General features: G+C 53.1%; 1 protein-coding gene and 1 pseudogene across 1 annotated transcript; one reads left to right on the top strand and one right to left on the bottom strand.

Annotated features, from left to right (window-relative positions):
- Positions 1-9,623: 9,623 nt before the first annotated feature.
- LOC124083384 (dnaJ homolog subfamily C member 12-like) lies at positions 9,624-21,413 on the bottom strand (annotated as a pseudogene).
- Positions 21,316-77,237, top strand: Uck2 (uridine-cytidine kinase 2). The gene is made up of 7 exons (XM_046430117.2): positions 21,316-21,510; positions 63,017-63,176; positions 63,838-63,934; positions 66,170-66,312; positions 70,594-70,691; positions 72,377-72,425; positions 74,238-77,237. The coding sequence occupies exons 1-7, from the start codon at positions 21,412-21,414 to the stop codon at positions 74,375-74,377; spliced, it is 786 nt and encodes a 261-aa protein (XP_046286073.1). The 5' UTR covers positions 21,316-21,411; the 3' UTR covers positions 74,378-77,237.
- Positions 77,238-128,730: the final 51,493 nt, after the last annotated feature.

Here is a 128,730-nt window from a genome sequence, read left to right as displayed (position 1 = left end):
CAGGGGCCACTGAGGGACCCACACTGGTCTTTCTGATTTCCAAGTAATTTTGATTGTCTCAGTGGCCCTTTCTGAAAATCCAACCCATGTCTGTCTGTTCCTTGATCTATTTGTATTGGTGCTGCTATACCTTGTTCTTGTTCTCCTAATCTTTTTCTTCCCTAAAACCTTGTCAAGCCCTAGTAGTGGGCGCATTAGGATTGATGTTATTTGTTAACGTCAAACCTAATTGATCTAGGACATCTCGTCCCCATAAATTTATAGGAAGATGATCCAATACATATGGCTGTATAGTTCCTTCACATCCTTCAGGATCCTTCCAATCTAATATCATTGCACTTCTATGGGGATTAGTCACCACTCCTAGGCCTTGAAGCGTTTGAGTGGCTTGTTGTAATTGCCAATGTTTTGGCCATTCTTGACGAGATATAATGCTAAGGTCAGCACCTGTGTCCAGTAGTCCATGAAACTCATGTCCTTGAATATTTAGTTTTAGCATTGGGCGAGAATCTAAATTTAAAGACAGCATAGCCCAATCTACACCTGTGGAGCCTAATCCCCTGGAACCTCTTTCTACACTATGACTAGAAAATTTATCATGCAGGCTGGGTATTATTAATAACTGTGCTATTCTATCTCCTGGTGAAATTACTGATATACCTCTTGGAGAACTAGCTATAATTTTTTTTTCACCTACATAATCGGGATCAATTACCCCAGGACTTATCATAAGTCCTTGTAGTGTAGATGAACTATGTCCCAATAATAAGCCTACTGTTTCTTGGTGAAGAGGTCCTTTTACTCCTGTGGGAATGATTTGAACTCCCATCTCTGGAGTTAGTACTGCTCTGGCAGAGGCGCAGATGTCCAACCCTGTACTCCCTCGGGTTTGTCTGATGAGGGATTTAATGGACAATGTGTCCTGGGCACTACCCTGATGGTGTTGCTGGGTTCCTCCACTGCCCCGTATATTTGTGGTTGTGGGCCCCGGAGCATTGGGCCCACGAGCATTGGGCCCCCCAGTCCGTTTTTTGGCAATGGAGCCTGATGCCTTCCTCCACGATATCGTGGGTAAATACCTGGTCCTTGTCCGTTTTTTGACAAGGGAGTACCCTCTATGGCGGTTTGAGAACGGCAATCATTAGCCCAATGTCTCCCTCTACAGAGACATTGCTTATTATTGGGACGTAGTTCATCTACACTAAAAGGACTTATTTCGTGGGCAAAAACCCAGTATTCTATTCCTTTGATACCTAGTTTTGTTAAACCCTCCTCCTATGGGGCAACTCCTTTTAAAATGTCCTATTTGTTCACAATTGTAGCATGTTTTTGGCCTGGCATCTAAAGCCTGTTGTACTGCAGCTGCCAAGACTTGCCCTTGTTCATTAATGTCTCTACATAATTTAATATATGTGTTTAAATCTTCATGTCTCCATGGTCTAATGATCTCTCTGCAGCAACGATTTGCTTGGTTGTAAGCCAGTTGTTTTATTAATGGCATTGCTTGTTCTGTATCCCCAAAAATTCTGGAAGCTGTTTGAAGAAGCCTATCTACAAATTCAGCATAAGGTTCCTTAGTTCTCTGTATTACCTTAGATAGCTGACCTTGTAAATCTCCATGTCCTTTTAAAGTCTTCCATGCCCTAACTGCGTCTGCAGCAATTTGTGCATATATGGCAGGATCATATTCAATTTGTTGCCGTTGACCCTCATAAGGTCCTTTTCCTAACAACATATCTAGATTTCTTTGAGGGTAACCGGCTGCTGCATTTCGCCTAGCTGTCTCCGTACATAATTCCTCATTGGCAACCTTCCATAACAAATATTGTCCTCCATTTAGCACAGATTTACACATGCTAGCCCAATCTGCTGGCGTCATGTCCAAGTTAGTAATGGACTCGACCATGCTTACCGTGAAGGGTGCTTGGGGACCATAGGTTGTTACAGCCTCCTTTAACTGCTTCACTGTTTTAAAATCTAAAGCATGGTGAATTCGCTGCCCTCCTACCTGTTCAAGTACAGGGCATGCTAATCTTTGAGGTCCTGTCTCAGGATCCCATTTATCCACTACGAGGTTTGAGGGCCACTCAGCTGTCTCCATAGGTGGGGCTGTTGGTTGAATTACGCCCTCTGGTGATAAAACGGAGTTAGTAACAGCCTCCTGTTGTGGCCTTTTTCCTAATAACCCCTTTTCCTTTAAATTTTCTTCCCCTGTCTGATTAGCTTGAGAGACCTTTTCTTTTGCTTGATCTAAAATGTCTTTCTCGGGGCTGGGGATGTGGCTCAAGTGGTAGCGCGCTCGCCTGGCATGCATGCGGCCCGGGTTCGATCCTCAGCACCACATACAAACAAAGATGTTGTGTCCGACGAAAACAAACTAAAAAAATAAATAAATATTAAAAATTATAAATAAAAATAAAAATAAAATGTCTTTCTCCATGGTCTGAACCTCTAACAATTTACTTAACACCTTTTCCATTTGTTTTTTACTAATTTCTAATCTAGTATAAAGATAACGGAACCCAATAAGATAACACAAAACAAAACCGAAACTGAATGAAACAAAAACGGAATAAAAAATCATTGTGTCAATTTTCTCTTCCTCAGGGCCGACAAACTTCAAACCTTTAGCCAACCATTTTTCCCAGTTTGCCTGAGAAATTTCTAGGGATAGGCACCTTGAAACAAAAACAAAATAAATCAAAACAAGAACACATTGTTTTTTGAAATGGTCACCCATTCTCTCGCCTTCCCTCAGAAGCGAGCAATTTCACTTACCTTCAAGTTTCAGACGTTCCGCGTACAGGCCACCAAATGCCGCAGTCTGGCTGGGCACAAAATCACGAGCCACCACACACCTTGTAGATTCAAATAGCAACTCTTTGTTCTTGAACTGTCACTGGCACTTACACACACGTTCTGGGCAAATCCACGTTCTGGGCCCAATCCACGTTCTGGATCCCAAATACTCTCTGAATCCCGTGAGAACTCAATGGGAACTCAAGGAGCGGGCGAACCTGAGGCAGCAGATACACCCTATTCCCAGCAGGGTACACCTTAAACCTGGAACCGCCCTAAACCCAAGGAGAGCCCTAAACCCTGATCCGCCCTGGTCCTTGAGCAAGGTCACCTTACATGCAATGTCACTGCAAATGACCTGGGTCAATATGGAGAGTCCTTCCTGTAAGCAACATTGGGTAGGCTGACAAAGAAATTGCCATGTGTCATTCCTACTTGGCAATGGCTCTCAGCAACCAGGGATTGAATTCAGGGGCCCTGGGCTACTGAGCCATATCCCCAGCCCTATTTTATATTTTATGTAGAGTGGAAAAGCCAATAGTCACGAAACAGCTTAGCTATTCCCAGAATGTTTCTGAATACAGTTCAACAGATACCATTAGATTATTGTTCACTTTAAAAATTCATCTGTTTATCCATTTTTTATTCATTTATTTTGTGGTGCTGGGGGTGGAACCCAGGGCCTCTGACATGCTAGGCAATGCTCTACCACTGAGATACACCCCAGCGCCTTGTTCAGGCTCTCACTGAGCCATTCAGGGCCTCAGCTCCCGAGGTGCTGGGATCACAGGCATGCACCAGCAGACCTGGCTCACACACAGACACCCCGAGGGTGCCAGGGTCTCAGGGGCATGACTGCCTTTGGGAGGTCATTGGAACACATGGTAGAAATTTGGCGGGGGAGGTAAATATTTTTTTAGTTGTAGTGGTCACAATACCTTTGTTATATTTATTTAGTGGGGCTGAGGATTGAACCCAGTGCCTCACACGTGCTAGGAGGGCGCTCTACCACTGAGTTACAACCCCACCTCAGAAATTTGGGTTTTTAATACATACTCTTTTGTGCTGTTTAATTTTTTACCTTATATACATATTACCTATTCTATATATAGGTGTATATATATTTATAAATATATATGTATATTCTATATATGTATATTTTATATATGTATAATTTATATATGTGTGTGTGTATATATATATATATATATATAATATACATGTAGAAAGAAGGAAGTAGTATATATATACATACAGGTGTATATTTTACTTTATACACTTTTACCATTTCTTTTTTTTTCCTCTTTTCTTTTGTGGTGCTGGAAATCAAACCCAGGGCCTTGAGCATGCGAGGCAAGCATCCTACCAGTGAGCTAAATCTTCAGTCCCATGTTTTACTATTTCTGAAACCTAAAATAACAGTAAGCTAGAGGACTGAAATGACATTGGAAGATTATAAATTTGGGTTCCCAAAGTACTTACAGATAGATTTGTTACATGCATATATAGAAAATGTAAAAATAAAAGTTAAAAATAATTTTTCTGAGGGAATAGCTCAGTGATAGATAGCTTGCCTAGCACGCACAAGGGTCTAGGTTCTATCTCTAGAACTGTGAGAGTCAGTAGTCTTCTTTGACCTAAAAACTTATGTACTGTAGATTTCACATTGGCCTGAGGGTTACAGAGAAATAAAAATCAGGTTAGATTTAACAGTTGCACTTTTGGTTTTTCTATACTCTGTATGATAAGATTTTTTTTCTATTTGAATCTCTTGCCTCTGGCCACACCAAGTTTTGTTTCTATGACTTTCATTCCAACAGGGTTTTGCTATTATTCTTACAAATATACTATAAAAATATGCTGACATATCACAAATTTTTTTAAAAAATTTTTATTCTTTTTAGTTACACATGACAGCAGAGTGTGTTTTGACATTTCATACATACATTCTTGTGGTTGTACCTGATGTGGAGTTTCACAGGTCGTGTATTCATGTATGAACACAGGGAAGTGATGTCCCATTCCTTCCACTGTCTTTCCTATTCCCATTCCCCTTCCCTTCCTTCCCCTTTGTCTAATCCAGTGACTTCTATTCTTCTCTCCCCACTCCATTTATTGATCCTTGATTTTACTTCTTGCCCTTTAGGAGTCTTCTTGAGGAATTCAGTTCCTAAGCTGACAATATGGAGATTTGGGCCTACTTTTTCTTCCAGTAGGCACAGGGTCTCTACTTTAATGCCTAGGTCCTTGATCCACTTTGAGTTTTGTGCAGGTTGAGAGATAGGGGTCTAATTTCATTTTGGGGGGAGGGGGTACCAGAGATTGAACTCAGGAACTCTTGACCACTGAGCCACATCCCTATCCCTATTTTGTATTTTATTTAGGGTTAGGACCTCTATTCTTTCCTAGCTCTCCCCTTATTGTGAATTAGCATCCATATATCAGAGAAAACATTTGGCCTTTGGTCTTTTGGGATTGGCTTATTTTGCTAGGCATGGTATTCTCCAGCTGCATCCTTTTACTGACAAATGTCATGATTCCATTCTTCTATAAGGCTGAGTAATATTCCATTGTGTGTCTGACCAAATTTTCTTTATCAATTCATCTGGAAGGACACCTAGTTCCATAGTTTAGCTTTTGTGAGTTGGAAATGTTATAAACAGTTGGCTGCGTCACTATAGTATGCTAATTTTAAGTCCTTTGGGTATAAACCGAGGAGTGGGATAGCTGGGTCAAATGGTGGTTTCATTCCAAGTTTTATCAGGAATTTCCATACTGCTTTCCATAGTGGTTGCACAGATTTGCAATCCCACCAGCAATGTATGAGTATACCTTTCCCCCCACATCCTCGCCAACATTTATTGTTGCTTGTATTCTTGATCATTGCCATTTTGACTAGAGTGAGATGAAATCTTAGAGTAGTTTTGATTTGCATTTCTCTAATAACTAAATATGTTGAACATTTTTTCCTATATTTGTTGATCAACTATTTCTTCTTCTGTGAAGTGTCTGTTTAGCTCCTTAGCCCATTTATTGATTGGATTGTTTGTTTGTTTGTTTTTGTGTGTGTGTGTGTGTGTGTGTGTGTGTGTGTTTTCAGGCCTTTATATATCCAGGAGATTAATGCTGTATGTGAGGTGCACGTGTTAAAGATTTTCTCCCATTCTGTAGGATCTCTCTTCACATTATTGTTTCCTTTGCTAAGAAGAATCATTTTAGTTTGAATCCATCCCATTTATTGATCCTTGATTTTACTTCTTTTGCTTTAGGAGTCTTGTTCAGGAAGTCAGATCCTTGGCCAAAATGGTGAGGATTTGGGCCTACTTTTTCTTCTGTAAGGCACAGGGTATCTGTTTTAGTGCCTAAATTTTTTATTCACTTTGAGTTGAGTTTCATGCAAGGTGAGAGATAGGAGTTTAATTTCATTTTGTTACATGTGGATTTCAAATTTTCCCAGGACCATTTGTTGAATAAGCTATCTTTTCTCCAATGTATTTTTTGGCGCCTTTGTCTATTATGAGCTAACTGTATTTATGTCAGTGTGTCTCTGTGTACCATTGGTCTATCAGTGTACTTTGGTATCATTACCATGACATTTTTGTGACTATTGCTCTGTAGTGTAGTTTAAGGTCTGGTATTGTGATGCCTCCTGCTTCACTCTTCTTGCTAAGGATTGCTTTGGCTATTGTGGGTCTCTTATTTTTCCAAATGAATTTCATGATTGTTTTTTCTAGTTCTATGAAGAATGTAGTATGGTCACTTTTACTATATTAATTCTGCCTTTCCAAGAGCATGAGAGATCTATCTTCCAAGATCTTCTTCAATTTCCTTCTTTAGTGTTGTGTAGTTTTCATTGTAGAGGTCTTTCACCTCTTTTGTTAAATTGATTCCCATGTATTTTTTTTTCTGAGACCATTGTGAATGGGGTAGTATTCCTAATTTCTCTTTCAGTAGATTCATCACTGATGTACAGGAAAACATTTGATTTATCCTCCAATTGAATTTTAGTTTTATTTTGTTGGAAATTTTTCAGTTTGGGATTTTGCTTTGGTAAGTGGAGGCAGACTATTCAACATGGGGAACAAAACCCCAAAGCCTCTCCAGCAACAAGTGGTGCATTTAGTTGGGCATAAGTGGAAAATATACAGCCTGCCAACTTGAGATGGAGCTTTTGCTTAAGATCACGTGGCCACACGGATGTTCAATGTGGAGAGCCTAGAAATGGAGACATGAGACCTGACCTACACACAGTCCTTGGCTGACTAGGCACTGTGCTTGGGTGGAGGAGGCCCCAGAGTCCTAGGAAGTACAGGGCACCGTGGCACACTTGTAATCCCAGGTACATAGCAGACTAAGGCAGGAGGATCCCAAGTTTGAGACCACTCCAAGCAACTTAGTGAGACCCTGTCTCAAAGTAAAAATAAATAAATAAATAAAAAGAGCTGAGGATGTAGTTCAGTGGTAAAGTGCCCCTGGGTTCAGTCCCCAGTACCAAAACCAACCAACCAACAACAGCAACACCGTAGAAATACCAGTAGCTGCACATTAGGGACACAGATTCTACAGTTTAAATCTAGAGATGTTATTAGAAACAAAGCCAGCAGTGATTGAAAAGCTAAAACAATATTCGGAGTTGCTACAATAGATTATCTAAAATATTTAAGTTTCCTTCCTTCCTTCCTTCCTTCCTTCCTTCCTTCCTTCCTTCCTTTCCAAAATTACTACACATACAAGAAACAGAGACGTATGATCCATAAAGTGGGGGAAAAGCAGATACTAAAAACAGATCATTGGCCCAGATTTTAGATTCACAGGCAAACACTTCAAAGTTGCTATTATGAATATGTTCAAGTAATTATTACTTTTGTTTTGGAGAGGGTTCTTGGTGCTAAGGATTGAACCCAGGGCCTCATGCATGCTACCACTGAACTACATCCCCAATCCTCAAATGCTAATTTACAATCCAGAAATCTCAATAAAACTTGAGTGGGATAAACAGAAAGGAACCACACCCAGACACATTGCAGTCAAATTCCAGAGAGCCCTAGATGAGAATAATCTGGAAGGCAGCAAGGGAGAGATGGTTCATCATACTGAGGGCATACAATACTATTTATAGGTGGAGTCACACCAGAAACTGCAGAGACCCAGGCAGGGTGGCCACACCTGTCATCCCAGCTACTCGGGAGGCTGAAGCAGGAGGACACAAGTCAAAGGCCAGACTAGGTGACTTAGCGAGACCCTATCTCAAAATAAAAATAAAAAAGGGCTGGGGAGGGGCTCAGTGGTAGAGCACCCTGGTACAATCTCCAGCACCAAAGAAGGAGGAGGAGGAGGGACAACAAGGGAGGCCAGAGAGACAGTGGTATGACGTATGAAATGCTGAGAACAAAAGGAAGTAGCCTCTGCACCAAGGGTTCTAGGTCTTGTTTGTCTGTTTATTTCTGGTTTTAGTGCTGTGGATCCAACTAAGGGCCTCATGCATACAGGGCAAGTGCTCTTCTGCTGAGCTGTATCCCAGCCTAAACCATTTATTTTTATTTTTTTAAATTAATTTTAGTTGTAGATGGACACAATACCTTTATTTATTTATTTTTTTGTGGTGCTGAGGATCGAACCCAGTCCCTCATACATACTAGGCAAGTACTGTACCACTGAGCTATAACCCTAGCTCCCAAAAAACATTTTTAAAGAAATTGAAGTAAAAGCATTACTAAATCAACAAAAACATTTTGCCACTATGCTGCTATCAGATCTACCATAGATTGTCAAGACATTATAAATAACAAAATCCTGGGCTTGGGTTGTGGCTCAGTGGTAGAGTGCTCGCGTACCACATGTGAGGCCCTGAGTTCAATCTTTAGCACCATATAAAAATAAATAAAATAAAGGTGTTGTGTCCAACTACAACTAATAAATAAATATAAAAAAACCCAAGTCCTATTATACACTGTTCACAGAGACACATTTCAGATTCATAGGCACAGACAGGTTAGAATTCAAGATGGGAAATGATATGCCATGCAGATATCAATCATAGCAGCTGCAGGGAACCCGCTCCAGGCATACCTGACAAAATGGGCTTCCAGGCTGGTGCAGCAAGGCACACTCGAGAGTCCAGTGACTCAGGAGGCTGAAGCAGGGGAATGGAAAGTGCCAGGTCACCCTGGCAACTCAGTGAGACCCTGTTTCAGAAAATGTGAAAGGACTGGGATGGAGTTGGTGCTTCACCTCTCAGCATGTGCTGGCCAGAAAGTGCCTCCAGCGCTTTCACCTCCAGGAGCACAACTGACAAAGAACCCAGCTAATTGTGCTCTGAGATCAGCTGGGGCCTTTGCTTCCTGCCAGGGAAGCAGGTGCCTGGGTGCAAGAATACCAAGGCAGGCTCATTACTGGAAGATATATGCTCTAATGATTGTCATGTCAACAGTTTTTTTTTTTTTCCTGGTTCTGGGGATTAAACCCAGTGGCTCTCTCTCTCTCTCTCTCTTTCTCTTGAACTGTCCCTTTGCTAATTGCTTTTATTTGTTTTCCATATTTTTACTGGTATAATTATGCATAATAGTGGGATTTGTTGTTACATATTTACACAATATAACAGTGTAATTTGGCTAATATCATTCCCTAGAATGTCCCCTTTCCCTCCCTTCCTCTCTTCTCCTGGTCCCTTCCTCTACTCTGCTAGTGTCCTTTCTATCAGATTATTTTTTAAATAGAGTTGAATGGTGAATGCATCTAGGAACTTTGTGGAAATTATTTATTTCACTCCATGGAGTTTAGACAAGTAATTTCACATTTCATGTTTTATAAGTCAAGAGTCAGAAAACAGCCGGGCACAGTGACACATGCCAGTGATCCCATTGACTCAGGAGGCTGAGACAGGAGAATCGCGAGTTCAAAGGCAGCCTCAGCAAAAAGCGAGGCACTAAGCAACTCAGTGAGATCCTGTCTCTAAATAAAATACAAAAGAGGTCTGGGGATGTGGCTCAGTGGTTGAGTGCTCCTGAGTTAAATCCCTGGTACCACCCCCAAAAAAGAGAAAACATTTTTTCTCATCCAGATTAATAGAGATCATGGTATATCAATGAAATATTTAAATACTAACATTGATTTACAAATAGAATTCTATAAATAGTATCAATAGGAGAACACATAATAATACAACCTACTTGGATCTAAGAGCCTTAATTTATTCAAATTTTGAAATAAATTAGTCTTCTAAAAATTTCTCACTTAATACATTTTGTATCTGGGGATATAACACAGTGCTAAAGAGTGGGTTCAGTCCCCTAGACCATGGGTTCAGTCACCTGCACCAAAAAACACACAAACAACAACAATAACAAAACACATTGTGAAACTGGGTTCAAAGATGGAGGAATCAGTCAGTCCTAAGTGATTCATAAACATGACATTGTTAAAATGTGAATGAAGACTGCATGTTGGCAGTGCAGGCAACATCCTGCTCTCCCTCTTCTGTGGAGCAAGGGCATTTCACATTTCATAGTTTCTGAACTTCCTCAGGAGTTCCAAGGGAGCATCCCCCGACCAGCAGAAACGAAGGTGCCAAGAGTTTACATCTGAAAGACTTGGAGACTCTGGATTTTGTGGGGAGATTGACTTCTCCAGGGACTCGGTGCTTTTTGCTTTATTTTCTCTTTGGTTGAACCCAGTTCTTCTTTCTTTATTTCTCTTTGCTCATTCCATTCTTCATTTTTAGTCTTGCTGATATGAGTCTGCTCAGATTCTTCCAGCATCAGGTCTTTTTTACCTTTGACAGCCCAATGCATTGACATTTTCACTGAGTCAAAGTTTCCCACTGACGGAATGGCATCGATATCTGCTCCTTCGCCAATGGTCATAGCGGGCTAGACTCTCTTCATTGGTCAGAATCTCTTTTGCCTTCTGCAGTTTCTGGAAAGTCTCCACAGCTTTGGAGTTTTCAGGATGCTTGTCAGGGTGACATTCCAGAGCCCTGACCTTAAAATTCTGCCAGGATTTGTTCAACCGAAGAGAGTTCATCACATCCCAGTAATGTGTAGTGTCTTCACTGTCTTCCAGCTTAGACCACGGTAACCAAGTCTGGAACCAAGGCAGGCTTTTCCTGGCATGGAGTGGACGACCGGTTGAGGAGAGGGTCCTAGGGAGAAGTTGCAGCTCTCACCAAGGTCCAGACGAGGCGGTAGAGTTTGAGAGAGGTGAGGATCATGCAGAGGCTCAGGAAATGATGACAAGTGATGGGATGTCGGGTCCTCCTCAGGCTCTCCAGCTCGAGTGCATCCTTGTTTCAGCGGCTGTCTCTTTTTATTTAATTATTTTTAAATTAGGGACAGGGCCTCACTAAGGTGCCCAGGCTGACCTGGACCTTGCTATGTTCCTCCCTCAGCCTCCCCGTCTCTGGGATTACAGTGTGTGCCACTGGCATAGCATGGTGGCCAACGCTTTGACTTGTTCAGACCTTCTCAGTCTGCACAGTCATCTAGGGTGCATCTACCCCACCTGTTTTTCTCTGACCCTCCCTCAGGTCAGGCTTGTGCTGCAGTCTGCTGGTTTCCCTAGCTCCCTTACTGTTTCCTCTTGCAGATTTTTCCCCTGATAAAATCGTGTGTGTTTAATTCCATCTTGGCATCAGCTTCTTAGAGGACCCAGACTAATACAAGGCAGCAGGAGTGTCCAAAAAACACAATAGTTGGCCTTGCCTCTTGCCTGGCAGATGAAGAGGATGCTGTCTCCAGTTGGAAGTGGGGCATGGCACAGGGTGGTAGGCTAATTGCTAAAGATTCCATTAATGCTGACCTGGGGAAAGGTCACCGCTGGAGGAGATGCTGAGGAAGAGGCAGGTGTGAAATTTCAGGCCTTTCAGGAATATGAAGGAGAAATGTTTATAGAGAGTGAAGTTGGCTGGTTGCAGCTGAGCTGTAGTGATACTTTACAGAAGGTTACTGCAAGACTGAGGGCTGTTAACGATCGATTAGTGAGTGGCCAAGTATGAGATTTGGGGAATCTCAATGGGAGCTACAAAAAGTGTTTTTGAACAGTAGGCTGAAGACCTGGTTGCTGGTCTAGATCCACAGTCCCTTGTCCACAGTTGTCTGCATTGTCCAACCACAGGGACTTCGGTGAACAAGGGTGTGTTGGTGATGGACACCTGGAGTCCTGAAATATGGTGGGGTGTCAGGATGGATGCCTTTGGCAACATTGTCCCTGGCTCTCCCTGGGGTTTCAGAGGTGGCCCATCTCTCCTAATAAGGGCTATAACTTCTGCTGTGCTGGCAGAGGTGCCCTTCTCCAAACTTGCCATCTGTCCCACCTCCTCTCCTGGCTACCAGCCTGATAAGACAGAAATAAATACTGAATACTTTGAGTTGCAAGATAGACTTAGCAAGAGTCAGAGAAGTGTGCTTGGGATCAGCATCTAAGGGTACTCAATAAAGTTGCCAGATTGGAAGACTGGCTAAGGAAGAAGTCACCAATCGAGAGCATCTTCTCAGGACAAAAGCTTTAATACCCTACCCAAAACTCCAGAGAATGGGGACAACTTGCTGCCAGGCTTTTGGAAGTCTGAAAAAAATAATGGCTAAGCAGGGCTTGGATGCACAAGCCAGCAATGCCCAGCCTGAGGCAGGAGGGTCCCAAGGTCAAGGCCAGCCTTGACATCTTAAATGAGGCTATCTCAAAATAAAAAGTAAAACAGACTGGGGATATAGCTTAGAGGTTGAGCACCCCTGGGTTTTTGTCCCTGTACCAATAGAAGAAGGAGGACAAGGAGGAAACAGTATGGCTAGCTCTTGGAGGGGGTAACACCAACTTGCCCCTGATAAATGCCCCAGGAAGATATCTAATGTAAGGTCAGAAGGAGACACTCTGGAGAACCTTGTTCCTCCCAAAGCCTCCAGGAGGCAGCTTGCCAAGGTCACTGTGAATGAGTAGGTGACAGAGGTATCAGCAACCCTAAGAAATCTGGTGGGGATTCTCTTCCCCCAGAGCCAAGGGCAGGGAAGGAAGGGTGTGGGGTCATTGAAGTCTCTGGGAAGGTGGGGCCCCCAATAGCAGAGCAAAAGATTGGAAGGATCTGGGTGTGTCTGCACACACCTTAATCCCAGCAACTTGGGAGGCTGAGGCAGAAGGATCATAAATTCAAGGCCAGCCTCAGCAATTTAGTGAGGCCCTAAGAAACTTAGTGAGGTCCTAAGCAACTTACTGAAATCTTGTCTTAAAATAAAAAATAAAAGCCAGGTGCAGTGGAGCATACCTGTAATCCCAGCGGCTCAGGAGGCTGAAGCAGGAGGATTGCAAGTTCAAAGCCAGCCTCAGCAACTTAGCAAGGCCCTAAGCAACTTAATGAGACCTTGTCTTGAAATGAAAAAAGGGCTGGGATGTGACTCAGTGGTTGAGTGACCCTGGGTTCAATCTCAGTACCAAAGGGAAAAAAAAAGAAAGACAAAGATATAAATATTTCTCTAGACCTGGATATATACACACACTTAATTTTTTCCTGGTATCTTCTCATTTCTCCAGCTCTGAAGACTTGACCAATTGAAGATCCTACAACCTGGTTAGGGCGAGGACTCCAGCGGCTGGATCAGCCCCTTCTGCTGTCCTGCAAGGACAGCTGCTGCGCCAGCCCCCGTGCCTGCAGTCCTAGGTCTCCAGTCCCATCTGTTAGGTGTGCAGCTCACGAACTTTCCTGGAGGCCTGTTGCTCTTGCTAGTTTCTCAAAGTGTGTCCTACTGAAAATATTTCCCAAACGTGAATTTCTACACTAGAAAACCCAGGCCTCCTTGTCATAAGAACAGCTGAGATTTCATTACAGAGCAGAACTGACTGGGGCGACCTGGCTGGTAAGGAGTGGTGGTGCTTCTCTGTGGTCCCAACTACTTGGAGGCTGAAGTGAGAAGACTGCTAGAGTCCAGGAGTTCAAGAGCAGCCTGGGCAAATAATGAGATGCCTGTCTCAAGAAAGGAAAGAGGCAAGCGAGGAAGGAGGGAACTGCAGCCTCCCAATGACTTCAGCAGCACACCATAAATGTGAGCAAAAGCCAGTCTCCTGATTCTGCTAGCCCCATTTGGCCTCCAACACCTGCAGTCACCTCAACCCATCATCCCAGTCTAACCTGCCACGCTTGGCCACTGGTCTCTGGACAAACCAGTGGACTAAAGGTAACCACACCCCGAGGGGGCGGGGTACCTTCAGCTGTGCCATCTCGCTTTCCTCTGTTGGCAGCCACCAGGCCGGGTCCAGGGCAAGGCGGAGGTGCCCAGGGCAGGGCATTGGAAGAGGCACTCCTTTGCTAGGGTTGCTCTCACTCCTCCGTCTGAGAGCCGCCGCCCCCCTGCTCTTTGCATCTGAGGCATCTATCTCCCTTGTCTCATGCCAGTCCCAGGCTCGGGTCCCAGCTAGGGTGCGTTCTTCTGGTGTGATAGAAAGAATACCAGCCCCAGGAAGGGAGGAAGGAGAAGTAGATAATTTGTAGGGTGACCCCGGACTACTTGGGGAAGGGAAAGAAGTCATACAGAAAAGTGAGACAGCAGTGATTTGGTCTGTGGACAGGGGAAGAGCCGAGGCCTGCAGGGGTCTGGGATAGGACCCACTAACAGGATGATGCCAGGGTATGGTGAGCTGGCCAGGGCCCTGGCAGCTGGCAGGGCAACTAACTCTTGGCTTTATCTCAGCCTGTTTTCACAGAGTCACATTAGAAAGTGCATCCTGGTTTGAGAAGGAGAAAGAAAAATCAGAAAATCTTTAAATTAAACTACAAATTCTGGGATTGGGGATGTAGCTCAGTGGTAGGGCACTTGCCTAACATAAGCGAACAAACCAAACCTATCCTCCCACACCTGTACTCCCAGCAGAAGAATCATAAGGTCAAGGTGACCCTGTCTCAAAATAAAAAAGGACTGGGAGGCATAGCTCAGTGGTGGAACACCCCTGGGTTCATCTCCAGTACACACCTCCAAACCCAAAGTCACCTATAAATCCTCTGTACTAAGTTTTGCTTGTTGCTATTTGTTTGTTTTTGTTTTTCAGTACTGGGATCAAACCCAGGGCCTCACCCGTGCTGGGTGGGGTAGTATCGCTACCTCTGAGCTATCTCCCAGCCCTTGTGTATTTATTTGGTACTGGGATTGAACCCAGGGGCATTCTACCACTAAGCTGCAATTCTGTCCTTTTTTATGAGACAGGATCTTGCTTAGTTGCTGAGGCTAGCTTCAAATTTGTGATCCTTCTGCCTCAATCTCTCAAGTCACTGGAATTATAGGTAACTTAGGGCTCTTGATATCCACCATCTTTTTTGAGGGAGAATGTGTATTGAATTTAGCAACTTGACTTTGCATAGTGTTTTTTAGGTTACAAAGTTCTCTGATATTGCTTTTTAAAAAACATTTATTTTTTAGTTGTAGGTGGACACAATACCTTTTTATTTTACTTTATTTTTTTAAAGACAGAGAGAATTTTTTAAAATTTATATTTTAGTTTTCGATGAACACAACATCTTTATTTTATTTTTATGTGGTGCTGAGGATCGAACCCAGCGCATGCCAGGCGAGCACGTTACCGCTTGAGCCACATCCCCAGCCCCACCTTTTTATTTTATTTTTATGTGGTGTTGAGGATCAAACCCACTGCCTTACGCATGCTAGGTGAGAGTGCTACCCCCGAGCCACAACCCAGCCCCATCTGATATTGCTTTTTTAAGGCTCAAAAATTTCTCTGTGCTTTTGCCCATTTCTCTTCCCAATTCCTAAATATCTCTTTCCCTTCCTAGTCTGCTGGTTGACAACCATTTTTAAAGCAGTTTTATTGAGATATAAATGATAGGCCATACAATTCATGAATTTAAGTTGTGCAATTCAGTGGTTTTTACTATATTCAAAGTTGCATGACCTTCGCAATAATCACTTTTTGAATATTTCCTTCACCCCTAAAAGAAATTCTGAGCTGGGTGTGGTGGCATATGCCTGTAATCCCAGTCACTTAGGAGGCTGAGGCAGGAGGATTGCAGGTTTGAAGCCAGCCTTAGCAATTTAGCAAGGCTGTAAGCGACCTAGTGAGTCCCTTTCTCAAAATAAAAAATCAGAAAGGTCTTGGGATGTGACTCAGAGTGGTACTAAAAAATAAAATACAAAAATTCTGGATCCATTAATAGTCACTTCCTATCTGCCCCTAGCCTCTACCCCTGACTGTGGGCAGCCACTGATGGCTTCTGCATCTGTAGATCTGCCTGTTCTGGGCTTTCTGTTTTTTGCCCTGGCTGGAACCTGGTACATCTAGGCAAAGGCTCCACAGTATAGCCTTTTTATTGACTTTTTTTCTTTCCTTTGGTGGTGCTGAGGATTGAACCCAGGGCCTTGTGCATGAAAGGCAAGCGCTCTATCAACTGAGCTATATCCCCAGCCCCTTTATTAACGGTTTTGAGACAGATTCTTGCTAATAAGTTGAACTTGGATCCTCCTGCTGAAACAGACTGAATCTGCCCCTCCTCCCCACTTCGAACAGACTCCTCCTGCTGAGAAACACTGAAGGGCTAAGGCCCCATGGCCAGGTGCCCAGGAAGTGAGCAGAGATAGCCCCTGCCCTGTCTTAACAGGGCAACTGAATCTACCTATGTGTGACACTTGCTTCTGTGGGGCCAGTGGGGAGAAGCAAACTGAATTCTCCCAGTTTGGTCAAACTGCATAAAGTTCATTTTTCCTTTTTCCAACTTGTTCTTATTTCTGACACAGGCAAGCCATCCAGGATCCAGGCAGGACCCCTGGGCCAGACTGCAGGTGACACTGCCTCAGCCTCTTGGGTAGCTGGGATTATAGGCATGTGCCATCATGCCCAGTTTCTGTTTTCTGTTTTTTTCAGCACTGGGGACTGAATCCCGGGGTGCTTCACCACTGAACTACATCCCCACCCCACCCCTTTTTAAAATTTTATTATTATTTTTTTAGTTGGAGTTGGACACAATACTTTCTTTATTTATTTATTTTTATGTGGTGCTGAGGATTGAACTCAGTCTCTCCCAGGTGCCAGATAAGTGCTCCACCACTGCTTTTCGTTAACAAGCACTTCATTTCCAAGAGCTTTTCGTTTTTTAATTTTGAGACACTGTCTAAATTGCCGAGGCTGGCTCTGAATTTGCGATCCTTCCTCAGTCTCCCTAGTTGTTGGGATTATAGGTGAGTGCCGCTGTGACCTGCTCTTTTTTTTTTTTTTTTTTTTTTGCTTTTTAAGCTGATATATCAAAGCTTTGAAGTTGTATACTAGTGAGGTTTGCATGTGTGTATTGCATAATATTTAAATCAGGTGGGGCAGGGGCTGGGGCTAGCCTAGCATGTGGGAGGCCCTGGGTTTGATCCTCAACACCACATAAAAATAAACAAAATAAAGGTATTGTGTCCAACTACAACCAAAAAATAAATATTTAAAAAATATTTAAGTCAGGTTAAACATTCTCTCAAACATTTACTGTGGTTGAACATTATCTTTTTAAAAACATGCAGATGTGGTGTGTGTGTGTGTGTGTGTGTGTGACAGGAGATGGGGCTGGTCTTTACCTCCTGGACTAAAGGAATCCTCATGTTAGTACCTGGGACTACAGCAAGCACCACCTTGCCCTACAGGACATTTCCTTTCAATTTTTATTAGAAAATGCCTTTTAGGTCGTCTTACTTTGACCCCTCAGTGGGACTTGTGTGATAATGGAGAGGCACCTGCTGCTGACAGGCTGCATGGAGGGACAGTCACATTTCCCCAAACTTCCTACCAGCCAGGCATCATTTAACAGTTGAAGAGAAGCTTTATGGAAATTAACTTATCAAGGGCTACAAAGTAGTAACAAAGCAAGGACCTGAATCTTGGCATTGAGAATGCAGCTGTCCTTCTTTGCACCCCTTCAGTGGTTCTCAAACTTCGATGGGCCCGACTGGAGCGCTCTGCCCCACCCCCAGGTGTCCTGACTCACTACTTCCGGGGTGGAGCCCAAGCATGTGCGGTTTCCAGCGCAGCCGCGGTTTCTGCCTCTCTGACCCTGCGCTATGATTGTGCTGCCTAACAGCATCTGAGAACCTGATTGATGTAGGTCGCAGAGCTGGGTGTTCAAGTAGCTCTGGTATCATATGGTCATCTTTTTAAGGAGAGTACTGATGGCCTGTCAAAGCAACTGCTGATTGATGGAAGGCAGAAAGAAGCTAGAGGGGCAGTACCGGGAAGTGAGCGATGAAGTCTGCGAAGAGAAGCCAATAGGGAACTGGTCAGCTCGCTGGAGGCAGGGCTGTGAGGGAGGAGGGGTACACCGAGTCAGCCCGCAGTGCCTGGTTTACTGTCCTTGGCTGCAGCTGAGTTGCACTCTCATGCCGACCCAGCTCCAGTGTTACTAGGCCTGACTGGATCAGGACAGAATCAGCATATAAAGAAAAGTCACAGGTACCAAAAGGATGTAGTTCTCTGAATGTGTTGCAGCTCTGGATTTTATTAAAACTATCCTTTTCTTGGTGGGAGGGGAAGGAGCACAGCATGAAGCCACTTGAGAACCTGCAGTGTGATTGCTACAGGAGGCTCCATGTGACTGGAGCATCTCCAGCAATAGGGTTTGGTGACCAGGCTCCCGAGAGAAGATGACACAGCACGGGAACAGTGTGGGCAGCTTGCCTTGCTTTGTAGAGAGCAGAGATGCAGAAGTCCTTGTTGAGGTCACTGTGATGAGAGTGCTCTTAACAATTTAAACTGACAGTAACTTCTCTATGTGCGCAAGCCACCCTAGGGATGGGGCAGAGAAGGGAAAGAAGGGAAAGGGAGCACACTGCACTGACTGTCCTCTGCTGAGTAGATCTTACCTTCATGCAGAAAGCTTCTGATCGCTTTTAGATCACTTTTGTGGTATTAACTCATGTTATTATAGGTTCGGAGAAGCACGGTGAGTTAGCTCAGTTATCAGTAAGCTCCACTAGGTAAGAGGCACACTAGAACTCGTTGTAGACAGTTACTGTGGAATGCCAAAGCACCGCAGTGACAGCGTCCCAGAGCATGCCCTTGCACCTGCTGGGCTTCTGGCAGGGCTTCACCCCAGGCTGCCACAGATGTGGTGGAGGCATGGCACCACGTGGTGGGAGTGTGCTGAGATTGAGAGCAGGTGTAGGTGGAAGAGCAACACCTGTGTCAGAGAGCATAGGAAGGCTGAATCCTCTCCCCACAGCCCCATAACTGGCCCACCCTGTAGGAGCTGCGTCTATCCCTTTTGAAGGTAGAGCCCCATGACCTAAGCACTTCCTTCCTAAGATCCCAAGATCTTGGGACACTCACACTGGCAATTAAATTTCAAGGTGAGCTTTGGTGGGGATGAACCACATCCAAACCTTAGCAGTCAGAAAAACAAAATATTCGGAAATGAGAGTTTGTAACCACACGATTGCAGTCAAGGGACCGCCACCTTTGCTTTCAAAATGATGGGAGGATGTTTGCTTCTTGGTGCATTCTTCCCTCCTATGTATTTGTTGATTCATTCATTCATTCACCAGTCTCACCCTGACTGCTTCTCACTTGGCCTTAGCATGTGGAAATGAGATATGGTGTCTCTTGACTCATTCAGCAAATATTTATTGAGACCCTATTAGATGGCAGAAACTGTTCTAGGTATTGGGGACATGGTGGCAACAACAAAAGACAGGGAATGTTTAAGCCAGTTGGAGTAAGCCAAACGAAACAAAGGGAAGGAAATACTACAGTACCATCTCAATGCATGGAAGGTGGGCAGATCAGCAGTTACGTGACACAGCAGGTCTAGTACCATGCTATTTAGAGACTCCGTGGCAGGGAATTTCAGTGTTTATGACAAAATCTCTCAAGTATGTTTGAAAATTGTATGATGAAATATTATGGGAAAAAAGCTACAGAAATGACAGGGAAGGCAGTCCATGGAGGACATGGCACCCTCCTGTCCTCTTCTTCCTCCACTCTGCACCCCAGTGTCCCCATGCTGACCTTTAGCCCTGAGTTCTAAAATTAAGAATTCTAATGGCCTCATGTTGGGTTATAAAGTGTTCTGCAAAAGTCCTTGAAGACTGTTAAGTCTCTTTTCTGCAGAAGAGGCAGACTTCATGGCCAGTCAGATCTAATCCACTCCATAGCTATTTGGTAAGATGACCTCCAGTAAATCTCTCTCAAGTGTCTGTCTCTGGGTACCCAACAGCCGATCTCCCCATCCTGTCTGAACTGCTTCTGTGTTTGGTACTGATGGTTACATAAAGTATCTCAAAAGTGAAAAGAATTCCATGTTCTTGGCTACTATTAATCTTGTTTAATAATTATTTTTCAAAATAATTTTCAATTTAAGCCTATTTACTATATTTTGAAAGAGAACAAATTGCCAGGCATGGCGATGCACACCTGTAATCCCAAAGACTCTTAAGGCTGAGGCGGCAGGATTACAAGTTTGAGGCCAGCCTGAGCAATTTAGCAAGCGCTTGTCTCAAAATTAAAAATAAAAAGGACTGGGGAGGTAGCACGGTTGTAAAGCCCTGGGTTCAATATCCAGTATCAAAACAAAACAAAACACCCACTAGTGACTTAGTCCTACATTCAGAGAGGCAGAGACTGGAGGTTCCTCATGAAGCCCTATGGTTCCCAGGTGTGTGCAGGTGTGTTTGTACTAGTACTTCTAGTAACTCAAAACTTCCCTCCCCAGCCCCTCAGGAGCCTTTTTTCTTCAAGCGTAGTTCTTTCTAAGAACTTCACATATGATTATTCATTTAAAACCTCACAAACATCCCAGAATGGGATCCACATTATGTCCACTGGACGCATGAGAACGCTGAGGCACAGCAGGAGAATGACTGGCCCTGGACCTGGGTGTGAACCCAGAAAGCTGGTTCCTGAGGCCGGGGCTGCTCTTAGTCACTAGCTGGGCCGGCCGTCATCTTCAAGTTCAGTGGGCTTAAGTACCCAAGGCGGCACTGCCCTTTTAGTGTCCTCAGGAACCTAACTAGGGAACCTCACTACTGGGGGCTGAGGTCCCAGGAAGGGTACTCTCCAGACAAGCCTCTCAAATCAGGCCGCTCTGGGAGTGCGGGAGGACAGGAGATGTCTAGAGCTGCGGCTGGCACACTATTTCGGGCAAATGGGAGAGGGGAATCCAGTTTTCTTTAAACAAAATATCTTAGCGGATGATGGGCAAATGGCATTAACTGTTTCAACGTCATCTTCCCGACTGGTTCTGATGTTGCGTCTCAGTCCCGGGCATTCCCTCCCTTACTTGATCTGCCTTTAGGTCCCTCCTCGCTTTTTACCCTTTTAAAGAGGTGGCCGGCACCTACACGGCACCCGGCACAGCCCTCCTTTCCCGCGGGTCCACGGGAGGGCGCCGGGGACCCGGCTCTGTGCCCCGGAGCGCTGGGCTCACACCTCGGCCTCGGGCGGCGGGCGGGGCGCGCGCTGGGCCTCCGCCTCGCAGCCTTGGCCCGGGCGAATCGCAGCGCGCCGCCCGCCCGATTGGAGCAGCGGCATCACGCTGACCCGGGCCCGGGATGTAGACGCCGCCGCCGCCGCCGCTGCGGGCAGAGGGAGGCGCGCGGCAGCTCCTGGAAGCAGCCCACCGCGCTCCAGGCGAGTGGCGGCTCCTCGGCTCGAGCCATGGCCGGGGACAGTGAGCAGACCCTGCAGAGCCACCAGCAGCCCAGCGGCGGCGAGCCCTTCCTGATCGGAGTCAGCGGCGGCACGGCCAGCGGCAAGGTACCGCGCGCGGGCCGCACACACGTCCGCCTCCGTGGCCACCTCGTGGCCCGCCCTGCGCTCCCGGCCGCGCTGGGCTCCGCGGCCCCGCACAGGCTCGGCCCTCCGGGAGCAAGGGCACCCGGCCAGCACCGCGGGCTGGCGCCAGGCGCACGCCCTCCTCCCGCGGCAGTGCCTCGTGGCCGGGGTCTACCGGGGGAGGGGAAAGGGAGCGGAGGCTTATTGTCTGGCTGGTCCGTGTTGCGGGCAGGGCTCCCAGAAGCGACCCCGCCAGCCCAACGCGTCCGGGCGGAGTGAGTGGGGCTCGGGCCCCAGGGCTGCGAGGCGGCGCGGCGGCGCGCGGTGTCCGCGTGGGGCGCCCACCGGTACGGCAGGGCTCCCGGTGCAGCCGAGCCCCGGAGGAGTGCGGGAGCGGCCCTGCAGCCGCGACTGGGGGCGAAAGAGGGCGGAAGCGGTCGGCTTCCGAGGGAAAGTTCTCCTGGCTCCCAGCTCGCGCGGGCGTGCGCGTCCTGGAATCGGGGAAAGGGGTCACTGGTCTGCCTCCCTGGAGCCTGCTGTCTTTGTTTTGTAGCTAGGCGAGGAGAGGCGTCCCAGCCTTACTCCGGACGTTCCTGCGGGTGGAGAGGGTGGAGCTCTCCAGTGGGTCTTTCTTTGCTCTCTTACTGTCTTTGCGGGGTGGCTTCTGGCTTCCCGCCGGGCAGCAGCCTGCCACGTATCGAGCCCGGGCTGGGCGAGGGCAGCCTGCGCGGGCGAGGCGGGCAGCAGGAAGGCGGCTGGCGCCGTGAGCGCGCGCCACGAGGCCCGCTCCGGGCGGCTCCTCCTCCATTTTGGCTGGCGTTTGGCTCCGGGTCTGGACTGGGGCGCAGGGGCAGCGGCGCGGGCGCTGGGAACTTCCTACCGGGGGAGTTCGTCGGGTCCCTAGCGCCCAGGGCTAGGAATTGGCCGGGTGCGGGTCTCCGAAGTTTGTGCTGCCTGCCTTCTGCTCCAATGCTCCTTTGATTTGTAAGTGTTCACGTGTGTTTGTACTAGTACTTCTAGTAACTCAAAGCAAAGCCCGATGCCAGTCTCTACTGGAAGCTTTACCTGTTGTTCACCGGGACGCCTGTTTCTGCCCTGCGCCGCCCTTTTTGTTTGTGACTGTTCCCAGTGCTTCTTGTGATGCCTGGGATATCTTTGGGGTCTTCATATTAACCTGAAGTCCTGGGGAGAAGAGGTTGAACTTGTAGATGAGTGGAGCCCTGACAGTGACCTTGGTGAGTCTCTAGAAACGCAGAACCACAGGTGAAATCTGAGGCCCTAAAAGGTGAAACAGCTCCATCCTCACCCTTGAGTCACTGCCGCCTGCTCCAGTTGGCAGTCTGTGAGGAGCGGGAGCCTGCGAGCTATCACAGGAGTGGCTGACTGCCCCTGAGCGCACCAGGAGGAGAGTGAAGGACTCCACAAGGACCCCATTTCCCTGCTGTTCTCAAAGCATCTGGTGTATTTGGGCCATGATAGTTGGTCATCTTTTTAAGATTTTATGCTTTTCTTGTTATTAAAAAAAATCCAAGTGTGAATTGGATTTGTCCCATATTGTAGTTTGCTGTAATTGTATTTTGGTTTTATTATTCCTTTTGGACAGACAGTGTTGGCAAGCTGCATCTCCTTTGGAAGTCTCAAAGGTGAGCCTGGTGGTGCAGTAGGAGTGGGAAACAGGCAGCTTATATACTCTGTGAACTGATTAAAGGAATTTGGAAGAAAAGCACATCATCAGAAAAGCACAATTTTAGAGCTAGAAAGAACTGAGTCCAACAGTTGGTCTCATCACCTTTTTTTTTTTTGTGCCTGTGATCAGATCCAGGGCCTTGTGGGAGCACCATCATCACTGATAGGCGAGGAAAACCAGGCCTGAGTTAGTAACCTTGAAATCAGGCAGTGACAGAGCTGGGACTAAACTTGTGTGCCCTGTCCCTGAAGTGCTGGGTTTAAGATTTGACTGATGGGAGGAGGCATCTGGATGTCAACTTGAAGAGTGGCTACTTGGAATTAGCTACTAATGAATGCTGGGTTTCACAGGTATTTAATTTGGGTTGGAAATGGAAATGCAGATTGCTTTGTACCCTGTAGCCTGCCATTGTAGATCTTGAGTGTTTCTCCCACTTCAACCCCTCCTTAATACGAAAAAAACAGTTCTCTTGAGGGAGAGGAAGTGTTTTCCTGTGTGGCTCTCATTTGTCTCAATGTTGTGGCTGCCCAGAGTACAAGTATTTTATCTCAGTAAATTATTTTGGTCATAGAAGGCAAGAATGGTGGTTGTAGGTTCATGTATCACATTTTTTCCCGTTTGTTTTGTAGATGAAGATGAATTAGAACTTCAGAGTAAACTTTGGTAGGCTGATATGGCCAGTCATTGTTTAAACAGTCATGTATAATTGTGGTGGGTTGAGAAAGTAATTGTGACCTTTTGTTAAAAACATGCCTGGCATGGTGGCACATGCCTGTGATTCCAGCAACTTGAGGGGCTAAGGCAGAAGGATTTTCAAGTTCAAGGCTGGCTTGCACAACTTAGTGAGACCTTCAGCAACTTAGTGAGACCCTGTCTCAAAATAATAAGATAAAAAAGGGCTGGGAATGTAGCTCAGTGGTAGAGCACCCCTAGATTCAATCCTTAGTGCCTTAATAAATAAATTAATAAATAAATAAAAGGGGCTGGGATGTAGCTCAGTGGTGCTTGTCTAGTGTGTGCAGAGTGCTTGCCTAGTTGTGCAAGGCTGTGGGTACAGTCCCTAGTACTGTATTCTCTCTCCATCAAAAAAAATTATTAATCTTTCCTCCTAAAGGACGGGCCTGGAGGTGGCAAGAACACTGGAAGGGGAAAAGCAAACCATGTAAATGTCTGCCTGTTTGTCCAGCTGTGATCAGGTCGAATCCTCCTGGTCCTCTGTCACTCTCCCTTACCAGCTAATAGCAGCCTTCTGGTTGGCCTCCAGGTCTTCCTTGGCTGGTCTCCTTTCTGGAAACAGTGGGTACCTCCCTGCTACCCAGAGTACTGGTCAGGGACTGCAGTGCCCTGCGGATTCCGGTGGTCCCCACGTGTGGCCCAGGCTGTTTCCCTGCAGCCAGATCTGTTGGACTGCCCTTGCTGACCCTTGCTGACCCTTGCTGGCTCCCCCCCCCTTCCCCACCCCTTTCCTCCACTGCCATTCCCTTTCTCTCTCCTGCTGCCCCAGGGGCCACACTTGGTCTTGCTCTGGCCTTGTTAGTTGCTGCCGCCTCCACCAGAGTTTAGGAGATGTAAAAACTCTGGAATGCTGTCCAGGTGTTTGGGGACCATTGAGGGGAAATCACGAGTGAATGTGACTGGAGGAAGTGTCAGTCCCAAGAGTTTCCTGGTTGTGAACTGCTTAAACTGTTTGTCCTGTCAGGCCACTTTTTCCCTTAAGAACTTCTTTTTGCTGCACGCCTGTGACCCCAGCAACTCTGGAGGCTGAGGCAGGAGAATTGTAAGTTCAAAGCCAGCCTCAATAATTGAGTGAGGCCCTAAGCAATTTAGCAAGACCATGTCTCAAAATAAAAAGGGCTGGGGATGTGGCTGAGTGGCTAAGTACCTCTGGGTTCAATCTCTCGTCCCAAAACAAAACGTAAGTTTCTCTCTTCCTTTGCAGTGGCCAGGAGGCTTCCTTGACTTGGTGATAGAGCTACACTGCCATGGAGGTTTTTCCTATGTGCCTGTTGTGAGCTCTTGCCTGAGCATGGCCACTCACTCCCCTTCAGGTGTCTGTAGGGAAGATGGTCTGTCATTCTGAGCTGGAGGGCACACAGGGAGTTGCAGTCCCTCTGAGCTGTCGACTCTGGCCAGCTTGCCAGTGAGTCAGCATCTGCTCTGAGTGCTTCAGAATGTGCCATGGGCCCTGTCACCTTGGCTCTGCACCTGCTGTGGAGCCTCAGCAGCCCCCAGCCAGGTGACTTATTCCATGTCCTCCCTCTGCCAGGTGCTCCCAGAACCCTGGAACTGGTGTGGTCCTTGCTCTGTTTTTCTGGGCAGGGATCGTGTATTTTCCAGTGCTCTGAATTGCATCGTGGGCCATGAAGGCCTGGTATGGCCTGGCCTTGCTGCCACCCACTACTCCTCTATTCCAGCCACTCCAGGGCTTGGCATGCCACTCCTTCCCTGCCCAAGGATGTCCCTATATGCTGTTTGCTCTGTGACATTCTGTCTGGTGCAGTAGGCTGCACGGTGCACACCCAACAGAACCCTGAGAGCTCCTCCCCTGCTGCCCTGCCTCTGGCTGTGTCCCTTTCTGCCTTGTCTTTGAAGTCCTCCACCCCTAGCCCTGAGCTTGGGCCCAGGAGCTCTCCCACTGAGCTGAACCTTAGCCCAGGTGTGCTTTCTGGTGCTGACCCTCCCTGCCTGGCCACCTGACGCCAGCGCACTATATAGGATTTGTTTGGGTCTTTTGCTTAATGCCATTTCTCTGTCAAATCATGTTTTTTTTTTTTTTTTTTAGGTTCTGTGCAGACAGATTGCATTTGGGAATTCTATTGCTGAAGTCCTGACCTTTTCGCTAGTAGCTCCATGGTGCTATTGAGACTGTTTAAGGTCTTGACATCTTTTCAACATGGCTCAAGTAAAAAAGGCTTGAGTGTACTTAGATTCGCATGTACATAAGGGGTCTTTTAAACTGACATCATTGAAACATTTGATCTTTCATCATAAGTTTCATGCATATGTGAATTATATAAGCATAGCCCAAATATATTATGAAATGCAAAAATAGGAAATATAAAAGGGTTAACAATGAGACATCTGGAAACATTTCTTTTTAGAAAAATTTTGTTTATTTTTTATTCTGATTTGTTATATGTGACAGCAGAATGCATTACAATTCATATTACACATAGAGCACAATTTTTCATATCTCTGGTTGTATACAAAGTATAGTCACACCATTCATGTCTTCATACGTGTACTTAGGGTAATGACGTCCATCTCATTCCACAGTCTTTTCTACCCCCCTGCTCCCTCCCTTTCCCTCCTTCCCCTTTGCTCTATCTAGACTTCATCTAATCCTCCCAGGCTCCCCCTCCCAACCCCACTATAATCAGCCTTCTTATATTAGAAAACATTCAGCATTTGGTTTTTTGGGGAGTGGCTAATTTCACTTAGCATTATATTCTCCAACTCCTTCCATTCACCTGCAAATGCCATGATTTTATTCTCTTATTGCTGAGTAATATTTCGTTTATATATATATATATACCACATTTTCTTTATTCATTCATCCACTGAAGGGCATCTAGGTTGGCTCCACAGTTTAGCTATTGTGAATTGTGCTGCTATAAACATTGATGTGGCTGTGTCCCTGTAGTATGCTGTTTTTAAGTCCTTTGGGTATAGACCAAGGAGTGGGATAACTGGGTCAAATGGTGGTTCCATTCTCAGTTTTCCAAGGAATCTCTACTGCTTTCCATATTGGCTGCACCACCAGCAGTGTATGAATGTGTAAAAACATCCCTTTAATGGCATAACACTTTTGGGTTCTTATTAAAATATTTGTAATCAAAACATGTTTTATTTTTGAAAATCTTGTTTAATACTTGATGAGTCCTGGATGATTTTTGGTGACACTGACTTTGGTAATAAAGTGAGGCTGGCTGTGGGTCTTCTTAGACTTGAATCTTTGAGACTGTCACATTTGAAAATGGTACTCCAGAAAGAGAGACTATTAGAGAAAGTGGTCAGTAGCATGGCCACTAAGTCACCACGTTCCCATCTCCCAGTTATGCAGTGGCTTTGTTAATAGGCTAGAAATCTTTAATTTTCTTTTGTTCTCCATCAGTTATTTTTGTAAACTTAGTTAAAAATTTTAAACTGCAGTAGTAGATTCTAAACAGTAAAAATCTTCACTTGGAATATTTTAAAATTGGTTAGAAATGTGTTTACAAGTTTGTGCAGTTTCTATTGGGTTAGAGGTAAGTATAAAGTTTTTGGCAACAAAGTTGCTTAACACTGGAAATATTTTCTAATACCTTTTTATCGGATGATTTGGTAGCTTTAATGTTTTAATTTTCTTTCAACTTTATGTAAAACAATAGCAAGTTATAACTTGTCATTAAGTGAAGTATCATGCTGGATGTGTTAGTGTAGGCCTGTGATCCCAGCTATATGGGAGGTAGCGAGGCTGGGTTCAATCCCCAGCAGCCCCTACCTCCCAAAGTAAAATACCATAAGAACAAGTAACTGTAAGATTTACATGAAAAGGAAAAGGAGAAGACAAGATTTCTTTTTTTTTTTTTTTTGTACCAGGATTGAACCCAGGGTGCTTAACCACTGAGCCACATTCCCTGGAGGAGTGGTGGGCTACCTGTGTAGGACAGAGAAGAAGCCTGGTCGATTGAGGGACATGGGAGAGGAGACGCTCCTGCATGTGGTCTTGGGAAAGACTCCTTTCAGGAGCGCTGCAGGTCTGGGGGGGGGGGGACTTGTTGATTCCTGTACCACCTCACGTGCCACAGCTGCCTTGGAATCCTCACATGCCTCAAGTGAAGGCATTTGGCTCAGGAACATGGGTTCAGCCTTCCTTTCCCACTTAACTGGGTGTCTGTACATTCTGCTAGAAGAGGGCTCTTTCAGCCCTTAGGATGTCACAGCTCCGTGCGTAGCCTTGAGGGCTCTGTGTGGGTCCCTCACCACTGCCCACCCATGCTGACTGCTTCTTTGGTCGGAAGCTGCAGAGATGCTGGGCACTTGGAAGCAACTTTGGCAGGTCCTGGAAGGTTGGCATCCCTGCCACGTGGCACACCCACCTAGCAGCCAGCTTCCTCTGGGCCCTAGGACCTGAGTGCTCCCTCTCAGGTTCAGGCCTTTGCAGGCGCTGGTCTGTGCTGGAGTCCCAGCCTCACTGATCCTCTTCTGCCCAGCACTGCCTGGCCAGGCTTCCTTCTGTGTCCTGGTTTGGCTGCCTGGGAAGTCTTCCTGGCCTTGACCAGGTGCCTCCTTTGGTCTGCTGGAGTCTCCCAAAGGGACCTAGCTGTAGGCACCCTCCCCACCCACACCTCCATGTTGGTCTTCTGAAGACTGAGCTCTCGGGACCAGCCACTGTGATCCTCACTGTAGCCTGAGGCTAACACGTGGCCTAGAAGCAGGGCCGAATGTTCTCCAGTTTGTTCAGTAACCGGCTGGTAATGACCTTGTTCTCAAACCCACGCACAGTCAGAATCTCCCTGTGTCCAGTGTTGAACCCCTGATCTCACCTCGGACATGGCGACCTGCAGCCTCCTCTGACCAGCTGATGACAGTGCCTCCTGGTTGCTCAGGCCTCAAACCTTGGAGTGGCCCTTGACCACTCTCCACTCTTGCCGGCCCTACCGTCAGCCTACTCGTAGTTACCCACTGCCCGCCTCTGTTGTCCTACCCTGATCCTGGCCTCCGTCTCTCTATGGGCTCTTGCAGTTCCTCAGGCCATTCTCCACTGCTGCCCTTGTCCCTGTACATTCTGCTCTCATAGCAGTCAGAGGGACCTGTTAAGATGGAAGTTGGTAAATCCCTGCTCTGTTTTATTTTTCTTTAGTTTTCTAGTTTGCTACTGGGGATTGAATCCAGGGGCACTACAACTGGGCCACATCCCCAGCCCTCTTTATTTTGAGATAGTGCCTTGCTAAGTTGCTGAGAGGCTGGCCTCAAACTTGAGATCCTCCTGGCTCAGCCTCCCGAGTCCTTGGGATCACAGGCACCACCATGCCTGGCACCTGCCCTGTTTTAAAACCCTGCAGTGCCTTCCCATTTTACTCCCAGTGAAAGCCAAAGTCTTTACCAAAGTCCACAAAGGCCTATAAATAGGTCCTTCGTGCTGGCCGTTCATCTTGCCAGGGCATCCTTCCTTCGTGGGAGGAGATGCCTTTTGTCATTTATCTCAGTTGTAAGAGTCTCAACAGCTAACTCAGTATGCTTTCCTGTTGCCACCTCTGTTTGCTTAAGTCTGTTTCTCATGACCAGCAATTTCTGGTGCTGGGACTAAACTCAGGGGCACCTGATCCCTGAGCCCCATCTCCAGTCCTATTTTGTATTTTATTTAGAGATAGGATCTCACTGAGTTGCTTAGAGCCTCACTGTTGCTGAGGCTGGCTTTGAACTTACGATCCTCCTGTCTTAGCCTCCCCAGCTGCTGGGATTATAGGTGTGCCTCCCAGCTCCCGGCTTAGTTACATCTTCTGATACTAGTTGTTTTTTTTTTTTTTTTTAAAGAGAGAAAGAAAGAAAGAGAGGGAATATATATATATATATATATATATATATATATATATATATATTTGTAGATGGACACAACACAATGCCTTTATTTTTATGTGGTGCTGAGAATTGAACCCGGGTCCCACCCGTGCTAGGTGAGTGCTCTACCGCTGAGCCACAATCCCAGCCCCTGATACTAGTTTTTGATGCTTAAACCTGGTTGCTTCATCTGTCGGGGGCTGTGGATGGTTGTCCCTCTCCTTTTCATGGGAGTGCTTGCTCTCGGTCCTTTGACCTGGACGGGGTTGCTGGCGTATTGTTAACCACAGAGCCTGGTGTAAGCATGCATGCTCGAAGGCTGACGGTCTGTTTTGAACATTATAGAATCTGCTGAAGGGTGCTTCAGCAGTTCTTGTCAAGTTCTTACCTGGTTGTCACCTGTTCCATTCTGTTAAGTGCTGTTGATGTGAACTGGATCTTTAACTCAAATACAGCAGTAGGTCTTTCAAATGGAAACCGTTACCTTCACTACCTTGGGGAAAGATAGACCCCTGATGTTTGGCAGGAAACCCTCTCTGCTCAGGGCAGCTTGCCGTGGCCCCAGCCTGGGCCGGGACTGGAACTGGGAGGGTGCCAAGCAGCTTCACAAGGGTGGGAAGATCTGGTAGTTGAGTGCTCCTGGGAACAGGGCATGTCCTTATTGAGTGAAGGAGACCTTGAGAAGAAGCGCCAGAGCCGATGTGTGGTTTGTGTTGTGCCGTCTGGGTGAGCATGATTTTCCCTTCATCAACAAGATCATACGTGATCACGTGTTTTCCAGGCTTTGGTGAAGATCTGAGATGCTGTTTAAAACGTTCTTCTTTTGTTTTTTGATGAAAGCACAGACCCTCCAAGTTAAGAAGCAGTTCTGGCCTTTATTTCTCCACTCTGATACGTCTGTGCTAGGGTTGATAGAAAGTAGTTCTCAACAGAACTTGGGGGACCTGGGGTGCAGCTAGGCCACCATCTGATGGGTTGCCGGGTTAGCGTCTCTGCCAGCAGGTCATTGGGGTCTGTGGGATGCTTATCAAAGCCTTGTGGGGCGACTGCACTGTCTGAGGAGGCCGGCTGTGCTTCTGTTGTGTGGCATGTCCGTTGGCCGAGGGGTCCTCGGAATATCTTCAGAAATTGGAGTTTGAGGTTGGGGGAGAGCCTTGCAGTTTCTGGTGAAGCAGATCTGGTGACCTGTTCAGTGCCCCCTCCCCACCATGCTTATGTGCTTTTTTGCCGCAGTCTGGCTGGGCACAAAATAACCCAGCCACCACGCAGCCTTGTAGGTTCAGACAGCAACCTTTATTCCCGAACTCTCACCAGCACTCTACACACACTTCCCGGGAACACACGCCTCCACCGGCCTCTGCCCGCCAATTCTCTCAGAACCCTGCTAGAACTCAACTGGAACTCCAAAGTAGTGGGCGCCCAAGGCATCAGGATCCGCCCTAATCCCAGCAGTATCCGCCCTAATCCCAGAGCAGGGTCACCTTTCAACCATTCCCTCTAGCAAAATGCCAGGCGTCATTCTGACTAAACTGTGGCTCTCAACATCTCCCCCCTTAAACAACAAGCATGTGGCTTAGGGACCGAGCCTGTCTTAGGTTGTCCAATACTACATATGGTCCTTACCCGTCATCGGATGATCTGACCTCAAGGCGTCAGCCTCCTGTCTTAGGTTGGTACCATTGTACTTGGATCTTACCTGTCATTGGCTACTGGTCCAGCATACAGCCATACTTGTGGATAGGCCTTTGCACCAGTGGGGGGGTGAGGTTCTTTGCCTCACCTCTGTTGGCCCCCAAATTTGGCCTTGGTGCCAGTGGGGGGGTGAGGTTCTTTGCCTCACCTCTGTTGGCCCCCAAATTTTAGACCATCACTAGCAGAAGGGAGGAGGATACAGAAATGCCACGACACCAAGCCAATTGACAGCTCCTTTGGAAAAATTGTACCACCGATGACACCATCAGCAAAGATACGCCAGCAGTACCACAATTCGCTGCACCAACAGATAGTTCACAATGCATACAAGTGATACATAGTCCAGGCAAGTTCTGCAAGCAGTTCAAAGCGGAGGAATCTATCAATATGTCCATTTCCTCCCAAAGTAAATCGACTCCTTGATTGAGCATTACTTGTTGAGTTATTATTCATTGATGCATCAGTTTATACAGTTTACTTAGTTTTTATCTTTTTAAACTTAGTTTTATCTTTGTCTTCACCGGCACTGGGATGAAGATAGGAATTCTGGCAATGATGGCTAAAAAAAAAATTATGTAACATTCCAGCAGGCACTAAAAAAAAAGCAATTTTCTGAACAATTTACATTATCCTGAACAGAATTATTAAATATAATGAAAAGGAAAGGTGAAAGTAAACAAACAGATCTGTTAACCTCCTTTTTTGTTCACATTAAAACGATCCTCAACAGCTGTTTACCCAATTTAAACTAAATCATTTAAATCACGTGAATAAAAAAAATATTTGGATCCATTTTTTCATGAGCACTCCTCATATATATGGACATACACACATACAGACATACAACACAAAACAGAAGTATGCACACATAACATAATACATACAACATATAACATAATAGTAAAGGCCTTGTAGCTTTTCACAGGTGAAATCTCCATTGCAATGTTTAAAAACTCCACAGTCAAAAAATAGAACTGATCAGCAAAACATTAACCTAGGTCTGTATGAGCTCAAAAAATAAAATAGAACTTCATAATGTGGGAAAAGGCAATAATAAAATAGATATTTAAAAAAGCATCCTGGTTACCATCTAGGTTTGACTCTTCTTTTGATATTCCATCCTTCTTCCTGTAACTTGCATAATGGGTCTGAAGGTATTCCCACAAGGAAGCCCCAAGGTTTCTTACATTTGAAGTAGGCCTTAATGGTGTTCATTATTCATTAGCCTCCAGGTGTGGGAGAATCACTGTTGCAGATGTAAGAATAGCCAAACTGGAGTTCTGAATATCAGCTGTTATGGATTTGAGCCAAATCATCTTCTTTTTGGTCTGTAGAAATCACTTTGGTTAGTCTCTGGAATCCAAATTGGCTGCTGTTCTCCCTGTGGAAACACACAAACAGAACCCCGACTCCAGACAATCACTGGGTCAGGACCTTTCCATTGTCCTGTTAGAATATCCTTCCAAAGTACCTTGGGCTTATGTACATTTTTTGGACACATATGCCTTTCCGCAGTACTAAGCCTTGATGAATCCAAATTTAAAAAGTTTAGAGTAAAAAGGGTTATTTTAAATTTATCTTTGGGGGATATATACCCCTTCCCAATTCCCTTTTTGCTTTAATAAGTACATTTTAATAGTTTGATGAGCTCTTTCAACTATGCCTTGTCCCTGTGGATTGTATGGGATTCCTGTTATATGAGTAATGCCAAATGATGAGCAAAATTGTTTAAAAGAGGTAAAGTATAGCCAGGGGCATTATCTGTTTTTAACTGTTTTGGAATGCCCACAGTGGCAAAATTTTGTAAGCAATGAGCTATTATATCTTTAGTTTTGTCTTCGGCATGAAGGGAGCCCATCAAAAATCCGGAAGAAGTTATCAAATGTAACATGCAAATATTTTAATTTTCCAAATTCTGGCAAGTGTGTGACGTCCATCTGCCAAATATGGTTAGGTATCAGTCCTCTAGGATTAACTCCAAGATTAACTTGTGGTAAAAAGGTCACACAATTTTGACATTGTTTTATTATTATTTGTCTAGCTTGTTCCTTACTTATTTTAAAACGCTTTTGTAAAGTATTAGCATTGATATGGAACCTTTTTATGAAAATTTGAAGCTTCTTCTAGCGTACAGAAAATATGTATGTCATATTTTCAGTGCTAAATCATTGCCCAAACTAAGGGCTCCAGGCAATCCTGTATGTGCTCTGATATGTCCTATAAAGAATGGATCTTTTCTGTCCCAGATTAGACTTTGTGTATTGGAAAACAAAGAGAAAACAGTAGAGGAAGGGGAAATCCTACCAGCATCTTCAAGGGATACTATAGCATTAACTATATACTGACTATCAGAAAATAAATTAAATACAGAATCTTTTTTTTTAAAGAGAGAGAGAGAATTTTTAACATTTATTTTTTAGTTTTCGGCGGACACAACATCTTTGTATGTGGTGCTGAGGATCGAACCCGGGCCGAACGCATGCCAGGCGCGCGCGCGCGCTACCGCTTGAGCCACATCCCTAGCCCCAATACAGAATCTTTAAACATCACAAAAGCTTGTAATACTGCATTAAGCTCTACCTTTTGAGCTGATTGTTTGGGTACTAAAAATGTAAAAGTTTGATCAGGGGTAACTACTGCTGCTGTACCATTATTTGACCCATCAGTGAATATATTTGGAGCATTTATGATAGGTGTTTTTCTTGTCATTTTTGGGAAAACCACAGGATGCGAAGACCAAAAAGACAATAAAGGATTAGATGGTAAGAGGTTATCAACTGAAACATTAGATTTATACATGATTATTGCCCAAGTATTTAACTCATTAGCTAACTCATGAATTTGATCCGTAGTATATGGAGTAATAATTTTATTGGGAGAAATTCCAAACACTCCCTTTGCTGCTTTTATTCCTTTGAGTATTAATTGTCCTACAGCCTCTGGATACCTAGTAAGAATAGTGTTAGGAGAATAAGATAAATGTATCCACAATAATGGACCTTCTTGCCAAAATACTCCTGTAGGAATATTTTTTGTTGGTAGTACAATAAATAATAAAGGTAAACTCATATCAATTCTATCCAAATGCATATTTTCCATATGTGTTTCAATGATTTTTAATGCCTTTCTTGCTTCAGGCGTTAACATTTGGGGTGAATTTGGATCTGATGGACCTTTTAGGATATCAAATAAAGGTCCCAACTCTCCTGTTGGTATGCCTAGATAAGGCCTTATCCAATTTAAGTCTCCTGATAAGTTTTGAAAGTCGTTAAGTGATTTGAGTTGATCTACTCGTATTTGAATTTTTGGTGGACGGACCATGGTTGAGGATAATAGAACTCCTAAATAATTAATTGGAAAATTTAATTGTACTTTATCTATTGCTATCTCTAGATTGTAATTTTTTAATAAGTTTGTAAGTGTGGCATAACATTCTAGCAATGTGTTTTTATCTTTGTGTGCTAATAATACATCATCCATATAGTGAAATATTTGTAGTTCAGGATTTTGATTTCTAAGTGGCTGGATTACTTTGTTAACATAGATTTGACACATAGTTGGACTGTTAGCCATCCCTTGAGGGAGTACTTTCCATTCATATCTCTGATCAGGACCTTCATGATTCAGTTCAGGGATAGTAAAGGCAAAACGTGGACTATCCTCAGGATGAATTGGGATTAAAAAAAAAAAAACATCTTTAATATCTATACCTAAAACATATCAGGTTTTTGGCAAAGCAGACAATTGGGGAATCCCCGATTGAGCAGGTCCCATAATAACCATCTCATTATTAATGGCTCTTAAATCTTGCAGTAATCTCCATTTACCAGATTTCTTTTTAATGACAAAAATGGGAGTATTATGGGGAGATACGGAAGGTTGTATATGTCCCTCTGCTAATTGTTGTTTGATCAGATCATGGGCTGCTGGTATCTTTTCTTTAGTCAGGGGCCACTGAGGAACCCATACTGGTCTATCTGATTTCCAAGTAATTTTTATTGTCTCAGTGACCCCTTCTGAAAACCCAATCCATTTCTATTTATTCCTTGATCTATTTGAATTGGTGCTGCTATACCTTGTTCTTGTTCTTCTAATCTTTTTTCTTTCCTAAAACCTTGTCTAACCCTAATAGTGGGCGCATTTGGATTGATGTTATTTGTTAATGTCAAACCTAATTGATCTAGGACATCTCGTCCCCATAAATTTATAGGAAGATGATCCAATACATATGGCTGTATAGTTCCTTCACATCCTTCAGGATCCTTCCAATCTAATACCATTGCACTTCTATGGGGATTAGTTGCCACTCCTAGACCTCGAAGCGTTTGAGTGGCTTGTTGTAATGGCCAATGTTTTGGCCATTCTTGATGAGAGATGATGCTAAGGTCTGCACCTGTATCAAGTAGTCCATTAAATTTATGTCCTTGAATATTTAGTTTTAGCATGGGGCAAGAATCTAAATTTAAAGAAAGCATAGCCCAATCTACACCTGTGGAGCCTAATCCCCTGGAACCTCTTTCTATAGTTCGGCTGGAAAATTTATCATGCAGCTGGGTGTTATTAATAACTGTGCTATTCTATCTCCTGGTGAAATTACTGACATACCTCTTGGAGAACTGGCTATAATTTTTATTTCATCTTCATATTCGGGATCAATTACCCTAGGACTTTTCATAAGTCCTTTAGAGTGGAAGAACTCCATCCCAATAATAAGCCTACTGTTTCTTGGTGAAGAGGTCCTTTTACTCCTGTGGGAATGATTTGAACTCCCATCTCTGGAGTTAGTACTGCTCTGGTGGAGGTGCAGATGTCCAACCCTGCACTCCCTCTGGGTTGTCTGATGAGGGATCTAATGGATAATGTGTCCTGGGCACTACCCTGATGGTGTTGCTAGGTTTCTCCATTGCCCCATATATTTGTGGTCGTGGGCCTCGGCGCATTGGGCCCTGCTGTCCTTTTTTTGGCAATGGAGCCCGATGCTTTTCTCCACGATATTGTGGGTAAACACTTGGTCCTTGTCCGTTTTTTGATAATGGAGTACCCTCTATGGTGGTTTGAGAACGGCATTCATTAGCCCAATGTCTCCCTCTACGGCATCGTGGGCAAAAACCCGGTATTCTATCCCTTTGATACCTAGTTTTGTTAAACCCTCCTTCTATGGGGCAATTCCTTTTAAAATGTCCTGTTTGTTCACAATTGTAGCATGTTTTTGTCTGGCATCTAAAGCCTGTGGTACTGCAGCTGCCAAGACTTGCCCTTGTTCATTAATGTCTCTACATAATTTAATATATGTGTTTAAATCTTCATGTCTCCATGGTCTAATGACCTCTCTGCAGCAACGATTTGCTTGGTCATAAGCCAGTTGTTTTATTGATGGCATTGCCTGTTCTGTATCCCCAAAAATTCTGGAAGCTGTTTGAAGAAGCCTATCTACGAATTCAGCGTAAGGTTCATTAGTTCTCTGTATTACCTTAGATAGCTGACCTTGTAAATCTCCATGTCCTTTTAAAGTCTTCCATGCCCTAACTGCATCTTCCGCAATTTGTGAATATATAGCAGGACCATATCTAATTTGTTGCTGCTGATCCTCATAAGGTCCTTTTCCTAACAACATATCTAGATTTCTCTGAGGATATCCGGCTGCTGCAATTCGCCTAGCCGTCTCCGTGCAAAATTCCTCATTGGCAACCTTCCATAACAAATATTGCCCTCCATTTAGCTCAGCTTTATACATGCTAGCCCAGTCTGCTGGCGTCATGTCCAAGTTGGTAATGGATTCGACCATGCTTACAGTGAAGGGTGCTTGGGGACGACCATAGGTTGTTACAGCCTCTTTTAGCTGCTTCACTTTTTGAAGTTTCTAAAGTACTGTGAATTCGCTGCCCTCCTGTCTGTTCAAATACAGGGCATGCTAATCTTTGAGGTCCTGTCTCAGGATCCCATCTATCAACTACGGGGGTTGGGGGCCCCACAGCATATGTTGTCTCTATAGGTGGAGCTGTTGGTTGGACACTTACGCCCTCTGGTGATAGAAAGGTGTTAGTAGCAGCCTCCTGTTGCAACTTTTTTCCTGATAGCCTCTTTTCCTTTAAATTTTCTTCTTCTGTCTGACTAACTTGAGAGACTTTCTCTTTTACTTGATCTACCATAGTCTGAACCTCTAACAGTTTACTTAACATTCTTTCGGTTTGTTTTTTACTAAATTTCTGATCTACTATAAAGATAACGCCCAACAAACTACCACAAAACAAAACCGATACAGAATGAAACAAAAATGGAACAAAAAAATCGTTGTATCAGTTTTTCTATTTTCTTGACATGTGCATTTGTGGTCTATCTCTATCTGTTCCTCAGAGGTGAATAACTTCAAACCTGGAGCCAACCATTTTCCCCAGTTTGCCTGAGAAAATTCTAGGGACAGGCAGCTTGAAATAAAAACAAAATAAATCAAAACAAGAACACATTGTTTTTTGAAATGGTCACCCATTCTCTGGCTCTTCCTCAGGGGCGAGCAATTTCACTTACCTCCAAGCTTCAGGCATTCCCCACAGGGGCCATCAAATGCCACAGTCTGGCTGGGCACAAAATAACCGAGCCGCCACACACCTTGTAGGCTCAAACAGCAACCTTTATTCCTGATCTCTCACCAGCACTCTGCACACACTTCCCAGGAACACACTATCTCCATCTGGCTCCGTGCTCCAATTCTCTCAGAACCCCGGAAAAACTCCTGGAACTCCAAAGTAGAGGGCATAGTGGGCGCCTGAGGCAGCAGATCCACCCTAATCCCAGCAGGATCTGCCCTAATCCTGGAGCCGCCCTAATCCTGGGGCCTCCCTATTCCCCCCCAGGTTCCGCCCTAATTCCGGAGCCACCCTAATCCCAGAGCAGGGTCACCTTTCAACCATTCCCTCTAGCAAAATGCCAGGCGTCATTCTGACTAAACTGTGGCTCTCAACACTTTTTGATTAGTCATTGGCTACATTTTCCCTCACCTGCATTGCCTGCTGGGCAACTGTCACACCTCTGTTAGCCTGAGACAGACGGAGAGGCTGGGGACACAGGATGGACAGGCTGCACCCCGGCACCTGCAGTCTAGAAGTTGCCATGGCACAGAGGGTGGAAGCCCCATGAGAGGAGCACAGGCAGAACTGTGTGTTTCAGGTCCTCAGAGGCCACCCACACCCACCTGGGCGGGGACATGCCATCTGGGTGTCTCTTGGGAGTGGGAGGAGCAGAATGTTGAGTGGTATCGTGGTGGCCCCAGGGGACCGGTGAATGCTTTTCTAGAGGAAGTGCAAGCCCAGCCAGCCTTTGTGTTTCAGCTACTGAGGACACCAGCAGAGCAAGCTGCAGGCCGACCATTTGGTTCTGGAGGAGGCCATCAGGAGATCCCAGGCTTGCCATGGAAATGGTGTTGGGATTGGCTTCCGAGAACCCCACCCAGGCCTGTCCCAAGACTGGTGGCACCTGCTGAGCCACAGGCCTGTTTGGAGTGGTGGAATTGAAGCCTGAGATGTCTGCACTTCCAGAGAGTTTGTTGGGAAAGTGCTTCCTGGGTGAAGCTGGCTCAACGTGGTTGGGGAAAGAAGTCTTTGGAGAGCCATGCCTGTCTACGTCCCCGCCTGACTGCTTTTTCTTCCAAACTTGGTTGAAATTTGTGACAAGGAGCCAAACTATTCTCAGAACTTCCATGAAGGCAGCACAGTGCTGAAGGCAGCACAGTGCTGGAGCCATTGTGTGCCGCTGAACCATCCTGCTGTCTAGCTTGGTCAGTCTTGGGTTGCTGGGTGTGGCCCCAGTAGCATGCAGGGCTGGGCCTGATGGTGGTTCTCACTGACTGAGGTGACGCTGATGGCTCAGGGCGGGCCATTGTTACTTGCTGGAAGGTCCACACCTGAGCAGGCTTTGAGTACCCTTTTGGAGTCGGATTAAGTGGTTTCTTATTCTCTTGTTACCAGTTTTAGCTATTTTCCATAGTTATGTTGAACTTTTCTTAAGAGACTTAAGGTAACTTGTTTTATCATGTCTAATTAGGGGATGAAAAACCAGTTTATTAACATTACCTTTGGAAAAACCCTTTTTTTCATTTTTTGTGGCACAGGGGATTGAACCCAGGGGTGCTCGGGTACTGAGCCACATCCCCAGCCCTTTTTATTTTGTTATTTTTTCGAGACAAGGTCTTGCCAAGGTTGGCCTTGAACTCACAGTCCTCCTGCCTTGGCCTTCTAAGTTATTGGGATCACAGGCCTGTACCCGGCAGCCCAGGTCTCTTGACTGCCTCCTGGAGGGAGGCAGGCAGTGTGGCCGGCTGTGTTCCCAGGAGCTAGTCTTGAACGGAGGGAGGTGAGAGATGGGGACATGCAGTGGCTGGCCAAGTCTGCCGTCCTCTGTCCCAATTGCACTCTCACTCTGTCCTGCTTCCTTCACTCAGGTGCGGCCTGGGGGACGTGTGATGGTCTCAGCAGTGGGCTGGGCTCTCTGGGGGGCTGGGTTGCCACAGGCAACAGCAAAGCCTCTGCCTCGGGAGCTCCACGTCCAGCATGTCCCCGCCCAGGAGGGTGTGGGTGGCCTCTGAGGACCTGAACCACACAGTTCTGCCTGTGCTCGTCTCATGGGGCTTCCACCCTCTGTGCCATGGCGACTTCTAGACTGCAGGTGCCAGTATGCAGCCTGTCCGTCCCGTGTCCCCAGCCTCTTGGTCTGTCTCAGGCTCTCAGGGTTGTGACAGGTGCCCAGCAGGCAGTGCAGTCTGCACACTGCGTGGTAGGAGGGCCAGGGGCTGGCACTGCCCTGAAGCTTCTCCTGTGGAGTTGGGGTCCCCGCTCTCCTGCCGCAGGGCTCCCTGCTCTGGCCATGGCGCCTGCCGCTTGCGTTCCTTCCCGCTGCCTAGGTGTGCTATGCTTTAGCACCGACCAGCCGCTCTGGTTTCTGCTCCTGTGCTTTCCATTTCTCAGGGGTTCTCTGGTTGGCTCTTTCCTGCCCCAGGGCCTTCTTTGTCCACCTAGCTGCCACCAAGCATTTCCACTTGGTGCACTGCGTTTGTCCTGATAACCCCCAAACCCTGCTGCTCCCAGCACGGCTCCTGCGTGCCCATGACTCCTGTCCACACACGGCCGGACCAGGCAGAGCCCCTGTTACCGCTGCCCTCCTGGGCTCCACATTCTCACGTCTACCTGGGCGGCGGATGCTGTCCATCCTCTGTCAGTTTCTCTCCAAATTACTTCCCTTCCCAGCCCACATCCATCTTTTCTTGCCTGGGTAGCTCTCCAGTGGCAGATCCCCATCTGGGATCTGGACTCCTCCAGAGCATTTCCCACTTCGCTGCTGGAGGGATCTTTGGCATCAAAGGTCACTGATCACGTGATCACCACTGATCACGCTGGGCTCCTGTGGGATCCTTCAGCGGGCTCTCTTTTCCCTTGAGTACCGCCGTCAGCATTTCCTCCCAAGGCCAAGTGAGGCTCCTCTCCCGGCCTGCCATCGTCACTCACCTGAGCTGCTGTGGCTGCTGCGCCCAACCTCACGGCCCTCCCCCGGGCCCTTTGCACTGTGGCTGCACCTGCCCAAAGCACCCCTTACCTGCCGCCTGCCACTTCTGTTCCTCTTCAAAGCCCCTCCAGCTGTGCCCTGGCCTTGCAGGTGTTCTGCTGGCCACTGCAGTCCCCGAGGAGGCTCCCACCAAGTGGTCCTCTCCTGTCCCCCTGTGCTGTTTGCTGCATCACCCTGCCAGCAGGCCGAGTTCTGCCTCAGGTCTGTGATCATGGTGCTCAGAATGCAGCACCTGCTCAAAGGGACCAGAGCAAATGTGTCGGGTTTCTTTGACATGAATGTGGGGTTGTAATAGTGGGGCTCATCAAAGTCTTTTTTTTTTTTTGCACCAGGAATTGAACTCAGGGGCACTTGACTACTCAGCCACATCCCCAGCCCTATTTTGTATTTTATTTAGAGACAGGGTCTCACTGAGTTGCTTAGCGCCTTGCTGTTGCTGAGGCTGGCTTTGAACTCGCAGTCTCCTGCCTCAGCCTCCAGAGCTGCCAGGATTACAGGTGTGTGCCACTGTGCTGGGGCCAAAGTCTTTTTTTCCTTCTCATTCTTACATTCAAGGTCTGAGAAGTTGATCTTATGTGTGGGCCTTGGAAGAGCCAGCTGTAAACAAACCCTGTGTCTGTAGCAGAAGCTGTTTCTTTTCTGTTGTGCTCTTGGGCAGATGTTCGAGTTTCAAGAAGTTGGTGGCCCACAGAGTTTTTGAGGGCTTTTAACGTATCAGAAGGAACGACTTTTATCACATTTTGCCACATTTTTTCCTAATCAAAAGTGACCTGCTCTTGTAAAGTGTTTGCAGATTGTGGAGTGCCCAAGGCCACTCTGCTTTGTCTGATTTTACTCCATCCCTCGGCACCTGGGATCACTGGTGTTGATTAGCAGCCTCCTCAGTGTGCTTCTGTGATGGCGAGTGTGCCCAGCATTGGCCACGTGCCAGGTGCTGTTCTAGGTGTGGCACGGGGCCTCTCTCCAAGCTCCCGTGGTCCCGGTTTCCGGTGACAGCACAGACCCGTTGGAGCAGCATCCTGAGTGCTGGACCCGGCGAGTGGGGCCTGAATTCAGACCCTAGCAGCCAGGCTGCTCCTGGCCGCCTGGATGTGGACCCAGCACTGAGGGCTCCAGGTGAAGAGAGTCCCCCAGCCCCTGCAGCACTGCCGCGCGAGAGATGTGCCCTGGCCTGACCCTGGTGCTGGCCCAGGTCCTGGAGCTCCACTGCAGAGCTGGAAGGAGGGTCTTTGGTTCTAACGTATTCCTCTGAAACCTTTCCCTAGTTCCTGCCTCGGAGCTCCTAAGACCTTCGTGACTCTTAGTGAGGGACAGCTCCTGAATCCCGGGGAGTTTCCTGAGGGACAGAGCAACTTCCATTCCAACCAGACAACTCTGGTGGGCTCCTCGTGCCCTCAGGTTGAGGGTTGATCAGCGGGGGTGAGAGGAGGAGCCTACAGCCTCCACTCCTCAGCTCCAGGCATGGCAGAGAGGCTGACTTGGCACTGTGACCCATGATGTGATTGCTGTGCCCGTGTCATTAAACCTCCTACAAACCCCACAGCAGGCCTCAGGAGCCTGGAGGGTGGCGCCACCAGAGGGCACTGGGGCTCCTGCTCCTCCCAGGGGCCTTGAGCCCTGTCCCTTCCAGCAGGCCATCACTGGTGCCCTTTGTGATAAGTAGAGGGGGCTAAGGACATCATTGCTCTGGGCTTTGTGAGCTATACTAAGGGATTTAGCTTGCCTCTCAGTTTATGGCCCCTGGTCAGAAGCCCAGCCCAGCCTGCTTGCCCTGACCTCTGAAGAGGGGCATCCCTGTGGACTGTGCCCTCTTCCTGGGTCTGTCTGTCTCCAGGCAGATGCTGTCAGACTGCTCTCATGGGCCCCACCGGAATGCTGGTGGGAGAGGCTGCTGCTTGTCGCCCAGAGGGCAAGATCCCAGGGCTTGGGAGGAGGAAGGCAGGCTGCAGAGGCCAGCCCAGGAGCTTGCCTGTCTTCCTCGTCTTCAATTAGAATATTCCTTTAGGCACAGTTGTGGGCTCCGTTCATGAACTTTCCTCTAGGAGGATTTTTCTCTCCAGACTCCCTGGGGGATTGTGTCCCTTGAGGTGGGATGTTATCTATACCAGGGGACAATGAACTGGAGCTGAGCTTGTTTTGCATTAGTGACGGTCTCCAGCCCCATCAGCAGTGTCTTGGGGACCTAGTGTCCCTACTGATTGTTGCTGCCACCACTCTTCGGTTGATTCTTGTTAGAAAATGGAATCTATCAGAAAGAAAGTTAATATCTCTTGGTAACTAAGGACATGGCTTTTTTGGAAATTAGGTTGCTGACTGAATCGGTCTATTTTTTATTGTTATAACAAGATACCTGAAGCTGCATAATATAGAGAAAAAGGTTTTATTTAGCTCACAGTTTTGGATCCTGAAAATCCAAGATCTAGTGGCCTCATCACTACGGCCTCTGGAGAGGGCCTCAACCTTTGGCATCATGGTGGGAACGTGTGTGAGAGGGAGAGGTCATCTGGAAAGACCGGAAGCACTAGAGGGGTGGGGTCAGGCCTGCTCCTGTGAAACCATCACGCTCAGGAGACCAACCTGGTCCCATGAGAACACCTTCATCTCTTCTGAGGGCAGTGCCCCAAATCCTTACTGCTGCTCATGGGGCCCCACCTCTTCCAGGTTTCCCCAACGTGGCTCCCCGGAGGACCCAGCCTCAACATGGAGGCCTGTGGGCACAGCGCGTCAAGCCATGTCATCAGTGGTCCTAGTTCCCACAGTTCCCTGCTGATGAGGATGGGGGCTGTTGCTTTTTAATCATCTTGAAGGTGGCTGCGTCCTGTGTGCCCTCCCGGCAGCGCAGGAGTTCTGTGGTTCGTCTGGGGCTGTGGATGGGCTGCAGAACTTCACAGTGGGGGGCACTGCACCCCAGGTCCCAGGACGAGGACAGCGAGCCTCTTCTGATCTGCGTGTCAGAATACTCCCGCCTTCTTGGCTCAGGTCCTGGAAGTGACTGGACACAGGAGAAACCCGTGTCTCTGTGTGCCCACACTCGTGCATGCGCTTCTGATCTAGAAAGCGAGGTGGGTTGGAAAAACCAGAGGCGGCGATTGGACTGCTGCTCATGAGAGCACAGGGTCCTCCGTCAGGGCTTGTCTCCTCCTGAGCCTGTATCATGATGTGGAAATAGCTCACACCCTCTTGTTGGTTCCTTTATTTTTGGCACCAGGGATTGAACCCAGGGGTGCTCAACCACTGAGCCCCAGCCCTTTTTATTTTGAGACAGGGTGTCAGTGAGTTTTTTAGGGCCTCGGCCTCCTGAGCTGTTGGGGTCACAGGAGGTACCATTGCGCTTGTTGGGACATCCTCTTGAGTGGCTGTTGCTGTTTCCAGATGGGGTGTGCGGGCACATCATCAGAATCTAGCTGCGAAGGAATACTCTGGAAAAAGTCTGAAAAGGCCTGAAAGACGCGCTGCCCCGCTCGGCCAGCTCCCGACAGCCTTCCTCGCTGGGAGATGGGTCCCCGTCCACGCCTGCTCTGCGGACTGGGAAGACCTGGCAGAGGGTCGCCGAGAAGGTGGCGGAGGGCTGCTTGTGCACAGCACCCGCGAAGTGTCTGGCTGGGGAGGGAAACTGCCCGCTCGGGCTGCTAGTCAGGATGGACGCAGCCTCCCTCCACCCCTGAGGCGGCCACTGGGCTCTTCTGTTGTTCTCCTTTCACGTGTCCTCCTGTTAGACACACTCTGCGTGACCCTCTCCTCCCCAGCACTGGGCTGGCTGCTGCCCGCCTGTGGAGGGTGAGGCTGTACCAAAGCCTCTGCAGCAGGGTGCCAGGCTTCGGCTCAGTCACGTTGCCCGCACACGCTCTCGGATCACAGGAGGGCTCAGGTGGACAGGCCCTGGTGGACGGGCCTGTGATCCTGAGAGACACCAGGAGGGACGGCGCTGTGTGATGGCGCCCTCGTTTTCTCCTTGGTACTCTTTCTACCCATTAAGCAATCTGGAGTCTCAGGAAGACTTGCTAGAGGTTAAACAACTTCTTAGTACATTATTATTATTATTATTATTAGTAGTAGTAGTAGTAGTAGTGGTAGTATTTTTGTGGTACTGGGGGTTGAACCCCAGGTGCTCTGCCACTGAGCTCATCCCCAGCCATTTTAATTTTGTTGAGGCTAGTCTTTGAATTTGAATCCTCTTGCCTCAGCCTCCTGAGTTGCTGGGATTGCAGGTATGTGCCACCCCCCACCCCCAACTCTCTGTCATTTCTGGATACTAGCCACTCTTCCTGTCTTGGGCTCAGTTTTCATTGCTACTGTGTCACCCATGAATAGGAGGTGACAAAGACTCCCAGCAGCTGTGGTGGGTTGGATGGGAGGCTGGAGGACCTCAGCAGACCAGTGGGTCACAGGGAAGGCACAGTGGGACTGCCTTGCTGGCTGTGGACACACTGAGCCCAGCCTGAGGAAGTGGGATGGTCTGAAGGGTAAAGGGCGTTGGAGGGAGGGCAGCGCTTCCTTCCAGGTGCCTCAAGGGTCAGACGAGCCCTGGGTGCATGGTGGGAATGACCGCCTTGATTTCCTTGGTACCCTGACCCAGAGTGGGGAGTGCTGGGGGAGAAGGGCGAGTTGTGGTTTTGTGGGTCTCCGGTGTTTGCAGTGAACCAGGCAGAGGAGGTCAGGTGGTGAGAGCGTTGGGCTGGGAACCCACACGGAGGGCAAACGTCTTTGTGTCGCACCTGGCCGAGTGGTGGGTGCCGGACCTGCAGAGGGGTGGGAACCCAGAACCCACGCAGAGTTTCTCTGGGTCTGCAGTTAATGATATAGCCCCGAAGGGCCCTGGCTGGGGCTTTGAGGCCTTCAGGATCAAGTGGCTATGGGGTCTGGCACTCAGTGAGAGGAGAAGGGCCCGGCACTTTCCTCCTGAGGAGGCTACTGTGTGGGCCGAGTTATAGGTGGAGCCTCAGTGGCAAGGCCTGCAGGGACAGAGACCCACGAAGTTCTGCTTAACAGCTTGCTTTTCTTGGCATTGGCCCTAAGCTTCTTGGGAGTTGGTGACCAGTCTTGGAGAAGGTCATGGTGAGGGGTGTGGGAGTCCTGGCAGTCAGGACCAGGTGGAGTGCCCTCTTGTCCTCTGTTCTGGTGCACAGCCTTGCTCCACTGCTTTTTATTGGCTACTGGGGATTGAACCCCGGGGCACTTTGCCACTGTGCTACATCCCAGCTCTTTTTATTTTCTTATTTTGGGACAGAGTCTTGCAAAATTGCCAGGCTGGCTTTGAACTTGCAGTTCTCCTGCCTCAGCCTTCCGAGTGGCTGGGATTACAGGTGTGGCCACAGTGCCAGCTCCGCATCTTTAACCCAGCCTTGACCAGGTCTTGCTGAGCAGCTGCTGGCGAGTCATGGGCCTTCAGGTGGTCATCACCATGTGAGTGGGCCTGGCTGCCAATGCTTCTTACTCAGGTTGGCCAGGTCAACAGGTGAGATGTTTGGCAGGAAACGCATGGAACAGCAAGGAGACCCCGAGGCCACTGTGCCGCCTGGAGCAGGCACCTATCTTGGGTGGGGGTTGAGGAGACTCTAGTCTTGAGGGTGCTTCTGGTCACCCAGCCAGGTCGTTGAGAAGGAAGCACAAGATCTTGTCGCTGTGATCTGTCTCTGGATCTGGCCTGGTGTGCCTGGTGACAGGGATGGTGCCCCAGGCATGGGGGCAGTGAGACGCAGGTGTGGGCAAGGACCCCCGGTCAGAGCGGCTTTCTCCCTGTGACTTGTCTAGTCTCCTCACCTGGCCCCCAAGCACAGGTCTTGCGTCTTTTTGCCTCAGCTTCCTTCCCAACATTTGGAATCTGATTTTGCATCCCTAGTCTTTTTTTTTTTTTTTTAATGAATCTGGGTGTGGTTCTTAGGGTGACCCCAGCCCAACCCAGACACCTGGTAGGTCTGGCTCAGTTCCCCTAGAAGAATCGAAGCCAAGCTGGTAAGGTTGCTGCTGTGTTACTCTGTGTGCCCTCGGTCCTATAGTTACTGCCACGTGACCCTCCCAGGGTTTTAAAGCTCCTTATCAGTGACCTACCTGTCCACTCCCAGGAGACCCCAGGCCCTTTTCCTTCCTCTCGCTGTCTCTTGGGTCGTGCTAAGTCCTTTTTCTGGACTCAACCCAGGGAGGCTTTTACGTGGGTAGAGTGGATGGGTGTGTGGCCACACTGGGCCGGAAATCGGTGGCCCTGGAGGTGTCCCACAGCTGTGTGGAAGTGGCTGGGATTCTGTGCCTGGCTCTTGGGCAGTTAGACATCGCCTGGACATCAGAGTGCACTTCCCCTTGAGGCTGCCCTTCCAGCTCCAGGCCCTGGTGTCTTTTCTTCCGAGCTGCTCCTTTTGTTCCAGCTTGTGCTGTGGACACCAGTTTTGTGGGTCATGGAGAAGAAGCTTTAAGATGGGAGTGGGTCTGGGTTCAGGCGAGTGCTTGGAGACCCCTGTTGTGAGCACTGTCTTCATCTGGGACCTAATGAGCAAGGGGGCAGGGGATCCAGGTGCTGGACAGCAGGTTGGTGTACCGCAGGTCATCTCAGTGATTTTTGGTGCCTACCTGTGTTTGCAAAGTAAGGAGAAAGGTCTGTTTCTCTTATGTGTCTAACCCTCGACTCATCAGGCATATTTGACTTTTCTTTGTCTTCCTGAAAAATAAAACATGCCAAATGTTTATTTTTTAAAAAGTTGGCCAAGTATTGTGTCTGTCTCTTGAGTCCACTGGTTCTCTGTCTTCCATTGCACAAGTGTGTGCAGAAAGGGTCTCCCCCAGGAGGAGTCTGGGCTTCAGCATCCTGCCTACCCCAGGGCTGCCTCAGCTGGAGCTCGCCTGTGCTGCCTGCCGCCCCCCATGAAGATGATGGGCTCCTACTGGGTTAGGTGCTCAGGGTGTCTTGGAGCCTTTCATGGGCTCCACGCCCTGTCGGTGTCTGGTCTTTCCTTGAGCAGGCACAGTTGGAGATGGGAGCTGCCTTCTTGGGACTGTGGGTGAGTCAAGCCCGGAGCTCTTGAGCTGCCCGCCTGGGAGCAGTTGTGTTTGGTTCCCTGAATGTAAAGATCTCACCTTTCAGAGTTTTCTGAATAGTTTAGATTCTCAGGTGCTGAGCTTGACCAGCCTTGTGCGCTAGGGCTGTGCAGTCAGAAGCACATGCTCTGGAGCAGGCTGAGCCAAGGCGCCTGTCCTCGCTCTACTTTGAGGCTCTAGCTGCAGCTGAAGACCCGTAGGGGGTTCCTGAGGGAGGGTGGCAGCATGCAGGTCTCGGGCGTGGCGGGCCTGCAGCAGAGAGAGGTGTACAGTGGCATCTGGTCCTTGGATATTGGTTGGCTTTCTTCCTCGGTGTCCAGGGAGGCCAACTAGTTCTGCAACCCCCCCACCCGAACCCCAGCAAGATCACCGGAGGTCATCACCAGCCTGACCTTGTGCTGGCTATTAGGAGCCATGCCCTCTCAGCCTACCTGCTTCTTTAGAGTCAGGCTGAACCCTGCTAGCTTGGCCTCCTGTAGAAAATGCATATTTTGAATCTCTTTAGATTTTTAAAGCATCCTCCCCACTCCCCCAACCCCAGGGTGGGGGCAAGGACAGAACTCAGGGCCTCGCATGTGCCAGGCAAGCGCTCTGCTATTGAGCTCAGTCCCCAGCCCTGTGCTAGGTCTTCCAGTGTTGATATTTGGTTTGTTCATCCCTCTGTTCTGAAGCTGCTTTTTTTCCACATCAGATCTTTTCTGGTCTATAAATACTGCCTTTCATTCTTCATTCCGGCCCTCAGACTCTTTCCTTTCTTCTTGTGTTTTTCCTGCAAATGTGTCAAGCTTTCTGAATTAATTCTATAAACACCTATTCCTCCTTCCTGTCTGAATCTTCTCCCTTTATGTTGCTGCAGAGATGTCCCAAAATAAGGTGTTTGTAGCGCTGGGTCCTCCTCCGTCTTGCTGCAGAACAGCTGCGCGCTGAATACACTTCGCAGACTCAGGACCCACAAGGCGGGAGGGGGAGTGGCCTTCCTGCACGTCCAGTTGCTTTCCAGTGCCCTGCCTAAACCACACACCCTCTGAGCTGCGTGCTCTCTGGTTCCCACGGGCATCTAAACACCATGGGCAGCAGAGCGTGTGCCCTGGGAGCCTTGTTCTGGGGCATCTGCTGGAAGTTGCTGGCTGGGGCCACCTGGGGTGGGAAGGTAGGGTTCCAGAGGGCTTGGTGGGGGTGGGCCAGGCTGGGTGGAGACTTGGGGGCTGCTTCCTTATCCTGATGAGTGTGGGGCACAGAGTAGAGAAAGAAAATGTTACGCATTGATTCTCCTTTCTGCACCATGCACTCTGGTGAAGTTGACTGACCTTCATAGTTTTTTATCATCTCTATCAAGTGCAAGGGTCTGACCTTGTCTATGGCACCCAGGTGTTCTGAGGACAAATTATGAAAACAGACGTGAAATGTTTTTAAACCATAAAGAACGCTTCAGGATAAGGTGAAATGTCTTGTAGTGTAGAGGGTATCAAGTATTGCATTTTAGGATCTTTATGTATGGTGAGAGGTGGTAATGCACGAATGTCTTCCACGGACGCTCAAGTCCTTGAATGGCGCAGTCTGTGCATGTACCGCGTGCACAGGCTGCTTCACACTGAGTCGTGCCCAGGCGGCACGCAGTACCTCGTACAGCGTGAGTGTCGTGCCCAGGCGGCACGCAGTACTTCATACGGTGTGAGCGCTGAGTGGCTCTTACAGTGTGTCTAGGGAACAAGGAAGGGCTGGGTTGAACTGGAAGATGGGCGACTAGTGGGTGGTATGGACCCTTCTGATAACCTCACTGGATTCGATTTTGGTGCCTGGGATGGAACTAGGGCCACGCACACACTAGCATGTGTTGCACCCGCGGCCTTTGCAGATGATAGCCTGGATTTGCAGTTGGTAGAATTAGCAGATGTGGAGCACTAATGGGTTATATGTTATTCAAGATATATGTCCACACCTGTCACAGGTGATGAAACCGGCTCAGAGATCGGCGTCTCGCCCAGGTCACAGAACTGGGCAGTGGAGTAGCCAGTACTTGAGTCTTCTCTTTAAATCCTGGTTTCTGTGAAACTGATGGGGTCCATCAAAAGTAGTTGGTACCTTTTGGTACTAGTTTCCATCTGCTGCACTGATTTGTTCAGCAAACATTAAGTGCCTGCTGTGTTCCTGGTGCCTGGCATTTGGCGTGCTAGGTGAGTTTTGTTTGTTGTGTGTTTTCCTACAATGGCATTGTTTTCAGGGTGCTGGAGAGTGAACGTGGGGCCTCTCACATGCCAGGCGAGTGCTCTCCCACTGAGCTGCACCCCAGTCTTTCTCTAAGTAACTTGTGATGAGCTTCAAAGGCATTGAGCTTTAAAAAAAAGTCTTTTGATTTCAACCTCTAAGTCCTTGGTTTTCAGTCTTAATTCTTGTTTGACAGTCCTGTGTATGTATGTCCTGCAGTTGGCCAGAGGAGTGACCAGTGGGACAAGAGACTTAACGATGATTTCAACCAGTCGGCCAAGGGTTGTGACCCTAGTGGCATCAGATTGCTGGTGTGGTTTGCCAGGAGCAACTTGACTGACTGAGCTCTGGGCTTACCTGGTGGGAGTGGAAAGCTTCAGTAGGTAATTAATTGGAACACACTTCCAGAGCCGAATGTCACTCCTTTGGCAGTGCAGGTGACAAGTGGACCATGTTTTCAGAGCCTGAGAATGCGCGTGCGTGCGTGCGTGCGTGCGTGTGTGTGTGTGTGTGTGGTGTGCTTGGGATGGAACCCAGGGCCTTGCTCACGCATGCTAGGCAGGTGCTCTAGCCCTGAGCTGCACTCCCAGTCCTTTTTAAAATTTATTTTAAGACAGGGTCTCACTAAGTTGCTGAGACGGCCTTGAAGTTGGGATCACAGGCGTGTGCCACCAGAGTCTGAGAGTTAGGCGTGGGGCCTCAAGGGGCCCTGTGGGTTTATCTCTCACTCCTGGCCCGTGTTGACACAGATGAGAAGCAGAGTTCCAGGAAGCACCTGTGGCTCTGCCCACCTCACTCCTGCCCTGCGCTTCCTGGGTGAGGGGGGTCTGTTGACGCCTCTGCTCAGGTCTCTGCAGAGGTTTGAGGGGCCAGAAGAGCAGGTGTGGCTACTCCTCCCGCCTGCTTTCCCAGCTGATCCTGAGTCAGTCTTGTGAGGGGTGGTGTGTTTGAGCCCGTCGTCTTCTGAATGCTGCCTCTGCCACCACTTGGAGCCCAGGAGGCCCTGGCAGCCTGCAGCAGGTGCCACCTGAGTCATGCGTGCACTTGCCAGCACCGAGTGCCTGCCGCCTCCTGGTTCCTGGCTGCAGCCGAGTCTGGCAGCAGACAGAGGAGAGAGCTGCTGACGATGCGGTGGGGAGTGGCCTGGTGGGGAGAGCTGAGCAGGGGTGCCTAGGGGGAGAGGCCTGAGCCGCAGTGGAAGGGGAAGCAGAAGTGGTGCAGGGTGGAGAGGGCTTGAGCGGCAGTGGTGCCCAGGCCCAGCACGCAGCCCAAGCGAGGCAGGTGCAGCCGTGGGGCCGCTTGACAGCTGCCAAGCACAGCTTTGACTGTGCCCTTACTGCTGGACTCCACGTGTCCTTCCTGGGGGCCCAAACTGGTGCCTGCTGTTGGTGTGCCCCATCCCGTGGCCTGCGTCTCCTCCTCAACCCTCTGAGCTTTCTCCTTAGGCTGCCAGTGTTGTCCCCGCTCTGGAAAGGTTGAGTGCTCCCAGAGGGGAGAGAGCCAGGTCTGTACCGCTGCTGGAGGGACTGAGGGAGTCCAGGGTCAGCGCTGTGAGACTGCAGGGGGTGGGTGTAGTAGCAAGATTGGAGTTGCTCCTTCCAGACCACCACAAAACATGAGTTCAGGGCATGTCAGGTGTGCACGGGGTGGGCCTGTAGGACTAGCAGCAGTTATGGAGCACTCCAGCCACTGATCAGGGTGCACAGAGATTGAAATTTCTGTGTCCTCCATCCTGAGAGGGAAGGTGTGCTGGTCCTCTATCACGGGGGAGAAGGTGGAGGCTCAGAGGTAAGCAGCCACCCGAGGCTGCTCACTGGTCAGGGGTTCCAGGAAGCACCTGTGGGTCTGCCCACTTCGCTCCTGCCGTGAGCTTCCTGTGTGTGTGTGTGGGGGGTCTGTTGACGCCCCTCCCTTCCTGGGGGTCAAGCAGAGTGGCGATGGTGCCGGGTCTGCCCCCTTGCAGCTTTGCCTTAACTCACTGTCTGCTGCTGGGTGAGCAGGTAAGCAGCCAGCTGCTCTGCTTCTCTGGGAACTTGTCCCTAGAGAGTGGCCGCGTCCAGGAAGGTTTGTGGCTGTGCCAGGCTTTGCCATAGAAGTGTCTGGACTTGTCACAGGCTGTGCTGAGTGAGCAGCTGCTGCTTCCTGCCCCTCCTTAGGCCCCTGAGTAGACTCCCCGCCTGGTGCTCAGGCCATGCCTTAGCCCAAGGGCTGCCGCCTAGAGGAACAGGCTCTGGGCCACAGGGGCTCTCCCTTCCCTGCCAGAAGCTGCTCCCTGTAGAGTGGGCTGTAGGACCCTTCTTGCGGGGACAGATGAGTTGCTGTGAGGTGGGTGACCCCGGGGCCAGGCACTCCAGCTGTGTGCACCGTGTGACAGTGCAGGGGGAGCTGGCCCCGTTGATGTGTTTGTCACTCCAGGCTGCGGGTGTGGCCTGGTTAGCAGCAGAGTCGGGCCGGGTGAATCATGAATCAGATTCTCCAGGTCGGCGCCAGCCGCCAGCCGCGTGAATCCTCTGCTGGGACTGCTTTTATTGCTACAACATGTTTCATAACTGTATTTTGAAGAATAAAAAAGGTCAAGTTCAGAGTTGCACATTAGGCACAGGGACGGAGGGCTGAAATTAAATCTATGTGAAAAGCCACATTCCACCTGTACTTTGAACTTCCTGGGACAAGTGTCCCTAGTGAATGCTGTCCAGCAGAGGAGGCTGCTGGAAGCCTGCGAGTGGAGGTTGATGCTTTTTGCGGCCCCTGACTTTTCTGGATGTCTAGAGGAGCAACTGTAGTGTGGAGCCATCGCCTCCCTCCTGTTGGAGTCCGCTGCTGCCCTTGGCCACTGTCTGATTGGGCTCACCTGGACTGCACCTCTCCAGTCTCTGAGTAACCTCTTTATCCTGAGCGTTCCTGCTCAGTGAAGTGACATCCTGCCCTTAGGGCCCAGGTCCCAGAACTTTCTTCTGCTTTTGAGACCTAAGTAATACCCTGTCACAAGAGTGACGGGATTGAAAGTCCCTCCTGAGCTCAGATCTGGGGAGGAAACGCCTGCCTTTTCCTTTAGACACTTGGGTGGCCAGCTGTCACTCCTTGGGGTTGCTGCTGTGCAGAGGCAGCTCTGTTTGCAGCAGGCTTGGGCTCATTGTACTTCACTGCAGCCCAGGCCCCTGCTGTGCTATGGGGCAGCCTCCGGTGCTCAGTCCAGGCCCACTGCCTGCGGGAGGCTGTTGGCCACCTGCCTCCGCCTTCATGGTTGTGCTTACCCCTTTCCCCGTCCTCTCTCTATTTTGGGACCACACACCACTGTTTCTGAGCTGCCTTTGCCACTGTCGGTAGAAGGGGAGAGGACTGTGGCTGTGGGCCTTGAGGTCCCTTCCCCACTGTGGTGGTGTGGGACATTTATACAGAGTGGATTCTTAATCTCAGGCCATATCTGTTCACTGTGTTTCACTCACTTGTTTTCCATTAGCGTCTTTGGAACCACGTGGCAGTTTGCCCAAGTCTGTGTGATCAACCTAAAATGCTTGACCCTTTACCAGGAGTATGTTGGTGCTTCAAACTGCTCTTTGTTGAAAAAAGAAAATAAAGCAACCCTCAGTCTCTCTGGGCTGCTGTAACAAAACACCTTAGAGTGGGTAGTTAACAAATAGTGGGAACTTACTTCTCCGAGTTCTGGAGGCTGGAGGTCCTCGACAGAGCCACAGCAGCCTTGGTGTCAGGCAAAGCCAGTTCTCTGCGTCACAAGGGCTTGTCGTGTGTCTGCATGTGGCTCCAGCACCCTGTACAAGGGCACCAATCCCATTTGTGAAGGATCACTGCACCCCACCCTGTATCCCTACCATTGCCTTGTGGGTCTGATTTCCACACGGGAATTCCAGGAAGCACAAACTGCAGACACAGCAGCAACTTGTCAGTTCTCAACTGTCACCTGTCAGCTGTGTGGGCCTCGGGCCTACCCAGTGTTTATTATGTGCCTGTGTCAGATGGGGGACTCCTGGCTGGCTGTCTTACAGATAAAGAGGCTGAGACTCGAGGATGGAGAGCCACCTCATTTGAGCCCGGAAACCACATCTGGATTCAGACAGGCTGTGAGTCCTCCTAACCATTCTGCTTCCAGAAAAGTAACCCCAACTTCATGGCCCCAAGCACAACTTAAATCAGGGACTCTGCAGGTGTCCCCTGTGTCTCGCCACTACTCCGACTGCGCTTCTTTCATGTTTTCCCCTTTCTTTCTTTCTTTCTTTTTGACCAATGATGCTAATAAATGTACATAAACTAGGGAAGTGGTTCCAGAGTGTGTGGGGAGGCTGACCAGGTGGGGACACACGGGCTGCAGTTAAACAGAAAACCGCTGAACCTTACGGAAGTCTCTCTTGAGGGGTCTGCAGAGTCGCCGGCCTTCCTTGGAGAAAGCCCTTCAGTTGTGGCCAGTTTCCTGCCAGGTCCTGCGAGGTTGAGCTGCAGGAGCTCCTCGGGTCCCCAGGGTGGGACCCCATCCCTTGATTCCCTTCCTCCTCTGTCATAGCGCCCATTTTCACAGGAGTGCTGATTCTGATGACGTCTCACTGGCAAGAAGTGCTCTAGGTGCCAGCAAGTCACCGATGCTCTGCCACATTGGTGCTCGTCACTGCAGGCCTTTGACTGTGTTGAGGTGACCTCCACGTGTGCGTGAAGAAAGGGGGCAGCACGAACGCGAGGTCACTGTCCATTGTTGAAAGGCAGCTTTGTTGTGTGAAGGCCACGCTCAGCCCTCAGAGGCTCAGAGAGCTGGACCTGCATGGGGCTCTGCTCCTGGGGATGACAGACAGCGGCAGAGGGGCTTCTGGGGGGTTTCTGCGGGGTTTCTGCAGGGCTGGCGCAGGTGGGACAAGGAGCCCGGCGAGGCGGAGCTGCTCGTGTCCGCCTCCAGCTCAGGGGCGGTTTCTCGGGTCTGTGTGGGTTTCCTGGGGGTGCACGTCTGCAGAGCAGGCCATTTAGGTGTTGCTCTGGCAGTGACAGCTGGACCACCCCCGCCTTCAGAAAATCCCTGCCTGGGGTGGGAAATGCCCCCTGCTTCACAGGGGAGCCTGGCTGCCATGTGCCAGGCCTTGTGACTACAGGAAGTGCCTCCACCCACCCCCCTTCAGCCCTCACTTCCAGCAGGTGATCAGGACTCTGGGGGCCGCTGGGTTGGTGCCCTCTGTGATCTGTGTGAGGACTCGAGGGGTGAGAGCCCCTGGAGAGGAAGAGAGAAGGCATGGAATGGGCAAGCCAGGGGCGTTAGGGGAGAGATCTCAGGATGAGGATGTTTTCCTAAGTACAACATGATTTAAAAAAAACCAGAAAAATAAACTAAGATCAATCAGCCATTAATTAACAGATTTCAGTACAAAATATTTCTTTCAAGTAGAAAGATAGTTGACTGAAAAAGAATTTATGACCCATGAAAGTTCTAGGCCAGCCTCAGCAGCTTAGTGCAACCCTGTCTCAAACAAAATGGGCTTGTAGTGTAGCTCAGTAGCACATACGTTTGTGTTTTATGAAAGGAAGAAGCCAACTCTTTCTTTTCTTTTTTAAAATAAAATATAATAAATGACAATATAAATTGGATCTATGAAGATACAGAAGTTACCTTGGGGATTGAACCCAGCAGTGCTCTTCCACTGAGCTATATCCTCTGCCTTTATTTATTCTTTTTTTAAATTTTTGATTTGTTATATATGACAGCAGAATGCATTACAATTACATATAGAGCACAATTTTGCATATCTCTGGTTGTATACATAGTATATTCACACCATTTGTGTCTTCGTACATGTACTTTGGATCATGATGTCCATCACATTCCACCATCATTCCTAACCCCATGCCCCCTTCCTCCCCCTCCCTCCCCTCTGCCCTATCTAGAGTTCGTCTATTCCTCCCATGCTCCCCGTCTCTACCCCACTATGAAACGGCTTGATGCTGGTTGTTTTAATGAATTATAATAATACCATTATTTATCAGGTGGTCAGTATGTGCTCAATACTGTTAAAACACTTCATGGACTAGATTTCTTTTTAAAGTCATGTTTGTTGAGATATAAGTTATGTGGTATAATCTGCCCTATTTAGTTTTATAGTTATATGAATTTTGATAACATAAAAATGACAATATAAATGTGGATATGTAGTACTATAGTGAAGATACAGAATGTTACCTTGTTCTCCTTTACTTTTTTAAAAAACAGAGAAATTAATTTTGATATATTTTCACTTAACCCAATGGATTACCAACATAATTTGCAAAGAAAATAACTGTTAGTAAGACATTTCATGTTCATTCTTTGTCCTAGTAATTCTTTGGAGTCTAAAGTCTATTTAGCACATAGCACACCTCAATTCAGACTGGACACATTTTGAATACTCAGTGGCTTCATGTAACCAGTGGCCGCCATATTGGCTCCTTTCTCCATCTTCCACCTTTTGGTGAAAAGGTGAAAGATGTTGTAGGCTGCATGATGAGTCCCTTGTTATGTGGTTCCTTGTTGAGTTCCATCAGAAAAGGACACCAAAGAGATGAACTTGGAACATACAAGAGTAGAGCGAGGTGTTTTATTCCTCCCTATAAGACTTTATTAGGCTGTGAGTTGGTTTCTGCATACTTTCGGTGGGAATAACTTCAGTTAGGTCACCTTCTCCTAATGGCTCTCTCTTCTTTCACCTCCTGCCTCTCCAAGTTTATGGAAGGAACTTTATTTATTCTTATTTATTCATTTGCTTATTATTTTTGAGAAGGGTCTTGCTAAGTGGCTAAGTCTGGCTTTGAACCTGTGATCCTCCTGCCTCAGCCTCCAGAGTTGCTGGAATTATAGGCGGGGGCCACCACACCGACTTGTTTGTTTTACTTATTTGTCTCTGTCTCTCTTTCCCTATCTCTCTTTCTCTCTGTCTCCCCCTCTCTCTCCCTCGTCTCCCTCTCTCCCCCTCTCTCTCCCTCTTCTTCTCCCTCTCCCTCCCTCCGTCCCTCTCTCTGTCTCTCTATCCCCCCCCCACCCCAGCTATTACACTGCAGCTTTTATAATGAGAGGAAGCAGAGCTACCTCTTCCTGTGGCGTTCTTTGTGATCCCTGTTTGCTCAGCCACCTTGGTGTGGAAATCCCTCCGGTTGGCTGTTGGGTTCTTGTGGAAGACGGCCATTTCTCCAGCCCCTTCTTTTCAATGCCCTTCATCTTTTTACTGTAAAACCTGCTCTTCCCAATTGCTGGTCTCCCCTGCAGCCCTCCAGCGGGGCCTCAGGAGAAACCTCCCCTGCCTTTCTTCCTGGAGGCCTGTGCCTCTGGCAGGGTGGCGCTTCCTCCCCTCACTCCGAGCCTTCACCCTGCCTGCTGCCCAGAGCCCCAGCTGTGGCCCCCCCACGACTTCAGACTGTTCCTGAAGGGCCCACTCATTGCATGACTCCTCCCTGTAGTTCCTCATGATCTCGGTGTAGATTGAGCTGCTCTTTTTCAGCCATTAACTCTACCCTACCACAACTACAGTGCTCTGGCTTTAATTTTATGCATGGACCATTTTCTGGGTCCACCACCTGCTCTTATTTTTTTGGTACTGGGGATTGAACCCAGCATTGCCTAACCGTGGAGCCATATCCCCATCCCCAGCCCTTTTTATTTTTTATTTTTGTTTAAAGAAAGGGTCTCACTAAGCTGCTGAGACTGGCTTTGAACTTCCTGCCTTCGCAGGGATGACAGGTGTGCTTCCTGCGCTTGGCTCCACCTGCCTATTAAGGGACTACCTTGTGATTTGTTTTGCCCGAGACTTCCTTTTCTTCCCACTGTAGTTTGGGCTGTGCCCTGGAGGTTTTGCAGCTGTTTGGTGAAGGGCAGTGTAGGGTGGGGAGCTGGCTGTGGTCCCTGCTTTCTCAGGAGAGAACTGAACAGAAGGACGGGGTGCTGTTCTTCCCTGGGGCTTGAGTTATAACCGTGGTGCGGTTTCAGCAGTGTCTTGGTTCAGCTCCGTGACGATGTCTTGTGCAGTCTCATAGATGTGAAGGAAATAAGTGGGTGCCTCATGAAGGTTCCAGCAGAGTTCCAGAAATGACGTTCTCGGTGGACTGTGCAGAGTGGTGGTAGAGGGAACTGGACGCGCCCTGGAGACGAGCTCCTTGGAGCCTTTGTTCCATGCCGACAGCTTTGTGCACAGGATGCCAGCACTCTGGGAGGGCGAGCTGCATGAGTGTCACCAGTGTGGTGCAGTCTGTCCCGTCCTGTCCTGAGCACCCAGACTGATTCTAGAGCCACCTGCATTTTCCTTGGATGCCATGTGGTGGGTGGGTGGGTGGTTCTCCTTGTCTTACTTCTTAAAAACTCACTCTGTCCAGAAGCGCCCTGGGCATTTCTGAGGCAGAAGCTCTGAGATGCTGCTGCTCACACGTCTGCCCAGAGTGATTGCTGCTGGCTTTGAAGACTTCTGAAGCTCACTGCTGGATCTGCGCAACTCCTGTCTCCCAGGGGACAGCACGCCGTCTGCTCAGCGGGTCTGTTTCATGTGGGTGATAATGATTAACTGGGGTGCTTGGTGAAGCAGGCACAGGAGTTCCAGAGAAGCGTTTACTATCAGAGTAAGCAGTTATGCAAGAAAAGATTATCAACTGTAAGGACATGCACAGTCTTTATGGGCATGTGTCTTCTGGGAGGGGAGAAAAACGGTGCGGGGGTACTTAGTAGAAGGAAGCCCTCACATCTGTTGTGACTTGAAAAAAACCCAGACCTCCTTTGGTGGCCCAGTGACTGAGGAGGCCGAGACTGGAGGATTGCAAGTTTTGCCTTGGCAGTTTGGTGAGGCTTCAAGCAACTTATCAAGAACCTCTCAAAATAAAAGTTAAAAGATCTAGGGGATGTGGCTCAGTGATTAAGCACCCGGATTCAATCCTTGGTACCAAAAAATGAAAGGAAACTTTTAAACAAATTGAATCTGGCAGGTGTATCAGTTTCCATGGGTTGCTGGAACAAATCCCTCCAGACTTGAAACAACAGAGATTTGTGACCTCAGTTGAGTCCAGAGGAGCCAAATCTGGGGGGTCGGCAGGAGAGTGGCCACGCTTCTCTCTGGCCAGGGGCTGTCTCTGGCACAGACCCCGGTCCCAGACGTGTCTTGGTGCGACTCTACCTGCCTCTCTGCACCTTCACCTGTCCTGATTCCTAGTGCAGGATCATCTTGGCTCAGATTGGTATCTTTATCACACCTGCGAGACCTTTCCCAAGCCAGGTCACATGCTGAGGTTCTGGGAGGGTAGAGGTTCAGCCCACCGCCTGTCCCGGGCTCCCACTTCCAATTCAGTCTGCCCCAAGGGAAAGAGACGTTCACACCAATCAATTATTAATTAGCAGTACTTTGAGGAAGAAGGAATTTTGAAAGGTGAGGGCTGAGTTTTTGGGATTATAAATGACAAAAAGCAGAAGAGGGTCGTTCATTTTATGTTCACTGTGCTTTTTATTTTGAGGTGGTTGTAGATTCACACACAGCCTCTCTGAGCCTCCCCGCTTCACTGTGTGGGCTTTAAGACAGGTCCCCTTGTCCCTCACCCCACTAGCCACCAGGTCCTTTGTGTTCCTGCAGCTCTGTCACATGTAGGGTAGTAGGGGTGGCGCGGTATTCTTTTCTTCCTTCCTTCTGTCCCTGCCTGACTGGAGATTCCAGGTGGTCGAGACCACCGGCAGCTTCCTGCTGGGGCGCAGGGGGAGGGCCTCTGGGCAGCCCTTGCTCGCAGAGCTCCCCGGGTGCTCCTGCACACATCCGAGTGCTCCTGCACACCCCTGTGGCCTGGTGCTCCTTCACTGGATGAGGCCCAGGAGTAGGGTGCTGGCTCCTGTGGCAGGTGCGTGTTTGTGCACCACTGCGTGAGGTGTGCAGAGGGCCCTGCTGCTGTATGAGGCCAGTCAGGCCAGGTGCAAGGCCCACAGGTGCTCTGCTGCTCATGAGCTGCTCCTGGACCCGCCATGCCAGTTGGAATACTTGTGTGGGTCTAAACAAGAGTTAGCCAGCAGCACTTCAGTTTCACAGATTAGTCAAAGATGGTCATGACGTTCAAAGCATGACTGCCTTCTCTCTCTCTCTCTCTCTCATGGTGGATGAGCCCTGATAATTTGTGATAGCTTCCAAAGTGGCGAATTCTCTGTCCTTCATACAGTAACATGGTCTTTGTAGCTTTGGGGGTTGTTTTCTGTGGTCCCCTGTGGTTCAGACCCCCTTCCCCCGGTACTGGGGATGGAAGGCAGATGTGTTTGACCACTGAGCCTCATCCCCCAGAGCTCATGATCCTCCTGCCTCAGCGTCGCAAGCACCTGGGATTACAGAGTGTGCGACTGTGCTTGGCTTTTTCCTTAACGTTTTGGGGTTTGGTGCCCTGGATGTGTTGGTGAATGATAGGTATGGCAGAATCTAGCAGGAAACACAGAAGGAGTTGGGGCTGTTATGGAGGACTTGAGCCCTTCTCTTCAAAAGTTGTGAGGAGTAAGTAGTACATTGAGTTTTCCCTTTATGGTATTGGGGATTGAACCCAGGGGTGCTCTGCCACAGGGCTGCACCCTGGCCCTTTTTATTTGAGAAAGGTGTTGTTAAGTTGCTAAGGCTGGCCTTGAACTTGTGATCCTCCTGCCTCAGCCTCCCGAGTCACTGGAATTAACAGGCATGTGCCACTGTGCCCAGCTATAAATTGAGTTTTCAAAGATAGTGAAGGAAACCATCTCTCCAGGACACACAGTGGCTGTTGGGTACCTGCTCTTGTCCCTCGCACCTGCTGGAGGAGAACTAAAGAGGAAGTGCTGGGATTACAGGTGTGCACCAAAGCCCCATCCCCCCCAACCCCCAGTTAGTTACACATGATAGCAGAATGCGTTTCATTTCATGTACACAAATGGAGCACAACTTTTCATTTCTCTGGTTGGACATGATGCAGAGCTGCACCATTTGTGCAGTCACACATGTACCTAGGGCAGTGATGATTGTCTCGTTCCACCATGTCACCTACCCTGTGCCCCTCCCCACACAGGATTAGGGCAAAGGGGACCTGGCGTGAAGGAGACACCCAGGTGGGCAGTGGGTAAAGACAGAGTTGCTGTTACGTCTGCTTATTAGCCCAGTCTTAAAGCGCACGCCCAGGTCATGCCTGGCTAGGGACACTGAGCTGCAACATTAGGGGGACAGCTTTTCTGCCTGCTTGTTGGTGGGATTGCCGCTCATATTAGCAACATTTAGTGGGTTTAACTGAAGAGTAAAAACGCCATGACCCGAAAGGCCATTTAGGAATCACTGGCACCACGAATGCCTTCTTCATTTTTGTTCTCCGGGCTTCTCAGTGGAATCCCCCCCTCATTTTTTAATTGGCGATTTGTAGTCACACGTTATGGTAGGATTTGTTGTTACATATTTGTTCATGAACACAGTAACAGTATCATTCCTCAGCACTTCCCTTTCGCTCCCTGCCTCCCTCCCCTGGCCTCTTCATCTGCTCCAGTGTCTCCCTTTAGTTTTACGAGGGGCACCCCCACCCCCCACTTTCTTTTGGGTTCTCTGCTAGTAGAGGCTACAGGTACACACTATTCTCCGACCACCTGAGAACGTAGGACACAGTTGCCAGTTAGGAAAAGGAAATTATTGGCAGAAGATTTTTAAAAACTTGGTTTATAATTGTTTTTGGATGAAAGTCACCTTCGAGTTTTACCTTCTGAGATTTGGTGCAGTGGGGGGGGGGGGTCAGGTATGCAGTCCCAAAGTCGTAAGTAATTTAAAATGCTCATCTGTATTAATATGAAGAAGAGTCACGCAAGCTAAGGAAATCACCCACAAATAATTAACAAGTGCCACCACATGTTACTGTTCCTCCAAGATTCTTCCAAGGTCTGTGTCACTGCTTGTACAACAGGGTACATTGTGTAAGACAGTTTTATTTTCATACTGCAACAGGAGTGGCCAATTTCCTTATGCTCAAAAGCTTTTGTAAGAATTGTAACTTTAAAAAATCCTTCTAAGGTTGAACCTCAAATACCTCTAAATATGCTGATTTTGCATCTGTTGTAATTAGGTCAACCAGTTCCACAAGGAGCCTTGAGTTATGGCTTCCAGAATTTTTGTAATATAGACATTTTATAATTAAACTTTGTATCAAATGAAAAAAAGAAACGAGTTGATTGAATGAGCCCTTCAGTACCTCCTTGCTTTGAATTCACTTTTTATGGCCCTCTCTGCACACTGCCTGCAGTATTGGGAGGGACAGGCAGATGTGTGCGTCCCCAGGCGCAGCTCAGAGCCCACAGGCTGCTCACTGGGAGCTAGTGTCCAGGTGGTTGAGACGCTCTGGGCTCCTTGGGCATGGGTGATGCTTGTGGCACACGTCTGTGGAAAGGCCCTGGCTTGCCACTGGGTGGCATCTGTGGCTAGAGAGAGAGCAAAAGTGGCCCGCAGAAGAAGAGCGAGGGCACCATCCCAGCCCTCCACTGGCTGGCTTTGAGGCTGGCTAGGCCTGCGAGTGCAGGGACAGAGGATGTCCCACAGGTGCCCAGGCCCCTCATCCTGTCAGCACATCAGGGCCCACTTTCTGCTGCCTTGTTGGTGGCCTGTGGTGGCCTTGGGGAGAGTATTTATGGGAGAGGAGGCAGAACCTGTCTGCTCCATCTTGCACCATGGAACCCGAGTGCAGGGCCTGCAGGGAGGAGAGGGCTGGCCTCTGGGCAGCCACAGCCTGGGCCTTTCTGCTCTCTGTGGAGATGCAGCCCAGCAACTGCTCTTCCTGCCTGCACGCTGCCCCTGACCCCCACGTGCTCTCTCTCTCCTGCAGTCTTCGGTTTGTGCCAAGATCGTGCAGCTCCTGGGGCAGAACGAGGTGGACTACCACCAGAAGCAGGTGGTCATCCTGAGCCAGGACAGCTTCTACCGTGTCCTTACGTCGGAGCAGAAGGCCAAAGCCCTGAAGGGACAGTTCAATTTTGATCACCCAGGTGAGTCAGGAGGGCGGGGAGGTGGCTCAGTGCTGCCAGGGGAGGGTGCTGCCCTCTGGGCTTCCCCTGGTTGAACGGGGACTCGAGAACTGCCCTGCAGGGCTGTTGTGGGCTTCTGGGGAAGAAGCACCAAGGTGACAGTTGGGAAGCATTTGGGAAGACACTGATGTTGTGCCTGGCTCGTGACACACTGTCACTCTGATGGATGTCTGGGGACCTGTGAGAGCCTGGGCCTCAGGTGGGCCAGCCCCGAATGACCCGACAGTGGGTCCTCATACCACTGCCAAGCTGCAGCAGCCTGCGCTGCACCTGTCACCCGCCACCCGTGGGCACCGCAGGTGTCCAGCTCATCGGCTGGCACACAGGCTCAGGGTGGCTGCCTGGGTGTGTCTTGCACTCAGTGGTCTAGCTAGGCACAGGGCTCCTGGTGTCCGTAGTCATTGGCCTCCTGGCGAGCATGTGCCAGTCCCAGGCCAGGGCTGAACTCGGGGTGGGGAGGATGGTGCAGGCCTGGGATGCATATCAGGGGCAGAGACCTGCGGTCAGCTCACTTGGCTGGCCTGAGGCCAGGCAGCTTTCACGTCCACCTGGGGCCTGGAGTGCATGGTCATGGGAGGAATTAACTTAAATCAAGACGTTCTGGCGGTTTGACTTCCTTCAGATGCCTTTGACAATGAACTCATTTTGAAGACTCTCAAAGAAATCACTGAAGGGAAAACAGTCCAGATTCCCGTGTATGACTTCGTCTCCCATTCTCGGTAAGTGGGCACCCGCCACCCAGAGCAGCCTGGGACTGCACTCCCACCCCGTCCTCCACCCTGCCGCTGCCAGTGGAGGGACGATATGGCCCTGTGCCCTGGCTGCCTGTGGGGGGCGTTCCTGGATGGTCAGGCGGGCATGCTCCATGGTGCTTGGGTAGGGCTGCACACGTGTTCTGGCTCCACACCCCAAGCTGTTCCTGAAACAGGATGTAAGGAGTTACAGTGGAGGAAGGGCAGGAGGAACAAAGAGCCCTTCTTCCTGCTCTCCTGCTGACTTGGGATTGGACCGTGGAGGGGTGTGGGGGTTGGAGGTTGCCAGGTGCAGGTCTTAGGATCAATCAGACACTCTAGGAGGCCTGTCAGCCCAGGCCAAACAGTTCCTCAGCACAGCTTTACTCTTGGTGGCCCTGACTAGGAACAGATGCTGGCTGGGTAATGTGTCCTCCTCCCTCTGAGTGTTGGGAACGGGCTCCTGGGGAGTTCCCTCCTGCTACCTGATGCCGGGCACCTTTGGCCCTTGTAGGACTCTCTACTCACTCTGACCCAGATTTCACATGGCAGCTCTGGGGACGTCCCAGCCGATGCTGACCTGGAGAGCACACTGCACCTGCGTGGCTCCTCTGTGCTCTGGGCTCCTCGCGGCCCTCTGGAGTTTCAGCTGGGTGCTGTGCGTGCCCTCCTGTCTACTTTTCATTCTTCCATCCTGGCTCTTCTCTCCCATTCTCTCTTGAGTTGAAGTGTTGATAGGAAATTAGAACTCATCTATTACCAGATGTCCCTGTAATCATGAACCAGCCGTCTCTGCGAGCTCTGTGCCTGCGCAGCTCAGCCTTAACGCAGTGTGTGCCCAGCCTGCACCTCTCTCAGGTGCCTTAGGCATGACAAGGAACTGTCCGAGGAGGAAGCCAAGAGGGAGGGCATGGGGCTCTAGATGCAGGCAGCCAGGAGTCGCCATGAGGGAGGTGCCCAGCCCAGGACGCCAGGCATCATGCCCCCGTGTCAGCCGGCGACCCTCCCAGATGATACAGGAATAAAGGGGTTCAGTGTAGGAGTTGCAGCTGATCTGAATGTTGGGGCTGGTAAGTGCAGCCAGAGAGTGAGGGCAAACATCAGTGTCCAGCCTGACCCCTGCACCAGCACACCTTGTCCAGCTCCCAGCCCCTGGTGACGCTGAGAGGTGTTCTCAGTGATCTGGCCTCAGCACCATGCTCTCCTGAGCACTGTGGATTCTGCTTCACGGTCGCCTTCCAAGTGTTCATGGCAGAGTAGCCTGGATCCACAGCAGGAGGGCATCCTGGGAGTTAGTTCCACCAACTAACTAACTAGTAAGGTGTGGTAAGCTGGTGACCGAGTCCGCCCCTGCCCAAGCTCAGGAGGAGGCATTGCAGTGTGGTCCCTGAGGGGAGGCTGGGCACCTCCAGCAGTTGCGTAGAGCAGCCGTATGTTGGGGAGAGGTTGTTGGCAAGAGATTTCCAAGGTGACAGTTGGGAAGCATTTCAGGGATCGTGTTCTGTGCACACAGACAGCTGGGGAGCAGGAGGGATGGGTAGGTGTGTGTGAGCGGCTGAACGAGGAGGCAGGAGCCAGGTAGGCCTCAGGTCCTAGTCCTGCAGGGCATGGATGTCAGGCCAAGGAGCACAGATGAGCTAGCAGCGGGGGCCCCAGGAGCTCCACTGTGCAGGAAGGCCATTCTGGAGCAGGTGCTGCCCAGGAAGAGGCCTGTGCCGCACCTACCAAGGCAGTGGACGGGGGTCTTTTTTTTTTCCTTGGTACCAGGTATTGAACCCAGGGAAGCTAACAACTGAGCCAAATCCCCACCCCCTTGTTAATGTTTTATTTAGAGACAGGTTCTCACTGAGTTGCTTAGTGCCTTATTTTTGCTGAGGCTGGCTTTGAACCCGTGATCCTCCTGCCTCACCCTCCTGAGCTGCTGGGATTATAGGTGTGCGTCTTCGCACCTGGTGGAGTGAGGGTCTTGATGGAGAGAGGCTCCGATCACTGCAGATCTTTGGCGGTGGAAGAAGCGGAGTACTTCTGCAGGAGAGTTCTGTCAAGTTCATGTGTGGACAGTGGCTGCCCTGGTAGAACTCCCAGGACAGATGCCTTTTATTTTAAACCTCTTCTAGTGACGCAACACTAGTTTTGCGCCTGAGTCTGTGGAGGGCAGGAACTTGCCCAGGGCAGGGGCTGCGACCGCGATCCCCCAGCTGACCTGTCTCCTCTGCTTTGCAGGAAAGAGGAGACGGTCACTGTCTATCCCGCGGATGTGGTGCTCTTCGAAGGGATCCTGGCCTTCTATTCCCAGGAGGTTCGAGACCTGTTCCAGATGAAACTTTTTGTGGATACAGATGCAGACACCCGGCTCTCCCGAAGAGGTGTGTTCCAAAAGCCCTGTTGGTGGCCACCTTGGGGACAGGGGACCTGAGAGTCCATGAGTGGCCCTCCCCACCCCCCTGCCTGAGTCAGAAGTCTGGGCCTTCCCAGGGTAGGCTTGTGTCCACATGGCCGAGCCTAGCTACGTCAGTCCAACCCCAGGGTGTCTTGCCGCCCAAACACTTGGTGACATTTGAGAAGGGGTTAGTCACTGGCTGTTTTGGATGAGACAGGCTGTGAGGTCACTGAGTTGAAACCAGAAGTCCGCCTGCTTGTCATACCAGGGAAAGGTGCCTAAACACTAGTTCCTTGTGGTCCCTAAAGCCCCCTAATGGATGTCTCGACCTTGGCTCAGCCACAGGCCAGGGAGATGGGAGAACCTGTCCCCACAGCTCCGGGTGACCCTCCCACCACTGCCCCTCCAGCTTTGCCAGTTTTTCCAGATGGCGCCAAGCAGGCTCTGCTGAGGCTGTGCCCACAGCCAGAGGTGCAGAGGTCTCTGGTGGGGCCGAGCTCTGGAGGGTGTGGTCCACTAGGGGCCTGGGACCTTGATGGGGTTGTTGATGGCAGAGGTGACCCAGGAAGGTGCAGGGCAGGTGAATGGGGGCCACTGCAGGCCCAGGACTTGGTGTGGCTGCTGGCGGGCGGGGACAGCAGGGGAGTGGAGCTCTGCTGCTCTCTGTTGGACGGTCATTCTGACAGGAAACAGCTGCAGGCGGTTGGGAGGCCACCTGTGGATCTGGACTGAGGCAGGCTATCACGGAGGTGGTGGGAGAGGGGACAAGAGAAGGTACTAGCAGAGCAGGAATTGGGATGGTGATGGACAGGTGGCGGGGAGGGGAATGAAAGGTGACCAAGTCTGCGTCCCTGTTGTGTGCAAGAGGAGAGGGGGCAGCGAGGGCGGCTGCTTGGCCAGGGCAGTCTAGCCATGGATCCCGGGTCTGGGTCCATCGGAAGGAGTGGTCTCATTGTCAGAGCTGTTGGTGGAACCGCTGGGCCTTGGGGAAACATGGAGAAACCACCAGGTGGGCCCTTCTGAGGGGCAGTACCACCACATAGTTGGAGCCCCACTTCTGCCCCTGGCTGGGAGGGACGCAGAACACCACGTGACAAGAGAAGAGCAGGATGGGAACCTGTGCTTGGTCCCAGCAGAGTTCCAGCCTGTTTTGTGGCTTCGGCAGCTCTTGGGACACCCCAGGCATTGGTGTCCTTGTGGGAACTGTGGGACAGGCCTGCTGTTAGCAGTGCGGTTCTGTTTGGGTAGGGTTGTGTGGCTCTGTGGGTAGGTAACGGGAGCCCCAGCCCAACCTCCACCCCTCGATTCTGCTTCACCAGCCTGGGCCCCCCTCGCCTGCTGTGGGTACTCCTGCCGGGACCAGTGAGGCAGCTTGGGGTACAGAGCGGATACACTTTGGAGTCAGGAGTGAGTGGTCCTGGGCTCTTCTTCCTATCGGAGGATCATCTTGGATGAGCACCCCAAGTATCATGAGGATTAGTGGTTCCGTGGGGGTGGCCCATGGTTTGTTAGTTGAGGCCTGTGTGGCAGATAGAAGCCCCTGTGTTCGGGTGGCTGGGGCGCTTTCTCTGGGCTCTCTGTAGGACTGCAGGGGCCACATCCTGGGAGCTGGCACCACTGGACTGATGTGGTCACTGCTGCTGGGCCTCACTCAGCCGGGAGTGCAGGGTGTTGGGGAAGGAAGCAGGGGAGGGGATCGGGAGGGACCCAGCAGGCCCTCACTGTGCGGGCTAAGCTCCCGTGTCCTCTTCTGGCATGAGATCCCCATGAGGAGTGGAGAACCCCCTCGCTGGAGGCCTCGGGCCCAGCTCTGCTGACCCGTGCCCCCTGACGCTGCAGTTGCTCGCTGTCGAGGCTGTTTCCTTCTTACCTGGTGGCCTTCTCCACGCTCCACCCTGAGCCTCCATTCTCTCCATATGGGACACACACAGGGCCTGGCATGGGTGTGGGGGGGCACCGGGTACTGAGGAAGAGGGAGGGATGAGCAGCAGCAGCTGTGGGGCTCGAGCACTCCAGCCCCCTCCTCGCCACGCCCCGCCGCGCACATGATCCCGTGCTGAGTCAGCCCTGGTGGGGGTTCTGCCTTGGAGAGGTGCTCCTGTACTCAGCACGTGGCTTCCAGGTACTCCCTATTTCACAAGCTCCTCACCTTGCTCACCCGGAGTACAGGGCAGGGGGCACATGGGCAGGGCGAGCAGGGCTGCTAATGCCCCTCCAGCCACCTCACTCAGGTAGGGAGGCAGGGTCTGTGGGATGTGCAGTCTGTTCTTTCACTATGGGTGACACAGCTCCTCAGCCACTTGCTGATGTGAGTCCACGTGACCAGCGAGGGATTGTCCTTGTCGTGGCTCCTCCTGAATTCCTCTTGGCTTTATCAGGCCAGGAATAGCAGTGCTGGGTTGGAAGGGCAGAAGTGAGGAGGCCAGGCAAGGATCATGGGCAGACTTGTCACTTCCTGAGCTTGACCCCGACCTCTCAAAGGGCCTGTCCTGGCCCAGCAAATGGGTGGGCTTCAGACTGTGGACAGCTGCCAGTTATGAGTCCCAGGAGTTCTGGTTTGTGCCAAGACCTTGCTCTGACTCAGCCCGTGGCGTGTCCTGTTTCTGGCTGTGTCAAGGGGCAGGCTTCTCATTGCAGTGGGCGGTGCCTGCGGGGTCTCTGGCTGCAGAGTTGGGCCGGGCCTTCTGGTCTGCAGGGTTCCTGTGCCAGGACAGCCTTCTGGCCGCTTTCCTGAGGCACGGTCCCTCTCTTCCTCTCCGTTCCCCCTCCCTCCCTGTCCCTCCCTCTTCATGTGACTCTAATGCACATCTGCTTTCTGCATGACCAGGCACTTCTCGAGCCCAGTGGATGAGCATCCGGGTCTGTAGGACACAGGGAGCCAGGACCTAGTGGGGCGGAGGAGGCTATGTGTGGGGTGTCCTGGCCATACAGGAGCTCAGGCCTCCCACAGTGCGGAAGCCATGCGCATCCTCTGTTGCGAAACAGAGCCCGCACCAGGGCTGTGGGGAGCCCCGGCCTCCTGGGTGCCAGGGTACTCGCTCTCCTCCAGTCTGACGCCCCTTTGATCAGGCTTCCTTTACTGTGGGCTTTATCTGGGGACTTGCCGCAAGGCTGGACAAAGCTGCTTCCTGGCAGGAGGCAGTGGGCTCTGTGGACAGGCAGAGTGGGTGTGAGGCAAGTCCTGGCTCACTGGGGACCACAGACTTTGCATAACCAGAGCTGGTATGAAAGCCAGCTGCCCCTGTGGGGTGGCTCTGGGAGGCAGGCTTCCTGTCCTGGGAGGCGGGATCAGAGCCACTCCATTCCTTCCTGGTCCAAACCTGCGAGTGTAAGCAGAGTGATTGTTCCCACACGGCTTTCCAGAAGTCCACCCTCAGATCCTGCCTGTGTGCGTTTGGTGCGTCTCACCCACACTCGAGCCGTTACTTGAGAAATGTGGGAGAAGGAGCCGAGGGCCCCTTACAGTTGATGGTGGGTGGGGTGGCAACCTTGGGCTTGGCTGGAACACACAGCAGCTGGGCAGCAGGATCCCAAGCCACGGAGGGCCGTGTTGGTGAGGGAACCTTCTGGGCTCACTGCCTAAGGGGCGGAGGCTGAAGGAGGTCGGGGTGCAGTGGCAGAGCCAGGGCTACCGGCCCCCTTTCTGTTTTTTGACAAAGGAATTAACAAAGTGGCGAAAGTCCCTGAATGAAATGGACTAGGCGAGGATAGTGGTGGCCGAGTCTTGTGCCACCTGGGTTGCTTCTCTGCCCCGGGCCACTGTGTCCTTTCAATAAAGACAGTCCTTCAGTTTGCAAACCTCTATGCCTGAAGTGGGCAAGGCCTCCCTGCCCAGGTGGCTGTGGGCAGCCAAAAAATGAACTCACCTGACCTGCTATAGGGGGTTGCTGGACTTCCAGACAAGACGAGTGGGAAGGGTGCGTGGAGCCACCACCTGCCTGGGTCCTGGTTGCAGCCTGTGACCCTCAGCCCTCAGGGCCGTGCTGGGTGTGCAGTTCACATTGGAGTCTGGTTTGGGCCCGCTGTGGGCTGACACAGGAACGCTGCGGGCTCTGGGCCAGGCAGTCTTCTGTTTCCCGCGATATTTTTGGTGAAATCCGGGGACGCATAACTTGTTTCTTTGAAGCTGCTGCTGCCCTGTTCTCACAGGTGAGGAACCAGCTTGTGGCCTGCGGGAGTGAAGGGAGCCCAGGGCCTGCTCTCCCGCGGGCAGATGCCTGGTGGCCCCCACACTGTTTTATTGATCCTTGTTTTTCTTCTCTTATAGTACTGAGGGACATCAGCGAAAGAGGGAGGGACCTTGAACAGATTTTGTCTCAGTATATCACGTTCGTCAAGCCTGCCTTTGAGGAATTCTGCTTGCCAGTGAGTTGCATTGTGGCTTGTTTTGTTGGATGTACACTTAATTTTGTGGTGCACTAAAGGTATGCAAGTCGCTGCAGTCCCCAGCTCGAATCTCCTTCCTGTCTCCGAGCATCTCCACCCTGAAGTCCCAAGAGAGGGCCGCCTTAGGTGCTTGGTGTCCTGTGTGTTCCTGGGAGCTCCGTCCTTCTGTCCTTCCTCTGAGAGCCAGTGAGGGCCATGTAGGCCTCCTGCTGGCTCTGTAGGTTCTCAAGTTCTGCACTTCGTGCGAGGTTGTGTGGCTGTCAGGTCCAAGGGTGGTCCCTAGCCTGCCGCAGGGTGGCCCTCTCAGCCTCCTCTTGTGCCCTCCAGTCCTGCCAGGCAGCTGGGAATGCTGAGGTGAGACATTGTGGAGACAAGGAAGGGGGTCGAGGGCCTTGGAAGCCAGCCCTCAGCCTGGGGCACACTGTGCTTCCTTGGGGACCCAGAGAGGCCTGCTGGGAGCCTGCTGGAGACTGGGGCGTGACCCAGGGTGGCTGAACCCTGGCTGAGCCCCTGGTGATTCATGACTGAGCCCCAGCGGGAGGAGGTGGAGGCTGGTGAGGGAGTTAGGGAGGTCTTTTGGGGACTGCAGTCTGGAGAGTCCTTGAGCAGGGTGGGAGTAAGCCTGGGCCTGGGCATTCCTCGGCCTGTCCTGGTGATCAGCTTCTTTCTCCTCTCCTGGGAAGCTGTCTTCCCAGCCTGTCTCTTGAAGTCTGTTGGTAGATCTTACATCAGGTTGGACTTGACTCGTTTCCAGCCAGCACAGGTGGGCTTTCTAAGCTGGCCTGAGCAGCCTTGCCACCTGTCCGTCAGCCGAGGGGACGCAGGAGCTGTGCAAAGCTTTGTGTCCATTCAGCTGTCCAAGGCCCTTCTTGCTCTAAACTCAATAATAAAAACCCAGAGTGACCTCATTGTCAGACACCACTTTGCCATTAACCTAGTTGGAATGGAGTGCAAGATTCTGGACAAATGCTTTTTGGGTTGTTGCTGCTTATTCCCACTGTCAGCCCCACTTTGCTCAGGAAAGACCAACTTGTTCCTCCGCAAGCCGGGGACTGAGACCTGTCTGGATTGGCCTTGGGCCTGGCAGGACTGTGTGCCAGCGCCTGGCGTGGAAGTTCACCGTGAGGCTGCTCACACGGCAGGCGCGTGTGTGGCCTGGGCAGGCGCAGAGTGTGCCTACAGAGCCAGGGAAGCTGGTCGGGGGCCACGGGCCTTTTCTGGCCTTTCCTGGGCTGGGATAAGTCCCGTCACCTTCAGACTGTGTCAGAGTCCAGATGGCCTGGCCCCCCTTGAGCCCGGTGGTTCTTGTTCCTCTCTTTCCTAGTGTTAGGGCCCTTGTGTGCCTGGCCCACGTTCTGTGCAGGTCATGGTACAGACTGGTGGGCTAGCCCAGGAACTAAGAGGCCCCTGGTTTGCTGGAACGTGGATGGAGTGCATCCAGGTCAGGCGCCTGATGAGCAGTCGGATCGTGGGTTGCTTTGAGGTGCCGCCCAGTCGGGACCAGTGCCCTCACTGACACGGAACACCTTCGCCCTGTTCCTCTTGCCCTTGCCTGCTCCCTTCCTCCCTGGCTCTGAGGAAGGCTGGCCCTTGTTCCTGGGGAGGGGCTGGTCCCTGCACTCTGAGCCCCTCTGTTAACACACTCTGCATGTCTTTCTTCACAGACCAAGAAGTATGCCGATGTGATAATTCCTAGAGGTGCAGACAACCTCGGTGAGTCCCTGCGGGTGCTTCACCCCTGCGGCTGCCAGCCACAGGCGGGGCGGGGTGTGGTGGCATGGGCTCTGTGCTCTACGATGGGAGCAGAGGCATTCCTTCTGCAGCCCTGTCTTGGGATCATGCCCTGAGTGGTGTGCAGTGTGTGAGGGCAGTCAAGGGCTGTGCCCTTGGAGGAGCCGTGGCCTTCTGCTAGTGCCCAGGGTGACCCCTGGGTGCCTCGCCACCTGACTGCACAGCAGGCCGCCTCCTCAGTGTGACGCAGAGGATCTGCTCTCGTGAGTGCCCGCAGAACACAGCCGGCTAGACCCCTGGGTGCTGTGTGCGGGTGCTGGCTCGCCTGGGAGCCCACCCAGCTCCTGACTTGGCGTCTGTGGCAGAGTTGGTCTGTCAGATAGGACCCTGTCTTCTCTTTTCTTCATTTGTCCTCCATTTAAAACGTTGATTGCCAGGTGCAGTGGTGTACGTCTGTGATCCCAGTGACTTGGGAGACCAAGGCAGAAGGTCTGCAAGTTCCTGGCCAGTCCAGGTAGCTCAGCAAGACCTTGCCTTACAATTAAAAACAAAACAACAACAACAACAAAATGGTGGTGCTGCTCAGTGGTAAGAGTGCTTGCTTCACGTGTGGGCGGCCCTGGTTCAGTCCCGAGCAGCGCACTCACACAGTTGGCTGAGTGGATGGGGAATTTGTCATGGTGACCCTTTTTTTTTTTTTTGTAAAGCAGTACTGAGGACTGTGCCCCAGGTCCTCCGCATGCTAGGCAAGCAAGTGCTCTGCACTGAGGTGTACCCCCAAGCACCACCGCTCCCTGTAAATTCTGAGACAGGGTCTCACTGAGTTGCCCAGGCTGGCCTCGAATAAAGTACAGACCCCAAAGGATGGACCCATGGATTCGGCTCAGGCTCTCGAGACCCACTCATTTCATCTCCAGGCTCCCTTGCATTGTCTCACACAGCTTTTGGGGGAGACCTTGTATCCACATCACAGCCCTGGAATTAGAGGTGTGGGCCACCATGCCTGGCATCACCACGCGGCGAAGAATGAGGACATTCTGACCCACAGGCACAGTACGGTCACCGTGTTCAGGAGAAGCAACATTGACATGATCTCTAGCCAGCAGAGGCTCCTCAGCCTGTCTCTGGTCTTCATGACAGTGACAGTGGCAGTACAGGGTTGCTGGTGGGCAGATGGCCCACAGCTGGGGCCATCCTTTGTGTCTGGTGACCAGATGAGTGTGGATTGCAGCAGGAGCACCCCGTGTCTGTTGCGTGCTTGGTGACATTTGCATCAGTTGGTTGAGGGGTGTATTTTGTTTCTGGTGGCCATGCATGCGGCTCTGCCCTATGCTTTTGAGGGAGGAGAAGCCCTTTTCCTGGGGTTGCCCTCTCTAGGTGGCAGGCTCCTTAGTCAAGGGCCTCATGGCCAACTGGTGGTGTCAGAAGTAGGGCCAGCTGCCCTCTCTGGAGAGTTGTGCTGGTTACTTTGCCGCGGGGCACTCTGGTCCTCGCTGGTGAGAAGCCCTTTCTTTGGCATTGTCTGCCTTCCTCCTCATGTGCTCCTGTAGGGGACATCATGGTAGCCCGTCGAGGCCTGGAGGTTGTGATTTGGCTGCAAATGCCACTTCCCGGGGTGCCTTGCCTGTGCTTCCTGTGTGCCTGTCCACACATCAGACCTGTGTCCCCTGCCACCCCAGTCCTCTAGCCTGTCCCACTGTGGCCCTCTAGCCTGTCCCACTGTGTCCACCAGTGCTCCCAGCCCTGCGCATGTGGCCTCCCTCCCTCCCAACCCTGCTGCTCTCTGTCCTGCAGTGGCCATCAACCTCATCGTGCAGCACATCCAGGACATCCTCAACGGAGGGCCTTCCAAGCGGCAGACCAATGGCTGCCTCAACGGCTACACCCCTTCACGCAAGAGGCAGCCATCCGAGTCCAGCAGCCGGCCGCATTGACCCTGGTTCTGCAGACCTGCCCGCCTCCGAGACACCGCTCACCTGTACACACCGTCTCCTCTGACATCGCTGTATTTAGGAAAACACCTTGGGGATGAAATGCCTTTGATTATTTTCTTTTTCCTGTTTATACTTCGGAACGGCGAAATCCAACAGAACTTGACCTGAGCTTAAGCAAAAAACCGTGCCAACGTCTCCTGGTGATGCCTGATTATGAATCCAACGTGTAACCAATTATAAATACATACATAGAGAGAGATATATATAAAAGGATCTATTTTTGTGTAAATGTACAAATACTGTACAGCTCTTTGCCGTAAGTATTTTACAGGGGCCTGGCTTGTGTATGTGGGGCCTGGAGCTGCAGCTGTGTTGTGGGGAGTGGGCCGGCTGATGCCCCTTGGCTTGGCATCCAGGAGCTCGGCAGGAGCGGGATCGAAGCCTGATGGCCTCCTGTGCGATGCCCTTAGGAGGTGAAGCTTGGGTGCTTGAAGGAGGGACTTGTGTCCTCCTTTGTGTGAATTAGTGAGCTCTCAACTTAGAATCGGTCCCAGGGGAGGGGACAGATCTGCAGAGGCTGCTGGCCCTGCCCCACCTCTGGTTGCTGGCCAGTTCTTTCTGGCCTCCCCAGGAAGCCAGAGCCACAGGGCTTGGTGGTCACTTCCAAGTGATAAGTCGGGAGGGAGGGAGTGCAGTTGAGTCTCCGGCCTGTCTTCGAGGACGTGCTGGTTCTCAGGTGTGGCATTCCTTGGCATTTCTGTCTCTGCAATGTCATGCAGCCGAGCTCCCGGGCCCTGGGGATGAGCTGCCCACATGAGGGACTTTTGTTGGACGTGATGGGGGGGATATGCAGTGAGGGGGCTAGTGTGCCCAGGTCGGGGATCTGGCCAGCCCTGGCAGGACAGGAGGGGGCTTCCTAGGCAGACTGCAGAGGAGGTGCTTTAAAGGAGCATATTTAAATCATGGCACGAAGCTGGAGTCCAGGTGGAGAGCACTGGGTGCTGATCCCTTTCCCACGGGCAGCCTCTTGGTGGAGACCTTGTGGGGAGGAAGTGTGCATTCTAACGCACTGGCAGGAGGCGGAGGAGCTGGGGGCCCCGCGGGATCAGGTGGGTGTGAGTGAGGAGTCCGGTGCCCCAGTTTCCACCTGCAGAAGAGCCAGGGCTCGCCACACGGGGGCCACCCTGTTGGTGCTTGGCAGGCCATCCCTCGGTCACCCCGCTGTGGCTGCCGAGCCGACATGGCAGAGCCTTCTCCCTCTGCGGCTCTTGGCCTCTTGAGCCTTCAGGGCAGTCTGCCTCCTTACTCTAGCCACCCGCTTCCCTCTGGCTCCGCTCGCACTCCATCGGCCCTCCAGTCTGGTTGCCATCTGCTGCCCCCGAGGTCCCCAGGAGGCCATGCAGGCTGGGAGGGAAGCTCGAGGGCTCCGCGTGGCTCTGAGGTGGGTCCTCAGCGAGTGGCTGCGCTGGAGAGTGCTTCAGGGCCAGATTCGCCTCTCCACAGTCATGGCTGGTGCAGGGTGGGTGGCAGGCTGGGTTAGCATCCCGAGGATGTGGCCCCCAGCCCTGCTGGGCCCGCCCAGGCTCAGTCGGAGCCCGTCCTGCAGGGAGCCTCAGCCTTCAGAGGCCAGCGCCCAGCATGCTGACGTTACTTGACGCTCCCAGGTGCCAAACCATTTAGTGCCTTGGCCATGTATCCCACTGCCCGAGGGCCGGTTCTCCTCCTCAGAGCCCTCACTTACTGAGCCGCTTCCTCATCTACCTGTGGTGTTGGGACCAACCTCCAGGGTCTCTGAGCCACCCACTCCCAGCCTGGGCACAGTCAAGGGCTGCCCTGTCCCCTCATGAAATGATCACAAGTCCTCACAGCTCGGCCAGAGGCCCTGGGCAGTGCTTGCTTGGGGTTGGACACACTGCCTGGGACAGGAGGGGGATGGCAGGGGGAGGGTCCACCCTCTGTGGCAACCCAGCCTCCAGCCTCCTGTGTGTCGGATTTGAGCTTCCTGTAAGACAAACCAGGTCTGGATTTTTAAGTCTCTGGATGTCCGATACAACTGGAGAGTCATTAGACCGCAGGCCTCAGGGTCTGTCCCCTGGCACTCTGGGCTGTGGTGGAGGAGGCATGGGTGAGCAGAGCAGGCAGTGTCACAGGAGGAGGCAGTGTCACACGGGAGGCCGGGCCTCATCCACACCAGTGCAGCTCCAGCTGGGCACGTTCCTTCCTGGGCAGCTGAGACTGGTGTAGGGAAGACAGGCATCTGAGGAGGGCACGTGTTGTGGCCTCAGGTGTCCTTTGATTTGGAGCGGGAAGGGAAGGCCCCAAGAGCAGCCATAGGTCCCACAGAGGACCTACACAGACAGGCCAGGGAGGGGTGGGGAGTCCCTGGTTTTCCTGTCCCCAGGAATCCAGACGTTCAGCGTTGGCCCCACTTAGCCATCGTGGGCAGCCTGACTCCTGCTGCTCCTGGGCTGGGGACTGGGCTTGTTGCCGTGCCCAGGTAGGTTGCCAGTCCCCTGCCCTGGAGTCTCCCAGGTACCTGTCCCAGGTCTGGATGTAGGATACCCTTTTCTCAGGGGGAGCGGGCAAACATACTTGGTGTCACATTGAGAGAGTGCACAGGCCAGGAAAGGCACGTTTAAGAGCCCTGGAGCTCAGAGCCCCTTTAGGCTTCTGTCCCTGGGCGTCCCTCCTGTACTGGGTGTGGTGACTGGGTTAGGGTCAGGGTCTGCAGCTCTGGGGCAGCGAGTGGCTCAGAGACTTCAGCTTTCCTTCCCTTGGAGATGCTTGCTTCCCCTTTATTGTTGGTGGCCACAGAAAATATGTACTTTGCTGTAAATAAAGACTGAATGAAAAGACCCCACTCTGGCCTTGTTCATGGTGTCCGGTCAGAAGAGCCTGTGGGTGCCGGCTGGGACGGCCGGGCCCCGCCGTTGCAGAGGAGCTGTGTTCTGGGGTGCAGGAGCCCCGGCTGAGCATGTGCTCCTGTAGGAACGGCAGGCTTGCCCCACTAGTCATGCAGAAAGCCCAGGCTTCGGGGGGCCTGGTGTCTCCCGTTAGGCAGACTCACTGCTGAGGGGCGCGCCGCGGGTGAGGAGAGGCACCTTGACTGTGCAGAGGGCTCACGTGGGCCACAGGAGCTTACCCCACTATGGAGTGAGCGTGAGCCTGTCCTTGTTTGCAGCAGACCCAGGTCACCTGCCACTCTAGCCCCCGCCTCCTGGATCCCAGTGACACCCTACCTATCCCTGTCTCCTGGTCTCCCAATGACACCCTAGCCCCCGTCTCCTGGTCTCCCAGTGGCACCCAAGCCCCCCTCTTCTGGTCTCCCAGTGACACCCTTCCTCACCCCCGACTCCTGGCTCCCAGTGACACCCTACCTAGCTCCCGTCTCCTGGTCTCTCAGTGACACCCTACCTCACCCCTGTATCCTGGCTCCCAGTGACACCCGGCCTAGCCCCCCTCTCCTGGTCTCCCAGTGAACACCCGACCTAGTCATTAGGACACATCTCCTGGTCTCCCAGTGACACCCGACATAGCCCCCTGTCTCTTGGTCTCCCAGTGACACCCGACCTAGCCCCCCTCTCCTGGTCTCCCAGTGACACCCTACCTCACCCCTGACTCCTGGCTCCCAGTGACACCTGACCTAGCCCCCGTCTCTTGGCTCCCAGTGACACCCTAGCCCCTGTCTCCTGGTCTCCCAGTGACACCCGGCCTAGCCCTCCTCTCCTGGTCTCCCAGTGACACCCTAGCCCCCGTCTCCTGGTCTCCCAGTGACACCCGACCTAGCCCCCGTATCCTGGCTCCCAGTGACACCCGACCTAGCCCCTGTCTCCTGGTCTCCCAGTGACACCCTACCTCACCCCCGTCTCCTGGTCTCCCAGTGACACCTGACATAGCCCCCTGTCTCCTGGGTCTCCCAGTGACACCCGACCTAGCTCCCGTCTCCTGGCTCCCAGTGACACCCTACCTCACCCCTGTATCCTGGCTCCCAGTGACACCCGACATAGCCCCCCTATCTCCTGGGTCTCCCAGTGACACCCGACCTAGCCCCCCTCTCCTGGTCTCCCAGTGATACCCGACCTAGCCCCCGTCTCCTGGTCTCCCAGTGACACCCGACATAGCCCCCTGTCTCTTGGTCTCCCAGTGACACCCGACCTAGCCCCCGTTTCCTGGCTCCCAGTGACACCCGACCTAGCCCCTGTCTCCTGGTCTCCCAGTGACACCCTACCTCACCCCCGTCTCCTGGTCTCCCAGTGACACCCGACATAGCCCCCTGTATCCTGGCTCCCAGTGACACCCCAGCCCCCCTCTCCTGGTCTCCCAGTGACACCCTACCTCACCCCCGACTCCTGGTCTCCCAGTGACACCCGACTAGCCCCCGTCTCTTGGCTCCCAGTGACACCCTAGTCCTGTCTCCTGGTCTCCCAGTGACACCCTACCTCACCCCCGTCTCTTGGCTCCCAGTGACACCCGACCTAGCCCCCTTCTCCTGGTCTCCCAGTGACGCCCGACCTATCTCTGTCTCCTGGGCTCCCTGTGATCCTCATTAATGAGCATAGTGATCTGCTGCCTCTGGCCACTGGCACTCCTGTGACTCATGTCATCCCATCTGGGACTTCAGCAGGACCGACCGGGCTGGTTGCAGTGTTTCAAATGCCTCTGTCCATCACCAAGCTGGACGGCCGCCTCCTGGCTCACCTGTGCCGTGGGCAGAGGCCCTGCACGCCAGTGCTGGCTGTGGTTCGGGTCTCCCCACCCGAGTACCACCCAGGGATGCCTTGAGTGGGTCAGCTGTCCTCCCCATCACAGGTGCTTGCCTGGCCCAGTAGGGCTGCTTCAGTGCAGGCCAGCCGAGGCACGGACTCCTTCCTGTTAAGATTTGCCTCAAGGTCAGAGAGGGGAGGGGACGCAGGGTGGGGGGAGTCAGCTCTGAGAGAACAGAGCCAGAGAGGCGGGTCTCGGTTGTTTGGTGCAGGGGGATGTTCAGACTTTTGTTCTGAAGCAGCCATCAATGATGTCTGGGCTGGGGGTGTAGCTTAGTGTCAGGGCACCTGCGGGCCAAGCGCGGGCCTGGGGTTCTACCCCAGCACTGAAAACAAGCAATTCTGAGCCCAGGATGAAGTGAAGCCACCAGCTAGATTGTGGGTGTGGCTGTTAATGTGGGTGCATATATATGTCAACCAAAATAAGAGCCACGTGAGTGAGCGCTAAACCCAGACTTCTGTTCTTATCAGATGGCGGGGAGGCGAGGGGCAGGTGAGGGCAGGACGCTGGGACAGACCAGCTCATTTCTGCGCAGCCTGTGCTGTGTCCTTTCCTAGGAGGGCTGTGGGGCTGGGTCTCCTGGTGCCTCTGGGGTGTTGCCTAGAGTGGACTGTGCGGCCTTCAGGCAGCCATGCAGTCCAGCCTGAGCCTGGTCCAGGGAGACCAGCTGGCCTCTGCCTCCCAGCTCACCAGGTGGCTAGTGGTGGGTGTGCATCCTGCCAGGGCCAGGCCTCCGTCTGTCTCTGAGCTGCTGGCCTCAGTGTGGTGCTCACGTTTGACCACTGCGCTTGTCACGCTGCCTCTGGCCACTGAGGGTATTTAAGGAATGTGGCCGCGCTCCTGTTCCCAGGGGGAAGCTGATTCAGCTCCGAGCTGCGGGAAGGGGCCCGGAGGTTGTCTGGGGCGTGTCTGCCATCTAGTGGTGGGCCCGGGTTGCCTTGGGTGCTGGACTGCGTCCATCTCTTGGCCACCATGGCTTCCAAGAGTGGACCTAGTGCCCTCCAAGTCTCCTGCTGGACAGGGCTGGACTTTGCCAGGGTGAACAAGGCTGACTCTCCCTCGCTGCAAGCTTGGGTGGCTCCGTCCCACCAGCTTGCAGTCTCTGGGGGCTTGTTAGGGGTCTCGCTGGGATCCGATCCTGACGGTGCTGCTTCTGCAGGCCTAGGGAGGGAACCCTGCCTATCAGCTGTCCCGTGAGGCTGGGGTCGGAGCCAGGGACCTCGTGGATCTGACCACGTGCACCTTGGATCTGCGGTGTGCCCAGTACCCGCAACCCTACTGCTCCGAGTGCCCTGCTGCTGTCCGAGGCAACTTGCTGCTGGGCGTCCTCAAGCCCATTTGTGGCTGGCTCAGTGGCCTCGACAGACCCCACAGGAGCTGCCTGTTGCTTTGCTGGGATGTGTAGGGCGTCTGGAGCTGGGCGGGTCTCTAGCCGACCGTGGCCTTCAGTGTACCTGCCGTGGGGCCCTCACAGAATCCTGCCTGAATCTCCAGGCAGAAAACAGAAGGGGCCCACAAAGCTGGCAAGGGTCCTGAGCTCTGCAGGCCCAGGGCCCTCATTCCACAGGCCAGAACAGGCCCAGTCACAGTCACTGTGTCCGGTCCTACCAATGGGCTCTGGGTCTGCAGTGGTTGATCACACTCTGGGGAGAGAACTGGAACTGAACACCTTTGAAAAGTGCATTCAGCAGTCAGTGTTGGTGTGTGCTGTAGGGGTCCCTCCATCTGCTAAGGGTGTCCATGTTGGTAGCCTGTCTGGGAAATAGCACTGGCCCTAAGCGGACCTTGCTCCCTCTCTTGGCAGCATGGGCCTTGGCAGGCTGTTTGGCTTCAGCATCTACACCTATGGCTTTAGGGTCCCCCCCTGTGCCCCCCACTTTGCCTGCAGTACTGGGTGAGAGTGTGGGGGTGAGTGGCAGGCCTGCTCCTGGACGTGAGTTGCTCTCCAGGTGGCAGTGCCCATGCTCCAAGGGTACCCTAGTGACAGTTGTGGTGAGGCTGCGTGGCTTGGGGAAGAGTCCCTTGGAGGCCCACCACCCACCTGTTTCCGAGCCTGTTCCCTCCTGGTGCCCACCCCCAGGTGGGGCTCTGAGTGAAGGTGGTTCCCGGGTGGAGCAGGGAAGGACGTTGTGGAGCCATGACAGTGGGCTCTCCCACTTATTGGTGTGTGAGGCCACAGGGGTGAGATACTGTGTCCTCCCGTTCCACAGCAGCCTGCCTGGGGTAGACCACGGAGGGCACGGCCCTACAGGAGGGCAGCCTGCGCCCTGCCTGGAGCCATGTGCCTGCTGCTTGTGACGTGCCAGCACCCAGGCTGCAGAGGCCACACCTTCCTCCGTAGGCTGCAATCGGTTTATTTTTGGTGCCACAGGCCCCTCTGGTCTGCAGAGGGACCCTTCCCAGACTAATGTCTCTACCTTCCTGAAGGAGCTTCACAGGGCCAGAGGAACCCGTGGTCATAGAACCCCGCTGCGTGTCCGCGGCAGGAGTACAGACGTTGCCTAGGAACACACCACGTCTAAGTCCAGTCACCAGCTCAGCATGTGTTGGGTCTGAGCCTCAGTGACACTTGGGAATCTGCAGTGACACACTCAGCTGATGTCCCTGTGATTCTCTTGCCTCTGACAGTCACCGTGGAAGGAATGCTGGTAAAAATGAATGGGTCATTTTTCAAGTTCAGGGGCCCCCTGAGTCCTGCTGAGGGCCTCTGCCCTTAACCTCTGATCAGGAACCCTGACCTGCATCCCCAGCCAGCCCAGGTGACCAGGGTTGGCCCCAGGCGCTCCCCTTTTTGCTTGCCCTGCGTGAACCCCCAGTGTGTAGGCTCCTGGAGGGACCCTGTGCCTGGCGGTAGCAGCCACAGGGACCACAGAGGGAACTTAGTGTTCTCGGAACTACCTTTAAAGAGTCAAGTTAACGTGAACTTATAAAATGTATCCAAAATACTATCAGCAGGACCCGAGCAGTTAACTCTTGGGGCATCTGTGTGTGTGCCACCTGGCGTCTCGCACCCACTGCTCGGGGAGCTTGGACCACGGCTCAAGGGCTCAATGGCCACGTGTGGGTAGCTGTCATTGGCAGCATGGCTCACATGTGTCAGGGCTGGGCAAGGGACTTGCACAGTCCTCCCCTTTCACCGAGGGGACACTGGCTGAGAGTGGGGGGGTGGCCTGCCCCGGGTCATGGCCAGCTAGCTGAGGGCTGAGCTTTGGTGGGGATGACCTGGGGCTCCACCAGGCTGCACTTCTAGCCTGAGGCAGGAGGAAGGCTGTCTCCATGGCCCAGGGCGGCCCAGGAGGCAGTGAGGAGCCAGGCTGGACACGCAGCTGGAGCACGTGGGGTTCAGTGAGGAGACCCTCACGCACTGCGGGAATGGCTGAGCCCGCCGCTGCCTTTCTCTCCTGGGTGGAGGGGAACAGCAAGCCGTCTGCAGGGAGCGTGCTGGGGCCGTCTCTGAGGTGCTGTTGGGTGGGTGGGGACAGATCAGGGATCCTTGCTCCACAGTGTCCAGAGGAGCTGGTTAAGCTGGTCAAAACTCACGGGATTCCAAGGGAAAAGGTGGGGGCCACGAGGGTCCTCTGCTGGCCTGAAAGCAGATCCCCTCTGCAGAGCCGTCTCACTGCTGCCCCTGCTTGACCCCGGAGGGCTGTCCACTTAGTGGTCCCAGATGGAGGGCTCCCACCGCTGGTCTCCGTGTCTCCCACGACCTTGGCGTGCTGTGCTGGGACTTCCTGTCCCCGGCAGGCGCTCCACAAACACCCAGCACACAGAGCTCCTTCGGCCTGGACCTCTTTGAATTTGAAGTCCTTTCTTTGGAATTGTTTTGGAATTCTTGGTGATATTGACAGTCACTCGCTCCGGCAGCCCCCTGCTCTGCAAAGTGAGGAGGACAATCCCTGCCCTCCTCCAAGTTCGTGGCTTGATAAAAGGTCACATGACATAGCTACAGCAGGACTCGGAAGGTAGCAGCTGCGATGTGGAGCGTGACGCTGATTTTCAGCACAAAATGTGACGAGGCAGGGTGTGTTGAGAGCTCCTCAAGTCCTGCTCAGACATGAGGAAACTAAGAAGGCCACGCACCAGAAGGAGGCGAGAGCCGAGGACAGCAAGGGGCCCAGGGAGTCTGCCTCGTCAGCCGGGCTGGGGCAGGGCGGGCAGCCAGCACGGGGTATGAGCGCTGTTCATTTCTCTTGTGCCTGATGTGCCAGCTCGTCCCAAGCACTGACCTTTCCAGGGTCTTCGCAGTCACATCACCACACCAAAGGTCATGGAGAGGGGCTCTCAGGATTCAGTTCAGTTGCGTATAAAACTAACAAAGGCCCCAAATAACCAGCGTAAACAGTTTATTTCTCACAAAAGAAGTCTAGGGGGGCTGGGGATGTGGCTCAAGTGGTAGAGTGCTCACCTGGCATGCGCGGGGCGCTGGGTTCCATCCTCAGCACCACATAAAAATAAAGATGTTGTGACCACCGAAAACTAAAAAATAAATATTAAAAAAATTCTCTCTCTCGCTTAGAAAAAAAAAAAAAAAGTCTCAGGGAGCTGGGCCCAGTGGTGCACTCCTGTGATCCCAGCAGCTCAGGAGGCCGAGGCAGGAGAATTGCAGGTTCAAACCCAGCCTCAGCAACTTATCGAGGTTGGAAGCAAACTAGTGAGACTCTTTCTCAAAAACTAAAAAGGGCTGGGGATATGGCTCAGTGGTTAAGTGTCCTTGAGTCCAATCCCTGGTACAAAAAAAAAAAAAAGTCTAGGGGTTGGATGACCAGGACTAACAGTGAATTCAGCATGTCATCATGGACCTGGGCTCCTATGTTCCTAGCTTCAATTCTTGGTTAACATTTGCAAAGTCACTTTGTGACCCCAAAGGGCTGTTGGAGCTCCAGCCAACAGACTTCATTCCATACAGGAGGAGGACGAGAAGGGTTGTTCCTATTTAGGAAGACTTCCAAAAGTATCTGTGACACTTCTGTTTACATCTCGTTGCGTTAGTCTTTCTGCACCTACCTCCCAGGGAGATGGGGTCACGCGGTCTTCTTAGGGGAATGCATTCCTACTCTGATTAAAATAAGGGATGTGCAAAGAAGCATGAGAAGCCCTTGACAGGTGAAAGTGTTAACATGATTTTATTTTTTAGAACAACTTTGTGGCGATACAGTGGACATACAATAACTGCTAGTCCTCTAGGTGTGTAGCTGTGACATTCGTATGCCTGTGCAAACAGCACTGTGTCAGGACAGCAGACATCCTCACCTCCCAGAGTGTGCTCAGGGCCCTTCGCAATCCTCCCTTCTCCAGGGAACTGCGGATCTGCATTGGAGCTATGGAGGACACTTTGTGTCTTTTAGAATTTTATAAAAGTGGAATCACGTTACACACTTCTTTTAGTCCAATTTCCTCAAGGGGCATGATTTTGAGCTTCATCCATGTATCACATTTCTGCGTCTTTCCGTGAGCAGGAGGGAGGTTGTTGTTTGGTTGTGAGGGCTCTTTACATATTCCAGACATGTCTTTTCAGATATATGATTTGCAATTACTCTCATTCCATGGTTGTCTTAATTTTCCTTTGACGGTATCTTTCTCAAAGAGTTAATACTTAAAATTTTGATGAAGCCTGATTCATCAGCTGTATCAATTCTTTCTTTTTCTTTTATCCTTGGTGATTTGAGTGTCACCTAACCTAGGACTTGATCTGGCGTGTGAGGGATCCATCGGTCACTGGGCAGCAAGCCGTCTTAACAAGTCTGGGCTGTTGGCCTACGAGCAGGGGTATCCGTCCATAACGTCCATCTTTTAAAAGTTCTCAGAAGTGTTCTGTTGATGTCAGCGTGCAGATGGCGAACGTCTGTCCTCAGACCTCTTGCTGCCTGCTTCATAGTTTATGCTGCTGTTGAGCCTCTTTCTTAAGCACCGTGTTTTGCGGGGCGGTTTGTAACCTGCGGAGGTCCCGTGGTATTTGAGAAGGCTTTTCACTGACATAAGGGAGCCGGTGGGCTGCCCCCTGGCTAACCTCACTTCTGGCACTCAGGCTATTTTTACAGTGGTTTAAAAAGGGAGCAGGATAAAACTGATCCATCCATCGCGGTTAGCGGAAGGCCTTCAGTCGGTTCTTGCTTCTGTCCTCTCTGCAGGTTTGGGAATGACCCTCTTGGGTGAAACCAGCCTGGGCACCTTCACGGCAGCGTCTCGCCAGCTCCGCTCTGCCCTGGCGGTGAGGCTGTGAGCGCCGGCCTGGCTCTCGCCCGCCCCTTAGTTTTCACCTCTGTTTTGTGCTGTTCACTCTGCCCAGATCCCCCACTGGGATCGCCGTCCCGTGTTGAGTGACAGCCTGGGCTCTGGACCCGTTTCCCTCAGAAGGCAGGCGACCGGGGGCCCAGGAGATTGCTGTCACCCTCCCTCCAGCGCCTCGCTGTTTCTCCTGACATCTCGAGCAGACTTCTCTGTCGCCTACCCTAGTTTGAAGAGTCCTCCGTGGACGTCCTGCGGTCTGCCTGAGGTCCTTGGAGGTGGCTTCGTTCCCTCCGCCCTCTGGGCCTGCGCTTCCTGGCGGGGGGCGAGGTCCTGGAGAGCTTGGCACCAGGGCCCCTCCTCTCCCTGCTTTCCTGCTCCTGTCCTCCCTGCGCTTGCAGCCCCGCGGTGGGGCCTGTCCTGTGGTCCCCCCCCCCCCCCCCCCCGTGTCCATCTCTCATCCCCAGCTGCATCAGGAGTTCCACAGAATTCCCGGCTCACTTTCTCCTCAGTGTGATCCTTCTGCTGTCAAAGCCCACCCATTGAGTTGATTACTTTTAGCTTTTTAGAAAAAACAGTTTTTCCACATTCGGATCTGCCTGCCGACTTTCTGCAGTGTCTTCTGTTTCACGTCCTGTTCTTGCCGCTGTAGAGTCTGTTTTCTTCTATGCCCGCCCCGCCTTGCCTTAAGCAGGATGTTTGTTCCCACATTTTTATTGGTGCTCGGCCGGGGGAGCACCTGGCATTTCCTGCCTCCCAGGAGCCTGCAGCTGAACTTGGAGAACACGGTGTGGAAGCCAGGCACCCAACGGAGCCTGGCTTTATTGGTGCATTATTAAGCAAGATTTTTTTAAAAAAAAATCATTTCACCTAGAATTTTCAGTAGTTTGCATCAGGAGGGTTTTCTGTGTAGCTGAGCCATGACAGTGTCGACAAATAAGTGTCATCTTGGTTTTTCTCCAGAGAAGTACTGCCCAGGCTGTCACTCAACACGGGATGGCGATCCCAGTGGGGGATCTGGGCAGAGTGAACAGCACCCTAAGCACAAAACAGAGGTGAAAACTAAGGGGCGGGCGAGACCCAGGCCGGCGCTCACAGCCTCACCAGGCACCCACGCCGTGTTCTCCAAGTTCAGCTGCAGGCTCCTGGGAGGCAGGAAATGCCAGGTGCTCCCCGCCTCTGGAGCGTCCCTGCAGAGTCCGTGTCCCCACGTCCTGGCCTGATAGACAGCGGCTGACTCCCTTTCTTGGCAATTTGCTTTGCAGCCGGACGCTGTGCTGGTGCCAGGGGCACCGTGTCACGGTCTCCAGTTGCTCTTGAGGGAAGGGTGTGGCCGAGCCTCCCACTGGTGCTGGACGCTCAGTGGCTGTCGCTCTCGGCACTGGCCACTAGGCGGGGGGAGCGAGCCACAGCACTGTCCCTCTTTGCAACCTGCACAATGGCTCCGAACCTGGGAACGCCCAGCCCTGCCCGCCCCTGGCGTGCGGGTGGAACCGAGTGCGTGTAAGGAGCGCCCACTCCAGCTCCTGTGCCCAGGCCTCAGAAAGGAAGAGCGCGAGTCCTGCCCTGTAGGACCCCTGGCCACCCCGGACGTCCCGGAGCTGCCTGCCCCCCTCAGTGCTGGCCTCTTAGCACCACAGCCTCCGGCTCTGCTGCCTCCAGGCCCTCTCTGCCCCTCGTGGCCAGCTGGGGGACCTAGGTCAGTCACCGTCATCCTTAGCCTCTGCTCAGGCACGAGTGCCACGCCCTGACCAACCACAGGGTTGTGCCAGGTTCAAGTGAAAGGACGAAGGTGAAAGTGCTTTGAAAATTCCCAGGTGCCACATACACACAAAGTAACTGTCATCATCAATGTCCCTAAAACTCCTCCAGAGCCTGGGCAGGCTGGGTCCCCTGTGGACCCTTATTCAGGTGACTGGAACATCGGTTCTTCAGGAGAGAGCCGCAGCGGGCTGCTGCGCACCCAGGAAGTACGGTGTCGTCAGCGCCGTGGCTGAGCGTGGCGCTGGGACTCTGGCCAGGGTGACTCAGCCTGTGTCAGGGCACCCGGGGCAGGGCTCGGCCTGGCTGGGCCTCAGGCTCCTTCTTTCCTTGCAGAGGAGGGCAGAGGGTGGTCAGGCCTGTGGGTGGACGCTGCCATGACCCCAGGCCAGCTCCCAAGACAAGAGGCCCTCGCCTCAAACCAGGGCACCAGAGGGGTGAGTGACTGCTGGGGGTTCCCGTCCCACTCTCTGAGGGAGGCGGAACAGCCCCTTCCCCAGTGGGTGGGAGACCTCAAGCGCCCCCCATGGTCCCTGGGGAAGGGGAGACGGGGAGCCTCCTGCTCGTCGTCCTGCCCTCCTCCCTCAGAGACTGTTTAAAACGTTCTGCTCATCGATTGACCCACAGGAGCTGTCGAGCCCCAGGTAGGCGGGATTCCCAGGCAGGCGCCTTGGGTGCATAGGGGCTGCTGGGGTGGGAATGGGCCCAGCGAAGGCTATTTTTAAAAGAGCATTTTCCCCAGGAGGCTGCTGATTGCTGCGCTGACTGCTGTTGTATGGTGGAGATTTACTTGTTCCTGCAGGACTCAGCAGTCAGCAACGGCACCATCTGTGAAATAGACATTTCATAATGGAGACCTTGGCCCTGGCTTCTGGGCACACTCAGACCTGGGGTTTGCTCTTGGTTGTGTAAGCACAGAGAAAAGGACTAACAGCATCGCCCAAGGAGGGCCCAGAGGTGGTAGAGAGTGGGTGGGTGGGCCACCACGTAGTCCCCAAGGGCTTCTTCAGCGGGGTGCAGTGGGCGTCGGTGCTCCACCAGGGGGCGCCATCGCGACCTCCCCGTCAGGCTGGTCCCTGGGCGTTCACCTGGCTAACTTCTGAATGCCCGTCACTGCGTTGTTTGTGTACAGCCTCATCTGAATTCTAGGAGAGATGTTATCACCTCCCTTCCATGAAGGGAACTGAGGTTGAGAGAGGTCAAGTAAATTACGCCCAGTCAGCAAGACACGGGGAAGCTGGAATCCTACCTGTGTTTTCCTGATTGCGAAGCGTGAACCCTACACCCTCACCCCCAACCCTTGCCTCCTCCCTGTCGCGTGTCTCAGATACAGTTCTGTCCTCCCACCTCCCGCTGGGTCTCTGCAGAGCTCGGCTCTCCCCTGGGTGAGGCCTTGGGAGCCCCTGGGCCCTTGACCAGCCACGGGTCGCACAACCTCGCCACCTGGGACCGCGTTGTTCGCATCTGCATTGTGAAGGCACCTCTCCCACTTGGGTGCTGGGCGGCAGCACCCACATTTCCCTCAGCTAGTTCCCTGCTCACCCCGAGTCCCCTTGCAGGTGGCTGTGTCCTCAGGGAAGGATGGCCCTTCTGCTCTCTGCCCAGTGGCTCTCTCCGCAGGGTGTAGGCGAGGAGAGGGGAGCCTTGGCAGCTGCTTGAGGAGGCCAGGGGCTGATCTGCCCGCGTGGAAGGACGTGGGACCGCAGGCTTGGCCCAGGGAGGCGGTGAGCCGAGGCCTGGGCCGTGGGCCTGCGTGTGAGGACCTGGCCAGGATGGGGCGCGGCAGTGGTGGGCCTGCGTCACGGGGCTTCGGGGGAGCCCAGTGATCACCTCTGTGCGGGGCCTGCTTGGTTTTGTTTTGTTCCAGAATGGAGGCCACGGGTGGGCAGGGAGGGGGAGTCTATTGTGCACTCGGCCAGTGGGGCTCTTTTTGTTTTTATTCATTTCACAGATTGAAATTGAAGATTGTTAAGTCTATTCCAGGACCTCCCCACGGCTGTTGATTGCTCTTTCTGAAAAGACACCCGTAAGTCAGACTTTCTAAAGGTGGGGTGCGGGAGGCCCCGGCCAGGGAGGACTCTTCACCTGCTGCAGTGGCTCCCACGCCTGCTTCCAGAAGTGCTCCTCAGCTCTGGCCTGCCCGCCCAGCCAGCCAGGGGACAGCCAGGAGGACAGCAGGAGGGACGTGGTGGGAGCTGTCCTGGCAGCCCTTGGCAACCCTTGCAGACCCACCCACCATGGACCCCCGAATCCCAGCCTCGGGGTTCCCAGAGAGCTGGGTACGAATCTCCACTGCAAGAACTACCCCAGGAGCTGGAGTCGGCCTGCTTCCCTGGGGGAGGGGCTGGACGGGCTAGGCTGCCTCAGGCCTGGCCGGGTGTGCGGTGTGTCCTCCACCGTCCCTTCCAAGCTCTGCGCTGGTCCTTGGGCTCTTCACAGCACGCGTCAATAGAAGGCATTTCCTTGGTGGTGAGCCCTCTGAGCCTCGGCTTCTGGTCCAGGTGGCAGGCCCCTGCTGCAGCCCCTGATGCTCGGGAACCCCTGTCCATGCCCGGCAGCCGAAGGCCGCTCTGCATCCCCCTGAGCTTACCCTTCTCTCCTGTGTCCCCGCAGCTCTGGCAAATGACCCACTGGCCCTTCAGACTGTACTTCTCCCCGCCACCAGACTGTGGGTGGCACACCCTGTGATACACACCGTGGTGCCCGGCAGCCGTGCTCAGGATCACCCGGGAGGGCAGTGTGGCCACTCTAGCGGACGCCTGGTGTGGCTTCCTGAGCGGCGGATTCGAAGTGCTTCCCAGCGCTGTGCCTCTGCTCCACCGCCCTGCTTGAAACAGCATGCTGTGTTTGCACCACCGGGAAAATGTCGCTGGAAAAGGAGGCAGAGTTTCAGATGGCGCATCTGGCTGCCATCTTGGCGGGAGGGGACGAGGACCAAGCTCCACTGGTGACGGGGCTGGGCCTCAGGCTGGACGCCTTGCTCTAGGGCATCCTGTGCAGAGGTCCTGGCCAGGGCTCTGGGGGCTGCTCCCCAGGGGCTCAGCTCCCCAGGGGCTCACCCGCCTGTGCTTCTTGCCCCGGGCGCTGGGTTCCCTGTTCTGTGTGGGGGTCGCACCCTGCTTCCTCCACCATAGATCCCCAACCCAGCCGCTTTTAGCGTCTCCCCGGCTTTCCACGTCATCAGAGGAAGCACTGTCCCAGCCGCTGGCCGGGCTCCCTGCCTCCCCGCCCTTTCAGCCTGTCTCCCTGAGACAGCCACATGGTCAGTAAAAGCCAGCCGGCGGCGTGACAGCTGACTGATGCAGGTGCCTCATTTCTCTCATTAGCAGGGAGGGGCAGGCACGGTCCTTCTCTCACACGACTGGCCGGCAGTGTCCTTTTCACGGTCCCCATTCCCGATGCCTGTGCCACCCTAGTGTCAGGCTGACAGTAGCTCCCGGGAGCACAGACTGCGCCAGCAGGAGGGCTTCCCGTGAGGTTGGAGCAGCCCCCGTCAAGGCCCCTGGTCACCCTCGTCCAGGGTGTGACACCAGCTGACTGCCTGGGGTTTCTCTGGAGTGCATTCTGCCGGGTGATGCATTTCCAGGCACCTGGCGGCTGCTTCCTGCTCCACCCTGGAAGACAGAGACACAGACCTGTCTCTCCCCTTGCCTCAGAGTTTTCAGATTTGCTGTCCTTTGGAGAAATGTCACAGAGTTAAGACGCGAGGCTGTGTCGAGGTGCGAGCTCCTGGAATCCAGGGCCTTGGTTTCCCACTGCGGCTGCCACACATGGCCGCACACCTGGAGGCTTAAACTACACATGCCACCTCTGACGTCCTGGAGACGCGAACTCCACAGTGGGCCAGGGGCCAGCACCCTGGCTCAGCAGGGCCGTCCCTCCCTTTTCCTGGGCAGCTTCCAGAGGTCGCCTGCTCCACTCCAAGGCACGTGATTTGACCTCTGCTTCCCCACGACTCCTCTCACTGGCGATTCTTCTTCCTCTGGACAAGGACCCTGGTGATGGCAGCAAACCTAGGGTACTCTGCCATCTCGAGATCTTTGGTCACATCAGTGAGGTCCCCGTGTGGCACATTCTAACAGGCGAGGTGCCCAGGAGTCGTATTCCAGGCCTCCGGCTGGGGGCGCTTTGGGGAGGAGGGGCGCCATCTGGCCTGCGGTGCAGGAGCTCCTCCTGCAGGGGTGACCGCCCGGGCCCCTCAGTGCTGCGTCACTGGTTGGTTGGCTCAGGGTAGGCGCTCCGCACCCGTCAGCTGCAGGTTATTATTGGCTCCCGTCACTGCCCTCGGCACTGCTCTCACCAGTCAGCCATTCAGGAAAGACCGGGGGTGATCAGAAATGGAACAGGCACTCGGCAGAGGGACTGAGAAGGCTGAGAACACGGGAGTCAGCCCGGGCAGGACGGGTCCAAGCGGGGTGCTGCCTCGAGCAGGCTCAGAGTGACCCGGGTGGGGTGTCGTGTGCAGAGGTGTGTGCCCGGGTGGGGAGAGTCGTGTGCAGAGGTGTGCGCGTGCCACCAAGGGGGGTGGTGGGAGACCACCCGAGAGGAGCATCGTTTGCCTTTCCAGTTGGCCCTGCTGTGTGAAGTCCCCCTGGTCCTTTAGATGGCGATGTCCCTCTCGAATGGCCCCACTTTGCCCCAGCCTTCTGCAGCACCGTTCACAGAGCTGCTCTTCTTGACGCCCAGCTCAGCCACCACGCCCCCAAGAGCCTTTATCAGTCAAGGAGCCATCACGGTCATTTCCTCCCCTTCAAGCACCAGCCCCTGGGGTGTGCCCCTCCACCTAGTTTTCCTAATTAGGTCCTGAAACACCTGTCCCACCCTGCCCTGCTGCTCCCAGAGGTGAGTGCCTCTCACGGAGCCATCCCATGTCAGCTAGGGACCTCCCTCCCCTGTGTCAAGTCCTGCTCCTTTTCCTGTCCCCCAAGGCTGCCGATCTCTGTTCCACCAGCCGGGGAACAGCGTCTTGGTGGTCAGTCTTAAGAACACAAGGCAAATTGTGCGGGGGGACAGGACACAGTGGCAGAGTGAGCAGCCAGAACAGCGCCTCCTCTGGGCATTCCAGTCTCTACCTCTCAGGAGCGGCAAGACCTTGGGAATGGCCCCGTCTTTGGTCTTCACCCTCCTGGCTGTAAATCGAGGGCACCGTGCCAGACGGCCAGAGTTTCCTCCGAGCTCGCGCAGCCTGCCTCTGTTTTAAGACCACTGTGCCCCAAGGCCGTGTTCTCAGGCCTGTGTTGGGCCCTCTTCCCCTGTGGAGGTGGGAGAGGTCGGAGCTGTTTCACACACCTGTTCTGTTAGACCAGGCCCTCTGCAGAGGACGGTCACTGATCACGGAGCAGTTTGTTGGAGGCATTGGCAGGAACCAGCAGGAGCGGTGGGTCAGGACGTGGCCTGAGGAACCGCTCTCGGGGCTGCGCTCGCCCTGAGCGGAGCACTGGCAGACGACAGGCTGGGTCAGGGTTGCTTGGGGGCTGCTGGGTGCCCGAGAGACGTGACGGCTGTGTCCTTTTGTTCTCTTGTGAGTCACTGTGAGACTTCCCCACCAAGGGACCTTTAACAGGGCAGAGGGGACAGCTGTCCACGTGGTCTACCCCGCACTGTGAAGCGAGGGAAATGTGGACCAGGAGGGGCCGGGTGCCTTGGGCTGGAGAGGAAGGTGGGCTCCGAGCAGCGCAGTGGCTGTGTGCGGACTCCGGAGGGTGGACAAGGCCACTGGCAGGATGAACGGCTACAGGGCTTGCGTGGGGGTGGGGGTGGGATGAGATCCCAGAAGAGGGACAAGTTCAGGCAGCAGATGGTGACAGATTTTGCCTAGATGGTAACATCCCACACAATGTGAGGCAGAATTAGAAAGACAGATCAGGTTCCGCTTGTCTGGCACTTGGAAAGACGGTGGACTTAATCTGCTGCCCATGAGGACACCTTGGTTTCCTAGAGGGGAGGAAGGCCTGCACCGCGTTCTGAGATGGACCAGGAACCCTGCAGAAGGGAAAGGAGGGCTGCAGGTGTCCCATCCCCAGTGTCCGTGGGAAGTCAGCAGCAGGGGCACGGGCTCCCGCCTCAGGTTCCGGACCCAGGGTTCCCTGGGCCGTGGCTGCCCAGAGGCGTCGCGAGAAGCTCTTCTCCCCAAAACACGCAGCTGCCAGGTGCTGCGTGCATCTGGTTCAAGAAAGAGCCACAGGAGATGTTTGTTTCTGGATTCCCTCCAGGGGGCCAGGAACAGGCCCTAAAATAGTTAAATGGGAGTGGGAGGGGGAGGCTAGAGAGTTCAGAGGTGCTCAGCTGAGCAGTGTATGTGGCTGCTTGAAATATTTCTGGAAGCATTCAAAGGAGGCCCTTCTGGCTCTTTGGTGCCTGTTTGCTGAGGGTCTGGTGGAGACTCTGGACGTGGGAGTAAGTGATCTTCACACTGATTAAAGTCAAAATAAAGCAGCCACAGGCCCGAACTATGCTGAGCAGGGCACCGTCCTGGACTGACATGTGCTTATGCTGCTGCTGGTCATGGACACAGACAGGCGAGGACAGAAATGGACAGAGGGCACTTGGGGCTGGGAAGGAGGAAGCCGGTGCCCGTCCCCCAGCCTCCCAGGCCCGGTCATGCCTCTTTGTCTCTGGACTCTGCAGGGCTGGAGATGAAGGCCCAGGGCGGGCCCGCGCTGGCTGCTCTGGTGGAGACGGAGGGTAACATCGTGCTGGATGCAGGAGAGAGGTCACAGTGGAAGAGACGGATGAAGTGTCCCTTCCACTGTGGTCCCTGTGGGGAAGTTCCTTCCCGGCTCCTCTTGAACCTTAGCAGGGAACTGGCTCTGAGGCACAGCGGAAGCCATCCTGTGCAGGCAGGCCAGGCAGGGTCCTGGGGACATGCTTCTTGGTCACTCAAGTTGAGATGCCATAGCCTGAATTCCCTGGGGAAAACGTGGGGCTCTCGGTCTGTGGGAGTCCAAGGTGCCATCCAGGGAAGCGAGAGGGAGCCCAGGCGGGAGCGCAGGACGGCAAGTGAAGGGGACGAGTTTCCACGCTGGCTGCAGTAGAACCAAAGGTCACACTCCTGCTCCGAGGAAGGGGAGGGCTCTGGAGTTTCACGGGGAGCTGTCGGGTAGCTGTGATAGGAGGGAGGAAGCGAGAACAACGGACCACGTTCCCCTGGGCTCAGCTCCTGTGGGCCTCCGGGTTCTGTTACCCAGACCCTCTGGGCAGCTGCCGGGGAGGCAAATGCTGTAGTGTAGATGGGGGCAGGAGCCGCCCTGCAGCAGAAGCCTTGGGGGGCACCCAGCATGCACTGGGCATGGGGGCGGGGGTGCAGTGGGTCCCAGAGTCGGGGTGGGGGGAGGCAGGACAAGCAGTGCCTGCCTGGGCCTGTGGCACTGGAGCCCAGAGGCGGGGGCAGCTGCGGCCCAGGAGTCTGTGCGTGTGGAGCAGTTACCATGGGGTAACAGGAAGGCAGAACCAAGGTCAATGACCAGCCCTCCTCTGTGGCCTCCAGGAACGCGGAGCAGCGTCAGTAACACCAAGAGGTAACCTGGGCCAAGACTGGGTCCTGCACATTAAATGTGAGCTTAGGGGGCCCAGGGGAGGAAGGGGCAGGAGCACAGAGGCTGCTGGGGGCTAGCTGGCCCCTTGCCTAGGCTGTGAGGTCCTCGGCAGAGGGGCCATGTCAAGCCCTGACGCTGAGTGTGACACCTGGCCCACAGTAGGCACCCTGCTGATGGAGTGAGTCTCCCAGGAAGGCCCCTGTGCCCTCTGGCAGGGTGAGTCACTCCGTGCAGTGGACGGCCGGGAAGGGGAGGCCGCCCGGTCTGCTGGCTGCTGGCGTGGCGTTGTGATTTACACGATCGCACAGCCCCACTTTCAGATGTTCACTCAGATGTTTACTGCTCTGCTCCTAATAAACATCGTGTCGTAATGATGAATGGGGCAGCCAGGGGGACGTGGGCGCCATGTTTAAAGAGCCTCGGTGCTCCACCGAGTGCCCAGTCCTGCCTGAGGAGTAGATGGCCCCAGATTTATTTTTAAAATCTGACTTTATTGTCGAGGTGACTGAGATCCCAGAGAGGCAGTCGGGAGGGCTGCAGGAGCTGGGGAGCTGTCCAGGGTGCTGGGCGGAGGGTGCTGTGGTCCCTAGGCCAGCCGACCTCCTTCCACGTGGTGACCAGTGCTCAGTAAGCTGTGACCAGGAGGACACTGGAGGCCTCCTCGAGGGAAGGTTTCCTCAGGTTTCAGGACAGCAAAGTGCCACAATCCCCAGTGCCCGCTGCGTGGCTGGAGTGGCGTGGGAGCCGGGCAGAGCCGCCCTCCTGCTGCAGTGCAGGATGCTTCCGGCAGCTTCCTGGGACAGTGGTGTGAGACACAGGTGTGCCATGCGCCACTGCCCCTGCCCCGCAGATCCGGAAGCACCCTGCGTTGGGCCACCCACCCCCGTGGCCTCAGGTGCTCCTTCCTCCTCCTCTCGTGCCCCCCCCCCTCCTTCCCACTGCGACAAGCTTCCCGCCTGCCCCGGGGGGAGGCTGAGATGTGAGGAGGCCTGGCTGCAGGGGCTGCTGTTGCTCAGGCGGGAGGAACAGTCATCCACAGGCAGGTGAGAAGCCTCAGTGTGACCGCAGCCTGGCAGAGGCCAGTCTGGGCTCGCCGACCTCAGATTCAGCAGATGTGAGGCAGCTGGTGAGCCTCCTGTTGTCCATGATGCTGCTGCTTCCAGAGCAATGAGGGGGTGTAGAGAGGCGCCAGTCACCGGGTGTGAGGCAAGCGGCCTCCGTGCCTTGGACCAAGGGCCTCATTTGGGAACAGAGGAGGTGTGCCTGTTCTGAGGCTGCCACAGTGAAGAGCAGCTCCGTGCTTCGGGGGCATGACTCCGCGGTCCAGAGGGGTCTCAGCGTCCTCAGCGTAGGTGAGTCTTGGGCGTCCAGAGAGACCAGTCCTGGGCAGGCGTGGTGAGTGACCTCCAGGCCAGCTCCAGAGCCCGGGCCTTGCGGCAAAGGCTGGGAGGTGGTGAGAGAAACTGGGAAGACCCCCCCCCTACACACACACCCTTAAAATACCATTCCACAGTGCAACCAGTCGCAGATGCCGCTGGGCAAAAGTTTCTTACTTGGAAATTTAAATGTCCCCTGGACGGCTGAGACTCTGCAGGAATGCAGGGCTGCTGAGCAGAGACCCCTTCCCAGAGGGCTTGGCCCAGGGGCGGAGTGACTGCCAGCCACACTGCTGTCCCCCGGCAGCAAGACTCTTTTCAAGTCATGCCTCACGTCGGGGATCTGACATGACACACCTGTGGAGCACGGTTTCTCCACCTCAGCCCCAGCTCCCTCTTTCGATACTCATCTGTGTGCAGTGACCAAATCCTGCCACACACCAAGGCTTCTGAGGGGCTGCTGAGCTCCAGGCCCCGCCCTGATCCCCACGGTGGCCCAAGTCTCCGCGGCTCTGGGACGCACACGGCAGAAGGCTGGTGGCCCCTGGCTTCCTCCACACGGTGTAAGAGCAGAGGCTTTGGAGTCACACTCGGCTTCCCCGCTTCATGGCTAGGAAAGTTTCTGCCTCTGTCAGCCAAGAAGAAAGGTGCCCCCCACGTGTTGTGAGGGTCAGGGAGGCAGCGTAGGTGCTGTGCCTGGCACACAGTAGGCCCACAGCAAGGGTTAGTGTCTCAGGAGAAAAAGCCACCCGACTCCACCACAGGGACAGTTCTCTTCAAGCCGACGCTTCTTGTTTCTGTCTCTGTCTCACCGGATGGTCCAGAACTTGATGACAGGGTGACAGACAATGATGGAGTGGCAGGCGTCCCTGTTCTAGGCCTCCCGGCTGGGCAGCCAAGAACGTCGTCCGAGGGAAATGGGTCGCTGAGCTGAGAACCGCTCCTCAGTTCTCGCCGCTGAAGTGGCTGTGTTTGGGAACGCTCAGATCTTATTAAATGTCCTTTGCCTGCCCTATAGAGATGATCTGATGTCACCTCCAAGGTGTGACAGTTACACCCACAGGTTCTTAGCCTTGGTCTGGTGTGGGAGGCTGTCGCCCTGAATGACTATCATTTTCCTTTCTGTGATTGGAAGAGGCTCTGTTGGTCACTTTCATAGTGACCTGGTCACTTTTGTAGCGGCCTGGATGCTGCCCTGATCCTCAAAGTAGCAGAATGTGTCCTCATGCGTAGGCGTACCTTCCTGCAGCCCCAGGGGTCGAATTACTCTATTCCTTTGTGATATTACCCCTTTGCCCTGTTTGGGATAGCATGTTCCATGGAAACCCCCTTGTGTGTCCCCTTCTCTTTCTCTGCCCTTGGGTGTGGCCTTCCTGGATGTCAGTCCACCTGCTGACAGCAGACGTCACAAGCTGGACTCAGCCCCTGAAACCTGACGCCTTGCCTCTTTTGAATGGCTTCTCCTCAATATAAGGGTTCAGCACACCTCACTTGCTCTCTTCTGTGGGCCCTACGGTCAGAGGAGCCGTCACAGGACCCCAAAGGAAAAGGTATCCTCTGTCTCTGGTTATTCCACACAGCCCAGTCCCCTGGAGTGACCCTGAATGTTTCTGTCGTGAGGAACGCGACATCTGCTCTGTATTCGCGACAAACGTCAGGCTGGAGATGGTCTCCGTGTACTGAATCGTAATCGTTGAAGGTGTCTTCCCGTGCGTGGCCATCTTTCAGTCTAAACTCCTTGGCCGCCAGAATGGTCTTCTGGAACACAAGTCAGGTCACTGCCCTCCTTCACCCTCTGCAGTGGTCACCACGGTAAGGGGAGGAAGTCAAACGCAGCTCCCCAGGGCCACGCGTCCTTTGGCTCCCGCGGGCTGTCCTCCCGGCTGGCCTTGCCCGGGCGGTGGTGCTGGTGTGGATAGGCCGCCTGGCTGGCCTGCAGGTGGTGTTCTCCCAGGCCTTTCCTGGGTGCCCTTCCTGCTCACTCACCTGACTCTGCTGCCACCTTCCCGGGAGGCTGTCCTGCTCTTTCCCGGGAGGCAGCCTCTGGATGCCTCCGTCCCGTTGCCCTGTGCGCTCCTGGCTACCAGGCTCTGAAGCTGCTTCCTGTTTCCTTGAGGTGCCAGTGACCCCCCTTGAGGGTGTGCCTTCTAGAACGCTCTGCTCCTGAGGACTCCCTCCAGGCCACACGCGTGTGAGAAGGCTCTCCAGTCGGCTTGGCCTGCTCCACCTTTCCGTGTTTGGTCCTCTGTCCGGCTTTCCGATCACCTCTCATGCTCTTCTGTGCCTGGGGTCGGCCCACTTGGCACAGGACCCTCAGTGGAAGGGGGACCTCTCCTTGTGCAGGGAGCCCCGTCCCATCAGGAAGGCAGCCACCAGCCCCTGCAGACCTCTGGGAGCTGTGCGGCTTCATCTTAGCCTAGAAGCTAGTCTTTACTCTTCAGGGGGGAGAGGGTGGAGTGGGAGGCGCTGCGACGTTTGCAGAAGCGTGGGGAGGCGCGCGCAGGCCACAGGGTCCACTGTCCAACAGGGAGGCCAATGTCTGACTTAGTCTCTCATCCTCCAGCGGTGTCTGGAGCCACGAATGGAGCCTGGTCCTGGTAGCCCACCTTCCTGGGCCTGAGTGGCCTGACGAGAGCCCCACTGTGCGACTTAGCCCAGGTTGGAGATCCCTGCTGTAGTAGGCAGAAACACACTGCTTGGCATCTGCAGGGGATTGTTTCCAGGACATTCCATGAATGGAAAAATCCAAGGACGCCTGTCTGCTATGTAGGATGGCCAGATGTTGGCCCGTGGCCTATGTGTGTCCTCCTGTAGACTTAAGCCATCTCTTGGTGACTTGTGATGCCAGGGGCCATGTAAACGCTGTGGAGGTTGTGGTTAGACTTTGTAGTTTAGGGACTTTGTCCCTGTTCAGCATGGATACACCCCACCCCCATTTCTATGGGTGGCTGGTTGGCCCCACGGATGGGAAACAGCGTCAAGGGCCGACTATGGATACACCCCTTTCTCTTCTTCCATCCCTGTGTGTATTGTGTCTTCTTCTTTTCTCTCAAAAGCATCCTAGCACTCACCTGTGGTCCTGCAGGTCCTGGGGACAAGGGAAGGAATCAGGGGCAGCAGTCGCCCAGGCTACCGACTACCATCTGCACGGGAGCCTCCTGGCCTCCCGTTTCCCAGGATCCTGAGCCTGTGACCAGGTGTCTTCCTAGTCTTTGGAAGCTCAGGGCCACTTCTTCATGAGTCATGGAGCAGGGTTGGACCCATCTCGGATGAAGGACGCATGCTGTTGGATCTCTGGTGACATCATGGAAATGTGTGTGGCTCCTGACTGCCGAGCGTTTGGACCTAGGAGCTGCTACCTCTTGCGTATGATCTTGGGCGTGCTGCTTTCATACAGTGTCTCAACTTTAGGGTCTTGTTGTTTTTTTTAACATGAAAAAGGAGATAATAAACCTCTACCTCATAGACTCATAGGAAGAATTGTCCAAAAAGTGATTTGTTCAGTGCCCGACTTTCCCCTCCTCCCAGATCTCCAAGCGGGCTCAGTTGATTTATCCTGGATAATCAGCCTCGGCAAGGGGGCCTCCCTTGCTCCTCATCAGGCGTAATTACCCAAGTGAAGTCACCCACAGGGAGGGAGGTGCCATCTGCTCTGAGGCCTCCCGCTCGGGCCTCCCTCCCCACTGAGCCGGAGCAGATGTGGGGGCCCAGGCTCGGCTTCTGAGGCTGCTGTTCGCAGCTGAATTTCTAGAATCCCTGCCAACAGCCCCATCGGGAGGCAGACGGCTCTGTGCTTCTCGGGCCCTGCCAGGCTTCCTATGTGCAGGGAGCCCGTTCCATCTTCCTCCCGCCCCCCAACCTCAACAAATGCTGGGATTTTCTGCTGTGTGGCTGTGTAGAACAGGGGAGGGTGGAGGGCAGGTGGTGCCGGGGGACGCAGCAGAGGGGTCTCAGGGCCCCCAGGACAAGGTGCAGAGTGCGTAGAGAACGGGAGTCGGGTGTCTGGGGTTGGAAGCCAGTGTTCCCGTTCATGCACCTGGAGGTGTAGGCATCTTGCTCCCTACCTCTGGGGCTCAGAGTCCTTCCACGGTGACGAAGGGCCCACGTGGACAAACTCCTCGGCCCCTTGTGCTCTGAAGGCCCATGATTCTCTTGCCAGACTTCTGGGTCTCTCCCGAGTTATCTCAACCACAGCGCAGTGTTTCGGATCCTCTACGAGATGTCGGATGGTAGAGTCTCAGGTTGTCACAGACTCATTTTTATCTTCCTAGGGGCCTTTCTTAATAGAATAGCATTTTCAAACATAGACGTTGGAATTTATTTTTAAGTTTTTAATTGACACCACAGTCGTGACTATTTGTGGGCTGTGATGTGATCGCTCTCATGTCCTTATCCGTATCTAGGACAGGGATCTGCTGAAGGCACCTGGTGTGTCCATCACCTCAAACAGCTTCATTCCTTTGTGTCGTGAACATTCAAAATCCTCTCTACTGCCTGTTCTGAATCGCACAACCACACGTTGACATCGAGTCGCCATGCTCTGCTAGGGAGCACCAGGGGTCTCCTGTCTGTCTGCACCCCTCCGCCCACGGACCCTCCCCGGCCATCCCTCTTCCCCGGCAATAGAGTTCCCGATGTTGGGGTTTTCCACTGTGCAGGGACTTGGGGAGACTGTGTGACCAGGGCTGGGGGGTGTGGTGACCTGATCAGTGGATTAATGGGGTTGTATCTGTAGGCAGGTGGGCATGTGGCTAGAGGAGGGAGGTCACATGACCAGGCGGTTCATGGAAACGGCTTTAAGTTGTATCCCTGCCCGGGCAAAGGATATCCCTGGATTGCACATGGAAGGTGAGCATGGAGTGTGGGTCCCAAAGAAGACCTCATCTGCTGGGGACAGGCAGATCAATGACCAGGTGTTCTAGAACATTCTCCAAGATGAACACCCATGAGAGCAACAGGATCCACTTCTAACTCACATCACTGTCGTCCAGGGGGGTATCCTGGAGGAGGCGTCGCCGGCTGGATCAGGAAGGTGGTAGGTGGGCTGGGGGAGGGCATCCTGGGAAAGGCCCGGCTGAAGGGCCTGCTTGTCAGATGCGGCGACGTGGCTGGAAACAGGGCCCGAGGGACTGAGGAAGTATCATGGAAGAAGGCCTAGAGGAGCGGTGCTCTGGTCCTAAGAAGTGGTCGGGCAGCACAGAGGGTCTAGCTCAGGGCAGGGGTGGCCAGCAGCCGGCCGCAGTGGGCCGCAGAGCAAGTCCAGCACCACGGCCGTGGAAACCAGCATGGCAGGTCTACCTGGGCCTGGTCCCTGCTGTCTGTCCTCCTCTGGGCTCCGGCTGGCGGAGCTCGAGGTGGTCAGAGGGAGGGGACATGGAAGTGTGTAGCTCGGGACTTGTCATTGCACTCACTGCGGGCAGGGAGGGGCAGGGGGTCCTGCCTGTGCCTGAGGCAGAGACCGGACGGCTGGTGAGGAAGCGTGGATCACCCCGACCTGGCTGTGCCCGTAGGTTGTGCCCGGGCAGGACTGTGACCCCCGGCTTCCTGGCACCTGCTCCACAGGGTCTCCTTCCAGAGTGAAAGGGCCTCTGCCCATTGGTCTCCTGAGCACACGCACTGGCCCCACTGCAGCCCAGGGTGGGACTGTCGGTGCACGTCCCAGAGAACCAGGTGGCATTCGTCTCCCTCCCTCGGGGGCCACAGACTGAATGCCGCAGCAGGGTTTGCTGGGCAGACAGATGCGTTTGTTTCTGAAGGAGGGACTGGAGCCTGGGGAGGTCTACGGCTGGGTGTCCAGTTAACTTGGGAGGTCATTCCTGGCGTTTGGTGTTGATGATGCTTGTGTCCCGGGAGAGAGACCTGGCTCCTCTTGACGCTCTCCCCGAGGGCCTAGGCTCGGTTTCCCCGCACAGGAGGCACCTGGGGCTGCTGCAATCTGGTTGGTGTGTCTGGAAGCCTGGCCTTTGTCCTGCCCCGAGCCTGCTGGCTTCTGCTCCAGAGAGACCCGTGGGGGGCCTTGGCCAGGACAGCCCAGGAGACGGCGAAACATGCGGTGCTTCCGGTGGCCCCAAGCCTGACCGGATCAGAGGCCCCATGCAGGTAGCTGTGTCCTGGCTCCCCCAGGGCAGGCAGAGCTGCCCGGCAGGGCCAGACGGGGCAGGCCATGATCCCCTCCCGTGGCACGCGGAGGGTGAGTGCCTTCAGTCAAGGCCGAGGCCGGCTTGGGCTGCCTGGGCTACTCCTGGCTATTGTCTGCTTGCACTTGGATGGTTCTAAATGGCCACAGAGCTTTCTGGCATGGACAGGGACCGGCCAGCACAGTCTAGAGCCAGGGTCCCAGCCAGGAGGAGGAGTGGACGACTGGGGAAAGGGGAGGGAAGGGGGTCCAGATCAGTGCAGAGGTGAGGTTAGAGGCCCAACCTCCACCCTGAACCACTCTCCAGCACAGGGAGGCCGAGGTGTCTACCCTGACGGAGCAGGAGGAAAGGCAGGGCCCCTGGTGGGCAGTGAGCAGTGGGGGCACAGGGCCAGAGTGTGGGGCCCTGCCCCAGGCTGTCCCTGCTCCTTTCCAGCCATGTAGCCTCGGGCAAGTCACCTGCCGTCCTCTCTGCCATTGGTCCTGGAATCTTTGGGACAGGGCCTTTGGACTAGGCGAGCTCTAAGTTGGGGGTCACTAGGCTACGACTCTGTTTGGAAGGCATCAGTAGGGCCCATGACGACCTACTTGTAAGCATGGTGGTATGCGCTCCTATAGTCCCACTGCCCGGGAGGCTGAGGTTGGAGGGTCACTTGAGCTCAGGAGTTTGAGAGCAGCCTGAGCAACATAGTGGGACCCTGTCTCAAAACAGTTACGTCTTTATATGTGTGTGTGCGTGTGTGTGTGTGTGTGTGTGTGTGTGGAGAGAGAGAGAGAGAGAGAGAGAGAGAGAGAGAGAGATTGTATGTATGCAGACACCTCTGGAATCCATTTATTGGTTAAAAGTAGGCTTGTGGTTCAATTTCCCTATCTGTAGAGTAAGGATTAAAATAGTACCTTCTTCGCACAGTTACTGAGAAGTTTAAATTAGCTCATGCATACAAGGTGCTTAGCACAGTACTGGTCCTGTAGTGAGTGCTCTGATGTAATGGGAGTGTGACTTGGAGGGCAGGTGGATTTCAGTGGTGCTCACAGAGGGGACAGCCTTAAGGGACGTTGCAGAGGGGAGACGGCCTGAGTTGAGTGGTGCCGTTGTGCACGTGAGACAAGTGCTTTGCCCCCGGGTGAGTGAGTGGAGGATCTTTGACTCCTGGTGGTGGATGATGTGTCCTTAAGGCGCTAACCACCGCTGGTTCCTATGCTGGACGGAGCTGGACAGCACAGGAACAGGTCTGTGTGCTGTGTACGGCTATTTAGAACCTGTCAAAAATGAGGGTGACTCCTTTCCAGAGCTACTCTAACGCAGCGGGACGGAAGCTTCGGGGAGCCCCAAGGCTGTGAGGAGGCTCCCTCTGCTCCTTCCTGACCAGCACTGGCCATGGTCAGACCTTGCATGCCCGTCTTCCACTCCTCCTGGAGTGGGTGTCCTCAAGTGCTTGGACAGCCTGGGCCCTCGAGGGCAGGTCCAGATGGGTGCGCTCACACAGCTGGGCGTGGCCTCTCACCGCTGTCCCTGGGGCAGAAGTTTGGGGCCTGTGTGGTCAAGTGATAACTCTCGCCTCATTTGGTTGCCGATAGAGACGTAAAGACCAAGCCAACTGATTCTGCATGAGGAGGCTTAGGAGGGATTCAGTCACGGATGCATTTCTTCCTTTCCAGAACTTTCTCTGGGCCAGGACCACGTGGTGCTGCTTTAGTGGACAACAGAGAGTTTGACTCTCTTCAGTTCTGTCTTCTTCCTGAGAGAGGGTAAGAAAGCATGGTTTGGCAAGGTCGGAGGTTCTGGGGCTTCCTGAAGTCCTGCCACTTTAGGAGGCTGGTCAGTTGGAGCAGAGGCCGAGGGTGGCTCAGGGTGGCTCAGGGCCAGCCCAGGCTGGGGAGGAGCTGAGCTACTGGTGGGCGGCTGGCCTTGCTGGGCTGCGTCCTGGAAGCCATGCGGGGGTGGCTGGGAGGCTGTCCCTGCCTCAGCAGGGGGACCTGCACCCAAGCCGTCGTGTTCCCTGGCCCTTGCTGAGCACCAGCCTTCAGCGGGGTTTGTCAGTGTGCTCTGTGCCGGTGACAGGCATGGCCCTCACGGGACCCCCAGGGCTCACACTTCAGTGGCAGAGAATACGTGGAAAAGTAAGCAAGGTGCTCAGTAAAGGACATGGGACGTGGGGGGCCGTGTCCTGCGCCTCCCCAGCTGCCGCCCTCTCCTCCCCCGGGTGACCCTCACACCTCGGGCTACGTGGAGAAAGTCGGAGCCCTCAGACGTGAACAGGGGTTTCCTGCCACTGACTCTGAAGACCTGAATCCACCCCCTGCCCTCCCCAGGTGACGAGAGGACACGTTCCTCCTTCTGTTCAAGCCCATCTCTGGTCACCCCTTCCTCTCCAGGATCTCACCGCACTGAAGGTTGTTTCTCCAGCACGGTGGACCCTCCTGTCCCGGGGGTCTTCCCCACACGGCACCAGAACTCCGGAATCTCCAAGCCCAGAGAGCTCCTGTGGGGCCTCACCTCTGTCCAGGCCTGGTTCTCTCTGCCACCTCAGTCCCGGCCTCTGCCTCCCACGCCCCCTCCACTCCTGCCTCCCGCAGCCAGCCACTCGCCCTCCTCGGCGCTCGTCAGGTTGTGCTGGCCTCTGGCCATACCTTGCATGCTGGATTTTTTTTTTTTTTAATTCTTTGGTAGCAGGGACTGAACCCAGGGGTGCTTAACCACTGAGGCACATCCCCAACCCTATTTCTTTTTTTAATTTTGAGACAGGGTCTTGCTAAATTGCTGAGGACCTCCCTAAGTTGCTGAGGCTGATCTCCGACTTGTGATCCTCCTGCCTCAGCCTCCCTGGGGCTGGGATTTTAGGTGAACACCTCGTGCCCAGCTGGAATCCGTTCTGAAGCCCTGTCCGGCACACCACTTCCTCCTCTCTGATATTGCCTGTTCCCTGCATGTCTGTTTGGTGGCTCTTCCTGTTCCACTTGACCTCTCAAAGCCAGTGTGCCTTAGGACTTGCCTGGAACCCTCTCCAAGTTCTCTCCTCAAGTCGACTTGTCAAAGTCCACGACTCTGCAGGCTGTTGATGTAGATGGACCCCCAGCCCCTTGGCTCAGAGCTCCCACTAACACTGCAGAACTGCCCGTCACGTACCTTCTCCGCAGGCCCAAACTCTGCATGTAGGACACCGGGCGTCTCTCACTTGCCCTGCTGATCCAGGCCTCTCCAGCTCATCTGCCCTCCCACGGTTCCTCAGTGGGACGCTGGAGTTATCCTAGGTCCCTGCTTCTCTTCTCTCTCCAAAACGCACCAGGAAACTCTGCGCCTTTCCACGTCCTGGCCGCGGTCAGTCCAGGAAGCACCGCTGCTGCTCCAGCCCCTCTCGGTGTCGAGTTCTCTCTCGGGGACCACACTTCCCGGATCCTGGACCGTCCTGGCATCAGCTCTGTGGGATGGTGGTGACTGCTGCCGCCTCTCCTGCATCTCCGTCCGCGTCCTGGGAGACTTGTCCTGCTCGGGTGGGCGGCCTCCTGCGTCCTCGGGGCCTCTTCACTCTGTTTTTTGCTCCCCATTTCGCTCCGCTCTGTTCAGACACATCCGCACGTGTCCTTCTGATCACTTCATTTTCTCTGAAGCTGATTCTAAGATCCCTGTTTACTCCACCGTGATCTTATTTTTATACTTTACATTACCAGTGGCCCTATTCTCCCCCAAACCTGTCCTGCACTTTTAATAGTGGAGACCTAAGGCCACCTGGGGACAGGAGCTGGGCTTTGTGCTCAGCCAAGGCAGGAAGATGAAACCAAGACCTGCCAACTCTGGGAACTCAGAAGGGTTTCCATTCCGTGAACAGAGACCCGGAAGCTCCCCCTCTCCCTGTAGCTCTGGTCTGGAGATGTTTTCAAGTCCCGGTGGCCTTAGGTTTCCACATCCCATACCTGAAGCCACATCTAGTGCAAGGCCCTTGCTCCTCCGGCCTGAGCCTATGTCGAGTGCCCTGTTTGGCTCCGAATCTCCTCTTTTTTTTGGTGCTGGGGTTTGAACCCAAGGACACTTGACCCCTGACCACATCCCCAGTGCTTTTTACTGTTTGAGGCAGGGTCTCAGTGAGTTGCTGAGGCTGGCTTTGAACTTGTGGTCCTTCTGCGCTGCCTCCCAAGTCGCGTGGGCCGCCGACCTGGCTCTGGATTCCCTCCTTGTTTCCAGTGCGGCCCTGTGTGGACGCTCATCCGTCTGGCTCATCTGGCCCCTGTGTGTTGAGGCCAGGGAGAGGCCTGAATCAGCTCAGGGCCAGAACCCGCCGTGTAGACCAGGGCACTGGGGCCTGGAGGTGTCATTGCAGAGCTGGGTCACTAAGCGTTGCCGGTGAGTCTGGAACTGACCTCGCCCTCCTCCCAGTGCAAGTTCTGCTGAGTGTGGACCAGGCAGCCGGGCACTCTCACGGGGATGGCGTTATTAGTGTCAGACAGGTGGCCAGCCCCCGCAGCGACGGACACGGGCCTGCAGTGAGCTAGGGAGAGGGCTCTCCCTCACTCGCCTTACGCTCCGCGGCAGCTACCGTTGTTTATCAAAAGAAACGAAGTTGTGCCTGACCCAGGTGGCTCAGCCAGTTGCTCTCGGTTACCTGAGGGTCAAGGTGCTCACCGCGGGGCTCCAGGGAGGAAGAGAGGCGCACACCTGGGTCATCAGCCTGCAGTGTCCAAACCTGGGGCACACGGAGTTCCTTGGAAATACGCACAGATAAGGAAAAGGGGCAAGAGCGGATCCCTGGGCTGCAGCAGGCACAGAGAGGGCCGTGAGACTCCGGGGTGACTGGCGGGGTCGGAGGAGCCCAGAGGGTGGTGTCCCAATGGCGAGGGGAGGAACTAAACGCTGTGGGTTAAGAAGAGCTTGGGGAGTGACACTGGTCTCGAGAACACAGAGGTCATTGTGACTTTGGTAGCACAATTTTGGTGGAATGTTGGGTATTTTGGTCTAGTCAGAATGGGTCCCAGAGGGACAGGGGAGAAGACCGTGAGCAGAGGACACTCTTCCAAAGTTCTGCTCTCTGATGGCCACACACGGCACAGAGGTGGGGACTCGAGGGAGGCTCCTCTAACGTGGGGGATGCCACAGAGCATCTTCGTGATGATGGGAAGGACCCGACAGGCAGGACAGCGTGGGCAGCTCCCCAGCGGGATGTCCTTCATCAAGGGAGGGGACACATCCCGGACACACGGAGGGCTGGCCTGAGACGGGAGTACAGCTGGAGCCGTCTGAAGACATTGGCTCATGAGCAAAAGAGGGTCAGGGAAGGCTGTGGGTTGTGTCCTGCCAAGGGCCTTCCAAAGGCCACAGTCATGGCTGGGACGGAGGTGTCCCCGACTCCCGTGCTAATGCAGGGACGTTTAGAGGCTGAATGGCTGGTCCATGGGAGCTGTCACCAAGTCAGTCCACCCTGGCTCAGATGGACTGGGCGGTGACTTTGGGCAGGTGGGTGTGGCCTCGGTGGCTCTGGCTGCCAGGAGTGGAGCCGTTTCCTCGGCCACACCTTCCACCACGACCTTCAGCCTCGCCTCGGTCCCAGAGCAGTGGCGTTGGCCAACCGTGGACTGAAGGTCTGGAACCGTGAGCCCCAGGTGAGCCTCTCCTCCTCTACGTTGCTCTTGTCAGCTGTTTTGGTCACAGCAATGAAGAGCTGACTAGCACGGCCACTGATGCGTCCAAGGAGCGCTCCTGTTCCAAGCACAGTCACCATGTCCTCCCTGAATGCCTCCCAGACCAGATCAGGCTGGTCACTTCTCTTGGGGCAATCAATGAGTTTATCCAGTGGACGAGGGGCAGGGTATCAGGCAGGCACCAGGGGCTGGCTTCAACTTCTGGCCGCTGTGTACGTAGAGAGTTTTACCGACGTACTTACAGAGAAGAGCTGGACGGGGTTCCCTGTGCTGCCGGCCAGCAGCACCTCCGGCTATTTACTGAGATGGCTTCTCTGGCTTCCACTCCATGGTGTGACTTCACTGGCGGAACTTCCCTGGGCACCAGCTCTGTGCCAGGTCCTGGGGATGGATGACGCCTGGGCACTCTTTGTTTTTTCGGAACTCGGAGCCTCGGAGCCCTGGGAGAGGCAGACCTCGATGCAGGAGTAGGCAAGGGGGGCTCTGAGACCAGGTGGAAGCCAGGGGCTGTGGGAGCCCAAGGGACGCAGCTGCAGGACTCTGCGTGACCAAGGAGTATGGCCGGCTACCCACCGGGAGAGGGGGAAGCCGGCCGGCTTGTGCTTGCTCGGCAGGGAGAATGCCCAAGCCAGCAACTTCAAGGCTAATTAAGTGAAAAATGATGCGATTGATTTGTTTGCTCCCAGCCAAATAGAACTTGGTCAGCAAGGAAAAGCAATGAGTTTAAGATTTCTGTGCTCTGAGCCTGCAGGATGGTTCCAGCATCCGCCTCCACCCACGCGTTGTCCTGTTGAAAGGCAATACCACTTAAATATTTAAAAACGCGTTTCTCCAACGGGCGAGGAGGTTGCACTGTCTGCATTGTGAGGCGGGTGTCGAAAAGGTCCTGGGAAATGGCCTTATCTGTTTAGGTAGCCGGCTCGGTCACGCCCAGGAGGGTGAACTGGAATGGTGACAGTGGCCAGGTCCCGGGAAGGGGCCACTTCCACTGTTCAGGCAAGAGCTGGGGAGGGAGGTGAGGAAGAGACGCGTCTGAGAAGTTGATAGGACTCAGGATCCTATTTTATTTTTGGAAAATCTGCAGCACAAAAGTTAGACATCACAATGGATGAATGGATAAAGAAAATGTGGTCTATAATATAAAATGAAATTTTATTCAGCCATAAAGAGTGAAATGTCACCTACAGGAAAATGGATGGAAACGTTAAGAGAAATAAGCCAAACCTGGAGGGTCAGGGCCTATGTTCTCCTCATATGTGGAGAGAGGAGAAAGGAACAGAAAGGTGCAGGGAGGGGTCTCATGGAGATCTAAGGGGGTCTGTAGGGGGGGTACGGGAGGGGAACACTGGGAGGGATACTGCCCACTTAGGCTATTACATCATGTGCACGGACAAATATGTGACAGGGAATCCCGCCTTTACAGATAAGTGTAGCGCTCAATAAAAAATATGGAAAAACAGATGTTGACTGTTTCATTACGAGGTTCAGGTATTTGACTCACAGTTTGCTGGATCCAAGCAGTTTTCTACCAAATCCTGCTTTCTAACTTAACTTCAACATCAGTATTCTAGGTGGTCACAATTTGCTAAACTGCACGTGCTCAGTTTGGGTGAGGTGGGAGGCGGAGGAGAGCCCAGGCCTGACGCGGGAAAGACCTGGTGATCTTGATGGATGGACAGTAGCTCTCTAGATGACTGACAGTTCACTTCCGTGACCCTGGCCAAGTTACCTGGCTCCCGTGTCTCAGTTTCCCCATCTGAAAATGTAGTTATTGATATCATTTATCTGATAGGGTTGTTATGAAAACTGATCCCAACACCCATATACCACTCAGAGCTGTGCCCGGGGGCGCGGTAGGATGGACACAGCAGTTGTCCTGTGTTTGAGGAAGGGGAGGGTGAGTGGGGGGTGCAGCTGGTTTCTATGATGGCTCCCAGGACCAGGCAAAGCCCTGGTGAAGAGCAGACAGTGAGCAACGCGACTGGGACGTTGACGTGTGAACTCAGACTCCAGGACGGTGGAGGACGGGCTTTGACCTGGGCATTTCCCGGGCGTCGCTCTGACTGGGTGTACTTTGGCCGCGGGGTTCACACAGCTTACTCCTCTCTGCAGTCGTTCCTCACCCGCTGGTTTAAGGCCAGCACTTGTCTCATGAACTGGAGGAAACGGTAAAGCACAGGCCCCTGAGGAGGCTTCTTCCTGGGCACTCGTGGGGCCCCTTCGGTGACCCAGGTTGTATGTAGTGGCTTTGTGCTGGGGGACTTCCTGGTCCAGCTGAGACCCCAAAGGCCTCCAGAAATGGAATAGACTGGGACGTGCCAAGGTCGGTCCCTTATCTGCCTGTACCACAGACTGTCCCTGGGCATCCTGCTGGCCCGATCCTTTCTTTTTCTCTCGTTCCTTCCCTCTCTTGCTCCCTCCCTCTCTCCTTCCCCCTCTCTCCCTCCCTCCCTCCCTCCCCCTCTCCCTCCTCCCTCCCTCTCTCCCTCCTCCCTCCCTCCCCCTCTCCCTCCTCCCTCCCTCCCCCTCTCCCTCCTCCCTCCCTCCCTTCCTTCCCTCTTCCCTCTGTGGTGCTGGGGACTGAACCCAAGGCCTCATGCTAGCAGGTGCTCTGTTCCTGAGTTAAGTCTCCAGCCCCGGTTAGGTTTCTGAACCAAGGATTGCTGATCTTGGGGACATGAGAGGATGAGCACTGGGGATTTCTCTGGGTCTGAGGGGTCCCGGGGCCTACTTAGCACTTCTTTCTTGGCTCTGTGACCCTCCCACTCTGGACTGCTGCAGGTTGGCCAGGTCTCCCTGGTGGTGCATGGTCGGCAGGAGGCTTGGCCGAGCTCTCTTTGCTGGTCTCTGGCCTGGAGGCACCCGGTGCATCAGAGTCAGGAAACACCCACTCTGTGCTGTGCTCAGAGCTCGGCGCTGTGAGGAGTCAAGGAGCTAGCAGCGGTGGAGAGAGTGTGTGAGAACACACGTGCACAGTCCAGGTCCAAGTGTCTTACACGCGTGCTTGATTCATCTTCCCAGCGAGTCAGAGCAGTAGAGGTGGTTATGCCCAATTTACTGCCGAGGAGACTGACGCCCGGAGGTGTAAGTGATGCTTAGAAGCCCTTCAGCTAGGAAGAGCCCTGGGCCTGGACCGCAGGTGTCCGACTCCTGAAGACCCATCTGTGGCCACTCCCATGCGCCACCCCACGTGCTGCAGGAACTTGGAGCTTGGCCCTTGCTCACAGGAGAGACTTTATGCTTGTTTTCATGGTTCTCATAGGACAAATATTCAGGTGCTAAAACCAGCCAGAACCTCGATGGTGGACTTCTAGTCTCCAGAACCACGAGAAAATAAATTTCTATTGTTCAAACCACCCCGTCTGTGGTATATCATCACGTCGGCCCACGCAGACCAACGGCCTTGGTACCAGGAGTGGGGCTAGCTGAGGCCCTCCAGAGCTTGGGGCAGGACTGCCCAGCAGAGCCTCATGGTGGGGCCACTCCCTGGGGCGTGGGGGGGGGGGCGGGGGATGCTGCTGCCCCACTGGGCCTGAAGCACAGAGCACCTGGCAGAAGAGGGTTATTCTCAAGAATTGAGATCGAGTGGCGTTTGTCCTGCTGGACTTTGAACTTGTGGGACCTGTCGCCCTCCCACTTCCTGCTTCTCCCTGTGGAGTGGAGGGTCTTCCTGTGCCCGTCCCGCCGCTGTGTTTTGAAGCGCATGGCGTGTCTGGTTTTCACAGTTCACGGCTGAGAGGAGTTTGCCTCAGGACGAATCACACCTGAGAATCACCCATACTTGCTTTAGGAGGTATTTGAAGGAGACTTGGACTTCAGCATCGTTGGCGGGGTCAGTGAAGACTGTTGTTGTGGAATGGAAGCCGTGCATCTGCAGAAAGGTCGTGAATCCTGGGGGGTCAGAGAGGACTTGGGGAGCTCCCCCAGAGCTCATGTTGAAGCCCCCATGCGCTGCTGGTTGGTAGGACCTGTGGGGACGTGAGGGACGTTAAGTGAGCCCTATGGGTCTCAGTCTGACTCGACGGGTATCCCTGTAAGAAGAGGAAGAGACGCTGCAGCTGTTCCTGCCATGCCATACCAGCTCAGCTCAGGTACCACAGGGAGCCTGGGAGCCGCCCTTCCTGATGCCAAGGGTCAGTGCTTGGGTAGGACTCACTCTGCTCCCCAGAAGGGCTCCCGGTCAGACATGATGGTCCTCCAGTGTGTGCATGCTCACCTTCAAACAGGCACCAAAGCCTGAGGCTTCTAGGCGATTCTCTCACCCTGACTGTTGAGAAGCCGCGTGTACCCCCCACATCTTCTCAGCAGGGGCCATGTGTGCCTTGAAGCCTGACCCCAATATCCCAACCGTATCTTATAGGGTGCGGCCGGACACATTCCCTGAGACTCTAAGCACTTCTCTTGGGAGAGGGTGTATGAAGGTCAGGGAGGCCGTTCTCTATTCTACCTGGAGGGCTGGCCGGGGCTTTCTGCAGGAGCAGCTGACACTCAGAACTCTCTGGAAAAGCCGGTGTCCAGGGAGGCCCACACTTTCTCCCTCTCCCCACTGGTGAGAACAGAGCAGGCCTCGCTTCCCAGTCGGCTGGGATTCTGGCTGTGCAGACGGTGTCAGAGTAGTGTGGCTTGGAAACCACGGAGATGACACAGGGACTGAGTGCCGCTACTCGGGGCAGATGACGGGAAAGACAGACGCCTCCCGGGAGTGTCTGCATGGACTTCTGTTGAGTTCTCCTGGTTTAATGGTCACGGAATGACAAGAGGTGGGCAGCAGAGGGTCATCAGGTCCCAGGTGAGGGTGCTGATGTCTTTGGAGAGGGAAGGGGACTCTGCCAGGGTCGTTCACGTGGACATGGTACACTGCTTGTCCCCTTAGCAGCCTGACAGCAAGTGAAAATGCTAAAGAGGTGGGAGAACGTGGTCAGCAGGACTGTCCACTGGCGAGCTGGCTGCAAACAGGAGGGAGAGTCGAGGAGGAGCCGAGTGAGTGGGTCCCCCGCCCACACAGGGGGCGCCGAGGTGGGCTCGGGTGTGTAAAGCCGTCCATCAGCCGGCCACGCAGCCGGGGGCGCCGGAGGTCAGTCAGCAGGAGCCGCCGCTCGCAAAAATGGTGAGGAAAAAAGAAGGCCGAGCTGAGAAGTTACCTTGAAGTTTTTTTGAGGCAAAAAACTGAGAAGGAACTGAAGGAGGCTCAGAGCTTGCGGCAGATACTGTTGGCCGGCGACAGAGGGCAGTCCTCCTGGCCTCTGCCTGCTCTAATGACTGGGGCCGGGGACAGGCGGGGCCCGACCAGGAGGAACCCCGGTCTAAGGCAGGCACGCAGCCGAGCAGTGGCCTGAGTGAGTCCAACCCAGTGAACTCCTCCAGGGCCTGGGAGAGGCTGTCGGTGACCACAGAACCGTGTGACCACAGGACGGTGTGACCACAGGACGTGACTCACCCCCAGAGCAGCACAGAGAGCGTGTGGACCGCACTGCCTGAGCCCCGAAGAAAAGGCTGAATTCCCAAGACGACACGGCAGGTGACGGAGCTCATGGCTGTGTCACTAGGAGCAGGGGTGGCCCTCAGAGCTGACACGAGGTCCCTAAAATAGGCAAGGCAAGGTGGCCCACGCTGTTTGTGGAGGGGCAGATCGGTAGTGGGACCGAGGACAGAGGCCACGAGGTCCATGGTTCTCTGGGGTTGGACCTGTGAATGAGAAGGGACGGGGCCCAGTGGCATCTCTGGAGGAAGCAGGTCTAGTGTGCGCTTCCTGAGTGGCCGGATGGAGCCGGGTCTCTGAGGGGACGCCACTGATAGCACCCACCTGAACGAGTGGAGACGTGACAGCAGGTGAGTGGACGGGAGGGAGACACCTCCGTTGTCACCAGCAAAGCCAAACTGGAGGACTTAGTTTAGTGACCAGCCAAACTCCTTGCCTGGACCCCTGGGTGGTCAGCGGCAGGCAGTGTGGACGAGGGTGGGCTGCTGTGGAGTGGAGCAGACCTCTCCCTCCCTAGAGCTGGAGGAGGAGCTGAGACCAGGACGCCCCGTTGTCCCCTGCCCATCAGGTCAAGCCCCCTCCTCTCCTGGGCAGGCCAGCGAGGCGTCCCACCTGCACAGGGACAGCGGGAGCTGGAGGAGGCCCTGTGGCCCTCCACGGCGCCACCAGCCCCACCTGGCCCCTGGCTCCTCGCCTGCCTGCTCGCTGGCTTCCCTCAGCCGCTCTCGGCTCCTGGACGGTCTTCACGAACGCGGAGGGTCTGTTTTAGAAGTACCCACTTTTGAACCACTGATTTTGTCCTGGTGAGTCTTGGCTGCTCTGACGTCCTCAAGGGCCCCGCCCACGGAATCAGCGGCCTCCGTGGCTTCTGAAGAGGAGTCTAAAGGCGTCACTACTTGGCTTTGCTTCAAAGTCGAGCTGAAATCTACAGCAGCGAAGGGGATGGGAAAAGGAATTCGGAGAACCCCACTAACAAGGTGTGTGGCCTCCAGGGAGAGGAGCTGGCCGGTCCACCAGGGCCTGCCTGGGGGACGGAGCGCTGCGTGAGGCATGGTAGGAGAGTGCTTCCTGTGGTTCAGGGGACACGTGGGCAAAACAGGCCTCTCTGGAGTGCCTCACCGGGTCACAGTCACGGGCGGGTGGCCCCAGCAGGTGCAGCTCGGGACCCAGGCTCTGCCGCGTGACCCTGGCAGCGCACGTGGACTTCACGAGATGCTTCCTTGGTAGTAAACCAGTGGCAAGGGGCTCTCAGGTAGATGCCCACCCTGCCTCCCTTTCCTGGGGCCAGTTACCCACATCAGCAGCTGTGGCCACCATCTCAGTCCAGCCCTGACCCTAGGGGCCCCTCAGGGGTTTGTGGACGTCCTTCCAGCTGCTTCAAGTGATTTCAGGTGGAGGGTCCCCTGGGCCGCTTGCCCCCAGGCTGAATACTTCTGTCTGCTGGGCTGGCCCCGTGGGTGTGGTGGCCTTGGTCCAGCCTGTCACTGCCCCCCTCAGTTACTGTGAGCCAGCCTTTCTGAATGCCCTGTCCCCGCCTGCCTGGGAGGGAACAGATGAGCCACTGGACGTGGTAGTGTTGTAGGGACAGATGAGGCCAGGCACCCAAGACTGCAGGACACAGGGACAGGCGAGGCCAGGCACCCAAGACAGCAGGACACAGGGACAGGCGAGGCCAGGCACCCAAGACAGCAGGACACAGGGACAGACGAGGCCAGGCACCCAAGACAGCAGGACACAGGGACAGACGAGGCCAGGCACCCAAGACAGCAGGACACAGGGACAGACGAGGCCAGGCACCCAAGACAGCAGGACACAGGGACAGATGAGGCCAGGCACCCAAGACAGCAGGACACAGGGACAGGCGAGGCCAGGCACCCAAGACAGCAGGACACAGGGACAGGCGAGGCCAGGCACCCAAGACAGCAGGACATAGGGACAGACGAGGCCAGGCACCCAAGACAGCAGGACACAGGGACAGACGAGGCCAGGCCCCGAAGACAGCAGGACACAGGAACAGGCGAGGCCAGGCCCCGAAGACAGCAGGACACAGGGACAGGCGAGGCCAGGCACCCAAGACAGCAGGACACAGGGACAGACGAGGCCAGGCCCCGAAGACAGCAGGACACAGGGACAGGCGAGGCCAGGCACCCAAGACAGCAGGACACAGGGACAGGCGAGGCCAGGCCCCGAAGACAGCAGGACACAGTTTTATTTGGCTGCAGCCAGGTTCAGAGGGCACAGCTTTTGCTGTAATCCATCAATCCCCTGAACCCCGAGTTCAGGGAGTTTCAGAGTTTTATACCCAGCGTGTAAGGGGAGGGGCTCAGAAGTTCACAGTCTGCAGAAGTTCACATGAAATCAGCTTTTGCTTTCACTGTTCTGGGCACGTTAACCCTTCAAGGACCACACCTGAGAAGGGGGGAGCCTCTTCTCCCCTTCTTTCCTCCCCTGCCAGCTGTTACCATGGGCCCAATTGTAACTTCTCTTAAAAATGTAGACATCTCTGTGAAGCCCAGCTCAAGGCCAGAGGCCTTGTTTGCACATTTCTTCAAAGTACTATACTGGATACGTTTGTGATAACTAGTAAGGGGTGTCCAGCACCTGGAGTGTTGGTATCTTCTCGGCCAGTGGCCAAGTAAACAGGGTGACAGGAAAATAGGAAGTTTATCTACAGTGAACTGTTTTGCAGAGACTCTTTTGCCGACATCCTAAGATCAGCCATGGTGAGGATTTCTGGAGAACCCAGTTCAGACTTTTCAGTGGAGAAAGGGGTGATACTTCAGTGGGGGGGTGGGCTTGGATAACGTGACCAGTGCTGTGTCTGGCGCGGTCGGAGCGGGGAGTGGGCTCCCGCCCGCTCACAGCACCTCCCCAGGCTGTGTCCCTGGTTTTGAGAGGAACAAGCATCAAGAGTGAGCGCAGCAGGGACAGGCCGCAGGACAGTGCTTTTCTCTGCGTCCTCACGAGCCTCCTCTCAGTTAGCTACTGTGCCCACTCTCTGCTTAGTCACCTCAGGCACAGCCACCTGAGTGCTGACCACGCCGAGTGCTGACCACGACTGTGATTCCACGAGGAGTCGAACCACAAGGTAAAGTGAGCAGAGGCCGCAGGAGAGGAGGCCTTGGATCGGGACCCATCAGAGGAGTAAAGATGATGTTGAGAGTGGGCGGGGTGGGCTGGAGGCCAGGGGACACAGGCTGAGATCTGGTCCCGCAGGGCAGACCCTGGGTTTGGCACAGGCGAGGAGGACTGTGCCCGAGGCCCCTCCGTGCCCTGCGTCAGGCGGTCACTCAGGCAGGCTCAGGTGGTGGGCCTGTCCACAGGACCCGTGGTGAAGGACGTCATGGGTTTCCACACAGAGCCCCTGGTGGGGGGTCTGGCCGCACGGCCCGAGGCCTGAGTCGCACAGGACCCCCCTCGGAGGGAGCAAGCAGTGAGGAGCAGAGGCTCTACTGGCCCCACGGGGCATTCCTAACCGTGTGTCTCTGCACCCTGCTTTGTGAGGACGCCTGGTGGTACAAGAGGACGTGCATGTCAGCAGGGGACACACGGCTAAAGGCACAGGTACAAGGTAGGCCCAGGCCCTCCACACGGTGGGGCAGCAGCCATGTGTGGTGCAGTGCCCTGGCCGCCCACCCACTCCTGGTGCCATCTGGCTGCAGCAGGGTTGGAGGGGCCAAGTCCCGGGCCCAGGCTGCTACTGGGGGCAGCACTAGCAAGGTGGTGGCTGCAGTGTGTGGCCCTGGGGAGGTGACTGGCCAGTAAAGAGGAGGGACAGCTAGCGGTAGCTCTTCCTGTTCACTTAAGACACAGTCATGTGAGGCCTACCCCGACTTGGGGAATGGTATTCAAGTCGTGATGCCACCTGTTCCTTGTGCCTCCTGCCCAGGTACAGCCAAGCTCAGGGGAAGCATTAAAACACCACTGTAAGAATCTGCATTTTAAATCAGCCAAGCTAACACAAACTCAATTGTACAGAGAGTTACAGATTTTTAGAAAAATCATTTTGCAAGAACTCTCGGCTCTAGCTGTACTCAACCTTATATCTTGAAGTAATTTATCAGAAATTCATCCCAATGCGGTCACAACCTATGGAAGGCTCTTAGCAGTTTTGGTAACAGTTGCCTCAGCAGAAAAATCTTTCAAAATTAAAAATCACCAAAGTTCCTCGTGATCTTGCATCTGTGAGAGGAGAGGTTGCCTGCGATCCTATCAACAGAGAGCGAAGTTGGTCAAATTCATGAGAAAATGCTCAACCTCAGTACCACCCAGAAAGTGCAGACCAGAACCACAAGGAGAGCGTACCAATCGCTGGCAAGGAGGCAGAGACAGAGAATGCTCCTGCCCCGTTGGCGGGAATGTGAATTAGCGCAGCTGATGTGGAGAAGGCGGCGCGAAGGCTCCTCAAACCACTAAAAATAGACCTATGGATGAGTCAGAAATCTCACTTTGGGGGTATATCCAAAGGAAACAAAGCCTGTCAAGAGATACCCACATGCCCACACTTATTGCTGCACAATTCACAATAGCCAAGAGGTGGGATTAACCCAGATGCCCACCAATGAAAAGATGGCAAAGAAAATGGTATGTATGCACAGTGGAATATTATCCAGCCATAAAAAATGACACTCCATCATTTGCAGGAAATTGGACGGTGCTGAGGACATTATGTTAGTGAAATGTCAGACATGGAAGGACAAGTTCTGCTGTGTTCTCAAGGTAGAAGGTGAAAAGAGTGTGTCTGAATGTAGGACAGCAATTCCTAGAGGCCGGGGACGGAAAGAGGAGGTGGCAGATGATCAGAACTAAAACATGGGACGGGGTGCCAGGTTCTGGGTTCTGCGGGCCACCAGGTGACTAGTCTCCATACCTTCGTATCTTAGGAATAACAGAAGAGGAGCGCCAAGCCCCAAAGCAGGAAGTAAGCAGAGGGACGCGTTAATGACCCCGACTCGATCAGAACACACAGTGCCGTGTGTCAGAACCGCCCACCGCAAATGCACAGTCACTGTCTCAACCAAAAACCAAGGGATTCAAGGAGATGCTAACTAGCCTGACCTGGTTATTACGAACTTTAAATCTTAGTGTTAGATTATCACCCGGAACACCATAAATATATACAATTAAGATAACAGTAAAAAGATGCTCTTTTATACTAAAAGAGAAAATGAAATTCCTTTAAATTTTGATAACTTAAAATAAACGAATTTCCAGAAAAGTAATCCAGGAAGTTGAAAACAGCAGTAAAGTATCCTATCAGTAAAGTGTCATTCATTGTGTTTTATAAAATTACGATTCCAACATATTACACTTTTGCCATTTTTAAATCTATATTGGGGCACATAGGTCACTACCCGCCTATTACGCTTCAAAAGTGGCCCAGTCTTTAAAGAAGAGGCTTCACCTCCCTGCTTTTTGAATATGGACCTGACACTTCTTGTTCTGCGCTGACCCCACAAAATGTAGCTTGCTCTCCGTCCACGGCTGCCTCTCCCCTGGCCTTGGGCTCTGCTGTGGAGAAATGGTCACTTCTCATCTGCTTGGTAAAGGCATGCAGTAGACTCTTAGGAAAGAGAGAGCTCTGGGGACATCTGTGCTCTGAGAGGGGAGCACAGGAGTCCTGAACCCAGGCCTGGACTAGTGTGCGAAGGCTGTGCAGGGGCAGGGGCAGGGACTGCCACACTGAGATGGGAGGCCATGTTGCTGGGAGAGTATGCGGAACCTTCCGGCGTGGAGGTGACCCAGACGGGAGGAGGCCACGCTGTGCCTGTGCCCACCTGGTTGCCCTCCAGGGCTTCAGCTCCTCAGCTCATTCTGGGTTGTGAACGTGGCTCTCATAAGATCAGTGTTGTGGGGGGGGGCGGAGGTCCGGGATGCGCTAGAGGAAACAAGAGCAAGGGTCTGGTTTGTTCCGACTGTGAGGGAGGTGCAGGTGGGTGCAGCCTTCAGACGCCGCCCGAGGCTCACCTGCCACCCTCCTTCCCGGTCTCCTCAGGGTGGCGTCCCTCAAGATGACTGCAGAGCACGGCCTGGGCCTGCAGGGCCACTCGAGGCTGGGCATGAGGCTGGCCTTGCTTGGCTGAGCATGCTCCTGGGCCCGGGCCGCACTCTGCTCCCCTCCCCGTGGGCGGGACACCAGCCCCTGGCCTGTCAGTCCTTTCCTCAGCTCTGAGCCCTCAACAGTAAAGCCTGCTGCTGTTCGTGGTGGGGCGACCGGAGCCTAGACCAGAAAACGCGTGGGACGCAGCAGCCCGGCTCTCCGCTGCTGGCCTGCTGTAACTCCCGTCCGGCCGGCAGGTCACTACGAAGGCAGCAGAATGGCTGCTCCAGACGACAGCCTTCAGGGAGAGCAGGGAGAACTGTTCCAAGTGGGGCTGGAGCCTGAGCCCAGGGTCATTTTCTCTGGGCTCGGCTCCTTAACTCTCTGTTTAGACTTTATTTTACTGTGGTGAAGACCTGCGGTGGGTGATGGGGTGCTGGTGACTGTGGCCATGGTCCCATGCCGTCTCTTCCGAGTCCAGTTGTCTCCTCGTCAGTCTAACGACATCTCCGAGGCTTTTCTGAACTCCTCGTCCCCAAAGCCAGCTCCTCCTCCCATCTTTGCCATTCCAAGGAGGGGCCCTACCACCGGCCTGGTGGCTCCAGCCTCGGTCCTCTCTCCCGCTGCCCTGCACACGAAGCTCGTCAGCCCCACCCTAGCCTGTCCGTTTCTGACCAGCTCCGCCACTGCCTCCTGTTTCGAGCTGTCACTGTGGCTGACCTGCTGTGGCTGACCTGCTGTGGCTGACCTGCAGTGGCTGACCTGCTGTGGCTGACCTGCTGTGGCTGACCTGCAGTGGCTGACCTGCTGTGGCTGACCTGCTGTGGCTGACCTGCAGTGGCTGACCTGCTGTGGCTGACCTGCTGTGGCTGACCTGCAGTGGCAGGCGGTGTCGGTGCCCTCTCCTGTCCCTAGACCTTCCTGCCAGTTTCCTGTCTGCTGTGTCTCAGTGCCACCTCAGAGAGTGCTCCCCCTCCAGCCCGCACTCTGCCCACCTGCTGCAGCTGGTGCGCGGGGATCAGTACCCAGTCTCCAGCAGCGAGCCGGTCAGTGCCTCTGGACCCCCGCTCCCTCGCCTTTCAAGGGGGACCTTGTGAGGAGTGCTGGGCCGGCTGCCCTGAGTGTCTCTGCGGGGTTAAGCCCGGGGCAGGGTGGCACCTGGGCTGAGAACACACCTCGGCTGCTGTGCCCTGCATTGCCCAGACACACACCTGCTCTGGACCCTCTCGGGCTTGGCTCCTGGTTGCTGAAATAGCCTCTTATCCCCTACAGATCTCGCCTGCACATGAGCCAGACTTTAATTCTAAAAGTGTCAAGTAGATCTGTCTCCCCTGCCCACCTGCCTCCACTCCCTGTGCTCCACTTAGGCTAGTGTCCCAGTCCCCTGACGCAGCTCGGAGGGGTGCCTCTCCGGCCTGCCCCGGCCCCTCTCCCCTGCACTGCAGACACGGCCTCCCTCCTGGCCTGCGTCTTGGACACGCCACCTCGCTCCTGTCCCCCCGTCTGGGCTCCTGCCTTCTGCTGGGGATGCAGAGCCCCTGGGGCTGAGCTCCCAATCACCTTCACCCCTGGAGGCACCCTGAAGGAGCTGGCACTTCCTGCCACCGCAGGGCTTGGGAATGTCTTGACATTGGTGTGTGTGGTCTGTCTTCTCCTGTGGTTAGAGCGCAGCCGTGCCTGGTGGCACCTAGGACAGAGCACTCATCAGGGGCTGGGCAGACATGCACTGAGTGTGAGTGAGTGCACGGTGCAATGGTGTCAGATGACAGTCATATCCATTAATAATTATCATTTGTACTATATTTCATTTGAAATGTATTTAGAAAGACAATTAAATCACCACTAATAATAGAGACTCATGCGCTCAGTGGTCACTGGTATCAGAGATGAGCCAGGTGCTGTACCAGGCCCTGGAGATAAGGACGGAGGAGATCACACCTGCCTCTCACGGAGGAGCTTGGGCCGAAGTGAAGCCAGGACACTGACAGGACCGAGGTGCCCTTAACGACGGCCTGAGGGCACTCTCACTGCCAGGTGCATTTGCTTCTGTGTGCAGTTAGTGGGTCCTGCACAGGGCTCCGTCGCCCACTCTGCCCCGAGACCCAAGTTTAAAAGGTGGAGAGCCTGGCCAAGGCTCACAGCTGGAGGCGGCGAGGGCCGCTGCGTCTCCCGCCAGCGTGCAGCCTGGGCCTGGAGCAGATGCCCGTCGCCACTGTGGACGGGAAGAAGGGTGGTGACAGCACCACAGCGAGCACTGTCCCTGAGGTCTCCCGTGAGTGGCTTGATCAAGGGACATGGCCAGCTCTGCTGCTGCTGGTCTGGAATTTCTCGGCCACTGTGGGGGGCACATTTACTGCTGGGAATGACTAGCTGTTGTGCTGTGCACCGGTGGAACCCACCTGAGGTCTAGTGCCATGTTCGCTGCACCACCAAGGAGACGCCCTGCCTCCTAAGCCATCGGTGTGGTCTGCTCAGGCCGTGGGCCCGGAGCGGGAGCCCCTGGTTAACGCCTGTTGAGAAAGTCGGCCATTCACGGCACAGGACAGGGATTAATGGGCTTCTTCTTAGTTGTAAATCACAGATTGATCTTGTTCACAAAGCTGAGCCTGTGATTTACCACCAGGGAAGGAGTCCTGGTGGGCGGGGAAGCCTGCTGGGGAGCAGGAAGTAGTGAGGGATGGGGGTGTGGCTCTTCCTCTTTCTGAATGGCGCATGTCACAGGGACATGTGAGGTCCCATGGGGGGGCAGTTAGACTGGTGGGGGCCACTCTCCTCTATTTTACCCCCACAAATCCAGACTACATCTGATAAAGAAGGAGCTGTTCGGCCCTGGGAGGACAATCACAGACCAAGTGGCCTCCGAGGAAGGGGCTCCGTGGTCCTGGAGTTCGGGCGATGGCCCTGTGAAGGCTGTGTCTGATGTGGGCAGGTGGAGAAGGGCTGTTGCCAGAGGATCCGTAGCATTTCCAATCACATGAGTAAGACCCCGCAGGGAGCTTGGAATTTTTATTTTTCAAGACCAAATGTTCCATCACATATCTCATATACCCTGTGTGCCCTGTTCCGGCATCCACTCCCCATCCACAGACACCTGTGCTGACTCCATCGCTTAGCCACTGTGGATAGAGCTGCCGTCACCTGGGTGCAGATGTCTCCCTGACACACGGCCTTAATTCCTTTGGATGTAGGCCCAGCTGTGAGGCTGCCTGGTTCTTGGAGGAAGCCCTGCTGTTTTCCATAATGGCCCTATTAATTTGCATTCCCGCCCACTGGGCGTGAGCGTCCCCTTTCCCCAGCTCTCGCCAGCATCTTGCCATGGCGTTCTAACTGGGAGAGATGACCTCCCATGCGGTTCTGACTGCATCTCCCTGGAGTTAGTGATGTGCGTGCCTTTCTCTTTCAATGCTGCTGGGCATATGTGCGTCCTATGGAGAACTTCTTCAGGCCATTCACCCGTCGTCAGTAGGATCTCGGGGCGTCTTGTCTGTCTGCTGTGGGGCTGCTGGGCTCCTCACGTACTCTGGAAATGAGTCCCTTGTGGCGTGAAGAGCTGGCAAACATCGTCTCCCATTCTCGAGGTTGTCTCACTCTGGGGACAGTTTCCTTTGCCTACAGAAGTTTGTTAGTCTCATGTAAACCACTGGTCAGTGTTTGCTCTGGTTTCCTGTCTTTTGGCATCATATGTTTTTTTTAATCTTTGTCCAGGCCGGTCCTGAAGCCTCTGGTTTTATTCTGACAGCTTTGTAGTTTGGGGTCTTGGTCAAGCTCTTGATCTACTGGTGGCTGGTGCCAGCTGCAGGTCTGCTTTCTTCCTCCTGCAGGTGGGTATCTAGTTTCCCATCTCCAGGTACAGATGAGACTCCTCTCCCAGCTTCTTGCCCTTCTGTGGAGACTCAGCTGTGTGTGATGTGGGTTTAGCTCAGGCTCTCTGGTCTGTTCTGCTGGCCCCGGCTGCTGGGTTTTTAAAAATGATTTTTAATTGTTGATAGACCTTTATTTTATTTATTTATATGTGGTGCTAAGACTCGAACCCAGGGCCTCACACAGGCCAAGCAAGCGTGCTACCGCTGCGCCCCAGCCCCGTCCTGTGTGCTGTGTTTTGGGGTCACCTGTCCATGCCGCCAGCTCTGTTCTTTCTGCTACTCAGGGTCTTCCGTGGTTCCTGAAGCTCTCAGGAATATTGTTTCTATTTCTGTGACGAAGGTGATTAATATTTTTTGACAGGGATTGCATTGAATCTGCAGATTGCTTTGGGTAGTGTGGATATTTTAACAATACTAATCCTTTCGATTCATGAACATGAGATGTCTTTCTGTGTTTTGGGTACTCTTCAATTTTTTCTTTATTTTTAAAGTAAACTTTATCATGGAGTTCATTCACTTCCTTGGTTAAATCTATTCATAGTTTTGGGTTTTTCTTTTTTCTGGTAGCTGCTATGAGTGGGTTTGATTTTTTTTTGTTTCTTTCTTAGCAATTTAATTATTGAGGTATTAAAAACACCCACTGATTTTTGTATATTGATTTTGCATCTTGCAGACTTACTGAAGTCATTTATTCTGGGGGAGTCTTTGTTTTTCTACATATAAAACCGTGTCATCGGCTTGTAGGGGTAGTTTGACCTTCCTTCGTATCACATGACCTCCTTTTCTGTCTTCTGTCTTATTGCGCTGGCCAAGACTTAGATTGTTTGGTTGAGTGAGCGTCTGTTTCTTGCTCTTGCTCTTACAGGAAATTATTTCGGCTTTCCCCCATTCAGGGTGATATAACAGTCGGCTTGTCAAATACAGTTCTTGTCATGTGGAGTACATTCCTTCTATACCCAGTTTTTCAGGGTTCCTCTTGTGAAGGGATGTAGAATCTTATAGAAGGCTTTTTTCTGCATCTGTTGAGAGGGTCACGTGGTCTTTATTTTTATTCTATTGAAGTGACGCTTTGCATTTATTGAGCTGCATATATTGAACCATCCTTGCATTCCTGGGGTAAATACCACTTGATCATGATGCATAATCTTTCTAACATTTGGTTAAATTTGATTTACTACAGTTTTGTTGAGAATTTTTGCTTCTGTGTTAGCCAGGGGTACTGGTGTGTGTGTGTGTGTGTGTGTGTGTGTGTGTGTGTCCTTGTTTGGTTTTGTGTGAGGAAAATGTTGGTCTTGTAGAATGAATTTGGAAGGGTTCCCTTCCTTTATGTATATTTTTGGATTAGATTAAGAAGAATTGGTATTAATTCTTCCTTTAAAATTTGGTAAAATTCAGTAATGAAGCCATCGGATCTTGAGTTTTTCCTTGTTGGGAGAATTTTTTTATTATTGTTTTAATCTCATTACTTTTTATTGGTCTGTTCAGGTTTTTCTATGTCCTCATAGTTCAAGTTTTGTCAAGTTTTATGTATCCAGAACTTTGTCCATTTCTTTAGGTTTTCCAATGTGTTGGAGTATAATTGTTCATCGTCATCCCTAATGATCCTTTGAATTTCTGTTGTATCATTTGTAGTATGTTCTTTTTCTCACTGATTTTATTTATCATTTGGGTCTTCTCTCTTTTTTCTTTTTGCTTTGTTTAGCTGAAAGTTTGTTAATTTTGTATATTCAAAAAAATAAACTCTCTGCCGCAGTCTGGCTGGGCACAAATCACGAGCCACTCAAACAGGAACAAACTTTATTTCCGAACTCCCTCGAACGCCCACGCACGCCTTCTCCCGGGACACACCACACACACACCAACCGGAAATCCCTCCTCCGGCACTTCCCCAACCAACTCAAACTCCCCAGGAATCCCCGCGGGAACTCCAAAGTAGCCAGGCGCCTGAGGCGGACAGCAGAGGTCTATATACAATTGAATACACAGCTTAACATAACCATCATCATCTCAATGGCTTGCTGGGGTCACCTCTCAACCTCTCCATTCTGGCAAAAATGCCATGCGTCATTCAACTCGGCTATGGCTCTCAGCACTCTCATTGTTCTTCTTTTGTAGTTTTACGCCTCCATTTTGTTTATTCTCTGATTTTTATAACTTCTACCAGTTTGGATTTGGTTTTGGTTTCTTCTTGATTTTCTAGGTCCTTGAGTGGCATTGCTGGGTTGCACATTTGAATAGGTGTGCCCCTTCATGGCTGCAAACTTTCCTCTTAGGACCGCTTTTGCTGTATGTTCTGGTACGTTCTGTTTTCATTTTCATTTATTTTATGAAATTTTAAAATTTTCCTTTTGGATTCCTTATCAATTCATTGGCCATCCAAGAGAATGCTGTTTGATGCCCATGAATCCGTACAACTTCTAAAGTTTCTCTTGTTGATTTCTAATGTATTCCGTTGTGGCTAGAGAAGACACATGCCGGGTTTTAATTGTTTGGACTTGTTGAGACTTGTTTTGGGGTCCACAATGGGTCTGTCCTGGAGGGTGCTCCAGGTGCTGATGAATACATCTCAGTCTGTGGCTCACGTGGTCTGCAGTGCGGGTTGGCTCTGCTGCCTCTTTGTTGAATGATCTGTCCACTGATGACAGTGGGTGTTGAGGTCTCCACATACTCTCCTGTTGGCGTCCATCTCTCCCTCTAGATGGCCAGTCCTTGCTTCACGTAACTGGCTGCTCCAGCACAGTGCAGCTGCCCTGCAGGTGCTATTTCCTCATCTTGAGTTGGTCCCTTTGTCCTTGGTGACGTTTTTTGTCTCTTTGTTTGGATTTAGAGTCTTGTTTCATCTGATGTGAATGTGGCAGCTCTGCTGGGTCTGGTTCCCATTTCCGTGCTGTGTCCTGCTCCATCCCTGTACTTCCAGATGACGCGTGTCTTTACTGGTGACGTAATTATGGGTAGCACATTACTTATCCCTTCAACCTGTCTGTATCTCTCAATTAGGAAATTCAATACATTTGCATTCAAGGTCATTTCTATTTTTTAAAATATTTTTTTAGTTGTAGTTGGACACAATGCCTTTATTTTATTTATTTATTGTTTTGTGTGCTGAGGATCGAACCCAGCTGGAATCTCCCACTGGTTTTTATAGATTTGTTTATTCTCTTAGTAGTTGAGTCAGATTTGGCTTCATTTATTTTGAGAGTAAATTACTAAGCACATAAAAATTTCTAAGTGTCATGTCCTGCTGGTAAATTAGGCACTTCGTCATGATGAAGTGTCCTCTTCATCTCTGTCACGCCCGCCACCCTCAGGGAGACGCTCACGACCTCCCCAGTCGGCATCTGCATGGTGTTTCCTGTCACTCACCTCAGCCTCCAGTCTCCATGCTCCCCGGCACCTCCTGTGACGAGGACGTGGCTGTGGAAGGCAGCTTCCGCCTTCCTCTGCAGGGGCTGACCTCCTGGATGGCAGGTGAGCTGGTCAACGCTGGCATGACAGCGGCCGGCTGGGGCTGGTCTCACTGAGCTTCCCTTGTCCTCCTGCCTCAGGTCCCTCTGCCCCTCTCCTCTTCCTTTAGATGGAGTCTAGAATCCATTCCCTCCTCCGTTGGCCTCGGGGAGACCACGACACTGACTTATGGCCCACCACTAAGTGGACTTTCGCCCTCTGCCCTGCAAGTGCAATGACCCACGGCCCCCGCTCCGTTGGTCCCCTCGCGGCTCCCTTGCTGTGTGGTCGGGTATTTCCTTGAGCATATTTTGGACTCACGAGACAAGCTCATTATTGGTGCACACAGCTGACCTCACACGAGTACTTACTGTTTTGTTCATTGTCTTTTCTTCACCCCTCTATGTCATTTCATCTGGGACAATTTTCTTCTGCTCCAAACACTTGGAGGCTTCTTTAAACGCCTGTCTGCGGGGCACACTCTCCTGGCTGGTGGCCTGAAGACGCTTGACTCTGACCTGGCTGCTGTTTTCTGCCCTTGCTGAGCCTCCTCATCTGCTCCCCCAGGCTCCTGGGCACTCGGGGTTGCCTGCCCCATTCCCAGGCTGCGGGGATGTGGGGGCTGTGCCCAGTGCGTCCTCACGGTCTTCAAGGTTGTTAGTTATCCCACCGAGGTCAGTCCCCTATCGCCTGGAGCTTCCAGAACTTGTGAAATCAGCACGTCTCCCGAGGAGAGGTGTCGGTCTCATTCCCTCTATGTCCAGTCCTCTAGGTCGCCACCACTAGCTCCCCCGCGCTCCCATGCCGTCACCCACCAACCCCGCCCTTCCCTCACCTCTCTCTGCCCTCCCTGCCTCCTGCTCTCCCCTTCCTGTCTGCCTTCCACACCAGGCCAGACACAAGACACAGGGGCTCCCTACGGGACAGGGGGGCATGGGTGCAGCCGCCTGTCAGCCTGTTAAATCCGGACAGAGGCACCTCCGCCTCCCCTAATGCAGTGTGACAATAAGGCTGCGAGTGAGCTGCGAGTGAGCTAAGAGGGAGCTGGGAGGAGAGCCTGGCATGTCACCTGGTGACACCAGGGAGTTTTGCATGAAGAATCTCCACATTGACTGGCAGGTTTTCTCAGATGTACAGAATCCAACTTCTCAAGGCTGCTCCATAATTGCAGCACAGCAGATGTTTTGGTGGAGAGCCTTCCAGTTCATCAAACTCAGGTTGAGGGGCAGAGGGGACCACAGTTCCTTGGTGCCGAGCAATCAAGATAAAAACCATAGAATTATATAAAATTACGTGTACCTAATGGAATCATTGTTGACAAGACATAGACTAGTTGTATTGAATTGTTCTTTACAGAGAAACACCCCTCTCTCGAGCAGAAAAGCGCAGGCACTGAAAACCGTGCGCAGCAGGCATCGGACAGCATCGTCCTGCTGCTAAGGGTCTTTCCTTTTCTTTGAGAACATTCTCATTCATCTTTCCAGGCTCCTCCTTAAGAGCAGGAAGAAGGAGAAGGAGAGGAGAAGGGGGAGGGGTTGGGGGAGAAGCCAGGAAGGGGAAGGGGGAGGGGCTGGGGTTGGGGAAGGGGGAGGAGAGGACTTAATTTAAAACTGATTTCATTTAAGTGGTTTTAGTTGACTCTTTCAAAATAGCGAGTCTAAGATGACAGACGTGGGACCAGCACCCTGAGCTTCCCGCCATTGGAGGGGCTGGTTCTGTGGGCCCAGATTCCAGGACAGGTCATAAAGCCACTTGAGGGACGGCCACCTCTGCTCCTGTGACACATCCTGTCTCAGGCAGTAGAGCCCAATCTGCAGGGAATGGAGCGTCTCCAAGTCTAATTTCCTGCACCCGAGAGAAGCGCGTAGCGTCCTTCTGAGGATAAGTTAAAGGAGATGATGCAGGTGACAGGGCTTTGTCAATGGCAAGAGGGACTGGCGACTGAAGGGGTGCCTTGGACTTCTTCTGTTTCTGGTCATGTCAGCTCTAAATTGCACACGAGGTTCATGGCTCCAATCAGCTTGCTTTGTGGTGTGATGGACCTCGGCGAGTCTGTGGTGATGCCGGTGCAGGATGCTGAAGGAGGTGGCCCACCCTTA

The sequence above is a fragment of the Marmota monax genome, unplaced genomic scaffold (genome assembly GCF_021218885.2).
Source record: "Marmota monax isolate L192 unplaced genomic scaffold, Marmota_monax_Labrador192_F-V1.1 WCK01_AAM20220418_F8-fsc00055, whole genome shotgun sequence".
NCBI classification, from domain to species: Eukaryota; Metazoa; Chordata; class Mammalia; order Rodentia; family Sciuridae; genus Marmota; species Marmota monax.
This window is presented reverse-complemented; position numbering and strand designations above follow the sequence as displayed.

Bases quoted from the DNA above. Each gene is read 5' to 3' on its own strand.
- Uck2 (XM_046430117.2), top strand. From the start codon at position 21,412: ATGGCCGGGGACAGTGAGCAGACCCTGCAGAGCCACCAGCAGCCCAGC. The intron at 70,692-72,376 runs GTGAGTTGCATT...CTTTCTTCACAG, and splicing joins TTGAGGAATTCTGCTTGCCA to ACCAAGAAGTATGCCGATGT. The intron at 72,426-74,237 runs GTGAGTCCCTGC...TCTGTCCTGCAG, and splicing joins TAGAGGTGCAGACAACCTCG to TGGCCATCAACCTCATCGTG.